This window comes from Argentina anserina, chromosome 7, assembly GCF_933775445.1.
Source record: "Argentina anserina chromosome 7, drPotAnse1.1, whole genome shotgun sequence".
Taxonomy (NCBI): domain Eukaryota; kingdom Viridiplantae; phylum Streptophyta; class Magnoliopsida; order Rosales; family Rosaceae; genus Argentina; species Argentina anserina.
The window spans coordinates 22,319,019-22,440,889 of NC_065878.1; the positions used below are offsets into that span (position 1 = coordinate 22,319,019).

Genomic DNA, 121,871 nt, shown 5'->3' on the forward strand with positions numbered 1-121,871 from the left:
ATGAGATATTGGTTCTTTTGAGTTGCTACAGCAGAGCTCTTTTTGGTTTTTTATTAACTTGACATCATTACCTACAACAACACATTAGCTAAGTACTTATAGGCATGCTTAGTGCTCTAGATTATTCTATTCTAGAGACATACAGAAGACTAACTAAGACTAATACATTATTAATTAAGCTAACAGATATTTCTAGAGATAAGTAGAGTTGTGTAGAAAGTACATTAATTCTAAGTTTCCAACAGGAATACTATTTTTGTTGACATGGAAGGCACACATTTGGTTGAAAGTTTATTTGGTGATCTGAGAAATTACCTACACTCTGACACTACTGTGCTTCAGTTCTTTAAGCATATTGAGAGGGTGGTAGATGAGCAACGGTTCAAAGAAATAGAAGCTAGCGATTAAATGAACCGCTGTATGCCAAGGCTAATTACAAGTAATAAGGACTGTAATTATGTTAAAACATGCAAGTAATGAATACACCCCAAGGGCATTTGAAGTATTTCAGCATGAGTTTGATTAGTGTGTAAATGTTGTTGTTGACCGATGTAGTGAGAATGGGTCATTGCTACAGTACAGGGCTAAACCATATGGGAAAACTCAAGAATACAGCGTCACATTCTGTTCGTCTGATGGTACGTACAGTTATCTGCGTTGTAAGAAATTTGAGTGTGCTGGATTTCTATGTAGCCATGCCCTTAGGTACTCCCTGCCAAATATGTCTTGAAGAGATGGACAAAATATGTGAGATTACGGAGTGGAAGACTGAGTGATGTCTCCGAGGTCCATGATAACCCTAAGCTCGTTGTGGCAAGCCGTTACAAAGATCTTAGCCACAGAATTCTGATGTTATCTACTAGGGCTTCTGAATCTGGGGAAGCATTTCAATACGCTGTTCGGAAACTCAACCAAGTGATGGAAGGGGTTGAAAAATTTCTGTCATTAAAACCTGAGGATGCTCGAGCTGCCTCGTCAAGCAGCACAGGTACAACTGCTTCTGATATTGAGCATGCAGAATTGTTTCTAGATGAGAATGCTTTTGAGAATCAGGGTGAGAAAGGAGAAAGAGGAGCAAATGAACAACGGAGTGCTGTCCTCGACAGAGAAAATGGTAACTTCTCTCCCACAGACAGAAATCAGATTCCAGATGCATCCCCGCAAAGTAATCAATCCTACATTTCTCTGGAAGCCTTGGACGGAAATCCCATTACACAGGTGAGTCTTGACTTGCACTTTTGACCATTGTCACTTCTATATTTTGCTGAAAGTGTGCTAGTTTTGATCCTTTCATATTTCACTGCATAGGATTTGTACACTTTTGAAGTCAACTCCGTAAACAATTGCATGTATGCACAAGCTAACTTATTACAACCTCCAAACATCTTTCCTGACCAACATGATTCACCTTCCCAGTCGCAATTGTTTCAAGTACTGTTTCTGTTACAAATAATTCGAGCTACTATGGCCACGTATCTAAGTTGTTTATATACTAATTCTCATACAGGAACATTTGATCAATGACACATACCAAGAGCCTATATCTGAACTGAGGCAGGTAATTGTAAGCAAAGGTGAAATAGTAAAGTTTTTATTCAAAGTAACAAGTTTAACATGTATTACCATGTAATTTTACTCTATGGTTCCACTGTAGGCAATGGATCTCGATCTCAACCCTCCACATTCACCTTCATTCTTGCTCTGATCCCCGCATTCGTCTTTCGTCGAGTCCAAGTCTCTACAACGCGGGGGTCAATGAACTAATCTAACAACTCTCGACTCTCTATTTTTAGTTCACTGTGTCGCATCAATCAAAGACTTGGTTCACTGTGAACCATGTGGTCAATTCTACAGTACATAACACTACAGATAGAATCTATTCTATTCCACCAGTTTACTTCTGTGGGTCTTCACCAGCCAGCTACCACTAGACAAAAGGTTGGTGGCGCGTGCTGGCAACTCCCAACCAAGCGCGCGTGGTTTTTAATTCTTCTATATTCCAAACTCCCCCAAAACCAAACGCTACTTAAAGACAGAGAGACTCGCTCTTATCACTTCTTAGTTCTTACACACTCATCTTCAGCTTTTGTCATGTCCTTCTAGCTTAACTTAAGCCCTCCAGTTCCGGGCAAGCAATGAGAAATGGGCTTTTTCCGGCGACTCTTCGGCCCCAAAAAGTCCAAAAAGAAGACTAGCAAGGCCGAAGCTTCCACTTCAGCTTCTCAAGAATGGGGCTTGGACGCCAACAAGCACGCAATAGCGGTGGCGGCTGCTACTGCCGCCGTGGCCGAGGCAGCTCTCGCAGCGGCTCATGCGGCGGCGGAGGTCGTCAGACTCACTAACTGCGTTGGGAGTTCCGGGAACGTCAGCTTACCTGTTACCGTCCGCCGTCACCGCCACCTTGCTGCCATTAAGATACAGTCAGCTTTCCGGAGATACTTGGTTGGTATTTTTTGTTTCTGCTGATTCCACTATCGCCCCTGAAAGTTAGTGAATTTACGTTGCTATTGCACCTAGAAGAACAAAGTTCTTAACTTTTTGCATGATTCTCTTTGCTCTTTTTGCTTTGTTTTCATAGAAGCTCTGGAAATTTAGGATTTTTATGTTGAACATGGGATTAAAGAAACTGTTTTTCTGAAGCTTCTTGAACATAGATTTTCACACAAACAAATTAACTAAATATTAAACGGAGTCCTGCCGACACTGTTTGATGTTTCATTGTCAGAGTCAGAGTCTTGGAGAAAAAATTCTCTGTTTCTAACTAGAAGGTTACTTTGGTACTTTCCGTGGACATAGAATTCCAACCTCCCAATGCCACATTTCAGGGGGAGTAGGATAAAGATGTCATTTTTGCAGTGAAAGTTTTGACCTTTTGTCTCTGACTACAACCTCTAATTACTTCCATGCTTTTAGCTTGGCTTATTGGACCTACAGCTTTGCTTGGTTGATATGATGGCTTCTAATTGCAGAAAACTACATTCTCCATGGGCAATGCATTAGTTTTACCACTTTGTTGTTGTCTAGCTTGTAGAATTTAATGTAGGCTAGGTTAGCAATAGGGGTAAACAACTAAACACAGGGTTGTGGGATTGTTGTGGCCATTGATTGAATAGGGGAGGTAGCATTGATCAAGTGGATCAAAATGGGGATTGGTTAGCTACTAAGTTAAGTTTCAAAAAAAGATGATGTGTGACTAAGAAGTTGTTAGTTTGGTTCTTTTGTTTATTTGTTAATTCCTAGCAATGATGCATCTTTGAGGTAATCGTGATTATAACCACAAAGATCTATATCCCTTTCCAAAAATTGTATGCCAGTCTGTTCCATATGATTTAGCATCTGGTATGATTGAAAAGCATTGTTTTTAAGTTAAAGATGAAAATTTCTTACATGCATCGTTTCTTGGATGTGCACTGAATTATATTGGTTGTTATGTTTATTTATGATCTGATTCGAACAAACTTTTCAAAAAATAAAAGGCAAAGAGGGCATTAAGGGCACTTAGAGCACTGGTGAAGCTTCAAGCATTGGTGAGAGGTCACATAGTAAGGAAACAAACGGCGGACATGCTCAGGCGCATGCAGACACTGGTTCGGCTCCAGGACCGTGCACGAGCAACTCGCTCACTCAAGGCAGAATCAGTACAATCCAGCAGCAAATCGTCCCTGTCTTACAATCCTGTAAGGACCTGTGTTGTGAATATTATACATTGCTAGTTGGTTTTAGCTTTCTATCGGCGGCATGTTTATGCACTTTAGCTCTAGACATGTTTGCATCCTTGGCTGAATGCCAGCGCAATGCAAATCTTTATACATAACTACATATTTTCTAGTGTATTGATTCATTCTCACTGCTTACTCTAGAAGTTCACATAACTAAAATTCACTCTTATATCAGGTACGCCGTGCATAATTTGAAAAAATTAGGTGGTGTTTCATATTCTATAATTTCTGCTTGCAGCTCCCAGAAAGTCCTGATAGAAGTGGATACCAGCACCGTGTTTATAGTAGAAAATTTGATGGACCCTCATTGCTGGAGGTATTGATTTCAATGTGTAGAATTTGATAAATCTCCGTTGTGTTGGTTGTTCAACATCTAATAGTTGAGTACTTTCCTGCTAGATGCAACTCCTCTGGAAGGCACTGTTTTTGTTGAGCTTATTATTCTGTTCAACTTAGACTTAATTCATATTATTCTGTTTCATTATCCAGATGTGTGGTTCAAATTCAAACGTAAAAGATGCCACCAGTCTGGATGGAAGACGTTTGGCCTCGGGATGGTTATATCGGTGGATGGAAGAAAGTGTATTGAACAACAGCCGTGATGCTTCGTCACTGAGATATGTTCAAGCAGATAATGAGAAGGTTGACAAAATCCTTGAAGTAGATACTTGGAAACCTCACTTGGGCTCCCAACGAAATGCCAGAGCCTTCCAGAGCGCACAGCATGTTATGGCTTCAGAGAACTATAGTCCACTGTTAATGACATTTGATTCCCCATCCAAACACATGACAAAAGAACCAAGCTTGATTCCAAGTCAATCTTCCATGGATTACAACCCATTGAGCTCTTTGAATCCTATAAGAAAAGATGACGTAGCCGCTTTAAGAACTGCAGACAACAGTCCACAAGCATTTTCTGCCTCATCCAGACCTGGAAGTAGGAGTGCTAGAAGAGCTCACTTCTCACCGACAAGGAGCGAGTACTCGTGGGGTTTCGTTAGCAGCTATGCGGGTTACCCTAGCTACATGGCTAACACGGAATCATCCCGGGCTAAGGTGCGGTCACAGAGTGCCCCAAGACAGAGGCTTGAATTTGAGAAATACAGTTTTACAAGAAAATCAGTCCAGGAGTTCTGTGAATCAGGCACATGTCCAGAAACAGGTTTAGCTCAAGATGCTGATTTCAGGAATAAAGCCTTTCTGAGCACCTAGCCACTCGAACAGAACTCGGTGATAGCTGATATTTGCATGTTTTTGTATTTGTGTGTATGTCCACAGATGTTTTGAGTCTTTGCTACCTGACCTTGATGTACAAACAAAGCTTTGGCCCCATGGATGTCAAAGAGAGGACATAGTTTCTAAAACTGTGACTGAACCTTCATTGATCAGACCTCTATGAAAATGTAATTTTGATTCTGCTTGTATCTAATGTGTATAGGTTTCCTTTCCCTTGTACCTTCGGATTCTTGTTTTGGTATCCTTGAGTTTCTAGGGCCTTTCACATGCCATTTTATACTGTGAACACACGGAAGCAAGCTCGCTTGTCCAACTTTATGAACTACGACCTTTTTCCCTTTGGCTTTACAAGAAAATGATGAAAATGCACTATTTCATTCATCCAAATAAGATAAATGCTTCCATCGGATTCAAACCACTTAACATATAGCACACACCTAATTATATGGACCACGGATTCAAATTAATAATAAATCCATTAAATCGTGTAAAAAACAAAAATAAATGATGTGACAAAGTACTTCTAATGACTACCCATCGCCTAATATATGCTTTAATCATTGAATTTTGTTGTAGAATTGAACAATAAACAGTTATTTCCGATATACGTGTAGGGTAAATCACCGAAATTAAGCTTTAATTATTGAATTTTGTTGCATAATTGATTCATCAATCAACTGGTTTCTATTAGGGTAACTTGACTCGTGAACTACAAGTAATCACATGAGAGTTTGCACTCATTCAAGATGAATTATTGAATCATAACCACTTTTTCTTAAAGCTAACAGATAACATGTTTAAACTTTGCACAAAAAGTAGATTAATATTCCCCTTAAACTTTGATACCTATATTTCCATCAAACAACTTAACTCCCAAGGTAAACATAGTTTTAGCCTCTTTTAGAATCTTCAACGAAATGCGCACTTCACATTCAAAGAAGAATGGTGATGATTCCATATCCAATTCCCAGCTCATGGTATCCTGCATTATTGTCATGTAAACTTAATTGAGAAGCAAACTAAACGATAATATTAACAAGATTTGATGTCGAAAATCATCTCATGAAATAAAATGAAGCACTAGAGTGAGAAATTACAGGTTGCAATCAGTGTTGGGATCCATGTTGAAACCCAAAGAGACTTGACAAAAGTCGGGCAAAGTAGAAAGCGCATAGCCGTTAGGGTTGTAAGTGGAAATGAGGCTCATCAAGCATCTACAGCTAAATCTCCGGTTTTCAACAGTAGGAGCGGAAACCATTTTGATACTTATCATGGAATTACAGCATGGAGATCCCGGAGAAGGGTCCGGTGAGCCATATGTTATGAAGGTGTAGCAAGCAGACACAACGGCCACACGCCGGAGCACTCTATATCAGTGTCACTAGGCACCAATGCCATACTCGATCGATAACAACACTACTACGTACTACTGCTATCACTAATGTTTGGCTCCTCATTTTGTAGATTTTTACAATGATACTGGTACCTAGTAAAACTATGAAGCTTCCTTTATAATGTTGCTGTCTTCGGTTTGGTGTGAAGTACAGAATGCGTGGTTTCATGAAAGTCGAACTCGAGAATTAATAATTGATATATAAAGTTTTGTGCCATGTTGCCATCAAGGTTTCGTGGTGTAGTTGGTTATCACGTCAGTCTAACACACTGAAGGTCTCCGGTTCGAACCCGGGCGAAGCCATCTATATTTTTTCTTCCTTTTAACTTCACTGCAGAGTTCTCAGCTCCTCAACCAATATTACAGATGGATAACTTACGGCATAAATTTGAATATCCAAACCATTAGAAGTAAAAATGTGGACCAAAGTTTTCTAACACTAACTAGGCATTTACATAGGATTTAAACAGATCTAGCTAAGAGAACAGTCTTTTCTCTAGTACGAGTGTTAATTTTCTTGACAATACCATCTAGATGTGGGAACACAACTGAAGTAGTGACACCAATGGCAGTGTTCATTTCCATTCTCGCCCCGAAACAGCATCACCAACGCAACTGTATTCCTGTGTCACAGAATCTGAGGTTTAGCTGAAATAGTCCAGTTCATGCAGACAGTGAAAATCTCTACTAATTGGAGGAACTTACCCAACAATCAACAGCATCACTGAAATAAGCCATAACACATATTGGTAGGCCATGTATTTGGACTTATCATTGGCATTAGCACCGGCAGGAAGATTCAGCTGCTCCAGCCATCCGAATTGAGGACGGGGCATCAACACAAATCCGACTAGGAATCCGGTGGTAAACCCACATATGTGCGCAAAGTTATCGACGAGTGGCAAAATTCCAATGCCGAGATTAATGACAATGATGATCAGGAGAGTAACAAGAGCTGCAACGTATGTGGTAAAGTGAGCAAACAGAGTACATCAGCAAACATGTAACTTCACTCAGAGACTATAATCCAAACATAACAATGTTATTGACATTGTTGGTATAAATAGTCCAATTTGTAATCAGTTCCGAAAGCACCCGAGGCACCAACATAAATGTTCTCTTGAATAAAAAGAGAGGACATGATGCTGCCCCCAAATCCAGACAGCAATAATGGCAATAGTCAATAGGATGCATTAAGATGTAGGAACTAGCTAGGAAATCAAGATAAACTGACAAGATCAAGAGAGATAGATATACCGAAACCAAATTGCTGCTCTATTCGAATTCCAATGAAGATCAAGCTGAGCATGTTAACTAGTAGATGAACTACTCCAGCATGTAACCAAATATAAGTAACAAGTCTCCATGGCTGATGCTTATGCACCACTTTGGAACACTCCAAAGCTCCCAACTTCTCCAATCTTCAAACACAATAACCCCAAACCAATCAATTTTTCTTTGTATGGCAAAAATATTAATTTGAGGAAAGAAATGTTTATCATTATGTGGAAGAAGAAGGGCCTAAGAGAGGGTTCTCCTTAACGGTTGAAACGAGAACTTGCCAAGAACCCTAGCCACACACTTGCCTTCGCTCCCAGAACTGTGGTTGGGGCAATCATTCATATACATGGCCACAAGGAACACAAAAATGTTAATCACAACGAGCATGGGGACCAACCACGAAGTCAATTGGGTCTCTACGTCATCTGCAAGGTACGAAGACTACGAGTAGCTCTCTCTGTTTGCTTTGTGCTTCGCTCCTCCTCTGTTTTCCAAGTCTTCAGCTTCACCAGGCATTTCTGTGTATGTGGGTGCTTGGTTGGTTTCTCAGTTGATTGGAGGGTGTGTATCAATTTGTTTGTATGGAGTTGGTGAAAGATTAGTGTCGGCGTGAATTCGGCCGGGAATCACGGTCCGTGATTCCTTCCGTAAATCACGGCATAATTAGTGAAAATTAGTAGAAATTAGTGGAAATTAGTGGGTAGAATAGTGCTAGAATTAGCCTATATAATGAAGTGTAATCTGTGAATGAGTGATCAAGTCAATATAATTAACTCATTTCAAGTTGGTATCAGAGCCTCTTCGTGCTCTGTTTTTCCTGGGTTTCTTTTTCCCGTTTTTTTTCTTTTTCGGCCGGTTATCACCGAGGTGCTCATAGCTGCTTCCTCCCGTACCGCGCCTCACCGCTGCCCTCCGGCCCTCTCTGACATCGCCGCTGCCTTCCCGACGTCGCCGACTGCTGCTCCGGCACCGCTGTTGCCTCACCGACCGCTCCTGCTACTTTCTCTCCTCGCCGACAACTCATGTTGCTGTCTCTCTTCGCCGGACGTCGCCGCTCCACGCCCGACGTCACAGCTCGCCGATCCTCCCCGAAGATTCTTCATCAACACGGTCTGTTATACTCCTGCCCGACCCGTTTTTCGGCCCAGATCGTTGCGACCCGGCCCAGCCCATCTCAGTGTGACTCAGCCCAGCTCATCTCAGTGCGACCCGGTTTGACCTGACCCGACCCAACCCATCAGTGCATCTTCACCGACAGTTCCAGTGCACCGGCGGCAGATTCTTCTCCATTTTTCTGTGCTTTTGTTCCTGTCTCCTCTACATTTTTCTTTTCCATGGGTTCTGGACACGAAGCTGATGGTTCTCAGACCTTTGATATTCCGACATTCGAAGTATCTGTTAATGGTTATGACAGTGGTTCATTTGGGGGCGTCAAACTAAACGGCACCAATTTCCGTAAATGGAAACGACTCATGACTGCTCATCTTCAAGGCATGCATAAAATGGGACATGTGTAGGGCGTCACTAAGGCTCCTAGTCCTACAGATCTTGTTGCCTACACTAAATGGGACGACGACGATGGTCTTGTCATGTCCGTCTTGTGGAAAGCTATGAATGATGAGATAATTGATCTGGTGCAGGCCTGTCCCACTGCACAGGCAATATGGGAGACCCTAGCCGGCTTATATACTAATGACTCTGATTTCATACAGGTTCATGAGTTAATGTGCACAGTTTTAGCCATTCACCAGGATGGGCAACCGGTGGCGCACTATTTCACCAAACTGAAGAATATTTGGGCTGAGATTGATGTGAAACGTCCTTGCATGATTAAAAATCAAGAGGATATTGTTTGGTACCAAAAGGAGAAGGAGCTTGAACGAGTTCACCATTTCCTAAAAGGTCTTAATGCCAAACATACCAGTGAGAAAGACGAACTGCTCCGAATGACCGAACCACCTAGCATACTCACCGCTTTCACCTATATCCGAAAGGATGAGTCTCAGCAGGAGAGTATTCTTCAGGCACCGGCTGTAGTTTCCAGTCTCACTGTCCATGCTCATTCTCCAGCACCACCCCTTCCGCAAGTCACCTCCACTCCCTTTCATCGACAAGGACCACCACCAGGCTTCGGGAATCAGCCTCGCCCTCCTTGCTCTTATTGTCATGACACTAACCATGCTCGTGCGACTTGTTGGAAATTATATCCACACCTTAGGCCTAAACGGCCTAATCATCGGCCACAGCCAAAGGCAGCTCTTCAATTAGTTCCAGAACCAGATATCTATGGTGTGGTTGGGCATGATCATCATACTACTGGAGGAGCACCTACAGCCTCCATTGTTGGCCGTGGTCAAATTGGTATGGCTTTCAATATTTCTCACTCTGTTAGTTTTGATACATGGATTATTGATTCTGATGCATCTGATCATATGACTTATGAAAAATCTTATTTTACCGTATTGTCCCCTCCACCCGTACCATATGTTACTAATGCTAATGGTGAGGCATTCCCGGTGTTAGGGACAGGGTCCGTTCGTATTACTCCCACCATAGAGCTTCATAATGTACTCTATGTACCTGCTTTATCACATCATTTGATATGTGTTTCCCAATTGAACGCTGACGCCCAGTGCTCTGTGACCTTTTTTCCTATGTATGTGATATTTCAGGATCTTCTCACCGGACGGGTAATTGGTCAGGGGTATCTGAGGGGCCGGTTGTTTCATCTGGATCTGACATACGCCGGGAAAAAACCAGGAGGGCAGTATCGGACCGCTTTACTCTCCACTTCTGACAAGCTAAGTGAAGTTTGGTTATGGAATCGTCGCTTAGGGCATCCATCTTTTAGTGTTATGAAAACATCAATGTCTTCTTTGTTTATTAGTGTGGACGAGTCTTTGTTATGTTGTGAGACCTGTGTTTTGGGCAAGAGTAATCGATCTACTTATTCCCCTATTACTTCTCCTAAAAGTTTTCTTCCTTTTGAATTAATACATTCTGATGTTTGGGGACCCTCTAAGGAGTCAACTGTGTCATGAATGCGTTATTTTATGTCTTTTATTGATGATTGCACATGTCTTTCATGGATTGTTCTTCTTAAAACTAAAGATGAGGTTTTCCAGCTTTTCGTGCATTTCATGCCTCTGTCCAAACACAATATAATGCCACTATTCGAGTTCTTCGTTCTAATAATGGGAGGGAATATGTGAATAATGTCTTTCAGGAGTTCCTTAACACACACAGAATTGTTCATCAAACAATGTGTCCTTACACACCTGAGCAAAATGGGGTCTCTGAAAGAAAAAATCGTCATTTACTTGATATGGCTCGGTGTATTCTTTTTAGTGCCCACATGCCTAAATACCTTTGGGGTGATGCTGTCATTACTTCCGCCCACCTCATTAATCGTCTTCCATCTCGTGTCCTTCAGGGGAAAGTTCCATATGAGGTGCTTGCATCTCATGTCTCATTACCCTCTTTTCATAATCTTCCTGCCCGTGTTTTTGGTTGTGTTGCTTTTGTTCATCTTCCCTAACATCAGCGTTCTAAGTTGGATGCCCGGGCAGTTAAATGTGTGTTTGTTGGGTACAGAGTCCATTAGAAAGGGTACCGGTGCTATCATCCCCATACCCGGAAGTACTATATCACTATGGATGTTACATTTTTTTAGGACATGAGTTATTTTCCCTCTTCTGATACTGCTCTTCAGGGGGAGAATTCATATTTTGAAGAGTTGTATCATGGAGAGGGGGAGACAAGTGAGCCAGTCGATATGGTAACATGTTATGTTAAGATTACAAATGTGTCAGCCACACAGGCACCCCCGGAGGTCATCACTCGAGAGATTCAGGCACCAGAAGCTGACAACATAACTGCCCCTCATGACTCCCGTACAACTGTTTATACCCCTGACCAATGCTCTCCTGGTACAGAAGATCACTTATCTGAGGTTAGTCATTCTATTGAGGCTAATAGTAGATAATATGTTTTGACAAATAGGTCTACTCGGGGTCAACCAACAAAAAAATATGAACCTACCCTTCAGAGTAAAGCCAAGTATCCGGTGGCAAATTTTATATCTACCAAATGATTATCTAAGTCATATGAGTCATTTATGAATCAAATATCTACTTTATCAGTACCTAACAAAGTGCATGATGCATTGGGAGATCCAAAATGGAAGAAAGCAATGGAGGAAGAGATGGAAGCATTACAAAAAAACAATACTTAGGAACTTGTACCTCCACCATATGGCAAGAAGACTGTAGGATGTCGTTGGGTGTTTACAGTGAAACATAATCCAGATGGGTCAGTAAGCCGGTATAAAGCACGCCTAGTAGTGAAGGGGTTCACCCAGACATATGGCATAGACTACGATGAGACATTTGCACATGTTGCGAAGATAAACACTATCCGGGTATTGCTCTCTATCGCTGCTAACTTGAACTGGCCACTTAGGCAGTTTGATGTTAAAAATGCATTCCTTCGTAGAGAACTAACAGAGGAAGTATACATGGATCTTCCGCCTGGATATGTGGCCGCTTCTCCAACTACCTCTGTATGCAGATTGAGAAAGTCGTTGTATGGTCTTAAACAATCACCTCGTGCTTGGTTCGGAAGATTCTCACAATTCATGAGAAAAATTGGCTACAGACAGAGTAATTTAGACCACACGTTATTTCTCAAACATCAACAAGAGAATGTAACAGCCTTGATTATATATGTTGACGATATGGTAGTTACTGGAAATGATACTGTTGAGGTGGATAGATTACATAAACAGCTTGCCAAAGAGTTTGAGATGAAGGATCTAGGTACACTCAAGTATTTTTTAGGCATTGAAGTAGCCCAGGGAAATGAAGGTATCTATCTGACTATCTCTGTCAGAGGAAGTACATTCTTGATCTTCTAACAGAGACAGGTATGTTGGACTGCACTTCCATTGATACTCTTATTGAACAGAACTATCGGTTAGCAGAGTACCCAGATCAAGTCCCTACTGACAAAACTCGTTATCAGAGGCTGGTTGGACGCTTAATTTATCTATCACATACCATACCAGATGTTGTGTATGCAGTGAGTGTAGTGAGTCAATTCATGCATAATCCCAGTGAGGACCACATGGATGTTGTGGTAAGGATTTTGAGGTATTTAAAATCAGCTCCGGGGAGAGGAGTAATGTTCTCTAATAACAATAATATCCTCGAAATTTGTGGCTTCACAGATACAGACTGGGCTGGAAATATTACAGATCGGAGATCCACATCAGGGTACTTTACCTTTGTTGGATGTAATCTTGTTACATGGAATAGTAAGAAACAAAATGTGGTAGCACGATCTAGTGCTGAAGCAGAATATAGAGGTATGGCTCAGGGAGTGTGCGAATTGTTATGGCTTAGAAGTTTGCTACAAGATTTGGGTATTAAGCCTGAATGTGCTATGCAGCTGTACTGTGACAACAAGGCAGCCATTGATATCTCTCATAATCCTGTGCAACATGATCGTACAAAACATGTGGAGGTTGATCGTCACTTTATAAAGGAGAAGCTAGACGCGAAGATCATCAGTTTTCATTTTGTTTCTACAGAAGAGCAACTTGCCGATATGCTCGCAAAAGCCGATATGCTCACAAAAGGAGTGTCTAAAAAAGCCTTTTATGATTCACTTAGCAAATTGGGCATGGTTGATATGTATGCACCAACTTGAGGGGGAGTGTCGGCGTGAATTCGGCCGGGAATCACGGCCCGTGATTCCCTCCGTAAATCACGGCATAATTAGTGAAAATTAGTGGAAATTAGTGGGTAGAATAGTGCTAGAATTAGCCTATATAATGAAGTGTAATCTGTGAATGAATGATCAAGTCAATATAATTAACTCATTTCAAGTATTAGTATAAGGCACAAAGGATCGAAGTCGGACTGAAAGCTCTAAGCTTTTCACTGAATTGGTAGTGAACTTAGTTGCTTCAACGCGGTTTGAACTTTAAACCCGGATCAGATATGTTTGATATTATTTGGATCACTATACAGAGAGCACCAACACGGTTGTTTTCATCTCCTTTCCCCCTAATGCACTAATGCATTAGTATATGCTTCTTATGCTATAATTGAATTTGATTCTTACTTGTCATGCATGTCTTTATGTTTGTACAATATCTGCTGGCACCATTAGGTGATAGAATTATCCATTTACGTTTACATGCGTATCTAAAGGAAGAAGATATATTGAAGAGAAGCTTTATGAAAACTAAAGGAGGATGGAAGGTATAGAAAGTGAAGCAGCCAGCCAATGAAAGTATAGCTGAACGAAAAATCAGTACTAGATTGTAATAACCCTAAATTTTAAACAATGTTAGTTTGATTTGGAATTCTATAAAAATTTCGAATGTTATTAGAATGAACGTATTTGGTTGCGACGTTAGTAAACGAGAAACGGAAACGTTCTCGGAACGTTTAAATTGAAAAACGTTACATTTCCGTAACGTTTATATCGACTTTTATTTCGTCGCTCGGTTGTGAAAACTTTCTTCACGGAAGTTGTAGAGCTCGTCGATACGAGTTCGTGGATATGTGACGCGTTCGAATCGGACGTCGGAGGTAAAAGTTATTAACGTCGGAAGCTTGTTTCCGATTTTGAAAACGAGTATAAATAGATAATTAATGAAACTAGGGTTTCCATTTCAGGAAACCACACCCGCGCCTCCCCTTTCCCCCTTTCTCTCTCTGCACTCACTCTCTCTCCCCGATCCCTTCCCCTCTCCTTCACTCCGCCGGCGATCTCCCTCCACCTGCCACCGTGCTTGACACCGCCGGTGGCAAAGAGACCGCACGGCCAAGATACGTCGACCGGTGGTAGCAGCGACCCACCCTAGGCAGGGAATAAGCAGCGACGACGTCATATAACTTCGGCCCCGCCGATCTCGATGTCGCCGGCACCATGCGAGCTAGGAGGCATTCTGGCGAGCTTCACCCTCACCCCTCGACATGAATTCACAGGAGGAGACGTTCGATTTGGGCTGCAGCGGCGTCAACCACTTCCCATCGATTCCGAGACTCCACGGCGACTTCATTGAGCTCCTCCGGCGAATCCGACGGTTCAAAACATCGATTGAGGTGAGGGATTACGTATTTGGATTGTTGTGATGCTTGTTGTGAAATTTTGGATGAATTGGAGTTAAGGTTTAGGAGATCGGAGGAGGAATGGCGAAGGGAGGTTACCGCCGCCTTAGGCGGCGCGTATGGGCACGTGAAGGGTGTAGGGGGCGGCCTGAGGCCGTGGGGAGGTGGAGGAGGAAGAGAGGAGAAGTTTTGGGGTGGCGGTGGCGTGATACGCGCCGGTTTTGGGCTCGGCGCGTGGGCCCCACGCGCGGCCGGCCGGAGGTGGCGCGTGTGCCACACGCGCCGCCGTGTGAGGCGGTGGAAACAGTTTTGACAGAAGGGCATTTTGGTAATTTACTGTGTACGGTAAATGTAAATGTAATTTTTATTTACTACGGTAAATGTAATTAAATTTTACCCTCGGTAAATGTAAAAAGAAATTACTTTCAGTAAATGTAAAAAGTATTTTCGTAAAAGGGTAATTTAGTAAATTTTATTTACTGAATTTGTATTTACATTTAAATCGTACGTATACGTTCAGAAATACGTATTAATATTTATACGTACAGAAATACGTATTAAATATTTATACGTACAGAAATACGTATTAATATTTATACGTACAGAAATATGTATTAATATTTATACGTACAGAAATACGTATTAATATTTATACGTACAGAATTACGTATTTAATATTTATACGTACAGAAATACGTACTTAATAATCATACGTACAGAAATACGTATATATATTATTTATACGCACAGAAATACGTATAAAGTACTTATACGTACAGAAATACGTATATAGTACTTATACGTACAGAAATACGTATTAATTGAGTATTGTACAGTAACCGTGAATAGTGAACAGTGAACAGTAGCTTCGTATAAACCAAAATAGCTGAACAGTAACCGTTTATTACTGTTTTGGCATTTAAAGGTTTACGAAACGATTCTAAATTCTTTTCTTATTCTTTTAAGGTGATCGTTAAATCGAGGAAAGGAATTAGCATCGCGAATTGTGGAATTACGCTCAAGTCAATAAGGTGAGTAAAATCTCACTGAATTACGAATCTACCCTCGTGGTGATTCAACATTTTACAAGTGTGTTTATTTAATGAATTACAACATGTATATAACTTAGTGGACTACGTATATATATAGTATAATGGTAATAAATACATATATATATATATAGTTCATTAAATTACATACTGTTATTAATTCATTAAAAATAGTCATTTCGGTGACAGAAAAATTGTGCATGTGTGATTTTAATGGTACGATATGATGTGAGATTATCGTACGTAATTTTTCAGGTGTTTATGAAATATGACATGTATAGGATATAGTGGACTATGTATATATTGTATAAATGGTAAATAAATACGAATATATATATAGTTTGCTATGTAATATACTGTTATGATTTTTATTGTGGATATATCGTGAAAGTTTTAAAACGTACAATATGATGTGTGATTATTGTACGTGATTTTATCACGGAAAATGTGAAATATTGTGATTTGTCTTCGGACGTGATGTGTGGTACAATATGATGTGAGATTATTGTACATGTGAGGCAAGTCGGAACCTAGCCTTTGGCCGGGCGAAAGTTACGATACAGTTAGAGCTCTAGTCTGTCTGCCATAGTACTGCATGAGGTAACGGGTGGTTATCTGATCATGGGTACTCAGCTTGTTTTGGATGTTGGGTGGCGGGTGGTTACCCAACATCAGCGGTATACTAAGTGAGGGGTAACAGATGTGTACCAGCGCTCATTAGTTACCATTTTGTGAAAGTATTAGAGTAACCAGATGGGTTGCTCGTTTTCTCATGATTTTCATTATACTGTGTTGATGTGGAGTTGTGCCTTTTATGAGACGAGAGTTATTTTCATATTTTACTCATACGAGCTGTAAAGCTTACCGGGTTTGTGTTGCAATCCCGGTGCACCAATTTCAATGGTGTAGGTGATACTTCCGCAGGTGCTGAGTAGTGGTGATTGAGTGACGACTCCGAAGACTCGAAGTCGATCGCATCCAGTCGTGGTGATGTTCCAGCGTGGATTTTGTGTGAGATTTGGTGTGATTTTATTTGTGAGGTTGTTGTGAGGATTATACAATTCCATTTGTTATATGTTGAATTATCATTTGGGTTTGTAATAATCGGCTTGACTGAGTTATATTTTAAACTCAGATGTGATCCGCTGCGACATTAAAATGATTTCGATTTCATTGAGATTATTTTGTGTTTAACGATTTTAAGATTTTGAGTTTTGAAGCTCGGAATTTTAGGGTCGTTACAGTTGGTATCAGAGCCTAAGTGCGTATTTGGCGATTATCAATATCATCCGGGAGCGATGATCCGACTGCAGGCGGGCCCCCATCACATGCTCCTCGGTATTGATATGTTGTCGGGTACGCGAGAGTGTTAGGAGCCATACCTTATGGTTTGGTCCTGTAGAGAGTATTGTGACGATACTCTGATGATTCACCTTCTTCTGAAATTTCATGATTGATATTAGTTGGATCTATTTTGTCGAATTCGAGACTTCACATGTATGACTAAGTGCTAATTGTTGAATGGTGATGAATTTGAAAAAAAAAAGGGTTGTGAACAGGGCCGAGGAAGGACGAGAGGTCGCGGCCGAGTTAGGGCTGCAGGCCGAGTCCGCAATATGGAGAACCTTTATGAGGGGGCTGCTCCACTGGAAAGACAAGTTGATCTTGTTGCTATCATTAGAGACGATAGTCGTGTGTTGAGGTTGATCACAGACATGAGTGAGCTGCTAGTGCTGTCATTTCATGACGCTCGGATCATATGGTAGCGGACCATTGGATCGGAGTATTGGGACTTACTTGGTGATGATTGAGTACTCTGAGTTAGAGAAGAGGATGATAGCCACATTCATTTATTGATAGTTGGAGGGGTTAGGATTGATTCATACGCCTATGGGAAACTCTTTATGTGTCACTTCGCTTTTGGAGTGTTCCTCGAAATTGGAGACAATGAACGGCTTGTCCTACTGTGATTGGAAGTAGAGAGTACTCTGCATATTTGATAGTGATTCCGGACCACACTATGATGTGATCTGAGGAATTGATTGGTTGAGGCCGCAGTACGCGGTGATTGATTGTGTTGACGTGATGAGTTCTTTCATAGACCCAGGATACCAGAGTTTCGTATCTGTGCCTCGAGTCGGATAATGCCATGATAGCTAGAATCTTGGCAAATGTGGAGTTTGTGGATCTAGAAGCAGCTATCACAAACATTGTTCTACTATTCGAGTATAGTGAGGTGTTTCAGGAGATACCGAGTTACCTTCTTCGAGAGTTGTTGAATTCTTTATTGATGATGTGCTTGGTATAGCATCTGTAACAAAGGCGCCTTATGGGATTGGGAAAGAACGAGTTTAAAGAATTGAAAGAGCAGATAGATGACATATTAGACCTAGGGTTCATCAAACCTAGTGTCTCAGCTTGAGTGGTGCCGGTGTTATTCGTGATTAAGAAAGAAGTCTCATGCGGTTGAGTGTGAAGTAAAGGGGAATGATTAGAGTGACCATCAAGACTATGTATCATTACCTAGGATTGATGATGTGTGTGATACGTCCTTAAGGTGGTGATACAATTATTAAACTGAGATTCACATTACGTCGTTGTTACGTTCTAACTCGTTTTGTTTCGGACTTTGACAATTGAAGTTACACATTGTTCTTGGCTGAGCAAGAAATCTAATGTGTTAAAGAGATTTCATTTTGACGTCACGAATTAATTATTTTGCTAGATGAGCATTTAATTGAGAATGCTGATCTTTCAGGATTTAAATATTTTGGTGTTGGGGATTGGAACTTCACAATGCCACAGGTCCAAATGAGACGCAATGGCGGTGAAGTGACTCTATCGAAGGTAAGGTATGAGATGACCTTAGCTTAATGATGTTTTAACGATTTGGTCGTGACAAGTACCTTCTAACTGGTAAAGAAATGGTTGAGGACTAAATTTTCTTTTCAACTGCAAGTGGTGTTAGTATTGGAGACTTAGAGGTTCTTTTCCTCTATGCATCATATTGTTTATTTTTGGATAAGGGAAAGTTGACTGAAGTGTTCAACAAGGGATACATTTTACAATAAAGAGTAATCAATTATATTACTACTTGCAGAGAAGTTATTTTGGCCGAATGCGTTGACCATGAGGGTTCTTAGTGAAAGTAAAGAAACAACTGTTTAGAGTGGTGGTATAGCAATCATCTTGGGTTAGTCTGGAGGAGATGGTGGACCCAACATCAGGATTCAGTTGTTGAATTGTTTACTGAATTTATTGTATTACGACTGTGGGAAAAATCAATACTATGGATGATGCCACTGGGGCGTTGTGTGGGACCATGGGGCATACATTTGAGGTAGGCATGAACCAAGGGGTATGGGATATCTCAGTTGTGGTTGTGTTTATTTTGCACTGTAATTCCATCTAATTTTCATGTTCCACTAACGGGAGATAAATATTTTCTTCACCTGTCCTGCGACTTGAAGCAGATAGCTGTAACTTCTTTTTCGACGGTGAGTTTTGGTGAGGGTGATAGGATGCATGATGCGTCGCTCTTGTGATAACGGCGGTGATTCTCTACTGGCTTGTGAGAATAGTAGTCAAATCTCTGGTGAACTGTTCGAGAGTAATTCTTAATCAAAGGTAGGGTTATGTTGTGGTCGTGGACTCAGTGAGTTAAGACCCTTATCGAGTTACCATTACAAAGGAGGTGCTGGATGAGTAACATGCACAACAACCTTTGATGATTGTAAAAGATAATCATGAACGGAGATTGTTTGTAGATTGGAAGGAATGGTAGATTCATGGTTCTAGTGATGGGTTGAGGTGAAATCATAACTGTACGGTTGTGGATATAAGTACGATTTCCTTGGAAACCGATCTGTGTGATGCAAGTAGTAGGTATGTGTTAAATATTTATTTTGACTCGTGTTAGATATTGAGAGTCTTGACCATGCATAGTGGGTGGGCAAGCTCATGACGGGAGAATTGTCTGATAACTGCAAGGGAGGGGTGAATTAGACAAAGGGGTATGTTGACATCTCTACCGAGACCACCATTATATTTTGGTGACTCACATGTGGCGGTTAATGTTAGAACACATGACAGACTGTTTGTTTGGAAGAAAGTTGAGGGAATTGAGGATATGCTGAGAGCTTATAGGCTGTATATTATAGGTAGCTGGGAAGATCATTTGGGAATCGATTGAGTTGCTTACAACAACAGTTACTGTTCCAGCATCGGTATGGCACCTTATGAGACTCTTAGGGTAGACCATGTCGATCACCTATCTGTTGAACCGAAGTTAGGTGTAGTGAGATTTGGCAAGAAAGAAAAGTGGGCTCCTATGTATGATGGGCCTTTGAGATTCTCGAGGAGGGGGAAAACTAGCATACCGACTAGCCTTGCCAACTATCATGTCGGGCATTCACAACGCTTTCCACATTTCTATGTTGGGAAAGTAGGGACCATCTGAGTCGCATGTGATCGTTCATAGCACCATTGAGGTGAAGGGAAATATCACTTTTGTTGTCGAACCGGTTCGTATTTTGGATAGATCAACAAAGAAGCTACGGAGGAGAGAAGTTGGGCTAGTCAAGGTGTTGTGGAGTCACCATGATGAGGGTGATGCATCTTGGGAGCTAGAGTCAGACATGATGACCAGATATCCACAGTTGTTGTTGAGTGAGTTTGAATTTCGGGACGAAATTCCTTTAAGGGGGGTAGATTGTAATAACCCTAAATTTTAAACAATGTTAGTTTGATTTGGAATTCTATAAAAATTTCGAATGTTATTAGAATGAACGTATTTGGTTGCGACGTTAGTAAACGAGAAACGGAAACGTTCTCGGAACGTTTAAATTGAAAAACGTTACATTTCCGTAACGTTTATATCGACTTTTATTTCGTCGCTCGGTTGTGAAAACTTTCTTCACGGAAGTTGTAGAGCTCGTCGATACGAGTTCGTGGATATGTGACGCGTTCGAATCGGACGTCGGAGGTAAAAGTTATTAACGTCGGAAGCTTGTTTCCGATTTTGAAAACGAGTATAAATAGATAATTAATGAAACTAGGGTTTCCATTTCAGGAAACCACACCCGCGCCTCCCCTTTCCCCCTTTCTCTCTCTGCACTCACTCTCTCTCCCCGATCCCTTCCCCTCTCCTTCACTCCGCCGGCGATCTCCCTCCACCTGCCACCGTGCTTGACACCGCCGGTGGCAAAGAGACCGCACGGCCAAGATACGTCGACCGGTGGTAGCAGCGACCCACCCTAGGCAGGGAATAAGCAGCGACGACGTCATATAACTTCGGCCCCGCCGATCTCGATGTCGCCGGCACCATGCGAGCTAGGAGGCATTCTGGCGAGCTTCACCCTCACCCCTCGACATGAATTCACAGGAGGAGACGTTCGATTTGGGCTGCAGCGGCGTCAACCACTTCCCATCGATTCCGAGACTCCACGGCGACTTCATTGAGCTCCTCCGGCGAATCCGACGGTTCAAAACATCGATTGAGGTGAGGGATTACGTATTTGGATTGTTGTGATGCTTGTTGTGAAATTTTGGATGAATTGGAGTTAAGGTTTAGGAGATCGGAGGAGGAATGGCGAAGGGAGGTTACCGCCGCCTTAGGCGGCGCGTATGGGCACGTGAAGGGTGTAGGGGGCGGCCTGAGGCCGTGGGGAGGTGGAGGAGGAAGAGAGGAGAAGTTTTGGGGTGGCGGTGGCGTGATACGCGCCGGTTTTGGGCTCGGCGCGTGGGCCCCACGCGCGGCCGGCCGGAGGTGGCGCGTGTGCCACACGCGCCGCCGTGTGAGGCGGTGGAAACAGTTTTGACAGAAGGGCATTTTGGTAATTTACTGTGTACGGTAAATGTAAATGTAATTTTTATTTACTACGGTAAATGTAATTAAATTTTACCCTCGGTAAATGTAAAAAGAAATTACTTTCAGTAAATGTAAAAAGTATTTTCGTAAAAGGGTAATTTAGTAAATTTTATTTACTGAATTTGTATTTACATTTAAATCGTACGTATACGTTCAGAAATACGTATTAATATTTATACGTACAGAAATACGTATTAAATATTTATACGTACAGAAATACGTATTAATATTTATACGTACAGAAATATGTATTAATATTTATACGTACAGAAATACGTATTAATATTTATACGTACAGAATTACGTATTTAATATTTATACGTACAGAAATACGTACTTAATAATCATACGTACAGAAATACGTATATATATTATTTATACGCACAGAAATACGTATAAAGTACTTATACGTACAGAAATACGTATATAGTACTTATACGTACAGAAATACGTATTAATTGAGTATTGTACAGTAACCGTGAATAGTGAACAGTGAACAGTAGCTTCGTATAAACCAAAATAGCTGAACAGTAACCGTTTATTACTGTTTTGGCATTTAAAGGTTTACGAAACGATTCTAAATTCTTTTCTTATTCTTTTAAGGTGATCGTTAAATCGAGGAAAGGAATTAGCATCGCGAATTGTGGAATTACGCTCAAGTCAATAAGGTGAGTAAAATCTCACTGAATTACGAATCTACCCTCGTGGTGATTCAACATTTTACAAGTGTGTTTATTTAATGAATTACAACATGTATATAACTTAGTGGACTACGTATATATATAGTATAATGGTAATAAATACATATATATATATATAGTTCATTAAATTACATACTGTTATTAATTCATTAAAAATAGTCATTTCGGTGACAGAAAAATTGTGCATGTGTGATTTTAATGGTACGATATGATGTGAGATTATCGTACGTAATTTTTCAGGTGTTTATGAAATATGACATGTATAGGATATAGTGGACTATGTATATATTGTATAAATGGTAAATAAATACGAATATATATATAGTTTGCTATGTAATATACTGTTATGATTTTTATTGTGGATATATCGTGAAAGTTTTAAAACGTACAATATGATGTGTGATTATTGTACGTGATTTTATCACGGAAAATGTGAAATATTGTGATTTGTCTTCGGACGTGATGTGTGGTACAATATGATGTGAGATTATTGTACATGTGAGGCAAGTCGGAACCTAGCCTTTGGCCGGGCGAAAGTTACGATACAGTTAGAGCTCTAGTCTGTCTGCCATAGTACTGCATGAGGTAACGGGTGGTTATCTGATCATGGGTACTCAGCTTGTTTTGGATGTTGGGTGGCGGGTGGTTACCCAACATCAGCGGTATACTAAGTGAGGGGTAACAGATGTGTACCAGCGCTCATTAGTTACCATTTTGTGAAAGTATTAGAGTAACCAGATGGGTTGCTCGTTTTCTCATGATTTTCATTATACTGTGTTGATGTGGAGTTGTGCCTTTTATGAGACGAGAGTTATTTTCATATTTTACTCATACGAGCTGTAAAGCTTACCGGGTTTGTGTTGCAATCCCGGTGCACCAATTTCAATGGTGTAGGTGATACTTCCGCAGGTGCTGAGTAGTGGTGATTGAGTGACGACTCCGAAGACTCGAAGTCGATCGCATCCAGTCGTGGTGATGTTCCAGCGTGGATTTTGTGTGAGATTTGGTGTGATTTTATTTGTGAGGTTGTTGTGAGGATTATACAATTCCATTTGTTATATGTTGAATTATCATTTGGGTTTGTAATAATCGGCTTGACTGAGTTATATTTTAAACTCAGATGTGATCCGCTGCGACATTAAAATGATTTCGATTTCATTGAGATTATTTTGTGTTTAACGATTTTAAGATTTTGAGTTTTGAAGCTCGGAATTTTAGGGTCGTTACATAGATATCGAAGCAAAAAACTTCTGACTCTCCTTTATTTAAGCAGAGTTGCAGACAAGAGCAGACCCCAGATGATTGACGTTTCGTGGAATTAAGCATAAAGAACTGCATAACCTGGTACTAATTAATTATATTGAGAAAATCTAATCTTTGCGAACGTAGATTACGCATTGTTCATCGCTTGCCCCTGGCTCCTCCTGCAGCCTTGGGGCCCCTATTTGCACCCTTTGCGAAGTTACTCTTGCTTTGATTCTTTGTTGGCTTGGCCATTACTTCTGCCTTCTTCGCCCTCTTTTCATCCTTGGTTTTCTTGATCCACTCTTTAATTTCACCGCACAAGATAACGTTTATATGCTTAGGAGTTAAGATTTTCAAGAGTGAAACTCGAGAAGCAATTGGGAAGCAGAACAAGAGAGATATACCGAAGAGCAGCCTCTCTTGCAGCATCTCGAACTTCAGGCTTTTCGCTTCTTCTCTTCTGTATGACCTCCAGTGTAGCACCTACTATGGATCGAGAGTAAGGCTTTTTGGTAGAGCGACGCTCCTTCTTGACAGCTTCTTGGGCAATGTCCTGATTGTACGTACGTAGTACCCACAGTTAGCTAGCACAGCAAAGTACGTAACACCAACTGTAAACAGATTGATTGCGTCCCAAGTTATTACTTCTCAACCAACTCTAATGTTTTTCTTCTTTCTGCTTAATTATAAGCTTATATATGTAAAGTATTAATTATCTTCTTGTGTTGCTTTCTGTACATGGCTGTCCAAGCAATTTTAGCTGGCTTCAGTCTGTTATGGAAGTACCTCTTGTTCTTGGAGTTTACGAACAGGAATACCTTAAATGATCCAAAAAGAAAATGAAGTTCCAGAAAACATTGGGTGGCAGAGTGACAGTAGAACATAATCGTAATGCTGCACGTCTTATTGAAAACCTATTGTTATTAAGTTGTGCCCCTATTACCTGAGAATCCGAACGAACAAATCGGGTGCCTCTTCCAGGGTAGATCTTTGCCCCACTGAAGCGGCATAGCTCAGTCCTGACATCCCAATTTGAACGATAAATTAAATGTTACATATATACCTTACCAAAATTGCATGTGATTCACGAATGAAACAAATGCTGTAGCTAGTTTATTGTTGACAAAAGTCCCAGCTACCATAGTAATGGTTACATCGATCAGCTAGTAAGATTGCAAAGCTGCAGTGCACTGTACGTCGATCTGTATCTAAATGCTAATACAAACCTAAACAAGCTATTTTAAGAGTACTTGCTAAATGGTCATCGATCAGTAAACTGGTATCGTTCAATCAAACGTTTACAACACCGAATATTTCAAGGTAACACCTAGCTAATTACCGAATCAACCACAAGTCCGCAAATGTGATCACAACCCACATTCGACCAAATTCTCCGGCTTGTAAAGTAAATGAACTTTTGATCAGATAACCTACTCCGACTAAAACCTAAACTACAATATAATTGTTCCATTATAGCGAACTGAAGAAGCATCCCCAACCAACCCAGAAAATATCAGACACAGCCACTAACAATATACAGGAAAAAGTTCTCAAAGAATTCATTTTATTTTCTCTCTCAACAACCAAACCTAGTTACAGAAGGGACACTCCTCAATAAACATCACACATTGGTATCGATCTACCATCATAAATATGAATTCAGATGATGCTGATCTACACCTTAAGACCGCTCAGCTAAATACGCGTTCATCATAAAACCCTAGAAATAAATGAGAGGAAAATAAATATCGATCCTAACTTCATAAAATGGAAAAGGAACAAAATGTGAGCGTACTTTAGAACCATGGCGCTAGCTAGCTTCGGTCTCTCCTTCAGAGAAATAAAACCCTAGAAATGGTAAGAATTGAAAGCTTTTTGGTGACGAAGAAGATGGTACGTTTAAAAAACTATTTAAATTTTCGTTTCATATAATGGCCAAGGGTGTTAAAATTTAACCCAAAACATAATTAGCAAATGTATCGGGCCAGATCCGAATAGAGAGAATAGTTTGAAGGCTATAAGAATTGACTCGGTAAAAAACATAGATATTCTTCTATGCACGCTATGTAAGTATATGTACGTCATATTTGGCGCATCGTCATATATATTAAAGTTACTAATTTTAACCATCCACATTGTGTCATTTATTTGCACGACATGTACTGAAGACTCATTTATTAATGAAAAATGTGTTTATGAGAATTTGTGTTCCCACGTGATTAGAGCATTTTGTTATACAATTTTTAAACCATTAAGATATCTTCAATTTTATCTGAAGTAGTTTTTTCTGTCGACTTGAAGTCTTTGACTTTCTTTTAGAAACCTACACAACTTCTGCCGACTAACAAGTCGTCTCCTCCATCATCGTAAAAAAAACAAGTCGTCTCCTACGGTTGTTTTCCAATTTGGTAAAAGTTTCCAAATAGAAAACATAGTACTCCTGATGAAAAGAAAAATATTTCGAAATATCCTATATCTCTGATATTGAATTGAATACATCATAATAGGAAACAAATCCTCCAGACAAACGCTTACGGATTATGCAGTTGTCTATTGGAGAATCCAATAAATTTATTGAGTTTCCTCATATGACAATTATGGAGAATTCTGCTTGATTTACTTCCAAATATGGAGAACTTACCAAATAACTAGCATTGGTGATGACGTCACCATTCTGGAGTTAGAATTTTTTTTTAATTCAAATCAATTACCCTACTATACACATGACATTGTACTATGTGAAGTTAAAATCAATATCAGGTAACAAAAAAATAAAATTATTACTAAACTTGTTTGCACTTTTACAATTAATTGAATGCAAAGGCATGAGGGGATTGAGATGAATGCATTTGATTAAAACAACCATAACGTATATAAATAACATAGTTAAGTCCTTATACATGCCTATATTTTAGAGAAGGACTAAAGGCTACTTACACATTCAGCTGCAAATTTTCCAAAAGATTTCCATAATTCAATTTCTTATCCCCACATAAGTACTTGATATGATCATGAAACTCAATAAACAACAAACTACGTAGACGTATCATAATTTTTTTTAAAGTTCAATATTCGGTTTATTGCTCTTAAATTTTATTTAAACACAAAATTGTACACGAAAATTCCCTATAGTGCACTTACAATTTTGCATTAAGTAATGTGGAGAAAAATTTAGTGGTGTCAACTTATAGCATTATTCATCTTGAATATGTGCAAACATGAGTGCATAAGGAAAATGTGAATTCAATGTTAACTGGTAGTCAACGAATTACATACCATATCAAAGATTATGCATCCAGCCCCGTCAAGGTTATAGATTTAAATTTCATTCAACATTTAACTAATTGTCTCATAATTAACATCACGATATGTCTTAACTAAATTAAAGTGTATTGTATCCTTGAGATTCAGACATGATTAGACCACTAAAAAGATAAATAATGTCTAAAAGAAAATGTAGTTGTTCTTTCCTTTCGAGATTTGTTTCAAATTGTAAGAAATAAATTTTGAAGATAAGTAGGAAAATTGCAATTTTGGCCAAAATTTGGGAGATAATTTTGTGAGATAAGGGGGAAAAAGGGGAGTGATGCAATGCATAGAGGACTAGAGGTACAGTGAATCAAAGTACCAAACCCTGTAGCCTAGGTGGGCCACAATTTTAGGAATCAAAGCTCATAGATTACTATTATACCCTCCAACCTCACACCCTGATTGGTCTCGTCGAAATCTAATCCACCCAAAACGTTATACCCCACCGCACCAGATTATTCTCCTCAAAGACAAAGGTTCCAAGAGTCTCCAAAATCTCTCACACGCGCCGCGACATGCGACGGGTGGATTTCACGAACTCTCCTCTATAGGCCCCCCGCTCTCTCTCTCTCTCTCTCTCTCTCTCTCTCTCTCTCTCCCTTATATACACCCCCTCTCTATTAATGATTTTAGGCATTTTATTGCTCTAGCACCCCTCTCAAGTCTCAAGGCTGTGTTACAGTGAAATTCTGGTGTTCATGATTAAAATAAACAAAGAAGCAGAACCAATATGCACAATTTGGTCTTTGAGTTTCTGAAATTTGATTCAATCCAAAACGAAAAATAGTATTAAGAAGAAGCTTCATTGACTCCTGTGATTGATCCTTCTTCTTCCTCAAAGGGTCCATGTAAGTCAGCTTCCCAAGTCCTTGTGTTTATTACTATTAATGTTTTTTTTTTCATGGGATAAACTAATACATACATGTATTTTATTAATCTGTCTCTTTCTCTTCCACAGATCCCAGAGAGAGAAGGATCTGAAACTATCTATTAACTTCTTTGTTGTTGGACGAAGACAGAGGCTTTAAGTGAGAGAATACGTCAAAAATTTAAAGGTAAAACCCTTTTCTGTACTGGGGTTGGTTTGCCTTGCTTGGCTGCTCATCTAACTACCTATCTGTAACATTATAGAGAAGAGAGAGACAGAGAGGAGGCCCAGTTGGGTCTTTTTCTCTGTTTGGATTTGGTATTGGAAAAGTCATTGTGAAATAGAGAGTGAAAGACTGAAAGTGAGATAAGCTCTCATGGCCTTTTCATCTTCTATTTTCCTTCAAGACCCTTCTGAGTTTTAAGTTTTTTTTCTTCTCTTTTTTCTTCTCCTTTTGGGTTCCTTTTCAATCCTGCCAAACTATTAGTCAATGGGAGCAGAAAAGGAAAGAAATTTAGGGTTTTTCCTTCAACCATGGTATATATAAACCCATGATGTGATTGTGTTTATGCAAAGAAAGGGGTTTTGGTGGTTGGGTTGGAATCACAACAAAGAAAAGGCCTTTCCTTGTCTTCTTCCTCCCCTTTTCTCTGTTTTATCTGGAAAACAAAATCTATTGTAATGCATGGGAGTTGACAACGGAAGCTTCTTTTTTATTCTGTTACTACTTAGGAATCGATATCTCCCACCTTTTCAATGCCTAGCTCAATCTGGAAAATTTAAGGTTTAATAATATATGTTTTTCTTTTAAGAAAAAATCTGTTTATATATACCTTTTTGATAGTGATAGTTACCATTGCAAATAGAACCTGCAGATACAGAGGGTCAAATAGAGGCCGACCAGTTTCAGATAGAGATTTAATATTGTATTTGATTATTGGTTTTTTGTTTGTCCCCAGTTTTGATGGATTTTGAAGGTTTGATCAGTAATAGTGGAGGTGTTGGGGGTTCAAAAGCTGTGGCTGAGATTGATCCACACAACAGTGGTGGTGCCATTGCTCAGCCACACTTTATTCCCAATTCAATGCAGAGTTCCTCTGCCCTCTCTCTTTCAGTAGTATGCTTTCTCTAATCTGTTTGGTTAATTTTGTGTTCGTGTTCATGTTGTAGTGTTGTGCTTGACTGTTGCTTTGTGTGTTTGTAGGTGCCGCAAAACATGGATGGGCACAGTGAACTTGACCTGTTTGCTGAGAGTTTCGACCCTGGAATTATCGGGAGGCTGAGGGAAGATGAGTTTGACCAGAGCCGGTCAGGCAGTGAACACTTTGATGCGGCATCCGGTGATGATCAAGACCCCGCCGACGAAGATGTTCATCCTCGGAGGAAGAAGAAATATCATCGTCATACCCCCAACCAAATCCAAGAACTGGAATCGTATGATTCTATTTCTTTATTGTGTAGCTTGAGCTGTTTTGGTGTTTGGTGTCTGTATTTTTCTTTTCCTGTTTTTGTTTTTGTCTGATGTGTTGTTCTTGATGTTCTTGTGGTGTAGTTTCTTTAAGGAATGCCCACATCCTGATGAAAAGCAGAGGTTGGACCTCAGCAGGAGGCTTGGCTTGGAGACTAAGCAAGTCAAGTTTTGGTTCCAGAATAGAAGAACTCAATTGAAGGTTAATTTCTTTCATTTAAAATTAGTCCTTCTAGATTTCATGATGGGATTTTTTTGAAGTATTTGACATGCAAGTGGGTGATATCAATGAAACAGACACAACTGGAGCGCCATGAGAATATAATTCTTAGGCAAGAGAATGACAAGCTCCGAGCAGAGAATCGTGTCATGAAGGATGCCATGTCGAATCCAATATGCCAGCATTGTGGTGGCCCTGCCATTCCTGGCCAAATTTCATTTGATGAGCACCAACTGAGGATTGAGAATGCTCGACTAATGGAGGAACTGAAACGCTATTATGCTTTGACGGGACATTTCTTAGGCAAGCCCTTTTCAAATATGGCCGCTCCCCCTTCTCTTCCAAGCTCAACTGTCGGTCCGGAGCTGGCAATGGGAATAAATGGGATGGGTGGTTTGCAGGCGGGAGGCAGCCTTCGGTTGTCAATGGGGTTTGAGTTCGGTGATGGGGTTGGAAGCTCTTCGCCAATGATGCCTTTAACGAAACCGGCTATTGGAATGCCAGATGAGTTTCAGCATTTGAATGATAGACATGTTTACTTAGAGCTTGCTGGAGAAGCTATGGATGAATTGGTTAAGATGGTTCAAGCAGATACCCCTTTGTGGATGAAAAGTTCAGATGGTGGAAGTGAGACATTGAACGTCGAGCTGTACAGGAGATTTTCTTGTAACACTACCAGACAAACTGGCTTGGTAACTGATGCTTCAAGGGATTCCTGTATGGTGATAATAAACAGCTTAGATCTTGTAGAGACCATGATGGATGCTGTAATGCTACACTGCTCATTATTTCTATTTGAACTCTATAGTAGACTGTAGAGTAATACTTGATTCTGATTGTTTGTTTTATTTTGTTTGAGCAGAATCGATGGACAGATATGTTTCCTACTTTGGTTGCTAGAGCCTCCACCATTGGCGTGATTTCCAGTGGCCCTAGCGAAACCAGAAATGGAACTATTCAAATGGTGTGGCTCTTTTCCTAGTGTCTCCTCCTATGTCTTCAGTTTTTAAAGCGAAACTGATCAGGAGATCTTATTTTGTAGATGCATGCCGAGCTTCAAATGCTTTCGCCGTTGGTTCCGGTTCGGCCCCTGAAGTTCCTTCGTTTTTCCAAGCAGCATGCGGAGGGTGTGTGGGCTGTTGTTGATGTTTCTGTTGACATCCACCACCAAGATGCTTCCAGTGCGAACTGCCAGAGGCTTCCATCTGGATTCGTTGTGCAAGATATGCCCAATGGTTACTCCAAGGTAAACATTCATTGGTTAATTATGTTGTTGGTAAATCTTGATACTATGTTTTAAATGAGGTTGTTGAACTGCCTGCATAATGAGTATGTAGAGAAATATAGCAATGATAAAATTATGGACAGCTAAATCTCCTAAATCTAACCTATCTTGACTTGTGCTTCCAGACTTTACTTTCTTTCATGTTGTTGGTCCTATTGTAATGTATTGTATGCCTAGAAACCTGTATTCTTTAATGTTATTTACTGAAGAAGATGCTCCCTCATTTTTGAGATGATAAAATCAAGGATACTCATAGTTTAATATTAATCTTGAATACAATACACACATAATGTTTATCTGCAAGTGAAAGTAAATTTAAACCTTGGAAATTTCAATCTTAGTCACATAAACTATGTATCTGATGCTTCTATTCCTATACTTCCTGTCTGTCTTAATGTGTTCTTTACTGTACACAAGAGTAACTGACCTGGATCCAGTCTTATTGAATTACACAAATGTGATTTTCTGCACACTTGGATTTAAAATCAGTGTTTTGTTTTTCTGAAGTGGTGGGATTTTGACTCTCTCTTTAATCTTTCCCACAAGTTTGTTGGTGCACTTTCAGTTTAAAAGTCTTTGATTCCTGATGTCAACTCATGTTTAGGTGCTATTATCTCCTCTCGAATTGTCTTTCTCTGATCTCACACAATGGTGATTTTTCTTATTGTTATTATGTTTTTATTTTGGGAAAAATGAAGCTGAAATGCTTTGTCGTGGTAAATTCACAAGAGCCAGCCGGCTAAATCTGAGCAAACAGTAATCTAGGGTTTAGTGTGATCTTAATGCAGGTTCTTACTACTAAATCTTAGCATACAGTAAGCTTTGTTTCTTCTTTGGTCAATAAAAAGCTTTAATTTTTTACTTTAAGGTGGAAATGAGTTTAGGATATATTTTGAATGCTCAGAATGTTGATGGATTGCAATTTGCAGGTGACATGGATAGAACATTCAGAATATAATGAGAGTGGTGTTCACCTACTATTACAACCATTACTACGTTCTGGTATTGGCTTTGGAGCACAAAGGTGGCTTGCCACTCTCCAGAGGGAATGTGAGGCCCTGTCTTTCCTCACGTCCCATAACAATTCTAATGAAGTTCCTAGAGGTAACTACACTACTGTCTATACTAGTTTTTTTTTTGTAGTATCTCATATATTGCAATTAATATTTACATATGTTCTTGTAACTCCACTACTGCCTTTACTAGATTCTTTGTTATATTTCATACATCATAATAATTATATACTCGTGTTCTCCAACAGGGTTAAGTCTGAATTCAAAGAAAAACATGCTGAGGTTGGCACAGCGTATGATGCAAAGCTTTTCTTCTGGGGTATGTGGCTCATCAGTGCATCAGTGGCAAAAATTGTGTATTGATAATATTAGTGACAATGTGAGGGTTATAGTGCGTCAAAGTTTGGAGGTTGGTGAGCCATCTGGCTTGGTGTTGAGTGCTGCAACATCTGTTTGGATGCCATTATCAAGATCAAGGCTGTTTGATTTCCTGCGAGATTGGCAGTTAAGGGGGCAGTGGGACATTTTGGTCAGCTGTCGTCCATTGCAATCCATGGTTCAGATTGACAAGGATAGTGAAGGTGGCAACTGTGTTTCTCTCTTTAATGCCAAGGTGAACATAAAAGCGGTGTCTTTTAACCTTGTTTTATTTTCATTCAATTTGTTTCTTGACGAATATGTCATTTTCATGCAATTTCAGGGTCCTGATGCTAGCACCAACAATAACATGCTGATGTTCCAAGAGACCAGGACAGATGCATCAGGGTCAATAGTTGTGTATGCACCGATTACTTCAACAAGTTCAGATATCATGAGGGATGTTGTGTACGAGGGTGGAGAAACTACTTATGTAGAACTCTTACCCTCAGGATTTGCAATCCTTCCTTGCTTTACTTCTGACCATGTCAAAGGAGAAGGAAACGGCTCTGATGACGGGGGATGTCTGCTAACAGTTGGATTCCAAATTGTTTGTGATCGTGGCCAACCAACATCCATGATCACTACACACTCGGTGAAGACTATTATTGATCTCATCTCCTCCACCATTCAGAAGATCAGAAGTGCCCTTCAAATAAACGATGGCCCTTGAAATACATGATATTTGTGACTTGTTAGTTTAGTGTTGTTCGCCTTGTCTTTTGTCTTTTTGGTTTTGAGAAAAGAAAATACAGGAGATTAGAATAGAAGATGGATGTAGAACCTTTTGCATTCAAGGGTTTGGAGTCAAGAACGAACCACAGCTCTCCAGCTGTTTAGTGCTGATACTGGTGCCATTGCTTCGTAGGGATTTATGGTTAAATTCTAAGCGCGCTAAGCAACAATGGTTCGGGTATTGACTTAGTGGACCTTCAATATGTTTATTGTGTTTGGTTGTTAGTTCTATCTTACAGTACAGTTAAGTGGACTTTCAAAGAGCAGCTAGCGATCAACTGTTGTTAATTTGCTAAATGTTAATTAATTGTCTAATTTTGTTCGTATGCGTAGTGTGTGCTTACGCATTGGTTTTGTAATTGAAGCGTTTGGATTAATTGGTACGTCTAATTATAGAGCTAATATATAAAAATAGCCATGGCAATTAACACACTGCAAACTGGAAGTTCATAATTTCCAGAAGTAAAAGGGAGTTATAATCTATAATCGATTATGCTCTTAACAATCAGATCGTGCACCATCTGAAAGAGAGAAGCAAGTTCCGGTTCTAAAATATCGGTTTGCAAGTTTCAAAAATAATAATAACTCCATGTATGGAAACCAAGTAATAACTCCATTCGAAATAGAGTGAAAGAGAGATCACCATCGAAAGAAGATGAGAACAAATTAAACATGTGAAATGTAAAAACATTACCAAACCATGAATATGATTTAAGATAAAACAAAGTCCCATGCAGCTAAATGTTGAGGCGCACTGTAGATGTTCAGTTGGATGTGGGAGACCTTCAAATTCTAGCATTTGTTTGTTGCAACCTGGAAGAAGTAGAAGTTTTTTAGTTTTGAAGTTGTAAACACCAAAGTTCATGAGGTTGAACCTCATTATAGGCACGATCACGGTCATGATTGTAGTATATGCAATTTAATTTGAGTATAAGAAAAGCCAGCTTGCCTGATTCCTCTAATGTGATTACAACAATGCAATCCTTTGGATGTAAAATTGGAACAGCTGAAATTGTAGCACGTACGTACCAGGTAATGCTGATATATACTTTTTACCCCAGGCACTTATTGTCCATCGTTCAAGATTCAAAGGAGGGAGTCGAATGATTGAATTCTCTTTCGCTTTCCTTCCCTTAACTCTAAAGAAGAGGATTTATTAGTGCTACTATTAAATTCTCATCCAAAGCCATCAACCATCCCTTTGAGGATCCAGAAAAATCGCTTATAATTCATATCGATCAAGATCCTCTCTTTTTTTCCATGACGTTGTACAAATTCCACGTATCTTCTTCTTCTGCAGGAATCAAGAGTATAGGAGGGTGTTGGCAATTTGACATCCGATTCGATTAGTCTGAGCTACATAATGCCATGCCTTACAAACAAGGCTACAACGCTTATCTATGGTAACTCAACTACTCAATTCTCCTGAAAACTGACTCTCGCTAGTAGATATTCTGGAAAACTTTTGGAATCCGATCATGCATGATTTGTATTCTTAACTCGGTCTCTAGTGTATGTAGATTATCAGTGTTTAGTGTCCAACAGTAAACCCTCCCTAAATTTGTAGAGATCTGCTACTCCTCCTATTCCATTCGAGGTACTTAGGATTGTAAAACATAGGAAGCTCGTCTCCAATATCAATTGGGAAACTATTCCTCTTGGGACTAGGCTTATGGTAATCAGGTAAACAGTGATAATTCCAGACTGGTAACATCAATGAATGGCCCATAGACGCAGGCCATAGGCCCACCACATACCAAACCTGACCTAATTCCTTGCGTGCAGCCTGATATTATTAATGTCGAGAGAGTTTGGGGTCTGAACACACACGCTGCCGCACAGTACCAATTTCAGAGACATGGGCTTGTGAAGCAGGCGATGTACACGAGAACTATGATGATTTGCGGACCGCCTTATCATTATTGCTTCTTTAAATTCTTTTATTGAATCACATCACTATTAATTTGTTTTCTTTTTTAAGAATATTATCAATGTCCTTATTTTTTTTTTGATTCACGGCGAGAGCTTATCCATTTCGGAGACCCCAATGCTCATCGGCATTCACGTGCGCGAGTAGAGGGCAGTTCACAACCGAAGCTGCAGGATATCCCCACAGCCGAAGATAATACCTCCATGAGACTAATCCCTGCAAGGACTCATATAAAATGATTCCAGCCTCGTATTGCACCTGGACGCCCTGGTCATAGTAATGTCCTCAGCGGTCCAACGAAAGCCGAGCTCTTCGTTTTCAAGGCCCATCAGAAACGCTGAGGTGTGTAATGTCATCGCCAACGATCGAACCAGTGCTAATGCAACATTTAAGTCCTGGTCGAAAGAGTTGTCGCGCTCAACAACCACTACACCACACCTCATGGTTTCAATGTCCTTATTCTTTTGTGTTATGAATTAGCAAGAATAAAATCATAACCGATACATGTAATATTTGAGGCGGTACGGGACTAAGTACAACATTTTCAATTTTGTATTTGTAAAACCAAAAGAACCATATAAAAACCTTTCTTGTCTTGTATAAAATATATAAACTGAAGTGAGTAGATTTTTTGCTTCAAATACTAACCACAAAGACTAGGGTGATTACCTAAAAAAATGACAAATGATACAAATATCGCGTTAGTAATTTTGTCACATAAAAATTATGTTAGTTTTATACATAGTTGTAACACGAGGCGATCCCAACACACGTTGTGATGTTTGAATCTGGATTGTGAAAAACGAAAGACAATTGTAACAGTCTGTCGATCGTCTTTTGTTTCCTCCAACTTTACGCAATTATTCGCATTCGAAAATATTTCGTACGAAGATCATGAAAAGGATAAATGTTTGTATTTTTCCTCGCTACTTTGTCTTTCTCGGCAGACCCACCCCAGTTATAACTCCATTCCATCGTCTTCTACATTGTCTTCGTCCTTCAAAACCAACACAACCCAAAACAAACAGACAAAAAAAAAAACCAAAACCCACCAAACACCGACTACCCAGTTCCCCCTCTTCTGCTTCACATAGAGTCAAACTCCCCTTCCAACCCATCCCACCTTTACTTTCGTCTTTACCATTTTCGATTGAAGAGAGAGAGAGAGAGAGAGAGAGAGGGGCAAAATGGGGAATTCATTCGGGTGCTCGGCCTCCGGCGAGAGGCTGGTATCGGCGGCGAGAGATGGGGATGTGATTGAAGCGAAGATGTTATTGGATTGCAACCCCTGCCTTGCCAAATACTCAACCTTTGGTGGCCTCAACTCTCCTCTCCATTTCGCCGCCGCTAAAGGCCACAACGAGGTCCTTCTAAGTTTTCCTTACCTGGGTTTGCTTCTAAGTTTTGATTCGTGATTGTTTTCAGTTTTCTGATTCTGGGTTTTGATTGGTTAGATTGTTACATTGCTTCTGGAGAATGGGGCTGATGCCAATTCCAGAAATTACTGTGGCCAGGTATGTAACTTGGTGCTGTTCTAGTTGAAGTTTGGGTTTGTTTATTTGTTTAAGCATTTCAATCTCTGTTTGGCTGAATTCTTGCATGTGGGTAGTTAGAAAGATTGAAACTTTGTGTGTGTTTGATGCATGAATTGTGACTCTGGGATTGTGAGTTTGGAAAGTTAGATGCTGATTAAGTCCTGTGATTTTTGTATTTAAAGACAGCGTTGATGCAAGCCTGTCGGTACGGACATTGGGAAGTTTTGCAAACGCTCCTGCTGTTTAGGTGCAATGTGAGTTCCATCCGTGTTTGAATCTGAGTCTATTTTATTGAAGTAGTCTGTAGTGATTATGTTTTGATATCTTGGAGTTCTTTTCTTCTTTGATACTAGGTTACGAGAGCAGACTACCTTACTGGCAGAACAGCTCTTCATTTTGCTGCTGTAAATGGACATGTGAGATGTATAAGACTTGTCGTGGCGGATTTTGTTCCAAGTGTTCCTTATGAAGCTTTTAATTCTCAGATAGATAGTGACAGAGGTAATGCAAATGCGACGAGTAAAACTGAGCAAAGGTATGTGGGTAGCTCTTATTCTTTCTTTCTTAGAGTAATTAAATTACATCTTAAATTTTCCTAGATTGGAACACAATTGGAAGAAGGTAATGTAATGGGTAATCTTTTTAAATGATTCAAAGAGGCTAATTCACCTAATTCTGTCTTAGCATGAATAATATCCAAGATAAATGGTTTAAACTAATATTGGCCCATGTAAGTTAGATCTTTTTATTTAGATATTTACAGTGTATTTAGCTTTTGGACAAGAACATTGTCAGTTGGGTTAAATGACTGTAAGTTTCAAAAGCAATTCATATATACATCTCTTTCTTGCTATTTATTCATTCTATTCCAGTGCAGTGCTCTGTTCAAGTTTGTAAATAAGGTAGCAGATTGTGGCATTACGGCTCTTCATATGGCTGCATTGAATGGATATTTTGATTGCGTACAACTCCTACTTGATCTTCATGCAAATGTGGCAGCTGTGACATTTCATTATGGAACATCTATGGATTTGATAGGTTGGTTGTTATTAAGTTATCTATACCTAACCTGTTGGAATGTTGCTTTATCATCCTGCTCTGTATTGAAGGTGAAAGTTAATTTTGTAGGAGCTGGAAGTTCTCCATTGCATTATGCTGCTTCTGGGGGTAACTTAAAGTGCTGTCAGGCAAGACTTATATATATTTCGTTCATGGCCTTTAAATTATATTTTCTCTCATGAATTTGAAACAGTGGCTTCATAATTGTGTAGATCCTGCTTGCAAGAGGTGGTAGCAGGACGACTTTAAATTGCAATGGGTATGGGTCATCTGGCCTTTAAACTTGGTATTTTTATATTATTGTCATGATTAACATGAGTAAGATCCTATTAGGTGGCTTCCTGTTGATGTTGCAAGAATGTGGGGGCACCACTGGCTTGAACCACTGCTAGCACCCAATTCCGACACAATAATACCAGCATTTCCCCTTTCTAATTACCTATCACTGCCTCTCATGAGCATTCTGAACGTAGCAAGGTAACTTTCTTTCACAGTTCACCTCTGGATCTGAATCTTATATGGGCGCCCTATCGTATTTAACCATGCACCTAGTGTTTAATTTCCGACTTTGATACATGCTAAGTATAAAAACAGTGCTCCTGCTCTTTCCAGAAGTTTAATAATTTAGGTTGATGTCTGGTGCTTGGTGTCTAAACTTTCATCAGTATAATAACATGCATAGACACCACACATACACACAAGTTCTCAATTATAGTGTCATCATATGGATATAAGATCTTGGATCTTACTGCAGAGAGTGTGGATTCAAGTCTGGGACAACGTCAACTGATGAGGCCGACACTTGTGCTGTCTGCCTGGAAAGAGCATGCTTTGTTGCTGCAGAAGGTTTGTCCCTTCCATGTCTATATTTCTGGTTCTTTACAGATATCGGTCATTAGTTTCCTCCTACCTTTCCTCATTATTGTTTGCTATGGTCTACCTGAATACTCTATCATGCTGTCATATAACTGTGTATTCACTTACATAATAAACTTTTAGTGAGGATTTAGCAGTTTTATGTGTAAGTACATGCATTTAGTTCATTAGCCTTTAGAGCAAATCCTCTGTGAATAAATTCTGATATACAATATAGAGGTTATAGTCAACCAGTAATTTCTATATATATGCAGACAAATAGACCTCCCAAATTTTAATTTTAATCTCGTGACACAATGACATAGAACGCAGTGTTCTTTATTATGATATTGAGATAGTGATAGCACTTGGTTGTTCCATTTATTACCTTTTTTTTTAGACAAACCATTTATCACCATTGAAAGTATCAGTTGAACAAAGTCTTTAGATTATATAACGTCAAATATGTCTACGAGGTTGATTTGCATCTCTGTACTTTCAGGATGTAAGCATGAACTCTGTGTTAGATGTGCACTCTATCTCTGCTCAACAAGCAACATCCCTACGGAAATAGTAGGCCCACCTGGGTCCATTCCATGCCCTTTTTGTAGGCATGGAATAATCTCGTTTGTAAAGTTGCCTGGTTTGCCTGCCAAGGAAAATAAAATGCCCATGTCACTGGGCCTCTGTACCCCATGCATGCTTCATCGTGACCCCTACCGTGAATCTCCAACTTGTGCGCCAGAGATAAAAAAGAACCGTGTAGCTTCAGTTTCTTCGGAACTACTCTGCCCTGTCACTTGTAGTCCATTTCCTTCTGTGGCTATTCCATTGTGCACATGCAACGATGGTCCATGCCCACCATTTGAATCCCGAAATACAGAAACTCAAGATGAATTTCCTGGTTCACAAGTGACATCAACAAACCAGAGTAAAGTGGAAGGGCCAAGACTTGAAAAAACAAGCTGTTCAAGCATGTTCTGGAGCAGAAGAAGCTGCAGCAGGGAACATCAGTGTAATGCTGAGATAAACGCTTGACAAGTCCGGTTGCACCAAAACTTCTCATGTGCCGGTAAAATGGAAATTTTGATTCGCAGCAGTGTTGTTTGTATTTCTATTCTGTCTATTTGTATGCAAACCCGTGTGTGCTTCCGGTTTTAGTTCAGGGTGGCTAGCATGGTGGAATTTGGGTGTGGGAACCGTCATCACCTTTCCGGTTCCAGATATGATTTTATGTTATTTAAGAATTAAGAGGTCTGTAAAATTTGGGTGGCGGGATTATACATTGGTTGTAATTGTGTAAAAGAAAGAAAGAAAGAGAATCTCCTTTCACTTAATCAATATCTTTGATTTATCAAATGCTTCGTATTCTAGAGTGGATAACTTGTTTATATCATTCTTGAGAACCAGTAACCACAAACAAATTTAGTTCTTTTGCATGGTTCATTTGCTGGAGCGTGCTGAAATTTTGCTATTAATATTAATGTTTTAAAAAGCGAAAGCGTACTCTAAGGCGTTTTTTTTAAAGCTTCGAGTCTTAAAATTTGAGGCGCAAAAGACGTAAGTCTTATGTTATAAAAAAAATTAAAAGTTAAATATGTAAATATATAATTATACACGTACAAAAAAACAAATACACATAAAACTTACCAATATATTACATTTAGATATAATAAAATTCATAATTCAAACTATTTAGATAGTTTTCACCAATTTAAAACACATTATATATATAAATGTAAAAAAATATCTAAAAATATTATTTTTTAAGGCGTGAAAAACGTAGTTATAGATGTGAAATGTGTAAGCTTTTTAAACCTCACTGCTCAGGTCGAAAAACAGAGACGTTATATAAGTAGCCTTAAGCTTTTTAAGTCTCATATGAGTATCGAGTCGAGTTTTTTTAAAACATTAATTGATTAATATAGATTTAGTGAACTAAGGCATTAGAAGACTCCAGTAGCTAAAGAAATTAAGAAATGGAGGCCGTCCGAATAGTTCATTTCGTTGGTATGAAGAACTTGAAAAACTAAGAAATCAGATTTTTGAATCCAGACCCTTCAACTCCATCTTCTAAACATAGCATAAGAAACCAAATTGATCTACATTCCTAGATTAACCATTTCAACACATGCGATGCCGACTGACTACTTGCCTAGTACGTAGCATACCTTATACCGATGCAAGGTTCCAAAACCAATGTCTTATTCAACAAGAGCTGAAAAGCTCAGAGCAAGAGTTAAGAACCAAATAAACACACTGGACAAACGTACATACTCTGGAACCCTAGCTAGCTGGTAGAAAACACACAAACAGTTACCCTACGTTACAATAGTACTGGCCGGAGAAAGCCCTCAATCGTAGCCCCTGAGCTTCGATCCTTATGTTATTATTGAATTGAATTAGTACGTAGGTTATCCTTTATTGATGTGTCTGAGCTAGTCAATTACTCATTATCTTCTTCTGGCTGCAGTTTCTCTTTGTGCATTGAAGTAGACAGCGGCCACAGGCAGGCCAAGATCATTCTCTTCTGAAAACTTTCTTGTGTTGAAGTTGTCCCGCGAAGCCGGAACTCTCACCGTCTGCCTCCCTCTAGCCTGCCTGAACAACAGAAACACGTAACGGTGAATCCCCACCACCGGCTTCGGAGTTTCATACTCCACAACTTCTCTTCCTGCTCATGAAATTGATTGCATACAGATTGATTGGTTAAATTTGTATGACACAAGAGGAGAAGCTAAAATCGATTTTTGTGGCTGTTATAATGTACAGTCTTACCAAAGGAGACATCAGTGGTACCAGGAATGTCTGTCACCAACCTGAAATTAATTACTGTATAAAGTTAATTACTTCATGATATTATTTTTGGTATCTAGCAATGAGAAATGAGATCTACGACTTTGCTGGATGATGATGAATACAAACCAGTGGAGATGTTCTCTCAAGCATGGATCACTGGGGCTTGGGAAATCAGGGTCTGTCATAATCTTCAAGAGTTGATCACCCCCATTCAGAAAACCAGAAAAATAAAAGTTACCACCCAACAGCTAGAAGTTACACATATATATAGATATATAGTAGCTAGACGTATTAAATTCAGAGTGAAGCTATGATAGAACTTACTAATGTATAAGCAGCCCTCATATCTTGACCACCGATGTCCACACGAGGCTTATCAGTAATGATAGAAGGCATGATCTCATGGCCATTACAGACTTGTTTGTTGCTGCTATAAATTACATCCATTTTCACAGTTGGGGAGAACATGTCTACAACCTCTCCAACCACTCTTCCAAGAGTTAGGGTCTCCATCATCCTTGACATGAATTAAGTAGTGGAGCAGGATATCAGAAAGAGATTTAAGCAAGTTGCAGAAGATGAATGTGTTTTTTGTGTTCTGTATTGGTACAATATTATGTCTGAGAATGTTTGCTTATATAGGCACAAGAAAGCTAGCAAATTAAGGACGTACAATTAAGGTTACTATTTAAGAATCAAAGAGCTTAACTGACTCTTACAATCTCAAATGATATTGAGTTGTACACTTGGGGAAACGACAAGTGTGTTGAGAATTTGTTGAGCATGTCCTAATTAGATATCCCTCAATGAAAAAGCATAAGTTGTCTGACCAGCAAAAAAGAAAAAAAACAGCATAATATATGCATGTTTCAATATAATTGAGTCTCTCTTGCAGATATAAGAATCTAATGTCATTGCCTTATTGGGTTAATCAGAATGAAGAATATGTAGCTTTTTTCTACTTTCAAAACTTATCTTGAGCAAAAGTCAGCTTTTGATCTATAGGTGCTTAATTATCGTTTTGTTTTCTTCCCTGCATGCCCATGACAACGTACACAACACTGTTTGTGTATGTGTTAATTGTTATGCTGAAGAAACAGTGTTGAGAGAACAAGAAGATGGACTTATATATATTCTTCTGCAATTTGTGCCATACAGCTATGAACAAGAAGAATTTTGAGCCAGTTATGATGCAAAAGGATTCATATACTTCTTTCTTGTTATGGTAATGAGGAATCATAGACTTTCAAGTTTTCAAAGGGTTAATACTTAATTAGGTTTAGGATTTAACACCACTAGTGCACAAACCACCAACTTTGAAACATGTTTATACATGTTTATCATTTGTTAATTTGAAGGACAAAAATGTTAATAATCTAATAGATTCTGAGGCAGCAAACTTGTAAACTCATGCATGCATAAGGACATTAAGGAGCAGATCGAACTGTAGCTATAGCTGCTCCCGAGTTAGCTATGAGCTTCATTAAGAAGTTTTTTTCGATGAATATGAGCTTAAGAAGTTAGTATTTAAGTAATAATATTACTTGTTTCATGAAAGTTAAAGACCAAGAGAATAAGGAGGAAAATTCGGCTGCCGACACTCTTGCAAGTTGGACGTTATGTAATAGGCCCCGCAATGTGTTCTTTAGTTCTACTCCTTCATTTTTACAAGACATTATCGCTAGTGATTGTACTTAAGTTTCTTTATTTTACTTAAATTTTGTCGCTTCTTCTTAAGCAAAAACAGAATATGGAGGAAGAACCCACTTGCCGGAAGGACTAGAGTGAATGAATTAAATGAGCCATTCTAAACTTGACACCTCATTTGATTTGAAATGTCTGCCATTTCCAACATTTGTACTAGTTTTTACCAGAAGCTTTCGATTCCTTGACTGTCACTCGCCACTTCAAATCCCCAATCATCAGCATAAAATGAGGAAAACAATTGCCCCCTTCTCTTGTATGTTCGACACGTTCTCCATCCTATTGGAAGTTGAACTTTCTAGTCCAAGTGTCCAATAGGCAATAGCTTATATGTGTCGTTTGCGTATACCTAGAGTGCATGAAATGTTTCGACAAAAAAAAAAAAAAAGTGCATGAAATGCTTGGTACCAGTACGTCTAGTAGAGAATAGAATAAGAGAATATTGTTATGCTTCATCTTGTTGTTGTGCTTTGCATTTGTGGTTTAAGTTTTGAGAAATTTGCAAATGTGATTATATGATTTCTATTTATAGTAAGTTTTGAAAGTAATTGATAGCTCGTCCGTTCATAAAAAAAAAACTGATAGCTCGTCCGCGTTACTTACGTTGTTAAATTAATTACTACGCAGACACTGGATAAGAAACAAGGATATCAGATTTGTATGGAGTCATTGAAGCCAGCATGGAAACAATGGAGGGTCACGATCGCGAGGGATAACTAGTAGTGAATCGAGGAACAAGCTAGGCACCGAGAGTGGTGAGTGAAGTGAAGGATAAGATGGACGCATATATCAACAAAAAGAGAGAGGAAAATATAGAAGTGGTGATGAGGGTGAGGAAGAAGAAGAAGACACAGGGCCGATTGGGTTTGGGAGACGTTGATATGGAGAACGCAGGCCAGGACATCATAGTAGATTGCAAAACGCCAGTGGTAGCATAACGTACGCCTTATTGATTTTTCTTTCTTTCATAATTTGAACGGGTTATTGTTTACTTGTTGAATTATTGTTCTCTGGGATTATTAATAGTTATGGTTTCGTTAATTAAACGAAGTTGCATTATACGTATGGTCCCTGTAATATATGTTCGAGGTTGGAAACTATACAAATTGCAACCATCATTTATCCACTAATTACTCTTCATCAAGTTTGATCTTTTCATGATATTATTTCTTTCATATCATTGTGTTTTACTACGATTCATTATTTTTTTCATGCCTATTCAATGATTCTTTCACATCATTGTTGTGTTCTTACCATGTTTAATTATTGACCTGTTAGCCAATCAAAACCTATTATTGTGAGCAATGCAATTGGCACTTTGAGCTCGTCAACGACGATGATAAGGAGAAGCACTATAAAGCCCTCCACGAAGACAAGGCGGAGGAGGAGGCGGCTAACTAACGAAGAGGAGAAGGCGGCTACCACTAGAGAGGAGGTGACTAACTAAAGATGAGGCTATATCTATGTGTTGTGAACTTGTGATAGTGTTGTCAAGTAAGAAAACAAAATTATATATGAGTTCAAAATTATGAGTACTAGTTTGCCAGAGATTGGAATCCGTATCAGTTTTAATTTTAGCTCTCTTATACTTATTAACTATGCCTCTTCCCTGCAATACTAAAATGGAATTTATGTGTTAATTCATCAATGGACCACAATATATGTAGCTCACCTTGAGGAGAGAAAATTAATTGTGCCTGCAGAAAACCAAATGTCAAACTTGCGCCATCAATCAAAAATTGATATGTCATCGCTAGCCTAACACTACCGCAACTCTGTAAAATTTCAATTTTAAAATGCATTTTTCTCTTTCGCTCTTTATTTCTCGTGAATTCGTGATGCATGCGGCATGCCCATAACGACCACCAACACATTACATCAGTTTTCCAATTTTGTTGAATCCGAGAATACATATAAACCCACATTTATACAACCCAAATTCCCTCAACAACTCAGTTTCAGATTCACATTTAGCTTACTGGGTTGTTTTTTGAATTTTTGTTCCAAATCATGCTGAAGAGAAGAACGGAAGAAAAGTAGAAAACTATGATTGGAAATCTAAGTATCAAAATGACTTCTTCTCAAGTTGCTTATCTAGAAATGTCACGATCCTAAAATTTCAAATATGAAACTCAAATTTTGTAGTCATGAAAAACTATAAAACAATCTCAATAAAATCGAAATCATTTTAAGATCACAGCGGATCATTACTGAGTTCAAAATACAACTCAGTCCAATCGATTATTACAAACTAAATTTAAAATTCGACATTATGTCAAATGGAATGTAAAAATCCTCACAAAAACCTCACATAAATCCACACAAATCCTCACATGAATCCCCACAAATCCTCACCACAAGATAAGATAAAATCAACTTCGAGTCCTCAAGTGGTCCGTCGATTTCCGCTAATCCACACTTGCGGAATTATCCCCTACACCATCGAATAGGTGCACCGGGATTGTAAACACAAACCCGGTAAGTTTTGCAGCTCGTATGAGTAAAACAACAAATACAACTCGCATAAATATATATATGAAAATCCACAAAACATCAATTATAAATGCACTCATGACTCATTAGACGGCCCTCTTATGCAGTACCCCGGCAGACAGACTAGAGCTCTAAATGTATCGTAACTTTCGCCCGGTCAAAGGCTAGATTCTGACATGCCAACACATCCGAAGACAGAAAAACAAGTCCGAAGACATAAATACGTCTGAAGACAACAACACGTCCGAAGACATACACGTTTTAACAAACTCCATGTTAAAACCACATACAATAAACATAACATCGTATTGTACAAATCGAATTAACATGCTCAATATATAAATCTCAACACCAAAATGAACTTATTCACAACGGAAATTACGATAGTATATAACATAGCAAACCATATATATGTACCTATTTACCATTTATACACATATACAATCCATTATATCAAATACATATCGTAGTTCATTCTTTAAACTTTAGCATATTCCTGAATCTCCGCAAGGGTATATTCGTCATTGTGAGATTTTACTCATCTTATAATCTCGAGTGTAATTTCCACGGTTCCGAATGTAAATCATTTACTTGAAGTATCAATCACCTTGAAAAGATAAGAAGTGAATTTAGAATCATTACGTAAAACCTTAAATGCCGAAACAGTAATAATATTTTATTGTTCAGCAATTTCTGGTTTTACGAAATTATTGTTCACATAGTTACTATTCATGTATTACTGTATAAATACATATTAATTACGTATTTCTGTATGAGTGCATATTGTTTACGTATTTCTGTATGTATGCATACTATTCAATCGTAACTACTGTCTCAGTAAATAATAATCACCGAATTACCCTTCTGAAATTACTTTTACTATTACTGTACGTAATTATATTTACAGTTTACTGTATGTAAATTACTTTTTACATTCACCGTACGTAAAAATAATTTTTTACAAAATTTCTGTTTCGAAAATACTATTCACGCACCGCCGCATGTGGGGTACATGCGCAACCTCCGGCAACAGTGAGCACCACTCATTGTGGCAGTGTGTGGGACCCACGCGCCGACCCTAAGACCGGCGCGTAACACACCACCGCCGCCCTAAAACCTCTCCTTTTTCCTTCCTCTTCTTCTCCACGGCCTCCTACCTCCTCCATTGATTTCTCCTCCGATCTACCTCAAAACCTCTCCAAAACAACCACAAGTTCACTAACAAGCAAATCAACAATTGAATTTACCAAACCCTTACCTAAATCACAATTTGGGATCGCCGGAGCTCGTTGGAGAGTTCGGACCGACTGTGCTCGGTTCTTGTGAGTTGTGCCTTGTTCGGAAGGAAGTAGTGTCGAGCTGATGAGGACCTTGGAGCCGGTGGTGAGGGCCACGTTGCCCAGAGGAGGAAGATCGGAGGTGAGATTTGATGAGGGAGGGGGAAGCTCAGGGTGAGAGAGAGAGAAAGAGAGAGAGGGAGGCGGGGTGAGGTGAGAGAGAAAGGGTTTCCGAAAATGGAAACCCTACTCTTAAAAATTTCCTTTTATACCCTCTTCCAAAATCAGAAACTAATTTCTGTCGTTAATAAATTTCGCGTACGACGTCCGATTAGAACGCGTGACGTGTCCACGAACTCGTATCGACGAGCTCTACAACTTTAGTGAAGGAAGTTTTCACAAACGAGTGACGGAGTAAAAGTCAATTCTCACGTTACGAAAACGTAACGTTTTTCTAACTAAAAATTCCAATAACATTTCCGTTTTCGATTTCTGACGTTGCAAAGCGAAACAAACACGTTTAATGAATTTCACAAGCTTTATAAATTTTAAAACAATCCAATAAATTGTTCCGAAAAATCGGGTTATTACAAGAAAAGAAAACAAGATCATGAGTTCTTGTAGATTGAGAATAAAGGTCGACAATTATACAGATTGAAGCTCGATCAAATTGGAAAAACAATAGAAGAAATCAAGAAATAGGGAAAAGGCATTGTGGTAAGGCAAGAAAGAAAACATTATGATGTTATTTAATGGTACTTAGGTGGAAACTGGATAGACAAAACTGAGATTTGGAGAAGAAAGAATTGATGAGAGCATGAACTTCCTTCTGCGATGAACATGGAAGAGGAAATTAGGTATTGAAGAGAATGAGTTGGACTAAATATTAATAATCGATAGCTGGACGGCGTTAACTGATCTTAGGTCGATGGACGGTGTTAACTTCAAATTCTTTCTGCCGTATTGTGTTCGTTGTCTCATTAATCAATCATTTGTGTTCTGAACTACCAATACCTCTTACCACTATTTCAAGATAGCTTGCATTACGGATATGTTCATATAGATGATGAAAAGGAAAACAGAAAAACATTTAATCACTTGGTTTCCTATTTGTTCCATGAGTACGTTGTTTCCCTATATATTATGATAAAAAAAGAAAATATTTCCTTTATATTTTGCAGGATTTTATGTGGATACTTCCTAATGTACGCAGGAGTAATCAGCACTAGTCCTTTTCTTCTTTATCTATATATTTTATACATGATTGGGATCGTGATCACCATAATCACAGTCGGCTACAACATTACTATGGTTTGTATGACATGATAAATAAAAACAAATGTGACTTTGAAGATGCATCAGCCTTAATCGAGATGAGCAATCGCACACCAATGTGGACAATTGCCACAATCAGATTGTAAAACGCAGGAGACAATTGGTTGGAAGAGCTTGTTCTCTTGATGCTGTTTCATATCCTCCTCTAATTTTACAATTTGTAGTTCGTTTATCCCTATTTTCTACTTGCTTATGAAATAGTTCGTTTATATTGTAATTCGGGTTGGTCCATTTTTGTATAATCAAGCACAACTATATACAGTAAGAGTGTAAGACCAAATCAATCTAGTGTAAGACCAACTCTCTCTCTCTCTCTCTCTCTCTCTCTCTCTCTCAAAGTTCGTAAGAAAGAAGAAGACCAAAGATTTCGATCTCTTCCCAGATCAGTATAAGGAAACAAAGATGGCTCAAGATTTTCTTAAGTCTAAAGAAAGCCACTGGTAACGAGACATGGTTACAAGAATGTTATGGACCACAAGCTATGGTTTATGTCAACTGCTTCACCAGACATTTCACCCTGATGGAAGAAATCAGCTTATTGTTGAAGACAATATTCCTGCAGAGATGTGTTCTGGGAATTAATGGATTTTGGTTTCCTTTTCGGATTCCGAACCAATTATGAAGAGTTGGTTCGGATGTGTCCAGAAACTATCAGAAGCTTCATCAAGTTCTGTTTTCAGTCAATAGCTAAACCTGAAATCAATAGCAACTTTACAGGAATCAGAGTCTTCTCAGCCTGTCCAAGTTTTGAACTCCCTGTGGCTCAAGATGTCCAGAGATAAACTCTCAAGTTTTGGACAAACAAGTTCCTGGCCTCAAGAGTTTCCCAGCATTATTATACTTTGGAGAAACCAAATTATGATTGGGACGACAAATTCTGTTGTCACATTGCTGATCCTCGCCTCATGACTATTGAGGAAGAAGTAAGAGCTAAAGGGTTCCAACATGTTGAAAGTCTAGTGCAAGTCTAGCCAAAGCTGCACTAGACTTTACAAAATCTTCAGTTGGGCAGGAAAAGTTCTCATCAAAGCAATGGCACAAACATTGCCATCAGTTGGTTCACAAAATCGATGAACAAGTCTTGCATTATGAAAAGTTGTTGTACATGGAAGTAAGGCCGATTTAGAATCCAAAAGTTGTCCTAGGCTAGTTGCTAAAGACACTTTTTTTTTAGGTTTTGGGAGACTCACCCTCACCTTTTTTTTTTTTTCAATAGAAACATATAACTCTATGATTTGAAAAAAAAAATCTAGTGTTATTTCCTCACATACAAATATAGTTGTATTTATTTTCTCTCTTAATATGATTACAACTGATTCTCCATTTACCTAAAAAGACAGAGAAATTATCAAACGAGTTCAACTGGTTCCGTGTGTCGATATAATACATAAATCCTAACTTGAAACTCCACAACGAAAGTTTTAGATTTGTCATTGTTGATCATGTGTCTCAACAAATTTAACCTAATATATTGAATCTTGGTTCGAAAATCTTAATAGAAACATCTCATATCATCAAACTAACTTTTAATTTTCATATATATGGAACTACCTTACATACAATTTATATATGATGTAATCTGCTACTCAGCTTTCCTGCACAAAATAATTGAAAAACTAGTTTCAGAAGTTTCAAAAAGACATTATGAACAAGAACATGTGGTGGCCTCTGGGTGTTTGAAATCATTGGTCCCAAACCCAGAAGGCATCTCTATCCTCAAATATGGTTCTTTCTGAAGCAGAAGATCAGCAATGAAGACATGAAGTACACAAATGAAGTTTGGCCACCATTGGGCTCAGTTCTGGGTACAGTGTGACACTGACATTACCAGTCCAATAATTTCTTGGGGGCAAAAGGAGTTATATGAGGACAAGGCAATAGGTATACCTCTAATGCCTATTTAAAAGCTCTAGCAGCTTTCCCTGAGCAAATAATCATCATGTTTATTCGTTTTCTTAATTTTTGGACATAGTAGCCTAGTTTGTCTCTCAGTGTGACAATATTGCACAAAATTAAAACTATTGAAAGGGAAAGAAAGAAAAGTTTTATAGAGCGAAATGATGTTTTAGCATTACTTATCCAATACTTCAGCAACTCTATTAGGGGAGGTTATACATTATGATGGGTATAATATATAGATAACTCCTTATATTACAATGTACGTGGTTATTGATTTAGGAAACAAGAAGCTTCATGTGTAACTCGCACAAAATTGGATAAACTGCTACACATTTGAGCACTATCTTACCGATGAAGATGTTTCCAACGAAAGACGCTCCAACAAAACGCATACTTGTAACATTAGGGTAAGTTCGAGTAACTCTTCCCATTATTGCTCATAAGGTGGCTTTGTACTTTGTAGTTTGTCATATACATAGAGCCGTGGAAATAAACCTTGGTAATGCAATGTGACATTCTCCCACCAAAAAAATATTGAAATTTGAAAACAAAGAGCGAGAGGACGATTGTAATTATAACCCGAAAAAGGGAATACATACTATTATGGAAAAGAAAATGAAGTGTCAGGGCATCAGAAAAGAGAAAATTCTTGTTTCTTCTGGGTTTTGCTTCTGCTTCCTAATGAAAATGACTTCTCAGGCAATGGCTCTCCCCTCTTTTAACTTTTCTTCTCTCAGGTCTCATCAACTCCCCATCCCTATCTCAAGTGCAAGCTAAGAAACAAACCCAGAAGCTAATGTTACATAATTGGAAATGACGAAAACGACCACGATCCGATGTCGAGGCCACCCCTGCTGTGGAGAAGTCCAGAAGTTGCAGTGGTGCTAGTTCCGGGGGCAAAGTCACTTTCGTCGCTCTCGATTCTCGAGGGCGTTTTTGTCAGTTTACTTGAGATTTACAGGCCCAGCTCAGGAGAAAATCAGGTTCTTGGACTCTCTGCCCCAAGGTGGGGGTGTGTGTGGGGGTTTGGGGTCCCTAAATGAATCAGTATATATCATCACCAACTCTTTTTGTCAAAATTTTGATTTTAGAAAAAGTGAAATGTGATTATTTCGTTCAAGCGTTTATGGAACCTCGATTATTGCCTAGAGAGTAGAGAGTCGAGAGATTAGCAATTAATAGCAACTTATATCATGGAGCTAAAAGTTGGTTATAAGTTATAGATTCAATTAAACCATGCTATAAGGATTAAATGCATAGACAACTCAAACATGGAGGGGTGCCATGGCACCCATTTGCCCTCAAGTAGCTCCGCCCCTGGGCTCAATGTAGGTCGGATACATTTTCTAGGCTTCTAGAAAGTGGAGATACGAAATTTTTGTACATGTCAATAAACTCGCTGAAATTAGAACCGACTTTGTTGTAACTCGTTGTAATCCAAGTCTCGTTTCGGAATTCACACGGTAATAGGCGGAAGATGATAGAATGGTTTGGCGATAAAGCAAATCTCTGTGCTTGTTTAGCTTGTTTACTATACGTTATGTCAAGAAAGTTGGCACAATTCATGGGTAAAAAGCCTTATTTGCTGCTACAGTGCCTCGGCATCAGGCTCTTCTTGCTCGACATGACACTTTCTTTCTACTTCAATTTCACTATTGAAGTTATCACTATTGGTTGGGGGCAGTCAATGATCTTCCCCATAAGCTTAACACTTCAATTATCAAGAGTCATAATTTCTCCATGGTAACTTGTAACCTTTTCTTTTCACTTGTGAAGCTTTTGGCGTATAGCAGCATACTATGTCATCTCACTCATTAATGAGCAAGGAGGATTCACACGACATACGCTTCCCATCTTACTCCCCCATATTCCTCATATTTGCACCAAAGTCTCAAGAGTCAAAGTAATTTGTGAATCCACCCCAATGAGTAAACAAAACAAAACAAAGTATAAGATACTTGTGGGTCTAGTTACCAATGATGCACCTACCTAGTTCATTAGTTCATTAGTTCATTCCCTCCGATCAAATTTCATGCTCATTTCCCATGTCTTTAATCATACAAAACATTACTTTAACTAATGCACATAATTAGTTTAACACTACTCGAGTACTCAATTACATTCTATGCTCGTTCCATACTTCTCGAGCTTACAAGCCTTCTCGAGTTTATTAAAATGATTGACGAATCACATTCTTATCACTCCACATCCATACATAGTGCTAAATCTATTAAGTCCTAAACCCACCAGAATCTAGTCTGCAATGCACTAAGGATCCTAAATAGAAGAGTCTAAAAATAAAATAAACCCAAGAAGCAGATCCCCCATTTTAAGCTATAAAGACAAGCCCCGGATTCTTCTTCCCTATTTAAAAAACGACACCATACTCCTACTACAAAATAGGGGCGAATTTCTGAATATAAACAACCTCAAGGTCCTAAATTTGACTCAAATACAAACCATAGAGACAGAAGAGAAGTCACGTGACCTGCATGCCGTTCTTAAACCCTATTAAAATTGTCTTTCCTAAACTCCCTCTCTCTCTCTCTCTCTCTGACTCTCTCTCAGTCACACCAGTAATGGCGTTCAAGCTTCTTCTTCTTCCTCACCCTCTCTCTCTCTCTCTTGATCTCTACATCACTCTATAAAACAGACCCAAACCCAGTTCTCCATTCTCTCTCTACTTTCCATGGCGCCCAGAAAGTCTCTTCCTTTCTGGGTCCTCACATTTTGGGTTCTAATCAATACCATCGCCATTGTTGCTCTTGTTGTTGTTGCAGAAAACCCAGAATCAAAAGCCCTCCTTTCCTTCAAAGCCAGCCTCGAAAACCCAGAAACTCTCGCCTCGTGGAACATTTCGACCCCTCTCTGCGACTGGGTCGCTGTTTCATGTCAACTCGGCCGAGTCCACTCACTCACCCTCCCCAATTTAGGCCTCCGAGGCCCGCTCTCTCCTTCTCTCTCCTCCCTCCCCAACCTCGCCGTCCTCGACCTCTCCTCCAACCTCATCCGCGGCCCAATTCCGGCCCAACTCGGTGATCTGACTCGGCTCCAGACCCTCAAACTCAGCTCCAACTCGCTCGCCGGAAAAATCCCCTTGGAGATCGGGAAATTGTCTCGGCTGCAGACTCTCGAGTTCTCCGGAAATGGGCTCGCCGGAGAAGTCCCGGCCCAAATTGGGAACCTGACACGGCTTCAGCACCTGGACTTGGGTAACAACCTCCTCTCTGGTTCTCTGCCTTTAGCTCTGTTTCGGAAGCTTCAGTCTTTAACGACCTTCGACGCATCGAACAATTCGTTCTCCGGTCCAATCCCGCCGGAAATCAGTAACCTGAGAAACCTCACTGAGCTCTACATTGGGTGGAACCGGTTTTCGGGTACCTTGCCTAAAGAAATCGGAGAACTTTCAATGCTGCAGATTCTTTTCGCTCCGGGGTGTTACATCACCGGTCCGTTGCCGGAGGAGTTGTCGAAGTTGAAGTCACTGTTGAGGCTTGATCTGTCTCACAACCCTTTGAGGTGTTCTGTTCCGAAAGAGATAGGAGAGTTGAAAGAGCTGACTATGTTGAACTTGGGGTTTGCTGAGCTCAATGGGACTGTGCCACGTGAGCTGGGGAAGTGTAGCAATTTGAAGACTGTGATGCTTTTATTTAATTCGCTCTCCGGGGAGTTGCCGGAGGAGCTGTCCGAGTTGCCAGTGCTGTCGTTTTCGGCTGAGCAGAACAAGCTTTCCGGGCCGTTGCCGGCTTGGCTTGGGAAGTGGAGTGGGGCTTCGGAGATTATGCTCTCGAACAATTTGTTTTCGGGGAACATTCCTCCTGAGATTGGGAATTGTTCTCTGCTGATGCATATTGACTTGAGCAACAACTTGTTGAGGGGTGCAATTCCACAAGAGCTGTGCAATGCTGTTTCGCTTCTGGAGATTGCGTTGGCCGGTAATTTCCTTTCCGGGAGCATTGAGAGCACGTTTGTGAAATGTAGCAACCTTACTCAGTTGAATTTGATGAAGAATCGGCTCTCTGGTCCGATCCCGGAGTACCTTTTCGAGCTTCCTCTGATGGCGATTGAGCTCGATACAAACAACTTCACTGGTGAATTGCCTGCTAGTCTTTGGAGCTCTGTCAACTTGATGGAGTTTTCGGCGTCCAGTAATCAGTTGAGTGGTTCTCTCACCAAGGAGATTGGCAATGCTGCTGCTTTGGAAATGCTTGGTCTGAGTAACAACCAATTGAAGGGCACCATTCCTAAGGAGATAGGGAATCTGAGTGCTCTATCTGTTCTGAACTTGAACTCTAATTTCCTTGTGGGGCAGATTCCTAATGAGCTTAGCCTCTGCAAGGGCCTCAGTACACTTGACTTGGGGAACAACCATCTCAATGGCTCGATACCTTAGGAGCTTGGGGACTTTGCTGAGTTGCAGTGTCTAGTTCTTTCGCAGAATGATCTGTCCGGGCCAATCCCTTCAAAGCCATCACTCTATTTTCGGCAGGTGACTATCCCTGATACTAGTTTTCTCCAGCATGTTGGTGTATTTGATCTTTCCTATAATAGATTGTCTGGCCCTATACCGGAAGACTTGGGTGAATGTGTCGCTCTAGTGAATCTGTTGATCAACAACAACATGCTGACTGGGAGAGTTCCGAGATCACTCTCTCGCTTGACGAATCTCACAACCTTGGATTTGTCTGGGAATATGCTTAGTGGTTCCATTCCTCCAGAGTTTGGTGATACCCCCAAGCTTCAAGGGTTGTATCTGGGAAACAATAAGCTTACAAGCACCATTCCCAACAGCTTGGGTCGTTTAGGCAGTTTGGTGAAGCTGAATTTAACTGGTAATAAGTTATCTGGAGCTATACCGGCAAGTTTTGGGAACCTTAAAGGGCTGACTCACTTGGATTTGAGTCATAATGAGCTGGATGGTGAGCTTCCTTCCGCGCTTTCAAGCATGCAGAATCTGGGAGGGTTGTATGTGCAAGAGAACAAGCTGTATGGCCAAATAGATGAGCTGTTCTCGAACTCCATGGCTTGGAGGATCGAAACTGTCAACTTGAGCAATAACTTTTTTACTGGGGAGTTGCCTCCTTCATTGGGAAATTTATCATACTTGACGTTTTTGGATCTTCATGCAAATTTGTTCAGAGGAAAGATACCTCCAGACCTTGGGAATCTAGAGCAACTCGAGTATTTTGATGTTTCTAGTAATCGGCTATCTGGGCAAATTCCTGAGGAAGTATGCAACATCACTAGTCTGGTTTTCTTGAATTTGGCGGAAAATGGTTTGGAAGGGCCAATTCCCAGGAGTGGCATTTGCAGGGACATTTCCAAAGCATATGTTGTTGGTAACAGCAAATTGTGTGGGAGAAGTGGGAGTTTAGATTGTCGAGTTAAAAGCTTAGACAAATCAGCAATGCTGAATGCCTGGGGACTTGCAGCAATTGTAGTTGGAAGTACTCTGATCTCTCTTGCAGTGGTCGTGGCTCTGATCAGATGGCTTACAAGAAGCAGCCGGCAGAACGATCTTGAAGAAAGGGAGGATAGCAAGCTGAAGAGTTTCATGGATCATCATCTCTATATCCTGAGTAATAGCCAACCAAAAGAGCCTCTGAGCATCAATATGGCCATGTTTGAGCAGCCTCTTCTGAAACTAACTCTAGTGGATATCCTTGAAGCTACCAACAATTTCTGCAAGACAAACATTATTGGAGATGGAGGGTTTGGAACTGTGTACAAAGCCACTTTGTCCAATGGTAAAACAGTTGCGGTTAAGAAGCTGAGTGAGTATAAGACCCAGGGTCAGCGAGAATTTATTGCTGAAATGGAAACCCTGGGTAAAGTGAAGCACCAGAATCTGGTTTCATTGCTGGGGTACTGCTCTATCGGTGAGGAGAAGCTCCTTGTATATGAATACATGGTGAATGGGAGCCTAGACCTGTGGCTGAGAAATCGGATGGGAGCTCTTGACGTCCTAGATTGGGACAGACGTTTTAAAATTGCAATGGGAGCAGCGAGAGGCCTATCATTTCTTCACCATGAACTAATCCCACACATCATACATAGGGATATTAAAGCCAGCAACATCTTACTCGATGAAGACTTTGAGCCAAAGGTTGCAGACTTTGGACTTGCAAGATTGATCAGTGCCTTTGAGACTCATATCACAACTGATGTTGCCGGAACATTTGGCTACATTCCACCAGAGTATGGACAAAGTGGGAGGTCGACTAAGAAGGGAGATGTCTACAGTTTTGGTGTGATACTGCTTGAATTGGTGACTGGAAAAGAGCCAACTGGACCTCACTTCAAAGAGAAGGAAAGTGGAAATTTGGTTGGCTGGGTGCTTCAGAAAGTCAAGAAGGGGCAAGCCGCTGATGTTCTTGACCCCTTGATACTTGGTGCGAATTCAAAGCAGGCCATGTTGCAAGTGCTGCAGATTGCTTGTGTGTGCCTCTGCGACAACCCTGCCAGCAGACCTACAATGCTTCAAGTGCTCAAGATCCTTAAAGGGATGAAAGATGAGGAGTAAAGGGCTGACTGACTTCCTTTTATGTCAACAAGGTGGTAGACTTGTTGTCATAATATAATTATGATCTTGTATAATAATGATGTTGTAAAGTAATTCAGGGAAGTGCTTATGTATTGCACTGTACTGCTCTTAATCTGCTAATCTAATCAATCAGAAGCCAGAGTTTCACATTCCTCAGTTACAACTTGTTTCAATTTCAAGACAGACCTCAAATATAAATTAAACGATGCATGCTCATATATATCATTTATATCTTGCCATCCATTTTTTATGGTGCATGATATTTTCAATTCTCAAGGCTCTTATGTGTGGGGACTGTCCCAGCATGTTGTGGAATACGATTTGCAGGTGGTGCACTTAGGGCATTCCTGGCCTCCTCAGTCTCTATATTTCTATCCCACTTCAGATCTTTTCAGCATAGTACTGGCCTGCTGGAGAGGCTACAACTTTAGCGTTTGAAAGCTGAAAGGAGAGCCTAAAAATTCTACCACTGTTGAGGCTAACGGTGAGTGCTAGCTGTTATATGTTCATGTAAGTGAGTGCTAAACAATGCCTAAGTCAAGAGAGGCTAAGTTTACAGGCGGCAGTCTGCAATGCCATGCCAGCGAACTATGCCAATAGTCAGATGGAGGCTCCGGTGCCCACGCCGTGCAAAGCAAGGGTGACCATACCAAATGTTGTTGTGACGTTTTACCAACTCTCTGAGAACATATGATTTCTAGGAACACACGGTTTTTTGACTAAGAATATACCAATAATACATAACCCACCTAATGTGACATGATTTTACACAGTTGAATTATTGAATAATGGAAGCTTTACCAGAACCAAACACCAAAGGAGAAACCAAAAATACAAAGCTGACTATTTTCTATAGCGAAAGAAAGATATCGATGCAGAGACTTCTGAGGTTGACAACGCACGTGCACCAACCCTTGCCCCCCTCGAGTCTCTACGTTTATCAATTACACACCCTCTGATTGGCCCTGTGGCACTGCTTCAGCCACGGCGTCTCACGATGATGATCAGGACCGTCTGATTTCACCCCACCACCACTGCTCGGTTGCCGCAGCCGTAACTCCATCTCCTCCTCCTCCTCACCGCCGCCGCCGCCTTCCTCCCGCGCTCTTTTCGCTCCAATTTCCACCCCGAAAATCTTCGGACTCATCTCCTCGCCGAAGAACCGCTCCCCGCTCATCGCCAGCTCCTCCGGCGGCGACTTCGCGCAGGTGTAGCTGGACACCATGGTAAACACGTTGTGGCAGAGAGACTTGATCTCGGCGACCTCTTTAGTCAGCCGGAGATTCTCCTTCCTCAGCCTCTCGTTCTCCTCCACCAGCTGCCACGGAATCCTCGGCCGCGGCGACGAGCTCGACGAAGTCACCTGCTCCTCGCCGGAGTTCACCGGCGAAGCAGCCAATTTCGCCGGGATCACCGCCGGCGGCGTTATCCTCCGCCGCTGGATGTCGCACAGCAGCCGCTTCTCGCCCTTGCGAAAGCAATCGTTGGAGAATTCCCACCGGTCCGGTATAATCTTCTGAAATCTCTGAAAACAAAATTAAGATTCAAAAGCTAGAATGAAAGAATATATAATCGAGATTAGAAATCGAAGACGAATTCTGATTCGTACATAGGTGTTGAGCTGGCGGACGAAGCTGGAGAAGTTGTTGTGCTTGAAATACTTGGGGAGCAAATCTCTGGCGAACACGGTGGGGTTCTTGACAACGAAGCTCGATCCGTCGCCGCTCCAGGCGATGACGTCATCGATGGCCGGATCGTCGACCAGCTGGTAAGTTTTGCTGAGGAACGGCGTCGGGGAGCCGCGCTGCGACGACTCGCCGGAGGTGGACTCGCCGTTCTGCTCCACCGGCGGAGGAGCCATGGCAAGAAATCAGAATCAGGAGTCAAAAAATTGGGATTCGGTTTTGGAAGTGGGAATTTGGGGGTGTTTGTTGGTTCTAGAAGGTTCCTATTGGGGATTTTATAAGGGGGGAGGAGAATTTGGAAGGAAAGCGATAAGCGATTCGTGTGGGAATAGACCAAAGGAAACCGCAAGAAAGTTCTAACCCCACCTTGGTTTCGAGAAACTTCCGGCTCGAAATTTCTTCGATTTTGACTACGTGGCACAGCCTGAGTGGCTGAGATGAACTGTAACTTTAAATTTATTACAGCTGTTACTTCATGGCAAAAGATTAAAAAGGTAAATGTGCGGGTCCCACAAGCAAATATTGAGTTCACATTAAGAATGGTAAATATTGAGTTTCTAACTTGGGTAATATAGAATTTACAGAAGCCGAGCACCTTCATAGAAGGGATGTGAATGGATTGAACAAAATGATACCACTGATATTGGATACGAAATGGGGCCATATGCTTGGGCCGATAGTATGCTTGGGCCGATAGTTATATGAGTTATATCAGGTCGGGTCATGATGATAGATCCATTAGGCACAGGGTATCACTAGTTTCCCGACTATATAAAGCTAATAGCGGTAAGAACTATCTGATGAATATGGAACTTATCTAATTTATTTCGTTTTAATTTCCTTTAATTTAATGTTTTAATCTCCTTTAATCGATTGCTTGATGGATTCTGATCCCAACACTTTCTCATTGCATCAAGGTCCCCCCCCCCTCGATTTAGAAACACAAAATGTAAATGGGTCGAGAGAATAGAGATGTTGTGAATCGTTGAATGCTCGCTTTCAAAGAGATAGAATTTTTGTAATGTAATCCTGGAATGAAAGGGACTTGTATGCAGTCTAGCTAGAGTTACGTTCGATTTAAAATATTGTTTTTTGGTTAGTATTGGGATCAGCTGTACAAAGTTGAACAGTTGAACTTTGGTAAAGGAAGTTATAAGACGCAGACAAGTATTCCAGGCAACAATGTGACCGATTGGTATCATGAACGGCAGAAAAGATACAAGAGTCGTTCTGAAAAATGGTCAGAAAGCTTATAACTAGTACTACGAAGAGGAATATTGAAGAGGCAGCAATCCTTATCATGGCTCTAATATCTAATATGACATATTGAAGAGGTACAACAAAAAATGTCATCTTAACATAGATTGTTCTTAAAACAAAGTGTATTCAATGCAAAACTTCCTAAAGATAGACAGGGATTTCTAACATTTATATCCACAGCTCCAACAAAGCAATAAAAATGAACTCATCGAACTAGCAATCATATTTCACAAATCTTTCCAAACACAGATTCTAACAACCAATCGAACACATCTAAGCATGAGAAACAACCATGATGAAAAGCTTGGCTTATTTACAGAACTTGTCTGTCCTGTTCTAGTCATCCACGTCTCCACAGCAGTTTGAATTTAACTTGTAACCGATTTTGATAAGGAAGTTAACAGGTGTAAATGTTCAAATGTACAGTCAGAGAATGCCAGGAAAAATATGCGATTATTATTGTGAAGATATGATTTTCTGAAAATATTTATGTTTTGACTATAAAACCTCTGTTTGTTTGTTTCTATGCCAATATGAGATGTGAAAGAGTATTTTTGGAAGTTCGTAATTTGGTAGTACCTTTATAGTAGTAGAGATGCCTAGTATTGAAGTTAGTTTTCCTGAGACATGCAAACATAGTTGATCAAACTTGAGAAGTAACATGCTCAAACAGTTGTTGAACAGATACAAGAAGAAGAACTCAATCAGTAAATTTGCTTCTAACCAAAAACATTGGATGAAAACTAAACTACCGCATACAAAACTATGTTTGAAGTTCGTATAACAACATAATAAGCATAAGAGATCAAATGTATACCAGACAATGTGTTTGATTCTCTTTTCTCTATGCTCTGAAGCCAAATCGCAGATGCTGTTAAGCAATGAAAACCCCGCTACAAGCAGCACAACACTCAAACTCAAAATTTGTGGGAAGTCCAACTCAAGGACTCCTCATTAATCTTCAAGGTTGAAGCAAAGCATCCAAGTCATCAAGACATGTACAAAAAACATCTCCGAAACAGAAAAATGGTAGCTGAAGTATACACAGCCCAAACAAACAGAATCCACCAAGCCAAAAACACCCCTACTTCTCTCACAAACGCAGAACAAGGCAGCACACTACAAGCATATCTGTAATCATCCGAAGAGATGCCCTCCACCCTAGACAGCCCAAGAAACAGAAGCAACAAAACCGGCGGCGCAAGGAACTGCAGAACCACCAGGCACAAGTAATGATTGTGCAAAAACACCTTCGCCCGACTGAACTCCAAGTCAGGAACCTTCCCAGCATGCAATCTCTGGTACCAACACAACAATGCCTCGTTCAAATACATTTGCAAATTCGGCCTCAACGCAACCAGCTGCAGAAACCCCGAAATCAGCAAGCACCAAACCCGAAATGTACCAAATTCCGAAGCCGAAAACCCGATGTTCCCAATCAAACCATCCACATTTCGAACCTTCCCATTATTCTTATTGACAAGCATTTCACAAAAGGGATTGATCCACAGCAAAACCGTAAACACAGACATTACATAGTTCACATAAAGCACCAATCTCCCAAACCACTCGCACGAAATCATACCCAAATCGGACCTTACTTGATCAGTCCCTAACCAAAACGCCCTCGCGTTCTTCGCCGCCGGCATGAACAAGAATCCGGCAAAGCACCCCATCAAAATCGCAACGAAAAGCCTCCCATTCGAATCAACAGTTGCGAAATTAAAATCCAAAGCCGATGTGCCGTACCGAAAGCACACCACGCTCCCCAGTACAAACCCGACGACCCCGAAAGCAAAGCTCAGCTGCTTCTCCGACCTCCTGGACGCCGATTTCTCCGCCGAGACCTTCGCCAGAGCCGCCACGAGCTTCGAAACTCCGGCGAAGCTCAAGAGAACCGGAACGAAGACGCCGCCGGCGAGGAATTTATCACCGGAGGAGCCGCCGCCGCCGCCGAGGTAGATTTGCAGGGCGAGGCAGGCGGCGGCGACGGAGGAGAAGGTAAAGGCGTTGGTGTAGTCCCGGAAGAAGATGCGGGTCTGGAGGTGGGCCTCGTCGAGCTTGAGGCGGAAGATCTGGGCGTTGTTTTCATCGAAGGTTGTTGGGTTGTTGTTTTTGGCCTTGGATTTGGGCTTGGGTCGCTTTCGGAGCTCCGGGTGGGAGATGGGATCGGAGCCGGGTCGGCGGATGGCGGCGGTGGAGGAGGAGGAGGAGGGGTTGATGTGGTCGGGGTGGATGTAGGTGTGGAGGCTGTGGAGGAAGAGGATGGGGAGTTTGAGGAAGGTGAGGAGGAGAGTGAGGGAGAGGGAGAGTGAGAGGTGGAGTATGAGATTCTTGTAGGTCGATAATTGGTGTGTCATTGTTTTAGGTTTTGGCCTTTTAGGAGTTTAGGGTTTTTGAGGACTTGAGATCTTCTGATTCTGGAGTTTCTGGCTTCTCAACTCCTGAGGGTGGTGGTTTGTATCAGCTGTACAAGAAAAATGGGATCTTCTGCTTCATTGCTTGTTTTCGGCTCTGTGGAATCTGCAGTGTGTGGGCCTTTTGGGCTTGGGTATGGCACTGTCTCATACCCATGACCCGAAGTGTCCATCATACTTCGTTGCTCGGGGTTTAATCTTTCCGAAGATTCACCTTATCACAACAAACATCTTATCAAACACTTTATAGCTTGATGTAATTTCAACGATATCATAGATGCGGTCGAAAGTGATTTAGAGTCGGTCGATGCTTAATTAATGACTTTTTTTCATTCAACAAGCCTTAATTAATTATTGTATTATACATTAGAATACGACTATAATTTTAAAGGCAAATTATAAAAAATATCATATTTCATCTTAAATTACAAAAAAGTCAAAATTTATTTCTTAAAGTTAAAAAATAACCAACAAGCATAAAACAAAATTAGAAAAATCATTTTTAATATTTTCAGATTGTTTTCCTCATTTTCATTTTTTTTTCTCTTTTTCATTTTTTTTATAATTACAGCCATAACTTTGTTGTTCGGCGATGGATTTGAGAGTGGTTGGTACCGTTGAAAATATTTTTCTCCCCTCTTTTCATTTGATACCCTACCTACTCTGAACCGACCACCGTACAAGGCACACAATCCCTGCAAGCAATTCTGGCGAAACTGGAGTTCAAGGTTCTCTAATTCTTGTTATTCTTATTATTCTGAGTATACTCATACTAATTTCTGAATTTTAACATAATTTCATGCGAATTATGCATTTAGACATTTCCTCTCGGCCTATCACATATGTTGTCACACCTGTTGTCATACCCGCTGTCACAACTACTGTCACATCTGCTGTCACATTCGTTGTCACACCTCTTATCACACTACGTATCACACCCACTCACACTACCAATAACACTAACTACCACACCCGATATCACACACGTTGTCACACCCGATGAATGACTAGAAATAACGAACCCTTTGTTTACTGTTATGTGATATTGAACTTTTCAAATCAACTCATATGATCGAAATATCGACATTAATGTGATATCACACTCCAACCACACTATATGTCACACTATCTATCACACTATTTGTCACATTGCATGTCACATTAGTTATCACATTAGCTATCGCATCAGAAAATTAGGGTGACTAGTAGAGTGATAGTTGGTGTGATAGCTATTGTGATAGGCAGTGATAGAGTGACAACAATTTTCTAAAAAACAATTGCCATATATATGAGGTCAGCAGCTCGGTCGTCCTCCTCTCATCAGTATCGTGGCCTCCAGGTAGTCACCTCCTCCAGATTGCGCCTCCATCTAACTTGAAACTTAATCAGATAGATCCAGATCTCCTTTTCCGACAAGTCTTGCATCAACATCCAAACTCCAAACGTCGTGTTGCGTCAAGGAAGAGATTTGATGGTCCGAAGAGAGGTCCCTGGATGGCAGACTCCCGAGAAAGATGGGTTCTTAGCTTGTAGATCGCGTCAGAATACCTCTCCCTCCCTTTTTTCGATGACAAATCCTCCCCCACCACCAATCCTTCCCAGACCTTCAAGGGCCAGTGTGCCTCTAGCGTCGCCTTCTCCTCCGAATGATGTCTCGACGAGGCGTGTTGGTGAAGTCACCGACAAAGAAAGCGCTTGTGAGAAGGCCCATATCGATTTTTCAGATCGGGTCAAAAAAGAGAGAATGAAATCACAAAATTTCTATAAAAAAAATCACAAAACTCCAACATCTCTTATATATTATTCTACAAAATTAAATGCATTTATGCATTATTGAATGAATATATATATAATATTATATATTTATTCTAATTAAAGAATATTAATATTTGATTTTATTAACGTCTTTTTTTTCTCTTTAAAAAAAAGAAAGAAATGTAAACTAATAAAATTTAGAGATTTTTCATAAATTATAAAAAATTAAAATTTTTATAAATGTAGAGATTTTCATTCACTCTCCATCTCATTTTCTGTATAACAGAGAATTGTATGAGAATGGTTTACAAGACCTCTAAGCAACTAACTCTATCCTAAAAGATAAGATATTTGCCGGAAGCATCAAGAATACAAGATCGACCACCATCTTCCACCGGATTTCCTTTGCCGTCATCGTCCTTTCCATCCCTGTAAGTCTTGAAGCTTACGTTCCCAACACATGGACATTTCTGGTATTTGGTTTAAGATCATCACCGATCTCAACTAATTAATTAGGGCATACCTAATCTCGACCTTCTGAAACAATAATCAATCAGCTCAGCACTGATACATTTTGATTTGATAAATTTGGCTCCGCAGCAACTTTCTCATTTTTATTATCGAAGATCTCTCGCAGTACCGGTACCATATCCCCAACTATTGAGATCTCGAACTCCGGAACTACCTGTAGAGAGATACCCTACATCAATTAGTACCGTAATACACAAGTTTTAGATCTAACCAGGGGTGAATATGTAAAAAGCTCGCAAAATATCTGCCTAGCTAGTGGTAAAAAAATTCATATCAACCTGATCCAGATGCGAAGAAATGAACGGTTGCGACCGCAATCTCCTTGTTCTTCTGACAGCTCCGCCGTCCATTCCTCGTACCGGACCTGATATCAACAACAAGTTAGTTAGCTTCGACGCATTAGGATTGCCATCTTATACATATAGTGTGTACGTACGTGTTCAGGCTTTAAACACCAAAACTAGCCAACATTAATTAGTTACCAGATTTCTTGGTTGTCCGGGGGGTTTTGATCCGATCTAGGGTTGAGTCGGAGGTGTCCGGCACGAAACGATTGAGACGATAGCGAGCAAGGCGGCCCTTGCTTTCAAACATGGAGCACACGAAGGAAGCCTCCATGGTGTTCAAGAACTGCACATGCTTCTCGTTTGTCCAGCTGATGGGCACGTTCGACTCCATTTCTTCTATGCAAATTTCAAAGGGTTTGGGAACGACTATCAATCTGTGGGGGTGTTTGAGTTTTTGGTGAGGATGGCTTTCTTGTAACAAGAAAACCGGCTTGCTTATAAAACCGTGAATTTGCTTCCTGATTATATATAGAGAATAGAGAGAGCTTATAACATATGGTATGTGATATGTCCAAGTTTGATGGGAAGAGGTTTGTCAAAAAAAAAAGAGTTGTTGGGAGGAAAGTATTAGGAACAATAGGATGTGCCTACTTGTTTGTCTTTGACTAACATGCCGTTGCCTCACGTTTTGTGCTAGATTTTTGTTAGTTTCATTTCTTAGATATTTGTTTGGTATAGTTATGAACTTAAGAGCTTGGTCTCATATGCGTGAAATAATTTGTTGGAGATGAGAGATCTCACATCTAAGAAGTGAAAAAAAAATAAAACGTATAAGTGAGTGGATAATAATCAATTGTACCGAGGCCTTTTGTGATTAAAACTCAACACCTGTGAGTTGACTAAGTTGGGACAATATCGGTACAGTTTGTTCACTGGCCATGCTTGTCGTTGTTTAACATGATATCAGAGCGGGTCCCTCTCCAATCGCGCATCCAATCTTTCATGGGCCCGAGTTGGGTGCCACTTTGTCATGTCATCGGAGGGTTTCCGATTGGATGACCACTAAGTGTCGTTGGTTACTGGACCTTAGTTTCTTTCATCCCAGTATGTGAGATGTTAATCTGTCACGTGTCAACCTAAAAAATTAGATTGCACGTGAGGGGGCGTGTTGGAGAGGAGAGATCTCACATCTAAGAAGTGACAAAGAAAATAAAGCTTATAAGTGAGTGGATAATAACCAATTGTACCGAGGCCTTTTGTGATTAAAACACAACACCTGTGAAGTGGCTAAGTTGGGACAATATCAGTACAGTTGGTCCACGAGCCACGCTTTTCGCTGTTTAACATAATTAAGTGCTTATAAATGACTTACAGTACCCAATCCTTATAGCTCATTCAGGCTAAGCACCTAACTGGTCGACTTGATTACACATCTTCGGGTTATCATAAGCACCAAACAAAAATATCGGATGGTAGAGAAGTGTATGGGGTTAAAATATCTACTAGTTTTTTTTTTGGGCAAGGAAAATATCAAAGAGCGCTTTATGAGATTCACTTGCGGGGTGGGAGATATTTCTGGGACGAAGAAGAAGAAGAGGAAGAAGAACAGTAAGAGGAGGAATAGTAAATACGAAAATATCTGCATGAGGGCTTTTGTTGAGATATTTTCAGATTAGTCGATTAGATGCTGACGGTGATCTTGTTGGGACCAATTCGGTGTGGACGGTTCTGACTGTATTCTTTTTCGTAGGGCATGATTGCGCTCATTCATGTAATTAAGTACATCAGTAGATACTCTTGGTCACAAATGGTCCTCTCCGTCATCTCTTGTTTGTTCTCTGATCGACATTGGTTGTTTTTACTTAGGTTGAAAGGTTTTTTTTTGGGGGTTAAAACTTAGGTTGAAAGGTTGATTGCTTATATATCTCAGTAAATTAGGTGATATCCAGTTTGAATAACTTGTTCTTATCCTAGTGCCATCAACAGTGAGCGGTATGCATAAACTTATTTCCTTAATTCTTAAGATTTTCAACAGCGAGTGACATGCATAATCTCCTTGTTTATCTTAGATTTTGTGATTAACAAGCTTTTCATCTTATATTTTCTTGTAATTGTAGAATCACTCTCAAAGAATATGCCATACAAAGTTGTTTATTATCAACCCTTCATTTACAAGAGTACATTGAGGGCTACAACATTCCCAGGCCAGCTTTATCGTCTCTCTTGGCCGGCGCCGTCGATGGAGGTGGCCTCATTCAAGATTGGTGTGGCGCGCTCTGATGGCCTCAGGGCTCTGTCCTAAAATCTCACCCAACCTATAAACCACCATCTCAAACAATACAAACAAAGCACCCTCATACACACTCCCCATCGGTAGCAACGGTCTAGACTCCGCCGCGTCCCCACCGTCATCCGCCATAGTCTGCGCCGGAACATACCCCACCACGCTAGCATGCGCCACACACGACCCCGTCTCCGGCTGACCCGTCAGCAGCAAGACTCGACCACCTTGTGACCGTGCAACCGAGCATATGGCATCGACGGTGGAGAAGCCACCTGGTCCGGCGGAGGCGATGAGGAGGTCGTTGGTGGTTATGGGAGGAGTTGTCATGTCGAATACCAAGTGTGCTGTGAAGCCGAGGTGCGCTAGACGCATGCAGAGTGCCTTGAGCATTAGGCCTTCTCTTCCCACGCCGTAGAGGAAAACTTTGCCATTTTGCGCGGCGGCGGAGGACTGCTCTGCGACCAAGACATCTAAGACAGGAGGGTGAGGGTGGGTGGGTTTTGAGAAGATGGAAGCTATGTGGCTGCAAATTTGGGAGGCCAGTGAAGCCATAGCTTTGAGTCTCCAGGATAAGATCAGTGTGTATTATACTAGCAGGTGTAGACCAGCAAAACATGCAAGAGTGACACATCAGCAGTTGTCTTTTCCTTTGTTTTCATCATCATTTTCAATTTTTCAATTTTCTTTTTCTGGTGCAAGTTATAGAGTGATGAACTATTCTCATTTCTCAAAGCCAAAGCATAATAGTACGAGTCTCCTACAAGCAATAGGAAAAGGCGAAATGCAAGCTATAGTCTGAGTAATCATTCTACCAATTTCAATGTTCACCATGGTTATGAAAATGTTTCAACAATTTTCATAAGTGAAAGGATTCATTAACAAAGCATCGTTGCCAGGTTGTTGGGGGGGGGGGGGGGGGGGGGACTTATCTCATTGCATTCACGGTAATCGGTACAATCAAATTCTTGAAATGGTGACATTCTATCTACCAGTATGGTACAGGGATCAAGAGTTTTAAGCAACATTGTTACGGAGACAAAAATAAAGTGAGCCATTTACAAACAAAATACATATTGATGAATAATACAAATAGCAGCCACTGCGATCATTTGTGCATTCTGTATTAGTCATCCCAAAAACTGTAATCAAATGTCAGCGATATATCAAGCATAGTTTAGTTTTAATTTGGCAATCAAGTCTTAGCTTGGCTTCATCTAAGCTCCATTAGGTTTGGCTGCAGGAGACAAAGGAGGATCAGAGCTCTTCACTTTGTTCATCTCAACATCTTCGTCCTCTTCTTCATCATCAGGAAGCGAACCTTTCCGTCTGAGTTCTTTTACTTTCTGGTATTCATTGTAATGAGCTCTTCTGTGCTCCCTGAAACTCCTGCTTTTGTCCGAATCTGGCAAAATCAATGGCCAAATGTACACAATGGGTCAGTGTAGGATTTGTAGCATATGAGTCTAACTAGTAACTATTTTAATTGACATCTACATTGTAGAAACCTAATTAAGATCAGAAAGAAAGACGTGATAAGATCACTAATTATTGTTTCTGGATTGTGCATAAACCCATTGAGATCAGCTTAATTAAATTAGCATAAAGATAACAACGAATCTCCAGGTATGACCAGGATCTAATCTCTGGTGTGTTTAACTAAGTAACAATGGCCCACTTGAACAAACCTCATCCACCAATAAAGCTGTGTTTCTATCTATCACAAAATGACATCTGCTAACATATGAAATTAATATATGCACCTTCTGAACTTTGAAATATATGTAAAAGAAAGAAAACAAAAAACTGGAGGAAGCAAGTTTGATGTTTTAAACTATAACTAAACTTCTCAATTCATAAAGTCTAATAACCAAATAGGCTGGCTAAGGTATAATAAGCAATCATATTACTGAATTAATCTGGTGATAGGTTGCAATGAATTATGCCCGACAGAATCGTGTTAATTAAAAACAAAGGAATAAATGAACACCTTCTCCATCTTGATCCATAGCATCTCCTTCATCCTCAGATGATGTCCAGCCAGTAGAACTAGTAGTCTTCTTTCTACTTGATGATGCCGCATCACTCAAAGCAGTTCTTATCGCTTCTGCATGCATTGCGTCCGCAATACATTCATCAAACCGACTCCCCCGTATAGGAGACAGAGATCCTGCAAAGAGTAGTGTCATCAAACATGATAAGCTATCACATTAAAGAAACTAATTCTTTTCAGCAAACAAATTCAAAACCACCCTAAATGCTTGAAAACCAACTATGAACCATGCATTTCCACATGAAAAAGGATTTTCATAAGATTCAACTAGTCAAGACTCAAGACTACCCTAGCTTCTACATTTAGAGCAACAAGTTACTTGGGAGGAAATATCGACAAAAACCTTATAGCACATGCATATAACTCTGAAAAGCCTCATCAGGAAGCAAGAAGAACCTTACCCTCATCATCTTCATCATCAGTTTGCATGGGGTGATACGGCGTCTTTGGCTCAGTAATTTTCTGCCTCACAGGTTTGTTTGCTTCAATTTCTCCCAGATTCTCCTCATCCCATCTAACTCGGCCTTGGTTACTAATTCAGAACAACAACAACAACACCACCAACAACAAAAATTCTAAAGTCAGTACATCCCCAATGTACACAGGCTTTTATAACACCACAAACAACGATAAATGCAATGCCTTGACTGCACCATATCTTCCCCAATACTCAGTTTTACAAATACGAATTACAGAAATATCAACATCATATGAAGACAGGCGAAATTACCTCATTCTGCACTAACAGCCAATCCCTGCAAAAAAAAAAAGGCACCACAAGCAACTCAGTAACTTTGAATTTACCAAAAGTAAATGAATCACATTCATGAGTCCTCAAACAAAACCCCAAATTCCAAAAATGCAAACTTTCATTCTCATTTCTCAGCAATAGATCCACAGCTTGCTCATATTCCATAATTGAGTGAACAAAGACACGCAAGAAGCAATAAGCTATCAAATAGAGCCACAGATCAATAGCACACTGAAACCCTAATTGAAATAAAACTATAGCTGAATCCGAATACTCGTTAACGTTAACAAGACCGAAGTTCTGTATTCCGGTGATCGGAGAGGAATATTGACCGCCGGGAATAGAATTGAAAGCGGAAAATGAAATCGGAAAACGGAAATTTCGTACCTTTTTGAAGAAGAAGAAGAAGAAAATAATGAAGCTTCCAAGTTTGGAAAAAGAGCTCGGAGTCCTATTTTTCCTTTCTGCTTTTATGAGTTCATGTTTTACCAAATCACCCTCGAAATATCAGGCAAATAGCAACATAGCCCCAGCTACGATTAACCTATGTAAATACGTTTTTAGTTTTTAGTTTTAGTTTTTACATTTTCCCCTCGGGTGTTGATGACATGGTCAGCAGTTGCAGTTGATCGCAACTGTCGTGGTCAAATAGTAGTTAAATAGTTAGATTAGACCGTAGTTGAACGTCACCTAGTGCTCAACTGCTAACTAGGTGATTGACACTATTTTCCTCTCATTATCAACAAAAAACCCAAATATGATCGAACAAGTTGAATTAGAAAATGTGTAGTGAGTTTGAGCAGTGCCATTAGATTAAAGCAATAAATGACTTTGGTTGATAAACGCTTATTAACGTTTAAATTTAAAGCTCGACACAATATAAAGTAATTCATTTACATAATTTGTTTATTAGACAAACCACAGTCTTATTAAAAATATATCGTTGAGAGACTTTATAAGTAATGTGAAAAATATATATGAATAATAATTCTACGTGTTATAGATTAACTGCTCTTAAATGATCGAATCTTTGAGGACTTAGATCGATTTCAATCATGTCTAAACTCTACGGTTCACTTAAGTTAACTAATGCCGCTAGCGTACCATCTCATCTTTTGCCGGACAAAATTCTTCGAAAGTTTCACCGCAACAAATTACCAAGTCAATGGACACAGAGAACGGACCCGCCAAGTCCTCAAGGGGCAAAACAGGAATTTAAAAATAAAACAAAATGGTGGAAGCCGAAAACAAAATCGTAAATTGGAAGCTTTTCGATACGAAGCTTAAGGAGACCGAGAGAGTGAACCCATCACCAAAGCATCCCTCAATAGTAAGATTTTTCAGCTTTTCTACAACCACAGTTGTTATATATAATCAGTGGTGTGTATCTATATAGGTTCGATTTGATTTAGTACAAGGATCCAACTATGAGATTATACTCCGGGAATTGTTTCTTGATCTGGGTGTTTTGTGGTTGTGGGTGTGTATTTTGGGTCTGAAACAAACTTGGGTCTGGCTTATATTCAGTTTTTGATAACAAAAGCTACCTGGGTTTTAAGTATGTTATAGATGTTGATGGGAGATGGGATATCCCTCTTTTGGTTTTGCTTCTGTTGTTTATTCTGCTCTTGGTTATTGGTTGTGCAATGCATGCTGGTCTATTGTAGATCTAGTCTGATGATTAGAACAATGTGATTGAAGGAGTAAAGAAGGGAGGAGTTAGTTTGATTAAAATGGGGTGTAATTAGATATGAGGATTTGTTTGAGTTTGAGGAATAAGTAGGTGAATAAAGAGTTGGGATTTGATAATTGATGAGGAACATAGATGTAACGTTGATGGATGGGGACAGTGAGACTGTTAAGTACCAAACTGTATTGAGCAATGCATTTCAAATCTCTACTAATTATGACCATTTTTGTTCTGATTAAGGTAGCAAGTTGTGGCTTTGTGAGCTACTTTGTTCTTGCATCTGAGGGGTTATAAACAAGAAAGAGAGATGTTTTCATTGTTTTATGGACTCTGGAAGTATATGTTTAGCAAGACGGAGTTTCATGTACTCATTCTTGGAATTGACAAGGCTGGGAAAACGGTAATGCACTTTCACATCTTCTGTTAGTCGTAGGGGGTTATTGGCTCCATTTTTGAATCTCACATTCTTTTAGCACATTTTCAAATTAATCAGTTGTAATTCTTGGACCGGTATTTTTTTGTAGACTTTGCTGGAGAAGTTGAAATCAGTTTACTCAAACTCGGAAGGACTCCCTCCTGATCGAATTGTTCCAACTGTAGGACTTAATATTGGTCGTATTGAAGTGTCAAATTCTAAACTCGTGTTCTGGGACTTGGGAGGTCAGGTATGTGATTATTGCATGACTGTCATTACTCTCTCTCTCTGTTGCATATCCAACCTTTATGTTGCATCAATTCCATTTTAAAGATGGGGTTTACATTTATTTCTGCTTGTTATTTCTGGCAGCCTGGTCTTCGCTCAATCTGGGAGAAATATTATGAAGAAGCGCATGCTGTGGTCTATGTTATTGATGCTACTTGCCCATCACGTTTTGAGGATTCAAAATCTGCATTGGGTAGGTGATGTTCAAAATCTGCATTCAAAATCTGTTAGAAATGATATATGATATTATATATGAAATGCCCATACTAATATCTTCAATTCGTTAAACCAGAAAAAGTTCTTAGGCATGAGGATTTGCTAGGAGCTCCTCTGTTGATCTTAGCCAATAAGCAGGTGAGCAAAATACATGATCATATCATACATAATTAAGCATAAGCAACTTTACTTTAAGTTTTGGTTGGACTTATATGTGTCTGAACTCATTCAACCACAGTTTCTCGTAAGTGCTTAGGTTCCTGGTAAATATTTGCCAGTGGTTGTAACTCCACTATAGAATGTTCTGCCATGCCTGGGATTCTATCTGATTCTCTTAACATATAAGAGTTGCATCATGTTGTGGATCCATCTCTTTTCTTTAACATATGAGACTTGTACCCTGTTGTGGATTATGCTGCATTCCTTTCAACATATGGTTTTACTCTTATGTGTGATTTCAACTGTCATTTAGGATCTTAACGATGCTGTGTCATCTGAGGAACTTGCTCGATATTTAGATCTGAAAAAGTTGGATGAAAGAGTTTACATGTTTGAAGCTGTTTCAGCATATGATGGGTAAGTTCATCCTATTTCAGCTTCCAAGGCTTTGCTGAAATCTTTAGCTGCCTTTAAAGTAGTGGTATGGGAATGGGAAATACTAGATAAAATGCAATGACTCAGTGTTTGAAATTTGACTGTCCAGGTTGGGGATTAAAGAAAGCGTTGAGTGGTTGGTGGAGGTAATGGAGAGAAGTAAGAGAACTGAAACTTTGAGAGCTCGTGCAGGAGGCCCAGCTTCTGCTTAGAATCACTATATGTAGTTGTCTATCCCTGTTTTTTTGTAAACCAATCTGTAGATAAATTATTGTCCCCAAGTTCTTTATATACTGAATGATTCACAGTCAAAATCATATCATCGCATACTATCAGCCAGCCTCTAGTGCTTATTGATTTCCCTTTTCAAGTTGAAGTCTCAGATTGTAAGATGGCACTTGATTTATCACTTCAATTATTACAGATATTAGCATCCTGTTTAAATCAAGCAGAATGGAAGATTACAGCATTCAGAATCGTAATTGTTTATATATATTGAAAGAAAACTCAAAGCTTGCTTCTTTAGAACAAGAAGCATGCAGAATACATATAAATACTCTGATCTTGTAGCTTTTCCAGTTGTCCATGCCTCTCTTGCCTGTAACCTGCTATTTGCTCATTGCAAGAGCTCCTCTATCCTTCATTATTGGCTGTGCTTCTATGCAAAACACAGAAAGCCAATGTCACCGAAACGCAACTCACAAACAATTCAAGTGTGAAAACCAACAGATTGGAACCGAAAACTTACTGGAAATGAGGGCCTTGGGTCTGGTCTTGAACAGAATCCGGTATCTGATGATTCCGATGACTTCCAATTCCACCCTGCCCGGACCACCCTCTTCACCACCATCCTTGACTTTGTTCATCACCAATAGCGGCTTCTTCAGCGGCAGCTTTGTCCCGGTCAGCTCATGATACCCAATCGTGAATGTGTAGGTTTCCGACGAGGAAGGCCGGCAGAGAAGACCAATCTTGAGATTCTGGAGATGATCTTGGAACTGGGGTTGAACTTCAACCACCCCTTGTAACTCAATCATGGCCCATTCAGGACAATTCTCTCCACAGCTACACTTTACCCGAATCTGCATTCTTCCCTCTTCCAAATCTCAAACGGCGACAACTTTTCATCGGAGCTTTATATACTGATGGAAATTTTTGGCGCCAACATCTCCCGCTCAGCCGCTCAGAACTATATTTGGGCTGCTTTCGCCTTGGGCCTCGATGCTTCTAGCCCATGCTTTCAACCCTAAACCCAAAACAATCTGGGGAGGAAGGATTGTTGATTGTTTAAGGAGTCTTAAGGGTGATAGCGTATCTTGGATGCTACTTCGGAAGGAAAAAACTTACGTCTCGGTACGCGTCCGAACTCTTTTTCAATTGCATACTTTTTGTAATATAAATAAAATTTTTAAACCGTTTAAAAGTTAAATAAACCAATAAATATTAACTTTGCAAAAAAAGAAAATGATATAAACAAGAGTCATTTTTATAGAGTTCCAACGAAAATAATCCCATCGAGGGTAATGTCAAATTTTTATGTCTATAGACCGACCCCAGAACTTCTACGTCATTTCTTATTTATTCACTTGATCTTTTTATTTTATTTTATTTCATTAATTGAATTTTGTTTGTTGATTAAGGCTAAGTTCCGTAAAAACCCCCCACTTTTTTTTAAAATATCATGAACAGCTCCTGTAGGTTGAGCGTCTTTTTCAAGGAAGCATAGAATAGGAGGAACAATCGTTTTTATAGTCGATTGCATCAAAAAAATTGACGACTAATCATGAGACTACTAACTTTCACCATGATTGTTCATTTGTTTGATGTCATTGAGTAAACGATTTTACATTGATTTTTTTATAGAAGTGATCATTATTGATAAATTAAAGTTTTGAATAGTTAAAATTATGTATTTGTATTCCCGAAATATGCAAATGAGAAAAAGTTTGAACGCATACGTACATACTAGGTTATACACAAGTTTCTTCCCCTTCGGAATCTATTAAAAAGGAAAAGTACAATACTAGGCAAGTGTTATTTGCATATTTAAAAAGATGATTCACGCAGCAAGGCCTACCAGACATTAGAGCTAGTGAGGTACTCATGGATCTGTACTGAAGTATCGTCAATGGGAGTGTCTTGATCCGGACGTGGTGTTTGTGGTTCTCGATAAGTTGCTGGAGCTCATTGACTGTGTTACGTTTGGTGCGGTTTGCAAACAATGGTATCGTATTGCAAGAGCCTACAAGCAATTGTGTAAGAGAAAGATGCTTCCCATGCTCTTAGTCCCGACAGACTATGATGAAGCAAGTCAGGAACGGCGTTATCGAAAGAAGAACAGACAATTATGTACAGTAGTAATGTGCACCCTATTGTGTTCCCAAGTAAACCAAGAGAAAGAAATTGTAGATACTATCGTGGATGTTGGTATGGTTGTTTTGTGTTCGCAAGTAAACCAAGAGATAGATACTGCAGATACTATCGTGGATGTGGGCATGGTTTGGTGGCTGTGATAGACATGGATGTTAAAAGAACCGAAACGATTATAAGTCTGGTTAACCCTTTCACAAAAGAGATCGATAATGTCTGACTATCCTTGGTTCGCCCTTGGCCTGGCAAGCCCTAAAGTTATATTGTCCGAAGATCCGACTTCAAATCCAGACAATTATGTCGAATTAGTTTTGCCTGGTAATGGCGCCTCCAGGGTTTTAATCAGAAGAAGACAACACATATGCTATTGATTGCAGACGAAACCTCGCAGGCTTTTTTAGTAGTTTTACTGATGCTATATTTTACACTGGCCAAATCTACATAGTTAATAGTAACAATTGCGATATTGTGGTGATTGATTATGAAAGCAGAACAACATGCATATGCGTCACCTCCTTCAGCTGTTGTTGTATCCTTAAATTTATCACAACGAGCTGAACGAGCATATCTCGTGGAATCAATCAAGGGAGACTTGTTCTATATTAGAAGGTTTGCAAAATATAAAGGTCGGAAGGATGGTATGGTGACTGAGAATTTTAGGGTTTACAAGGTAGTAGTGCTCAATGGATCCATTGTGGAGTATGTTGAGGTAAAAAGCATTGGAGATGAGGCATTGTTTGTTGGTGACTGTCAATCGGTATCTGTAATGGCTTCACGATCTTCAGGCTGTCAACCAAATTCAATTTACAGTACTTTAACGATAAACTATGCCCTATATGCAGCAGGAAATGGCCAAGTACAAGTTGGTAGGGCGGGTATCTTCCATTTAGAGGACGGAACTATTAACCAGCTAAAGCCAAATTACACTATTTGCGGGGACTGGGTGCTGTTACCACCGCCGATTTGGATTAAACACCGGCCGATAATTAGTCTCCGCTAGCAACCTGTCGTTCCGATTAGGGTGCGAATTTTCTATTCTCGGACATTCAAATTTCAATTTTAGTTTTGTCTTCATATCAGTCTTTTTGGAATGTTTGAGGTGCTCCCTTGATAATACTCTGTTATTGAACAAATAGAGATCAGGGTATAAACACTAGATGAACATTGGATTAAAGGTTAAAAGGCTGAAAGGTTGCTAACAGTGTCTTTCAAATCATTGGGAAGATTAGATTAATCAAAGGCCAATCAGTTTAAGAACAGACTAGAGTGCACATTAGAAGCTATGCTAAAATTGCTGACGCTAAAGCTAAATCAATTAATCAAAAACACAGATAGGGAGTTAAACACTGCAGAAAACTTTGGTCAGGCAATCTCTTTCTGCATGACATTGTCCTTGTGTTGTTGCGATGACCTGAGTTGCTTCTGGAAATACTCCTCGATATGCGGATCATACTCGAGAGGGATTGCGCCTGTGAGAGTCTTAATAGCAAATTCAATGCAGGGGTCTGGCCAAGAACTCCCGAAAGGTGGTTCAGTGATAGATGATCCTGACTTCTCACCACTTCCAACTATGCCATCATGTTTCTCTTGTTTAACCAAGTTACCTGGAGGGGGAAGAACATTGCATTCTTGCTTTATATAGCTCATGTCATCTGTTTCTCCATCTTCCGAATGATCCTTTAAAGTCTTTATTGCAAAGGCAATGCATGGATCTGAGAAGAAATCAGCAAGAGGCGAATCTGGAAGAACTCCAGGCTTCTCTTCAGTGTTATCTCGCTCTTCCTGAACATAAGGTTGTTGGGACGAACAACCAGCCAGATTATCCGACTGTTTGCTACCAACTCGACGTGCTCGAGTGCTTGCTTTCAGTTCTGGCACTGTATCAACCTCGATACCAGCTAGTCGCTTAGAAGCACGACGAGGCAAATTAAGATCTTTCTTCTTCTTGGATCTGGATAGCCGTTGGCTCTTTTCATTTTCATGTTTTGCATTCCCACTTCCTGGAGATTGTTTATCTTCAGTGCCTTGACCTACAAGAACAGAAATGCATTTGGTCTTGGTCAAATGACCATTCTGTACCTTTTGCTTTGAAACTTTGGTTTCCAGAGCATGTTCAGTAAGGGACGCACTTCCTCCATTACTTTCACTATCACGTAGCTGTCCATCTTTCATCATCTCACTCAAGCTTGAGCTCCGTTTGTATCTACTCTGTCCACTCCCTCTACCTATTTCTAACTTCTGCTTCTAGGTAATAGAAGCCAATCCATAATAGGGAAAAGATATTAATGACAAAGTAGCCAAAGTTACCGCAGCATTTAATCAAATCAAGAACATAGAAAGCTAAAAACCTAAAAAGAAGTCTCACTGATTACATTCAATAGTAAAGAACCTCTCCCATAAGTCCCATCACATGCCAATATTTAAGCAAAATGAAACACTTTGAGCACTAGACAAAGGAGTTCCGCAGTTTAGTAGTGTAATGTCTAGCAAGGTAAATACTTTGATGCAGAACAGTACTGCACGTTGCAGCTTAAACCCTACAGATTACAAATCATAAAATTCTTCTAATGTGAAAAATAGTCTACAGAGGAAAATGATAACTACACCACACCTATTGGAACAGTAAGGGCCTGTTTGACAACCATTTTGTTTTTGGATTTCAATGTTCATATATCACCTTGTTTAATCCAGCACAAATCAGTTTCTTGGCATACTTCAAGAATTTTACCTCTCAGGATATCAAATCACAGAATCACTAGTAACATTTCAATTAAAACATTCGCAACCTCACAAGAATCACCACCACAAGCACAGCCCACAACATTTACAAGCTCCAGAAATTAAGTTCTTTACCAAATCCACTTCTACAAAGCTAAAAGACTTAATCTTTCAACTGCAAAACCTACTTGAACCACCCTAGAAAATTAGAAATCGTAAACCTATAAGCCTATGACCCTAAAAACACTTCGAACTTAATAAGATTGAAGAAAGTAGAGAGCTTTAACTATTTACCTCGTCATTTCTAACTTTGCCCTCCACCAACCCGGTTGGGTCCTCCGATTTCAGCTCCTTCATCTCACCGGAGACCGGATTTTCCGACCGAAATCCGCCGGAATATGAGGCTCACTGTCTTTGCGCTCCCGTACAGAGAACTTGGACTCAATAGTCGTTTGAGACCCACGTGTTTCCCTGAAGCTGGTTTCAAAAGCCCTGGAAGCTCTGGGGTAAGGATCCTATGTTGTTCTTGTTTCAAACAGAGCTTGATCAAGTGGAGCTTTCAGTACGAAATTGCCCTAAGGTTTATACGAGAAAGTACTGATGTGGCCTCAGGTTCAATGATTTGAGAGATTTGAGCACAACATGTTAAAGGGAGTAGCTGGACTGGGGAACATAGGATTCTACACTTCCTACAGTTTGTAGTTATGGAGATTCCACTAGTGTGGTTCAAGTGTGTATGAACTTTGATCTAACACAGCCAACCAGTTAATAACACGTGTCTCAAATTTGAAGAATATCTCTAAAACACCCTTCAACTCTCCTCAATTTTGATTTACTACCCTGGTTAGGATATAAGGATTTTTGCCAACTTTTTTTTTTTTGGGTACAGAGTTTTGCCTACTTTGTATCATAACTTTGAAGATTTCATAGAATGTCAAATGATTGCTTCTGCAATTCTTCCCAAAACGAAACTTGGAAATCTCCGACACTATTATACATGTATCATGTATGGTTTACAAAGGAGCAATAATTCTCTAGTGCATTACACATCGTACAACTTAAACTAGTATACATCAAAGTTCTCACTAGTGAGGTTCTCTTAAAGTTCTAGATTCGCCTTCATCTTTACGGTAGATGAGAGACTTGCTTAAAGTTCTTCAATTTGGAGTTGATTGTTTCTAATGTGTAGTTTATAATAATTGCGAGTCTACTCTCACAATGTATTGTTCCGTCTGTAAGATGACGACGAAAGGATATGTAATGGTTACATCTTTCTTTAGTTCTACTCGTTCCTAATTAATTTGAAAACCGTAATTTTTTATTAATAAATCAAGAAGGAGATTCTAATGGTTTTTTTTAACTATAAAAACACTCATAGTTTATTAACTTTCACAAAACTGAATATAATGTATAAATGATATTATTGTAATTTAGACACAAAACTGAAAAGTAAAACCACCCAAAAGATTTTGGGAGAGAAGAGAAGAAATTAGGAGCTTTTGCACGCGTGTAAATGCAGGTAGAAATGCTAGTGGTATTTGATTAAAAAAAAAAACTACATGATCTGTGTATGTCTGATCTAGCTTGAAAAGAAAACACCACATTGGGACTTCTAGACTGCGCGCATCAAATCAATTGTGAAGGGGATTGGGTCCTGCCGGGACCAATCGGTGTGAAACTGCTTGAATCGGGTTGAGCTTGTTCCTTCTCATGGATTTTATAGCGCTAAGGAACAATGGAGCATACCTGCTGTTGTAACTTAACCTTTGTTCTGTATTGGAAGCTTGAGCAGTAGCAGTAGTACTAATATGTCGACAATGGCAGCTTTGAACTATTGCTAGGAAGAAAATGGCAACAATGAGAGTTGACATTAAGCATTTTTGAGGCTTCTTCATTATACGTGTGGTACAGATCAAAATCATATGAGCTTAAAAATCAAAGAATGCTGGCTTTTGGCTTTGTCTGATTGGAAGTTTAGCTGTATAAATAATGGAGAGAGAACTGCAGGCTTCCTACAATGTACATGTATTTATGAACCGATCACACGTCGATTTAGAATGACAAAACTAAGTTGACTTTGGGATTAGGAAGAGGTCGTTTTCTTCAAATAAGCTGGCCGGCATGTGTAGTTAGTTCTCATCTACATTTAGCATTGAAATATCAGGCTTTGATGATCTGCATCATTTTTGGAATAAGCAAATGGTTGACTTTCGAGAGGCTTAAGTTTCTTTAATCTGAACTTGTTGCCATGTTTAGTCCTGCATTTTCTACCTTAATTCTCTTCTTGCCTCTATAACAAATATAACAGACTAACACCTCGCTATAGTAAACAAAAACTGATCGAGGTTCTTTTTTCTTCAAATTTTTTTATTTGGTTACAGCCATGTTCATGGTTGTCTGCAAGCATGCTGTTCTAGTATTCAAACATCGAAATGCATGAATGTGTGAGATTGATTTAACCAATTCCGTGTGTTCTGCAATGTGCCTATGTTTAACTAATTTTGCAGTTGACTAAGTACAGTCCATAGGTGATCACCAATTGACAATGATGGGGCAGAGACTATCTTACTAGTAGTTTGGAATCTTGACCAATAAGGAATAAGGTGAGACATTTATACAGCAGCAGTATGCCATCTTTCTTGATTCTTTAAGTTTTTAATTCGATTACAACTAAATTCATGATTATCGGCAAGCATGCTGCTCTAGTATTCTGGTATCGAAATCCATGAATGCGTGAGATCGAAATGCTTCAGCTGTATATATATTCAACTAATTTTTCAGTTGACTAAGGACGGTCCAGAGGTCATACCAATTGAATATGATGAGGCGGGCTAGCTTAGTATGTAGTTTGGAATCTTGACCAAGAAGGAAGAGGGAGACAACTGATAGCTTTAGCAATGGATTTTGAGATTACTTATTTCCTCTTCTAGCATGTAATCAAATATATTCTGCCCAAGCAGTTTTACTTTTTTTTTTTTTTTTTTAGAATAACAAGCAGTTTTGCTTTCATTAGCTATGGATCATGATCATAATTTACATAACAGATGGAGATTCCACTAATTCCAGGCCTAAAATAAACAGTTGTGTGATTGATGCAAAAATCGCATCAAATAGTAAAATGGCATGGCATGGACTATTTAACAAATCTAATCTATTGTATAGACTATAGCATACAAAACCACTAATTCGTTCATCAAAAGAACAAAGTAAAGAAATTTTCGAAGTAGAGATTTTCTTCGGGATCTTCAGTACTGCATGTTCAATTTTGACCTTTTCCCTTTTGTTCTTATCAATTATCATGAACAAACTCTATTCCCAGCTTTCAAAGATGAGTACAAAGTAAAACATATGTTTCCTGGAAAATCTACTTAATTGTGAAGAGGGTTTGGTCCACCAGGGACAGCTTGATGAGCAACAGCACTTATCTGGTTCATCTTCTTATATCGAAACCCTGCAGGATGCTGCAAGCCAGCATTAAGACGCCTAAATTCGAAAGAAAACCTGGCTCTTGCTCTCAGTTTGAGTTTCATTTCTTGAACTTCTTCACTGCTAGTACAGCACCATCTTATGTGCCGTCGGCTACTAGAAACATTAACTAGAGCTAGAATGACAAGCATGCATATAAAGACAGGAGAGAGTTTAGAAATTCTCATGGCTTAAAAACTTTGGTAGACAGAAGTTTATGTAAATAGGAGTTGTTTGCATGTACTACCAGGATTGAGCATTAGAGGTTTATTTATAAGGGAATGATTAGTAGCTAACACAGCCTCCTGTATTGTCTTTACAATTTTTAATTCTTTTGGAGTACGCAGCCCCCTCTGGGAAGAAAGATCCAAACTGTACATTCAATCAATCATATCACAACGCCTGTACATTCATTTTCTAATCGTTGAAAGGGTTTGATTATAAAAAAATAAAATAGTAATTATTATCATATAGAAAACTAGAAACTAATCCATATCAGAAAGGACAACATTGGAACAACAAGCCAAGCAATTGATGAAAGAAGCTGATTATGATGGAAAGGAGTACAGATGATGCTGAAATATATGGATTTCATGAAACATTTGTTCTTTCATATCTTAATTTGTGAATACCGAATACACCACGTTTAAGTCACACAATCCAGATTCAGATGATAAAACCTGCAGAATGGATAACTCTATACGCATCAGAAATATTTAGACTAGTTTATAAAATGCTAAACATTATTGTGTACAAGTTGCAGATATAAAAAAACACAGATGAAGATAAAAACAAGATATGAAGTGTACCAGCTGCTGTGGATATAGCATCGCGAAACTGGATTGAGTCTTCTGTGATCCTCTCAAGTAAGTAGCAATCTTATATGGGGTAGTACTTCGTATACTGTATATGCTTGTGTCTAGAAAGGTCACAGCACAATAATATAACTACCTTCACATAACAGGTTTCTAAAGATCAATAATACTGTATGGCACAGATTCATGGTTAAGTGCATTGCATATAATGCGCGCTCAGGTTCATGTTTGGTGGAGATCATTTGCTTGGAATATGTGGTTTGGTGAATTTTAGGTTTCTTTTTCTTTGAAGAAAGGCTGGTGTGGCTGTCCTAAGACATCAATGTCGGAGATGAGAGTTGAATGAATGAGCACTGATGAAGTGATGTTGTCTAGAAGTTTATATTAATGGTATTACAAGAAGCTTGTTTGGGGGAAAGGGCATGAGCAACACTAATGGTATTCAAGATTCAAGATGTAGAAGCAAGGTGAATTGTGTTCGTGGGTGTACGTGTATAGCTGTTGGGGGAAAATAATCTTCTGGGTTGAGAGACTGTCTACAATGAGTATCATGTTATATAGAGTCGATTGTGTATAAACTTTAGTGCATTCTTGTACTTTTTTATCTCTCTCGCGTGAAGGTAGACTAGGCATCAAATTTGGCCTAACCTAAGTAAACTAGTTCTCTGAATTTTATCAACCGATGAGGTTCTTCACTTTCTGGGAAAAGTAATTTGACTAGTGTGCCTCGATTCTACGGTGAAATCATCTAAACTTCAAAGTAGCCTTCTCATATCTTAATTTTACAAACTTAAATGGCTTTTGCATAGAATCTGAAGTGCTTCTGACGATAGAAAGTTTCATAGAATGCCAATACTTGCATAATTGATTTTGGTAATTTTATCTCCAACACAATTATATATTACACATGAACTGTTTGTAATCGATATAAAAGCTTCATTGCATTGCACAAAGTACAACTCAAATCAGTATATATCAAGTTTCAACTACTCTAATAATCTGTGACTCTGTGTCGGGTCTTGAACTGAAAACAAAACATCACATTAGTATATATTAAGTTTCAAGTGATATAATCTGCCTCTGATCTTCCATGACCTGAAAACAATACATCACACTGCACACTTACTCTGAAAACAACATGTTTCCTGAAAATCCACTTAATTGTGAAGAGGGTTTGGTCCACTAGGGACAGCTTGATGAGCAACATAGCTTATGCTGTTCGTCTCTGTATATGGAGACCCTGCAGAATGGGAATCAGCACTAAGAGGCCCAAATTCAGTAGAAACCCTGACTCTGAGTGCCGGTTTGGATTTCATTTCTTGAACTGCTTCGCTGCTAGTACAGCACCCGGTGATGTGCCGCAGGCAGCTGGAAACATGAAGTAGAGCTAGAATGACAACAATGAGCATAAAGAGAGAAAGTTTAGGAATTCTCATGGCTGAAAATAGAAGCTAAAGTACAAGAAGTTGTTCATCTGTTAGCAGGTTTAAGCTTTAGAGGATTTTTTTATAAGCAAGGAATAGCTGTTAAGACAGCCAGCCCCTTTGTAAAGTCTTTTCAATTTTAACTTCTTTTGGAGTAGGCAAACTCCCAGTGGTCAGAAACATCCAAAATGCATCATCAATCAATCATTTCACAATGCTTGAACACTCAATTTCTAATCATTGTTAGGCCTAATTGAAAAAGTGATATGCAACATTAAGTAGTCCATATCAGAAAGGATACCAACGTTATAACATGAAATGAAGCCAAGCAACTGATGAGAAAAGCTGATATATGAAGGTCTATAAGTACATGGTGATACGGAGATATCAACAACGTTTGGTAAGATGCAGCATCTGATCTACTGTCCAGATAGTATGATATTTTGATGTTATCACGCCGTGTTTAGCGACACACGCTCCAGATTGCATATCAGATGATGAACCGCGGATTAGGTGACTGTAATGCATTTACATAGCTTTTACACTATAGCTAGGTCAGCCAGGCATGTAGAGAGAGAGAGAGACTTGCAGAGCGTTATATGAGAAAAATTCAAAGCAGATATTAAGAGTACTAATTAGGAGAAAAATGCAGTCGCTCGTCCAAAAAAATAAAGGGACCAAGGCATTAATTGCACAGTGCACTGACTTGATATGTCAAGGACCCAATTATAAACACGTTTTAAGCCGTCTTGTCCAATTATGAACAGAATGAAGACTTGAAACTGAGAATTCAGGTTTTTGATATTCGGGTTTTTTCCTGGTTTAAACCATCAGCAGGCCCGGAGCTGAGGTGAGCCGAAAGAGGCAACAGCCTCAGACACTTAGGCTTATGTGGGCACCAAAACTCATACATACACGCATATATGTGGTTAAAATATTCACCATATTCATCAAGTTTACTGTAATCGTTGTAGTTGTATTAAGATGTAGCAAAACAAATACATATGAGACAAATGACAGTAGTATTAAAATATTAGAATTCTTAGAAGTTGTTTTGCTTGATTGGAGATGTTGAATAATGAATTAATGTTGTGTAACTAAATATTTCATTAGTAGTAGAAATTTCAGTAATTTTGGCGGTAATTAGCTCAAAATTTTGTTTGTCGAGTTGTACGAATAATTTTTTTTCTCTAATGACCAAATTAGATGGCACTATTTTTCGCACTCACCTCAGGTCTTCAAATCTCAGGTTCGGCCCTGACCATCATGCAAGAAATTGTACACCATTGTTACTGCTGTTTGGTATATTTGCTTTTCAAGTATCTCAAGAAGTTGCTTCACGACATTCATCAAACCCTTTCTGGCCTCAAATCCTTGTATGAGTGGGATCAAAATCCATATTTCTAAAGAACAGTAAATTGTTTTTCATAGGATGCTAATCGTTCTTGCAGATAGCACAAATGTTGGAGGAGAAACATTCCAAAGAAGGCCAAGGCGCTAGATTTTCAATCTTATAGATAATTGTTACCCCCAACACTAAACACTAATATCTTGAGTTTGAATTATTGTGGTGCAGCCAATATTCTAAAACTCGGTCAACTCGGTCGAGTACTCGGTACTCGGCTGTTTACTGATGCGATTTTGACCTACTCAGTGCCTCTACTCGGCGGGAAGAAAATCGGCCGAGTACTCGGTCCAACTCGGTCAGAAAAAAAAAACAAGATTTTAGGGTTGTTTCGGATCTTGCTAGTGAAAGAGTTGGAGAGGAATCGGGAGTGGATGGTGGCTTAGAGCCTAAGAGAGGTCCTAGTTGCCAAGAAATTATGGAACTTGATGAGCATGATTTTATATCTGATGATGAAGAGGAAATAGATGACTTGAGTTTTGATTTTAAGTCGGATTCGGAGGGAGTACAAGATGGATATGGAGAAGAAGAATTTGAGGCATACTTACGTATGCTTAGGATTGTTTGCAAGAATTGAATTTGGTTTGCTTTTAATACTTATGTTATTGTAATGGACTAATGATTGTTTTTATTTTTTAGACATTATTATCTCTTAAATATTATAATATTTTATGGACTATTTTTATTATTTTGAACATTATATATTAGATTATATATTATAAAAATAATAAAAAAATACAGAAATTAGAATCCGAGTACTCCTCTACTCGCTACTCACCGGCCGGCCGACCGACTACCGAGTAGCGAGTTTTAGAACCTTGGGTGCTGCACTGCCGAGGGACACTTGATATAGGATTATAGGACATGTTCTACTGAATATTTAGGAAGAGAAGACAGGAAGCATAGAATGAGACTATGTTTGCCTAAAGGTTAGTATAGTCATGGTTCATTGGTTTTTAGTAGGGTCAATCCCGGCGAATAGTATTGAACAGTACGTACGAAGCAGCATCCTATGGAGAATCGAGACTATATGAATATGAATACTGGCTGAAAATTATGCCCAAAGGCTGTTTTTAAGAAATTCACTCATACGTCCTTAACCGAATATACTCTGTAGATATTAGGGGTAAGAAAGTTGCACCTATGATGCACAAAAGTAACATTGCTGAATTATTATATCACAAAATGAACATCCAACGAAGTCATATAACAAGAGTATCCTAGGCTAAGAACGCAGTAACTAATAGGAGAGAGATTGTACTCCAGTAAATGATTCGCCTTCTCGAGTCTACTCTTGCTTAGCATCAGCAGCAGATGAAGCGGTTTCCTCGGATTTAACAGCTGGGCTTTCTGATGGTACATCTTCAGCTCTCGGGGCCTCACTGGTGGATTCCCCCGGAGTTTCTGGAACTGCACTCTTAATGGTTCCGACCTTGACATACTTGCTCATGAACTTATATTCCCAATCTTGCAAGGCCTCAAGCTCGAAAGGACCGAGACCAGTGGTATCACCAGTGAGATCTTTGTCTTCAAAAGACATTTTCGCAAGAGCCCTGCTAGCATCTTTACCTGCAAATAGAGCATATGGACCTCCAGGTCCATAAAACATCCTGCAAAAGTGGTCCAGACGTGAACATATTAAAAACTTGTTATACAAATACAGATTGTCTAAACAAGAATAAATACTTCTACCCAAGTCACTGTAAGAAGAGGGGGTCTAGTTTGATAAGAGAAGCATCTTAATGAACCTCAACATCCTTTAACTTCAACACAAACTTAGACAAGCTGATAAACACCAATTAACGTCCTAAATTAAAGCCAGTGATACTGTGACAGTGTGACCCAAAACACACCAACTTAGGTCTGAAACAGGTAAAACTACAAACAGAACTCCACGAAATCCAATTTGAACAGAAAACATGGACTTATTAATATTAACATATAAACAAAAGCTGGACAAGAACCACTGAACCAAGTCCAAACACGTCTATTTTGCATCAAAATCACTAATTCAAACCTCCAACATAACAAGCAAGCTAATAGAAACACTTTCTTATCGATCGCAGAAATTAAAAGCAACCACCTTGTCCAGCTTTTAATTTCTGCGATCGATAAGAAACTAATCACTAAACCCACATATCGAAACATCACAAATTCACAACCCTCAAATTGTAACAATTTCCAGCTTTAGTTTCTACCCCAAGTGTTCATCACATCCCAATTCAACATTTCACACTTTCACAGTAACCATATAAACTCCCGCATGATAAAGTCTCCAACTTTATAATCACCAGATAATAAAACAACACAAAAACAGAAACCCAGTTGACTACTCCATAAACCAAATAATCACAGAAGCTTAAACCCTAAAAGCCCTAAATCTCAATCTCAATCCAAACCCTTTAGCTACCTGCTCTGCGACACGTCATAGATCTGACCCTTGATGGCCATCAGCAGAGGCTTCTTGGGATCGGATCCGTCGTACTCTTTGAGCTCGTCGGCGGTGATCTCGCCGAGCTGGACCGGCGGCGGCAGAGGCTGCATCTCCTCCAAGTTTCTGGGCCGGTGGTGAGTCTCGGAAGGCCCAAAGATCCCGGAGAGGACATGGTAAGCGGCGAAGAGAAGAGCCACGAGTGTGAAGAAGGTCGCCGGAGATAGACCCGTGTAGGCCACGATCGCCTCCTTCAGTGTTTCCCAGAGTTGCAGAGCCATTTTTGTTTAGAGAGAGAAAGAAGAGAGAGATATCAACGTTTAGTCAAGTTTGGTTTATCCTTTACTACCTACCCAGGTCTTATAGGAAATGAGAATTTACTTTTTACTGTGTTGAAGTTGAATTCTTTTTACTGCGGTGGAGTGAGGTCAGTGGCTAGGTCACTGATTACCAACCCTACGACTGATTTTGTGGTTTTCAGGTGGTTCCGGTGGTTGTCGGTTGATAATTTTGAAAACTACGTACAACTCAAGATTTTACGTCAGGGACTTCTACACTCTAAGGTCAAAGGAGAAATATATAAAGTCGAATATAACATAAGAGTAATTATTATGTGTACCCGGCACAATATGTGACACTGTAATGTGGTGTACGCAACCAATCATATTACGCCATGATATAATTAACATTCACGTAGTGAAAATGACAAAAGTTTATTTACATATACGAACCAATAAAAAACAATCACAATAAAAAATAGATCAATAACATTAAGGAGATACGCCACGTGGGATATGTGGCGAGTATATATAATAATTTCTCTATAACATAAACTTTATTTAATTAACGAACAAATTATACATTCGAAGAAGAAATGTGTACGAACTTTTCAAAGGTTATTGAGAATGATTGATGAATTATGTTTTTATTTGAGGAGGAACGAAACAAGAATACTAACAGCGTAAAAGAATATAACGTCACACTTTATTAATTGATAATAGAACTTATATATATGCATTACATAAAGTATAATCTACTCCGATAAAGAAACATAACTAGACTAAGACACAAGAATATAATAATAATTCTCCTAGAACAGTTTTAACCTATTACATAAAGAATTTGTATCTCTTTTTTTAGAAAAATAAAAAACAAAAGAATTTGTGCCTTATTATTAGACAACTTGGTGCATACGTGCTTAGTTAATATAATCTACGTTGTTTGCCTCGTAGATGGCTTTTAAGTCCAAACAACTATTATTTGTGATGATACTATATTATTCTTAGACATTTGATTGGAAAAGTTGTCATGATTGATTATTCAACTCAGCTTACCTATCCTATTTCTCAAGTACCCATTACTCGCCGACTGGCGATCACAATCATGAGAAGGGTGGAAATGCTTTTATGATTAATTATCAAATAGCAAGAGAGTCGATCGACATCATCTTAATTGTTTCCATAACCCTGCTTTCATATTTTCACCACCTCAACATAATCATGAAGCTCAATAATTCAAAGACTACTTAAAGCAATCCAGAAAACAGAAATTGTGAATGAAATAAAGGGTTCGGAATTGAACCAGTACTTTCAAGAACTAAACTACAAGCTAGCCTAAGATAAAACATCAAGTTTTAGGCCATCAGTAGGAAACTACTTTGTTTTTTTTTTTCAATAGGAGACTACTTTGTAATTATTTAGAAAAAGGATCCTTGGTTTCTCATCATCGATCATATGATCGAGTAATCAAAGAGCAAGGGATTCGACCTCATCTTGTTTCCATAACCCTGGTTCATATCTATACCACTTCATCAACCCGTCGTCTCTTCTGGCCCTGTGGCACATGATGCACGAATCATATTCCATGCAAGTTATGAATTTTTTGAGTCTAGAAGCTTTGGCAAGAATCAACGGATCAAGGTGTGCAAGGACCCTTCTATCAGGTAGTCGACCTGGACCTGGTAGAGGTGGTGGAGTTTCCATGACAAGGCAATGTGATATATTCAGAACTTCCAGATCATGTAAATGATCCAATATGGCGATCAAATGTTCCTGCAAGATCTTCGAGTATTGGAGGCTCAAAACTTTCACTTTTGGACGAGCAGCTACTAATTAAGCTATCTGAGATTCAGAATTAGCTACCATCAACTTCAGCTCTCTGAAATTCTTGCAGTTGTTTGATATCTCCTGGATGAGGTACGAGAATTCACTGTCGCCAATGTATTCAATATAGTGAGAGATTCATGATCTTTCCAACAAGCAATGCTTTGCTGATTCCACCCCTTCTTATTTTGTTCCAATCCGGCATCACCAGTCGTTTCAGATTCGGGGTCCTTTCAGCAGTGTAAGTGAAGAGGTCATTAGTCAGAGATACGAGTTGAGAACAAAATATTGGTCACGCCTCCAATTTTTAGTAACTCGACAGTTTAATTTTTCATATTTCAATTTCAACTGATAACTCATTATATTTTCAAATTTTAAACAATTTGGTCAATCCGTTAATTATCTTTTTAATTGCACATAATGTTAAGTGGTTTTTTTTCCTCTTATGTGATGTTTGTCAAGTCAGGTAGTTAACGGTGTAGTTGGATGAAGACTTAACGGAATGACTAAATTGTTTAAAATTTAAAGTACAAGAAGTGATCGGTTGAAATTGAAACATGAAAGACTAAATTGTCGAGTTACTAAAATTTAGATGAGTGACTAATATTTTGTTCTTTTTAATATATCCTAAATATAATTTATGTGTATGTATGTATAATTGTTACATAAATCCTAAAACTCTCAACATTCTTCTAAAAGGCCTCAATTACATACTAAATTCAATCAATGAACAATTCAATTTCATATTTATGATCTTATCGCTCATACTATTGGCTTAAATGTACTAAATTTTTTTGGCTTTGCCAAAAAAAAACTTGAAAACGTAGCCCACCCAACGTTCGGATTCTGGATCAGCCACTAGTGTCATGTTAATTATTGCTCAATATACTAAGCGTATTAAGCTACTTAGTCACCAAATCCTTAATCAAGCTATAAGTAATTACTGTAAATAATCAATCCATAAAATTAAAGAAAAAAATCACAGTAGATAGAGAAAGAATAAGGTAGAAGGGGGTTAAAGGACATGGTATGAGAAAAGGAGAAAAAACTATTCACCCAAGAAAGAGACATGGTATGAGAAAAAACTATTCACTCAAGGCTTTATATTGTAATGTTTCACCACAGTTGTGGCACATGAATGAATGAAATGACTTGAGTTTTTAAAAAAAAAAACTAGAGAAATTGAACCTGGAACAGAGGTGTTGAAAGAGACTGAAGCGAACAATTAGCGCGAACAATAATATGATGGTGGGAGTGAGAAGGTAAAGTGTTGTAGAATTGTAGATGGTGTTGAGTGTTGAAACTGTTTTAAAACACGTGGTATATATTCAAATTTGGGAAATTATATTATACATTAATACATATATATTATATATCTTGACATCGTGTGACCGTCATTGCTCGGTGAATGAGGTCAAAATAATAATATAAATTGACAGCCACACAATTTTGATGCATATTATACATTAATGCCCATGTACAATCCCTTCAAATTTGATGTCATTAGTCCACATATATGACATGCTTGTACTTATTCCTGGTTGGTTTTCTTACTTTAAATTCTCTCATTTCACTGGTTATGAGGGCCTCACCACATAAGCATGCGAAGTAGAAGTTTAAGTCGACGACATAATGTTTTTGTTTCTTGGAAGTGTGAAATTAAATATAGAATCAACGTTTTTGCATACATGAGATAATTTGTGTTTTACAGATAATGATCGATGTCCAATTTCATCTAATCCTCCATGACATAGCTAATGGGCCTTAATGAGCCTATAATCAATATTCTAACTAGTTTGAGCAATGCTTGGGTAAAATTTCTTCTACTACTTATATTTGACACTCAAGTCCTCAATCAAAATAGATTTGGTCGTAGGGTTGTTATGCTATATATGAGTATAAGTCTAGTAGATGGTGTTCAATCAAAACCAATAAAAATTAATCAAACATGTTTGATTTAGTTCTTTCTGGTTTGTTGTATGATTGAATCGGACACATGCATACCGGTTCGGTCTACTTCAAATTTATTCTGCATATTATGTATATTCGGCTTTACGATGCCCAGTTTTCACGGAGCAATACCAAAACTTATTCTAGGTTTTGCGTGATAGCGCAGCGGCGGTCTCCGACCTTGTCTACATCAGGACGCTTCGGCGTGGATCCCCCAGAGTGGGAAGGTCATCAGGTTCTGGTCAATCCAATCGGGGTTATAGCATGCGATGGAAAGGCTCTTTGGAGGCTAAAGATGTCTAGGCTTTAGGATGCCGGCGACGTGGGTGGTGGCAATAGATCATTTTGTTCTTGGTCTTGATCAGAATTTAGGGGGGTGCGATATGATATTTCAATCTTGATACTGTAGCGACGGCGGCTCAATCTTTCTCAGAATGGGCGGCATTGAGCTTCACTCTCAACCTCACTATGGCGTCAAAGCCAGGCAAGCCGCTGGACTGAGGTGGTGTAGAAAACCATGTAGTAAGAGCCAGCTGGATCTATAGTGGGAGAGGGAGCTTTTGGGCTTTAGTCTTTTGGGCTGACTTAGTCCAATTCTCTTTCTTCCCATGTTGGTTTGGTATATTTTTGACTCATGGGAAAAGATCCTCCTCACTCTCTAGGCTTCGACCAATCTTTCGGTTAGGATACACAATTGATGTCATAGACTCGAATCGGTTGGTTGATTTATTAGAACTTAGTTTTTGAGGATTACATATTTGTTTTGCATTTTCATTGTTAGATTGTCCGTTTGTTTGGACTCGTTTTTTCATACATTTAATTATTTAATAAGCGTGTTTTTGTGTATCTATTTGTTTTCCTTAAGTTTAGCTTGCATTAGATATGGTTTGTCACTTCTTGTGTTTGGCCTTTGTGGTCGTACATGGCATTGTCCCCGAATGAAGTAAATTCATTTCCCTAAAAAAAAAATCCACCCCGCTTAAATGGAATAACAAAATAAAAAAAGACTTAATATTCAATAAATATTTCACAAGCGCCATTTACATATTAAAAAAAACGTACTTTATCAGGAGTTTGCATAGATCAGTATAAAAGTAGTTACAACTTACAAACCTTAAGAAAATCAATCAGCTAGAGAGCTTCCACTATTCTGCCTCCTCACAACTATCCAATTTGTTGGCACATAGATTTTCGAGGACAATAGACCGCAAATAGCTCCACCCACACTGCTTAGAGCTGGGAGTCACAGAGTTCAGTCAAGGAATGTATATGATTGTGATAAATTCAATGCAATACTTCATAATATTTGTTCACATCATCACCACGACATGCACCTCCTCCAACTTTCTCTTAGCACTGTAATTTCTCGAAATTAAAAATCCCGGTTTAACAATTTGGACTTATTTTTGGAGTGCCAAGCATAACAGGCACACTTGAATAGAATCAAAGAGCAAGAGAGTTCACCTCATCTTGTTTCCAGAGCCCTTCATATTTGTACCATTTCATAATCCCCTCATCGTTTCTGGCCCTTTGGCACGTCACGCACCGGTCCATTTACGTGCACGTTATGAATCTCTCCAACCGAGCAGCCTTCTCAAGAATAGCTTCATCAAGCTCTTTTCAACAATTTGAAGAGGCTGATTACGCTGCGGGGATTCAATCAGAAGCGCACAGTGTGCTGCATTGAGGACTTCTAGTTGTGGTAAGCCATCCAATATAGTATGTCCGCGTTCAGATCGTCCCATCTTCTTCTTAAAGTTACGAGGGAGTCAGTGATTTCCATTAGGGTTGGAAATGGGAACCGGATGATGAAGTTCAAGTTAATCAGATAATATATGAGAAAGAGGAAACGATAAAAGTGATGGGCAAAATAAGCCAAAGATTTCTTTTACTATCAAACGCACTTTGTGAAAGAACTTGCTTCGTGAAACCCGTTGATGATGTCCACGACACTAATCTACTGTAAGTTTTCTTGTTACTTGGTTTCAGAAAATCATACAAGCATTAGTATAATGTTGTCCTACAAACAAATTTTGAAGAAAATAAAGACGAGTTAGTTTAATATAGGGCGATTGAGAGTACACATTTAGACTTAAAGATTCTTGAGAAATTAGTAACCTAATCCCTATTTGAATCTCATATTTTGAATAGTTGAATCTTATTGTAGTATAGACGGGCCTTATCATCACTAACATAAATCTGGGGTGGGAAATCCAAAGTAGATACATCAGTCTTCTTCAAATCCGCTATTAACATAAATACAAGGAGGTAGCGCGGTTCAAATGAAATACCAGATTTCATTGAATCATAGTTGATAAAAGTGTAATCTAAAGCAGAAGGTTACTGAGACTCAAACGCCAAGCACTGTGAATGAAGCAGCGGAAGCCCTGATGTCTTATGTTTACTGTGGTTATGTGAATCAGTGTTATTTTAGGTCTTTACTACAAATCTACTCTGAACGAATGCAATACTTCCTGGTTTCTGGTCTCTGATATATGAATAGTGGAGATGTTTGGTAGAGAAAGCAAGCTTAGATTGTACAAAAGTATACTAACACATATTATTCAGTAATACAGCTCTCCATCGGGCATTTTATAAGTTCGATGGAGAAAAAGTTTTATTATGTCCATACAACAATACAATCACGAAAGGCAAAGGTCACACAATAGCTTCTAAAAAACTAGATTACAGTTTTGTTTTCATACTAAAGAGCAAGGGAGCTCACCTCGTCCTCTAGCCATAGCCCTTCTTCATACTTGTACCACCTCAAGAGCCCCTCGTCGGTTTTTGTCCTTTGGCACATCACGCAGGTATCCTGCATGCATGTCAAAAACCTGCGTAGTCGGGAAGCCTTCTCAAGGATAAAAGGATCAAACTCTCTCAAAATTCTTTTAGATGCAGGCGGTGGAGTGACATCAACTAGAAGGCAATGTGATATATTGAGAACTTCTAAGTGTGGCAGTCCCTCCAAGATCATGAGAAGAGCTTCCCTTAGGAGCATTGAGCACCGGAGGCTTAAAACCTTTAACTTGGGAAGATATGCAACTAGGGTTGAAGCAAAAAAAATATCACAAGGGCCCATGATCTTCAGTTCTTTAAAGTTCTTGCAGTTCTTGGCAATCTCTTCTATGAAGTATGGAGGATTTGCTATGCTGGGCATTGTCAAAGATTCCAGATTTTTCCAGCACGAAATGGCCTTGCAGATTCCTGTCTTTTTTATTCTGTTCCAAGCAGGTAAAACTAGTCGCTTCAGATTTGGGCACCTGCAATTAAGGAAATCAACTCACATTCAATGCAAGATCTTAATTCTTAAATTTAATTCTGACAAGGGAATACTTCTTCATATAAACCACAATCTAATTCAGCGGATGTCACGTGCTAACCTACTATGTATTTCCAAACTAAACATAAAACAGTAATGATATGTAAAAGGGAAAAGGTGAGATGAGTTACCTTTCAGCAGTGTATGTCAACTGATCATCACTGACATACAAATTGAAATGGAAAATCAAAGTCGTGATGCTTCCCCGGCTGAGACTCATGGATCTCTTCAAGAGACTAGACAACAACTTATCAGACCGGCCGTCCACATAAACATACGGCTCCAGCGGAATTTTAATGAAATTAGACTTCATCAACGACAAATCCAATGTCTTCCACAGAAGAGGATCACAGCACGCCAAGCGCCATCCACTACAAACATGAGCTAACCCCGAAGTTAACTCAAACACATCAAACGACTGAAAAATCTTCACCAAGATATCCGTCTCCAGATCCTCCCATCTTCTCATAGCACCCACACCGTCTTCCATTTCACCAGATCTCCTAACCTCCCCAAACAACTTTACTCCATCGCAATGCCTACACAAACAAATTAACAATTATCAATCATAAAATGCCACTTCACTTCTGTCTAACGCTCGATAACTCAAATCATAATATTTCATATTAATATATATATATATATACATATTACACTGTATGATCAACAAAAAAACACTCACTGTTCTAAACAAAAAAACTAAGCCGCGAGTCAAGAACAACACAGATTCCACAAATTTCTCGAAGCATTATCCAAACTCAACCTACAACAACAACAACAACAAAAATCCATCCACACAAAAGAAAAGATCAGGTTTATCATTACTGCTAGATCTCGAAGAATCCAAAACCCAAAATCACAGTACGAACAATTCAAAACTCGATAAGATCCATATTTCTCAATACAATTCAAGTCGCGATTCAAACAATCAGACCCCTCTACCTACCGATCTCCAATCCCGATCAATTCAAGAAGTAAATTCACAGAAACAAAAAGAAGCGAGCAGTTTTAGAGAGAGAGAGAGAGAGAGAGAGAGAGAGAGAAGTAGTCCTTACCTGTCGGTTCTGGTTCTGGAGAGGAAGGGCTTATCAGTCATCTGCTACGGGGCTGCTGCCGGTGGTGGTTGGTGAGAGGTTCAGCTCTGCAACTGGAGCATAATGTCAGAAATGTTTTTTTTTTTTATTTTTGGTTTTTGGTTACTAAAAACTGTTGAGGCGGATTCTCTTCCACGAAAATTACCAAAAGCCCCCTTGCTAGCTACCCAAAGGTTGTCACGTGCTCCCATCACGTGATCGTTCTTCTCTAACGGGTTGCTATTTTTTCGGTGCCATCTCCCCAAAACGACCTGCCAGTCTGTGTTTTTGACTGGGAATAGAATCTTCCGAGGTCTAGCTGCTCTACCACTACTTTTGGATGACGTGGCAGTCAAGATTTTGATCAGACTGGGATTCACTACTGAAGGTAAAAGGTAGTGGTAAAACTAGGGTAAAAATAAGTTGCCTTTTGTGTTTCGAGAAGTTAATTTGTATCGATTTAGAAATTAGTTTTTTAAGCAGAGTACGAACAAAAAATAAATAAAGTTAATCGGAAACCATTTCGGTAAAAACGATGATAGAGATCAAGATTGCTTCCTAAAACCATAGTGTTTGGTTAATTCATAATTCGCAAAAGATGGCGATGGAGATTGGAAACTAGTAGAGATACAAAACTGATGAGATTCATCGCTCTACCTCAGCCTCCATGGTGGTGTGTTTGGAATAATTACTTTTGCCTGCGGAATACATGGAAATATGCAAACCCTTGTATCAGTTTATAATGCAGTGCTAGATAAACTACTCACGGTAAGGTAGTGAAATCAATAGGGGCTAGAAAAGTTTGTATTTACCTGCTTACTAATTCTTGTGCAATGCTTCTTGCATGGTTCAAATGCTGAATGCTTTCTGTAAGGTCATCACTAGATATTGCAGTTTTCAGATTCAGAACGAATTCTTGGTAACCACCGGTATCTATGTCCACCTTCAATTGATTCTCTCCGGCACAAGCATTGTCAGGAGATCCCTGCATTTCCAACTGCATTTCTTCTTTATGATCTGTTGTCTGTGGTTGTGGCAGATACTTGTTGCTGTATCTACTTCTTTCTCGACTGCTTACTACTGCCTCCAACCTATCAGCCATGATAGTGGCCCGTCTGATGCAAGAGGAAGGTAGCTACACAATAAAGAGTGCCCAAGTTAAGCTAGAGAATGGGGTGATTGTGTATCCATCACGGGATAGAGAATGAGAGAGATGGGTACCTGAGCAAGCTCTGCAACCTTGAAACCAAAACTTCTCTCTGAAACGCCAGGCACAAGTTTATATAAGTACGTGACATTTTCATTTTCTGATGTCCCCTCCAATGTACATCTATCTCGTTCGGAAGTCAGGTAAGAAACATGGTAAGCCCCTACTGAGCCTGGGAATTCAGTTCTGATAGAAGCGATTTTTGGATAATGTGTGACAAAGAGGACCATGCATCTTTTCTGCTGAAGCAAATGATGTAATGTAGCGTAAGCAATTGCCACACCATCATGTGTACTGGTGCCTCTCCCAAGCTCATCGATGATAACCAGTGAGCGTGATGTGCAATTGTGGAGTATGTGTGATGCCTCGCTTAGTTCTTCAAGAAAGGTGCTTCTCCCTTGTTGGATACTGTCAGAAGCACCCATTCGAGTGTAGATGCCATCCAACACATGCAGTTTTGTCAATGATGCTGGTACAAACGAACCAACCTGAAAGAATTAGAACACAATATATAACAATTAGAGATTCCTCAAATAAAAGATGAGCAAGATGTCTAATTTCATTATAATAGCTAAAGTATAACACAAAAGGAGATGAATATGTATACAAAGCAGAAGAGAACCAGCTTGTTAATCGAAACATAAAGCTAGAAATGCCTCTCACCATATTATTAATAATATATAATTAATAGCCTCAACCAATCCCCTTGTATCACCAAAACCTTAAAAAAATCACATCTAGGAGCTCCTAGTCTCACCTGCGCCATAATAGTAATGAGAGCAACTTGACGAATGTAACAGCTCTTTCCGCCCATGTTGGGCCCAGTAATAATCTGACAGTACTCTCTATTAGCATGTAAATCTGTGTCATTTGGAACAAAGTCGTCCTGTAATGTTGTCTCTAAAACCTGGAAACAAAAATTGCAACTATCAAGATAAGGCCACAGTACCGATAGAAATGTTCATATCTTAGTACTGAAACAAACACAACTCAAAATGAGCCAAGAAATTTTGTTTCGCAACATTTTTGTTTTTACAGAAATCATAGTTCATCAGTCTTAATGATTCCTTCAAAAACCAATTGTCGCAGTTAATATCAGCAGAACAAACTTGACTTGCATAGACTCTAGGTTGAAACCCATGTTTCTCAATGTCAATTGGAGTACTAAGATTAGATTTCACATCAGATTATGAATGTATTTGATCAGCATGTAATATGTGTGGTAAACGGTAATGACACTTGAAAGCATTTGTAATAGCTAACTACATTCTTAAACCAAATGAACATTATACAGGTATCAGTACCGGGTGACGTCCAGAAGAGATCTGTATCTGGACAGGTTCATCATCATATACGAACACTGGACGAACATAGTTCTGCAAAAAAAAAGTTTTGTACGATTATACTATTGAACATCAACGTAAGCTGAAGAATGAAGCGTGTATTTTGAATTAATATGCAACACGGTACTATTACCTTATTTCTTGAAAGCACAGCAAGTGAATGTAGACAATCTAAACTGGCTAGTGCCTGAATAGCAGCTTGAAACTCAGAATAATATACACTGAATCCACTTAGAAAGCTATCCCACGCAGCACGACAGGCAATGGTGAGTTCCTCTTTTGCAAGGGCTAGATTATCTAAAGCAGTCAAGACATCAGGTGGGTGATACCGGATTGTTTTCTTGGTGCTATTAATCTTAATCCAATTTGAAGGTACCTTTACATCCACAGCTAACTGCAGCAATATCATTTTACATTAGAAATGTTAACAGCACCAACTGGCACAGCTTATGATAAGAAGAACACTCGAAATAAAAAAAATAAATCAGTTAGTGAGCGCTGAAAAGAATAGATTTATAAATTATATATCTAAAGTGGCCTGGTTCTCAGAGGTGGCCTTTGAGTTCAGTTGCTTTTGGTTTAGTATGGTATCGATAGCAATAGCCATTTTTCCAGTTTGTCGGTCTAAGACAGTAACTCAACTAACTACCTCTATCAAGTGTGTTGTTCCTGAGACACTCATGAATTCCAACTTGCGCATTCCAAGCTGTTTGCGGTATAAACCTATGAGAGAATTCAATTTCTCGTTTGTCAATTCAACCTCTTTTCTTGCGTTGGCAACCTAAGAAAATAAATATGTAAGAGTCTATGTAAATGAATTAAAAGGCAGCAAAGATAAGCCAAATATGGGTGTGCATCATATCAGAGTGCAAAACTTCTAATACTTACCTCAGGAAATTGGCCATCAGAAACTGTGATTAGGTTCTGTAAATCCTGTTGGTCAGCTGCTTCTTTATTAAGTGTAGACAAAAGTTTTGCAGCATTTTTAATTACACTGGACGACGACGCAGTCAATATCAACTTCCTCAACAGCTCAGAGCATACTGCCTTTCCAACCAAAGTTTTTTCACTTCCCTCTTCTTCAATTTGAAGCTGCTGAAGTTGTTTTCCGGCATATAAAATAGCTTGAATAACTGCAATGAACTGCACAATCCCATTATTGAAACGAACCGGCAAGGTGAAAAGAGTATATATCACCAACTATTGACTTAAAGGTAATTTCTCTTTTCACTAGCTTGTTTATTAAATAATTTGTCTCTTCTTGTGTATATGTGTCTAAAGCTAATCAAATATTACATACGATAAGATCAATTTATCCAGAAGACATCAAAAGATTTACAGACAGAATAACAGGTTGGAGAAGCAATCCTGCATTACCTCGGATGGGGTGGCAGTGTGATGGAAGATTCTGGTTATCCCACGCTGAATATCGGGTGACCTTCCCAGAGTTGTAAGAACTGAAGAAAGTATATAGTTGAAATCTGGTCTCACAATTGTTACATGAGAATCTTCTGCACCTTCCCCTTCAATAATCTGACAAGCTTTAGAAGACCCCATGGATTCTGCAATCTCAGATACAGCATCAAGACGAGCAGAAATCATGTTTCTATCACATAAAGGGTGTGTTACCTGTACCATCCAACATAACTATCAAGTTTCAACTACCGAAAAAAACAAAAAACTGAAATCTCATGAGGACCAATATACAATCTGCTTGATCACCATACCCAGTGTCTAAGAAGTCTTGAACCATAAATGGTAAGAGTGTGATTCATACACTGCAGTAAGGAGCCAGATTCGGATCCATCACTGTTGTTCTTCAGCACCTAATGACATTGGACATGTTTACCTAGTGTCAATTTAAGAAGAGAAAACTCTTGCAGCATTCAGAATATAGAAAAAGTATCATTTTCATATCATGGCTATTGCATTACAACAATCAAGACAAGGCTCCATAATTGGAAAATTTCAGCTTCTGACAGCCAAGTAGCAACATGTTATAGTGTCCATGATATAGTTCGTTTCTGCATTCTTTTCACAAATCTTGATCAATCAATTCCATGTGAACACATAGACTATCAAAATAAATGACACAGATCTACAACTGTAACAGATCTGTGGGACTGCAGTAAGTATGAGTATAAACGTAAATTCCATAATTCATTGCAAAAATGGATAACTAGTTTTCATCCTAATGTATGTCAGTTGTCTACAACTGTACATATATCAGTTGTTTTTTTAAAAACTCCAAATATTGATGGTGAAAATATTAAAGACACCTCCAATTGTTGAAGTGCATTGGCTGAGAGAATCATTTCCACGTTGCTCGAGAATGGCCTGAAAGAAGCTCCTAAGTGAAGGATCCTTTCCAACCCAAATTGTTTCAGATGACAGATGGTTAAGGCCAGTGCTTGAACTGCTAAATTTGGCATGTCCATAATTCCCTTTCAAAACAGGGAAAAAAACATAAGAGTCGAGAAAAAGCAGTTACAAGAGCTGCAATAATGATAGGTTGTTCCACAGGTACGGTATATGAACCTTATAGTCGAATTATCCAAGATACATGATATAGACACAAACAAACGGTTCTTAATGACATAAGTGCTATATATGAATCGCAAATACACGAACAAATAGTTCTTGTCAATACCACAATTCCCAGACGATGATCACCCTTTTCTAAAACCTCTGAACTGATCTTAGTTTGATCCCCTAACTTATCATCATCCATCTTTTCATACAAAGACATAACCTCAGCCAAAGCACCACCCTCTTTGAAGCATTCTCGCGAAACACGCTCCACGCGGACATTCGAAGCAGGTCCAGCAAAAGCCACTAACAACTAACGAAAATAATCACACACACATCAGTCAAACTCAGTAAACGCAATCACGGGATGGTAATGCAAACTTAGATAACCATACATTTCAGTGATTCCACCAAATTATACCTTCTCAGTTTGCTCCGAAATCGGATCCCCAATAAGCAACTCAGCAGGAGACAAGCTCAGCACAAAAGCCTCAAGTCCACTCCTCATAAAATCATCACCAAACTCTCCATACACAACATCCCCGGTCGAAATCTCCACCGCAACAACCCCAATCCTAACTCCACCACCCTCCACATCTTCACTCTTGTCCACCACGCAACTCAAATAGCTACTCTCCCCACCACACCCCTCCTCCCCTCCCCCCAGACCCTCCGCCGCCTCCAGCGTCGACTTGGTGTACAATGCCGACAGTCCCCTCCCAAACGGGCCGCCCTTATTCGCCCCGTGGGCCTTGATCGCCGCCGTCTCGGTCTGCTTCACCACCCCAACCTTATAGCCAGCGCTCACCAGCCTCCTGACGTGGACATTGAGCCGGAAAGTGGGGACACTGGCCGTTAGGAAGTTATGATCCATGTGGGCATAAATCCCCAATATTCTCGCCGCGATTTCCGCGTCTTCCCCGAAAAACCGGTACTTGTAACCGACCTCCACCATCAGAAGAACATCGGGGTGGTTCTTTTTCAGGTCCACGACCTGGAGTTCTAAGGGAGTCAACTTAGGGTTTGACGGAGGAGGAGGTTGGGTGGTGGTGGTGGAGGGTTCTAGGAGCTTCTGGAGGAATTTCTGGTGGAGGGAGGGATTGGTATTGGGAATAGGGTTGTGGGTGTGGGGGGAGAGCCTGGGGCGTTTGGGGGAGGAGGAGAGGTGGGAGGAGAGGAGGCGTTTGGAGGGGGAGAAGGTGGCGGTGGCGGTGATTTTGGGCGGTGGGGTTGGTGGTGGTGGGGAGGAAGAAGAAGAAGAAGGGGAGGGAGGTTTGGGTTTGGGGGCGAAGAAGCGGGAGATGACTTGCTGCTTTTGCTTTCCCATTTTTGGGGGATTTGCAGAGGCGAGTTGGAGGAGAGTGAGGAAGGAGGGAGGGATGTGTTGATTTGGCGCGCTTGGTTTGGAGTCGTATTGCCGTATTGGATGGGAGAAGGCTACATGTCGTATGATCAAAATGCACGCAGTCTCATTTAGTTTTTATTTATTTAGTTAAGAATAGACTCGTCACGCAAATACATTTTGAACATAATAAGAAGTTTAAATTAGAAGTATACGAAGAGAAACTATGTGTTGTCTATTAGACAAAATGTTGTGATTAAAAATGGTGAACATGTATGCATCGTGAAATTGTCTCATTAGTGAAAAATAGCATGAATTAATATTGATGATTCCGAATCAAACATGAGTCGAAAATGAGATATGGATCGGTTGAAGTTGCTAATCAATCTAAATTATAGTTTTAAACCATAGGCCATTAGTATGGAATTTTGTGTGTCGCAAGTACAAGTTTCATTGTAATTGGTTTCAAGTGTCCCATTTTGGAGTGCAAACTTTCAAGCATCTTGAGTTTTTACCAAAGGCACATCCCCTTCTTCTTGAAAGAAGAATATGAAACACTTCTGGCAGACCCAATATTAATGAGCTACATTCATACATTTATGGGCTTTGCTAAAACTAGAAAGTAGAAACCCCAAAGGACAAATGCTTTGATTCCTTAAAGTTTGAAATAGAAAAGGACTTGTTCAGTGATCATTGATCCCTGGCCCATAGGGTATGTAACAAATAACAACTAACACAGGTGAGGTAATGAGATAGTTTCTGGATGGATATGTATGGGTGTGTTTGGCGCAGCTGTGACTTATAAGATAAGTTGACTTATACTTATTTCTGAGAATAAGTTTCTGATAAGTTAAGTAGCTGACTGTTTGGTAAATTGGCTTTTTTAAGTGACTTTTAATGGCATAAGTTGTGCAGAGTGTTTGGCAAACTTAAACTGGCTTATGCTTTGTATTTGTATAATGACAATTTTGGACACCAAATAATTTAAAATATTTTTTTTATTTTCCAATAGTATATTTTCTTTCTTGATTCTTTGCAAATACAATATGAATTTTTAACTTCTTTTTTTATCTATCACTACCCTTTTACATTAGTATTTTAATTTTTACTTTCTCATTGACTTCAAGTAAAATTAATAAATGTTCTATGTTTTCTTATACTTAATAACAAAACACATTTGTCATTGACACAAATAATATTAAAAATATCTTAACACATTCAACTAAATTACAAAACCAAATAACAATATATATATATTTCATTTGCATCAAATAATTGCATATTATACGCGCACTCATCAAACTTTGAGTGATTTCATTTCTTATTGCTTCAATTTCCCGTGCATCATGACCATGCTCATTTTCCCCTCCATCATTATCCATCTCTACCTCATCATTTGGTATGTCAACCACCATTTCTGCCCAACGAACAAAATGGGCATCACGATTTGCATGTCTTTTTATATAATTATGAAGAGTCATGGTTGCAATAACAATCTTCACTTCTTTGCTCAAATGACTATTTGGTTGATTATTAGCCTCCACCTCCTTGATAACTAAGTCACAAAGTAGGTCTACTAATACCGGATTCCATACGGCTGATCCCATCTATATAACACATGAGGATTGACATAAATTAACATGAAACATACAAACATATATAAATTTGTACATATATATATATCTAATTTGTACATGGTTGATGTTCAAGTATCTTAGTGTTCTTCATTTTGGTCCAGTACGTTAGTTGTTCTTATATAGTACACAAATATGCATAGCACATATGAACTATGATGATCTATATTAGTGTTCTTATATTATGAAACAGCCAAAACTCTAGTAATTAAGTGGACCATGGAGCTGATTACTACCCCTAGTAAACTTTATTTTTTTGCATCTAAGTTGATTTTTCTCCGTTTTAAGGTGTGTTATGGCCTTTAGAGATACTGTTTTTCAAGTTTAATACCCCCAGTAGAAGTTTACCACCTCTAGTAAACTTTAGTAAATTTTTTACTAACCCCAGTAAACTTTATTTTTTTGCATCTAAGTTGATTTTTCTCCATTTTAAGGTGTGTTATGGCCTTTAGAAATACTGTTTTTCAAGTTTAATACCCCCAGTAGAAGTTTACTACCTCTAGTAAACTTTAGTAAAAATTTTACTAACCCCAGTAAACTTTATTTTTTTGCATCTAAGTTGATTTTTCTCCGTTTTAAGGTGTGTTATGGCCTTTAGAAATACTGTTTTTCAAGTTTAATACCCCCAGTAGAAGTTTACTACCTCTAGTAAACTTTAGTAAAATTTTTACTAACCCCAGTAAACTTTATTTTTTTTGCATCTAAGTTGATTTTCTCAATTTTAAGGTGTGTTATGGCCTTTAGAAATACTGTTTTTCAAGTTTAATACCCCCAGTAGAAGTTTACTACCTCTAGTAAACTTTAGTAAAAATTTTACTAACCCCAGTAAACTTTATTTTTTTGCATCTAAGTTGATTTTTCTCCGTTTTAAGGTGTGTTATGGCCTTTAGAAATACTGTTTTTCAAGTTTAATACCCCCAGTAGAAGTTTACTACCTCTAGTAAACTTTAGTAAAATTTTTACTAACCCCAGTAAACTTTATTTTTTTTGCATCTAAGTTGATTTTCTCAATTTTAAGGTGTGTTATGGCCTTTAGAAATACTTTTTTTCAAGTTTAATACCCCCAGTAGAAGTTTACTACCTCTAGTAAACTTTAGTAAAATTTTTACTAACCCCAGTAAACTTTATTTTTTTGCACCTAAGTTGATTTTTCTCCGTTTTAAGGTGTGTTATGGCCTTTAGAAATACTGTTTTTCAAGTTTAATACCCCCAGTAGAAGTTTACTACCTCTAGTAAACTTTAGTAAAATTTTTACTAACCCCAGTAAACTTTATTTTTTTTGCATCTAAGTTGATTTTCTCCATTTTAAGGTGTGTTATGGCCTTTAGAAATACTGTTTTTCAAGTTTAATACCCCCAGTAGAAGTTTACTACCTCTAGTAAACTTTAGTAACAACAAAATTTGACCTCTCTATTAGAGTTGCTCTAAACAAACTAAACATACAATTTCTGGTAATCTTCTAGTTGAACACAACAAACTGTAATGCCAATGTTTACATTGTTTCTACTCTCTCTCTCTTTCTCTCTCTATTCACTATTGGAAGTAGTACAAACCAAATTCCACAGCAGAATAACAATTTATTAATAGTATATTATAGAGCAGCTGGTTCCTCTCCAAATTGGTGAAAAGTTAGCTCTCATTTCTTATTTGTGTGTGTGTGTGTTGCCATGTTTATATGTTCAACTGTACAAGCTGAAATGTAAGAGGATTAAACTTGCTGATGATGATCCTATAACCTAGAATTCTATGATGCCTAAAAAAAAGAGGACAAGTAGAGGAATCAATTAGAGTAGATATGAATCTATATACAATCACCATTACAATTATAAACTTCTTGACTATATTATAGAGTACATCTGATGGAATTATTTTGTATCATTTTCAAGAATGATATACAATAGAGTAGTACACTTGTAAAGAAATTCAATTTCAAAGACAGAAACACTAGATCTCACACATATAATAATTTCAATCACTAATCAAAACCCATAAACAAAAAGAGAAGAAATGAGGAACAAGGGGGAGAAATAAGTTGTTTACCTCTTGAGCAGCTGCAAACCTCAAAGATGGAAAGGAGAACTGAAAAATGGAGGCACACCAGGAGACTACCACGAAATAAAAGAGAAATGGAGGCGCTCTGCAGGTAAGTTTTCTGTTCATCTGAGCTTTTATATTGGTAAGTTAGTAATTTTCAGCTATAGTCAAGGGTACCCAATGTCATTTTTGAAGTTCACTTAATTCCCGAAACGAAAACGCGGTGACTTATAATCATAAGGAAGGAGTCACTCACTTTTGCTTATTCCTCATAAATGACTTAGGCTTTTAAGATAAGTAAGTTCTTTATGCTTTTACCAAACGGGTATTCTCCTCATCTTATAAGCTAAGGAGCTTATAAGCTTCCCCAAACGCGCACATAAAGTACTGGATGGATACGAATCTACAGCTCTGTTTCTTTAATTTCTATCTTTGCTTCGTCACTTCTAGCTGGAACGGAAGCCTTTATTAATACACACACTGCTGTACTCATCGTGAATTTAAACACTCTTCTGTAACAGTTTAAGGAATAATCTGTAATTGTGTGGAATTCATGATCAGAAAAGCTGCCTTGTGCAGGAGGGAGTCCACAAATATAACTGGGGTACGCTTGTACATCCTTGAGCAATCATTGCTTCCCAACCGCAATATATCACCAAATGTTTCTACTTGAGGTAGGAGATGGAGTTTCATTTACTCGCCTCCCTTTGAACATGATAATTTAGGGTATTCCGACTTAGATCTTGTATTCAAGTTTCTTGAACGTTAAATACTCATGAAAAGATGCATGCAAAAAAGTTTATTTTTTGTTTTAAGTCTCAAGTCCATTGACGAGTTTATCTTTTCATTTAGTACGTATAAAATTATCATTGACGGATCAGACTGTCGGTCTCAAAATCTGTCTCTACTAACTAATAAGTGACTAAACGCATTTAATACTGGCGGGTAAATACAGTTGAACGCGCGCAAGAAACTGTACTAGCTTGAAAATCAAGTATATGAAGGGGTTACTAGTTAGGGTCATTTTAGATCTAATTAAGACTCAAATAGAAAGTGGCGACCTAGATCTCATGTTGGTTTGAATGGGGTTTGGAATATGAGCAAGGAAGGGAAGTAAGTGATATGGAGTTATGGACGATAAAAGGCAGTGCTGAAACCACGTAATGCCGAGGGGGACAGCACAGGCTGTGGCCACAACCTCTTCCATAACCCAAAATGAGGCAGAAATGCAACCAACGCAGACTTCTCCTGTGCCTCCTTCTCCACTAGCTCTTTGCTTCAGTTTTTATTATTAGTCTACCAAATAATTAATATACGCTACCCATCTTTCCCTTCCTGGGTTTCTATAAACTATTTCAAATGTAATCTCTATACTGTATATGGTTTCATTGGTTTGAATTGTATTTTGAGTAATTGTCGTGAAATACCATATAAACCCAAGACATATTTCTATCATCCCATCATCCCATGCAATACTTGCAGGTTAATAGTATTACCGAATTCATTGAAATTATGATGTAATATTTCACCAAGTAAAGGAAGTCAGCTTAGAATGATGTCACCTCAGTGATGGATGATTTTGGCAAATGAGAAGTTTTAACTAAATAACTGAAATTGTGTTGCTCTAGTGATGAGCCAAAACTTTTGCACACTTAATATGATAAATATGTAAATCAATAAACACGCGGATTAAATTAACTGAAATATTTAATGTGATACATAAATACTTGTAAATTATTAAGTATTGAAGATCGACTTGTTCTTTCTCTGATAATAGTGATTCTTGGAACATTTAAAACTCGACCGGATTATTTCAAATCTTTGGGAAGTACATATGAGATTTATATTATGAAATGTCTCTAAACTTTTTGCAATGTTACGTAACTTCTCATTTCTTAAAAAAAAAATTGACTGGATTCTCCACCAATAATTTACCAGCTTTCGAACTCCTCCAACTTATGCAAAGTTCTTCAACACGACTATACACATCATATGTCTTCGAATTCATAAACCTGTGTGAATGACCAAAATTAGCTAACAACATAGATACATGGTGATCTTTTCATGTAAATTATTTCAAAGAGACCAAAGATTACTGGTGCATTGTGCATACAAAAAGTTTGGCAACTCTCTGTAGACGACGTTGTTAGTTGTAGGGGCATTGATGTAATTTAAGGCATTAAGAACCAGCGATGGAAACAGCAAACAAGGGAGACATGGAAAAGTCCCAAGTATTTATCCACCTCCTCCACCAATGACAGAAAGGTCCTATGCCAGGGTACGGGAGCCTTTAGTTGCTAGAGGAACACCCCCAATGTCTCTCACCCTTGCCCTCTCCTCCGCCACCACAATCACCGCCCCTTAACCATGACTGGGCCATGAACCCACCATTCCACTCCCCAATCCCACCACCATTACAAAACTCCGACCAAAAACGACGGCGAGAACAACAAGATTACCAACCCACCGATCATCACCATCATCGTCTTCACACCACCAATAATACTAGGTCCGAATGGGACTTCTCTCTCTCCACTGTCGTCTCCTCCCCCACCGCCTCCACTGGCGGCGCAATCTCCAACACTCTGGGAGTCATCGAGTTCGACCCGTCGGAGACGATTCTAGCCACCGGAGGCATCGCCAGGAAGATTAGAATCTACAGCGTCAGCTCTCTGCTGCGAAGTGATGAACAACCTGGGAACGACGTCGTTTCTTTAGACCACGCGGCTGCATGCGACTATTACATTTGCACTCCCGCCAAGCTCAGCAGCCTCCGCTGGCGCTCCGGATCGGGAGGCCGGGTCCTTGGGTCGGGGGACTACGACGGCGTCGTCACCGAGTACGACCTCGAATCCCGCCTCCCCGTCTTCGAGCGCGACGAGCACGGCGGCCGCCGCGTCTGGAGCCTCGACTACTCCAATTCCGATCCCAGTCTCGGAGCATCCGGATCCGACGACGGCACCCTACAAATGTGGGACCCGCGGTGCGACGGCGGCGACTCTGTGGCCAGAGTGGTTCCATCTGAAGCGGGCAACCCGGTCTGTTGCGTTGAGTTTAATCCCTTCGGCGGGCCCCTCCTGGCTGTCGGATGCGCTGATAGGAGAGCCTACGTGTACGACGCGAGGAGAATGACGGCGGGACCGGTTTTGAGCTTCGACGGCCACGATAAGACCGTGACGTACGTGAGGTTCCTTGACAGTCGTACGATGGTTTCGGCCGGGACAGACGGGTGTCTAAAGATGTGGAGCGCAGAAGACTCGCGGGAAATTCGGACGTATTCGGGTCATACCAACAACCGGAGCTTTGTCGGGTTATCGGTTTGGAGAAGCGGCGGGCTTCTCGGGTGCGGGTCGGAGAATAATCAGGTGTATGTGTACGATGTTAAGTGGGGTGCACCCGTTTGGGTGCATGGGTTTGGACCAATGGGAAGCGATGACCGGGGGTTCGTGAGCAGTGTGTGCTGGCGGCAGAAGGGCGATGAGGACCAGTGTACCCTCGTGGCGGGTGGATCCGATGGGGTTTTGCAGGTTTTTGAGGGTAGAAGAAAGTCATTAGATTTGGATTAACCATAAGCATGGTTTAATTCTAACCCATTTTCCCTTAATATTCTTTGTTATTAACAGGAAAATACAAACATAATTTACAGATATTATTTTGTTCGACTTGGATTTATGGATTGTTTTGCAACATGTATGTTCTATTGAAGCAACAGTTCATAAACAAAGATTAAGAATACTACTAATTGCATGGCATTACTATAATCACGAGTATGTTTAAGAGCTATGTTTAATTAATTGGTATTGCTTTCTGTAGGCATGTTTATGTTACTATTTTAGTAGTGATCGAGCAGAATGAGGTGAGCCTCACATGATGGTGGCCTGCAACATTTTCGGGTATATGTAGTTTATAAAATGATTGAAATCCACTACGCAATTGTATTCCAAGATGTGCATGTGCGTTTGTGCATATAGTTTTGTTTTTGATTGTCGTACTATCGTTGTTTATTTTGGTTTTTGATAATGTATCTTGCTTCATTTGTTTGAGATATGCATGTTGAATGCTGGAAGGAGTGGAAGCCATATAAATGTATCACTTGTTCATCAGCTTGTACCAACTGATACGGCTCTACGTGTAATCTCATTTAGACAAGCTCGAGAAGCGTAAGCTAACAAAAGTTACAAAACGTGACTAAACCAGAATAGTACTGATCAACTGATAGTAGAGCTGTACATGAATCTCTTGTAGGGATGGCAAAAATACCCAGCGGGCAGGATACCCACGGGTATTCGACCCTAATGGGAGAGTGTTTCAGGTACAATTGGGTAACAGGTACGGAGATCTCCGCTATTCGGATAGCGGAAACGTGTAAAGAGCGAGGATAATATTTCGATCCTCATCCACATACCCACTAAATAATATATTATATATTTAATATAATTAATTAATATATATTCACTCAAATAAATTAATAGACAAATTAAATAAATAGAAAAATATCAAAATATATTTTGTGATTATTTGCACATACAATAATTTTTGACATAAGGATATAATTTTATCATAATATTGATTTTTATTTTGATTTTTTAATATTTTATGTACTTTATTGGATTTTTTTAATATTAAAATAAATTACTATTAACGGGTATTTGGGCGGGTATGGAAACTTGATCCCCTAATGGTATGAGTACGGGGAGTACTCTTAAAGCCACCGCCTCAATGATTGAGAATGATGCTCTTCTAATGAGACTAGAGGCTATCGTGATTGGTCGATCTTCTATTGTTATATGTTGGAAAAATAATTAAATAAACCATTTAAAACCAAATTTTTATTGATTAATTAAATTAATTTAAACTTATAATTAATTAAATTTGAACATAGATTTGAGTTCTCTATAATGAGGGCTACAAGATCATATGTTTGTTTGTGTAATTTGGTTAGTGGGTGAATAAGAAATTGTCACTCAAGGATGACTACTTAAAATGTGAGAAAGTGTTTGTCCCACATTGGAAAAGAGAAGTGTTGGAAAGACTTTATATGTAATCAATTGTTTATGGATTGTAAAGTGTGTAAGCTTCCTTATATCCTCTCGCGCACGCGCTGAGGGGTGCAAATCTCAGGTCACTAGGGAAGCTCATGCAACCTGCATACACGAATGCAACACCGAATTTAGGGTCGGAACGTATATATTTTTTGCATTTTTGAAAATTCTTTCTGGACGTTTACACTTCTCTTGATTGTTCAAATTCTTCTTTTTGTAACGACTTTAATTGAAACGTTATTGTGTGTTATGAATAAGTTTGTAACAGATTGAAAATCATTGCTTGCAACATATGTAACTCATGTGTGTTATGATCTTTTGATTTCCTGTAACAACCATTTTATTCATTGCATATTGTAAAATCCTCACTGTATAAATAATCATCATCATTTAATTGTAAAATTATTTCAACCACAATCAGCTCTCCCTCTCTCAAAGTGTTCTTAGTTTATGACCGGTGATAGAAATAGATACTTTTCGAGTTCGTTGAGAGTTCTAGTTAGTAGTGCAACTTCCTAGAATTGTTTAGTCGTTTTATATTGAGAGACAAGCGCCAAACATCCTTGCACCGGTAGAAAATGCGTAAACGTTTTAAGGACAATGTAGTATCACACACGTCTCGATTAGTTCTTCAATCATCAATCGTTTGGTATTTTGGTTGAATTCATACTGAATTTCTTTCGTGTTTTTTGTTATTAGATTTTAATATTATTTTTATAATTATGTTATAATTTAAATTATTAAATTATATATGTAATATATCATTGTTACGGAACGGTCAAAGTTGACAAATAATTTCGAGAGTACACACCCCGCCAATTATTATGCTAAGATTAATTTCACCTGCAACTAGGTTGGTTGCAAAACCATGTCGTTTCTATATGCAAATATTACCATAACTCATATCGGTAATGTCCTACCGTTGTAGGGCTGCCCTGTGTAAGGATATTTCTCTCGTAAAAACAAGCAAGTAAATCTCACTTAATCAAAAGGAGAAAGCTTACCAAAAATATCCACCGTTTGATCCATCTTCTCACACACGTGTCAATCAAATCAAGCGGCAGAAGACCTGCCTCTGACGCGTAATTTCCACACTGCGGGCAAGTGTTAATAAAAACGCGAGTATAAGTGTATAACAAAAAACCCAGGGTTTTATTTCTTCTTTCTTCTTCGGGTTTTGAATCTCTCCCTCTCTCGCAGTCTCTCCCACACTCCCAAAAAAGCTCCCTAGATCAAAATCTCCAGACGCCGGAGATCTCCCCGGAGCTATCAGAATGGTGACGTCGGCGGTGGTCAACACCTATCCACTGTCGAGCTACACTTTCGGGACCAAAGAGCCCAAGATGGAGAAGGACACCTCCGTCGCCGATCGCCTCGCCCGCATGAAAGTCAAGTACGCCGCGTCGTTTTTACTTCTTCTCGGTTTTCAATTGATTCCGATTAGTATTTCAATTTTCAGTAATCTTGAAGGTTCTGTATGCTTTCGTTAAAACCCTAATTTGCTGTTCTGTGTTTGTTTTTGAATTTACAGCTATATGAAGGAGGGGATGAGGACTAGCGTCGAAGCAATTTTACTGGTAAGTTATTGTATAACTCGGTAATTTTGTCGTGTAAAATTACAGTTTAAGATGATTTAGAGCGATTAAAGTTACCATAAATGGACACATTTTGGATGATTATAATCTGATTTGTAGGTTTAAGAACATCTGCTATTGTAATTTGTGCATCGACAGAGCTGCGATATAATTAGGGGTTTTAATACTAATATAGGCGAATTGTATTCGTGTGTTTATGTTTATGTGAAAGGGTTATCAGGTTATTAGCTATCAATTTGCCTTTATTAGGTCATGTTTTGGTATGGTAGGCGTTTTCTTTTCCGGCTGTTTTTCATGCGAAATTTATGTGTGAATTGTGGCATGGAAGAAGATTGGCGGTGAACTTAGTCTGGACATATACGTGTAGGTGTTTGCGTAATTTCCTGGGGTTTGACATGTTTTTTTTTTAATTGTGCAGGTGCAGGAGCATAATCACCCCCACATACTGCTTCTGCAGATTGGAAACACTTTCTGCAAACTTCCTGGTGGACGGTTGAAGCCTGGAGAGAATGGTAAGGGGATACTTTTTTATACCTTTTTACACTGCCGTTTTAACGGTGTATGCATGATATTGTCAAAGACTAACCCCTTTTGTGTTGTGTTGTATTGTCTTTTGGGGTGGATCTTGTTGTGTTGCAGAGATTGAGGGGCTGAAAAGAAAGCTCACCAGCAAACTTGGTGCTAATTCAGCAAACCTTGTCCCTGATTGGCAGGTACTTTTATATTTCTGTCTCAGTGTAAATTAGAGAGATAAAAAAAGCCTGATAGGGCTAGTGGAAAACACGAGAAATATAACTTGAAGGGAAGTTGATTGCATGTTTGATGAAGCGATTAAATATGTGTGAATGTGCCCGAGCATCAAGAATGAGAATGATAGAAGCATTATACGTATAATTTTTCATAATAGTGACATTGGTTTATGTGAAGCTGTAGTTTGTCAATTTAATGTGCCACCAATTGTATTTGTTGAAGCTCTGAAATTTAGTATTCATACAAGCGTGTTCCATACAACCTTAGTGAGCTTGCAGACGCTACATGTTCTATCTTGTTAATGCTTGTTACTTACCTTGGAACCTTGATGCAGATAGGGGAATGTGTCGCTATCTGGTGGAGGCCAAACTTTGAAACTATAATGTACCCATATTGCCCTCCTCACATAACAAAACCTAAGGTGATGGCTGACCCAATCTACAACAGAAACCATGGAATAATGTTTCTATTGCTTATTCCCCTTCCTCAATCTTTGCGAAGTACTGATTTTTCCCTATGTTGTAATGCAGGAGTGTAAGAAGCTTTTCCTTGTACACTTATCTGAGAGGGAGTATTTTGCTGTGCCAAAGAACCTAAAACTCCTTGCTGTTCCATTGTTTGAACTCTATGACAATGTCCAGGTAATGGAACCTGTTACATATCATCTAATAATTGGCCATGTGTTCGCTATAAACTATAAGTTCTGATGCTGCGGCTAATTTCCAAATATTTGTGTATTGCCATGCCTTCTGATTTTTCGCGTACCCTTCTTCTTAATGCTGTAGTTTATTAGGATGAAAAACATTAATTCCTTCTTAATCTTCTCCCTTTTATTATTTTTTGCTTCTTTCTTTCTAACGTACAATCTTCATTTGTGCTGTATTTTCTCATGAACAAAATTCTCAATTGCAGAGATATGGACCTGTCATATCTACAATCCCACAGCAGCTTTCCAGATTCCAATTCAACATGATTAGTTCATGAGTGGAGCATGGAACTTTGAAAATTACCCGGGTAGAACTTCCAATATAATGACGAACTTATCTTAATTAGCAGTGCATGAAGAGCTGAAGATCTGGACATTTTTTTGTTGCTTAACTTGAGTTGATTAGTTTTGAATTCAGCTATCCAGATGGCTGGTGCATAACATCCATATTGGTTTATCTATATTGGTCATTACTCTTAATTTGCTTATGGGTTTGCATTACTCTTGAATTTTTATTAAACTATGTTTGTATTGTGTGATGTGCAAGTTGTAGTTTTAGTTTTAACTGTAAGGAAGTGTTGCTTCTTCCGGCAAGGAATGATGCTAAAGTTTCTGATGGAAATTGGGAGTGATACAATTAGTTGTAATAGTGTTATTTTGAGATTATTGTGGTTCTAATGTTGTAGCAGAAGGTATTGTGCTGAATGTAATGTGTAGGACAAAGATGTATGTAGGATTGTAGGGTGTACTTGGCAGCTTGTAACATTTTGAATCTTGCATTTCACAGCATTCTCATAGATTATATGTTGAGAAGCCTTCTGAAATCTGTTGATCTTTGTAGAATTCACCTTTGATCAATGAATTTCTTTCTAAAAGGTGTTTCTTAAAGATGTTAGGTTGATCAATGTACCATGGTGCAATTTAGTCTTGGTTCTGTGTCACGTTAATGTCAGTTTGAATACCGCAAGTGCAAAAGCTTATGACTAATTGACTATAAGTTGTTTGCTCCAACTGATCGGCCAAGCTAAATAGCTAATACTGCTTAGATAATGAGTTGAGGGAAGGGTACGAATCTGAATGTGCAAGGGAGTAAATAAGTGCCAATCTGAAGTTCTTCCATCTTCTCTTCTCCGAGGCATGCTTGTTGTAGTGAGCACATGAACTCCTGATTCATTTGCTTTTAACTCTAGCTTTTTCTCTCTCTTCCTCCGCCACCTCAAGGTGACTTCTTTCTCTGCAACCACCAAGTAAAGCTCCCCATATTAGGTAACCCTAATGTTAGAGCATTGGTTCAATTATTGCTGTATGTTGTGCTAGTTCTTGTAGCAGTCCCAACAGTAAAGACATCCATATTGCTACACAGCAACGAACGGAACTAGGAAGTGATACATATCATTGGTTGTCTGTGTTGGTGTAATTTTGAAATTATTATGGCCAAGATGTGTTGCCGAACTTATTGTGCTCAAGTGTATTGTACTGATGGGTTGGATATGTAGGGTGTGCACGGCAGCTTGTAACACTTTGTATCTTTGCATTTCACAACAGTCATCAATTTGATTTTGAGAAGCCTTAAAATTCTTGACGGTGTTTGTAGAAATCGCCTTTGATCAACAAAATTTTAGACGGTGTTTTCTTCTTATATATGTTCGTTTAATAATTGTAGCGTGGTGCAAGAAGAGAGACGGCGCACAACTACAAATGCTGAACTCCACCTGATTGCCTAAACCAATATTGCTTGGATAAATGAAGTCAGGGAGGGAGGTTCCCCCTTAATAAAAGTGATGAAAATTGAACTTTAGGCTGATAATTTTTAATGCGATTATAATTAAGTAGATCTAAAAAATTTAAATAAGGTGCGAGTTTCTCGTCATTTTCACATTTGTGTTTCTAAGGACATGACACCGCCACCGCCAATATATCCGCATGCTCGGATATGGAAGCAATTGTGGCTAAGGAGCCTGAAAACTACTTTATTTTCATTGTCCTTAAAGTGCAATTCCTTTGTATCTACAATGTCGTTAAGTGGTCCTTAAGAGCATGTTTGGTGTATACTACTTTTTAAGATTGTCTAAGATTAATATAGGGAGCTGAAATTTACACTCTTAATTTTACAATCCACACTTCGTGTTTCTTTTTTAACTTGCACTCAAAGTTTTGTCTTACTACAAAAATTTTAACCAAAAGAAGACAGATGAAGCGTGGATTATAAATTTGAAAGTGTAAATTTCAGCTCTATTAATGTATTTTTTTAAAGTTGTACTAATGCTTACCCATGTTTGGTGCTACAATAGGATTAGAGAGCAATTTGTGTGGTTTATGGTTTAGATCGAAGAACGGTTATCTAAGAATGACCAATTGTGTACCAATCGTAATACTATCTAAGGAGGCCAGAATGAAAATAAGGTGATACATATGCTCATTTATTTTTGTACCCAGTGACACTAGACATGAGACTAATCAAATTCGACTCTATTTTTAGCACATTCACATTTTGTCCCAACAAATCAACGTGCACTAAAAGTATAGATGATCATCATCTTTAAAATTTGAATCTTGGTCAACAAGTACTTCACAACGTCATCAAAAGATCAACTGAACAACATTATGCCTGAGCGCAATACAAATTTATCTCTAAAAAAAATCATCAAAGCAACAACAAAAATAAAACTTGTTAATCTCTGTCAAGTCATGCAATGTAAGTGCATGATTAAAAAATATATTTTAAAACCAAGCTCATCATGCTTATATTTGTCGCCGAAGTGTTTATTGGGAAGAATGACTCAAATTAAAATCTACATATACAATCAATAGTAGTATATATGTATGTGTGGACGAATAGTTTATCTATAGTACTATAGTTTTTATACTCTCTAAATGTAATAATATATTGATAAATGTAGCATAACCGACATATACTCAAACTAGTTTAAAATTTGACTCTTGTTCAATCAATACTTCACGACTTCATCAAAAGATTAGCTTCAACTACATTATCCTTGAGCGCATTACAAATTTATTTTCTCAATACCAGAAGTCATGCATAGTAAGTGCACGATTACAAAATGTTTTAAAACCAAGCTCATCATGCTAATATTCGCCGCCGATGTGTTTATCAAGAAGAATGACTTAAATTAAAATATACATATGCATTCAATAGTATGTAACTATGTATGTGTTGACGAATAGTTTGTCTATTGTACTAAAGTTTTCAAACTCTTTTAATATAATTATATCTTGCATCAATAAATGTAGCATAAAAAAATGACCGACTTGTACTCCAACTAGCTAATATCTATCCTAAAGGTCTTAATTATTTTCTAAACTGTAAACACGCTTTTTAATCATATAATTCAGATCTCAAATGTTATTCATTCATTTAAACAATGTATATAGTCGATCTTCCACTTAGATATAATTTACATGATTAGTCGATATCATATATGTGAACTAAGTGGTAAACTTTAAGTTGATAAACATTTAATATCAATTGATACATATGGGCAGAACAAACCATGCACACTTCCACCATGGATGAATAAAAAGAGATGTTTTTATTCACTTGAAGATTTAAGCTTCTTAGGAATTTAAACTCATTTTTAGATTATAATATTGCATTCTTCTCAAATCATGACTAGTAAATTCCACTTCGCATTTGTTCGTGTTCTTCTCTCCTCCTCTCTCCTCATGCATAATAAGAACGATCATGACATGAACACATAAACCTTCAAATATACAACTACCTTTCTTTAGGAAACAACACTCATCTTTAACTATAATTTAGTAGAACAAAACTTCAACTGCCAAAACTTAGTGTTTAAGTACTTATCCCCTGATGAAAAAATCTCACTAATTAAATTCTTTGCCAAAAATGGAATTACTCTTTAGATACTTCATTGTACTATCAAGCAAATACACATAGCAATCAATTTAATGTAAAATTGACCATGAACTGAGTGAAATTCGAAGTGAAATTCAATCCAAGTCTTAGATCTAACACAAATTGAATATAAACACCAAAGTTGTAGTAGAGTTTCACAAGATCAAGCATGAACTACGAAAAATAAGTACTTATCTGATTCAAATGAAACAAAGCATTGAAGTAGGGGTAATTCCTCTTGCAGCCTTCACGATTGCAATAGTAAACATCATCTTGTAAATCCAACAAACCAAATCGAGCAATTTATAGTAGAGTAAAGTCTATTGAACATCTTGTAAATCAAACCCTTAGATGATTTTTAACATTCTGTAGGGAATAGATCATGTATGGAAATCATATGGCTCATCTTTGGCTTGTAGGGATTCGACCATAAAATAAAATCTAAAAACTGACAAATTCAAAAAATACAACACCCATGGGGGCCACAAACCAACTTCTCCTAGTCATTCTTTGTCTTTCGAAATCTCTCGGATTGAACTAGATTTCACATAAATATGAATAGGGAATCCAAACTCAATAGGGTAAGTTTTCAACTTTCCACAATTCGTAAGTAATTGTGGAGGAATTTTTTTAAAAGGAAATTGTGGATGAATTGTTTGTCTATACTCTATAGTACTATATTCCCAAGCTCTTTAAAATCACATTTTATCTAAATAGTAAAAAGAAACTTTGGCTAAATTTTGTTTTTCTACTACCTTCAACTACCAAACTTAGTGTTTTGGTGAGTTTCAACCACAATTTGCTATTGATGCAAAAGTTAAGGGATTTAAGAAGCTTAAAGTTGAAGAAGACTCGAAGCTTGTAATTGATGTAGTAAATGGTCAAATTGACTCACCGTGGATGATAATCAAGCTTGTAGAAGATATTCGAGGAATTGACAGGGGGATATTGAATTTAAGTGAGACTGCAATTACTGAAGGCCTTAATTGAGTTCACTAAATTGCTCTCAGTGAAGGCCCTTAGTCTTTTGTGTTTTATGTCTATTGCTCTGTTAACCTTTTTGTCTTCCCCAATAAACTCCCCTAGTTAAGTTGTAACAATTTTAGAAATGTCTTTTCCTATTCTTGGAGGTTTTTTTTTTCAAGAGTTCTATTTAAGAAGCTCTTTTATGTTTGGAAAGAGTATTCTGGGAAGTATAAATAGAAAAATACTCAAAGAGTGTTTTCATTGGTACTCTGTATCCCATTGATATTCTTAGGGTTGTGAAACTCTTATGTATCCTTAAGCTTATCTTGGGTGGTGAGTAAGTATAGCTGAGCTGTTCCGGTATCAATATGGTATCATAGATTAAAGCTCAAAGACTTACAACTTATTCTATGGCTAGGAGTCATGGCGGGCATCATGGTGCCCGTGGAGGTCGTCAATCACATAATGATGACTTTCTTGATCGAGATTTTGAAATAGAAGAACTTAAGAGATAAGTGGAGGAACTAAAAGAGCAGTTTGATCAACATAATAACTGTGAATTAGAAGAAAAAGAAGATTATAGTGAGGAAGAAGAAAACACTTTCTACCGTGCTCGAAGCCAAAGTTCCAACGGAGAAGATTCTCCCTGTCGTGCTAGAAGGTCCATAATCCATCGTTAAGAGTTTGACATCAGAGTTGATGTCGCTGAGTTTGAGGGTCGTTCACAACTTGACGATTTCATTAATTGGCTTCATACCGTGGAGCGGATATTTGAGTTGAAGGACGTTGCTGACAATCGTAAGGTGAAAATTGCCGTTGTTAAACTAAGGAAACGTGCCTCCTTTTGGTGGGAAAATCTGAAGAGACAAAGAGCTCGAGAAGGATGGAGAGTGATACAGTCGTGGGAGAAGATGAAAAGGGAGATTTAGCGTAAGTATCTGCTCGAAGATTACCGTCAAGAAAATTTCCTCAAGCTGCACAATATAAGACAGAAGAAGAAGTCAGTGGAATATTTTACAGGAGAATATGAGAGTCTCATGATCAAAAGTGATTTGGTGGAACCAGAAGAGCAAACTATCGCTCGATATCTCACGGGTTAGAGACCTAAGAGTGGCAATGTGGTTCAGCTGCAGTAGTATGTGTCCTTCAATGATGTTTGTAAATTGGTTGTTAAAGTTGAGAAGCGGGACAAACAATTTTGTAGGGGTGGCTTTCGATCAGTAACTCATGACGGTTCTACAAGCAACGCAAGTGAGTTTTATTCTAAGGCCACAACATCAAATAAATATGTGTCCAAGATTCCAGTAAAAGGTGACGGTGAAAGTGGACAAAAGCAACAGCCTAATTCATCCAATGCAAGTTCTTGTCGATGCTTTAAATTCCAAGGATATGAATATATAGCTTTTGAATGTCCAAATCGCAGAGTGGTTACTCTAGTTGAAGATGAGGTTAATGAACAGGGAGGAAACGACTCTCATGTTAATCATGAAAGCCTAGAAGAAGAAGGTGGAACCACTTATGCCGGTGAAGGAGAATCACTACTTATGCAAAGAAGTTTGAGTGTGGTTGGTGGAGAACAAGATGATTGGCTGAGAAAGAATATCTTCCACACCAAATGTACCTCTCAGGGCAAGGTCTGTGATGTGATTATTGATGGTGGTAGCTTTGAGAATGTCGTCTTTATGAAGATGGTGGATAATTAAACCTCAAGACAGAGAAGCACCCACATCCTTATAAGTTGGCTTGGTTGCAGAAATAAAATGAAATTAAGGCCCGTCAACGTTGCCTTGTTTCTTTTTCCATACACAAAACTTATAAAGATGAAATTTAGTGTGATGTAGCTCCTATGGATGTTTGTTATTTGCTTCTCAGTCGCCCACGACAATATTATAGAAGAACTATTCATGATGGTTACAAAAATACATATACTTTTGTGAAGGATGGTTGCAAAGTCATATTAGGTCCTTCTAAACATGGGCATGGGGAGAAAGCATCAATTAAGGCGAACCATAGTTTCTTGACGCAATCTGATTGTAGAAAAGAGTTGGCTGCATGCACAGTGGGTTTTATTCTTATGGTTGTAGAGGAGAATGAGGACAATCATGAACAACCTATTATAATGAAGTATCTTCTTGATGAGTTCCATAATGTGATTCCAGAAGAGATTCCTCATGGTCTGCCACTAATTCGAGAAATTCAGCATTGCATTGGCCTTGTTCCTAGAGTTGTTATACCAAACAAAACAGCTTATAGAATGAGCCTAAGGAACACGAAGAGTTACAATGCCAGGTGATAGGAGCATTTTATTAAAACGTCTATAATAAATTCTGTAAAAACATCATCGTTAGTATAGAATAAGCATGGATCGTTCTTTCCGGGGAATTGAATGGAACTTTAAACTTTTAGTGTTAACAAATAATAGGGGGTTTGAGATTGATTATTAACTACTAAAATAAAACCTAAATTACTATTTACATGATCGACTTCTCTTTAACAAACTTAAACCAAATTTACCATTACACCACATAATTACAAGTTCGAACCTATCATGCATTCTAATTCGACCAATTACATAGTTTTTAGACACTAATACAATTAGAGCCTTAGGGGATCATCTAATCATGCAAGATTTCAATTAACATTTAGATTGACTTATGGCCTAATCTAAATTTGCATGCAATCGAATTCAATAACACTCAGAGTAGAAATCAAACAAGATTACATTTAAACACCAAATCTTTGTTGGAGACATGTTTCATGTGTGGCGTCACCCACCATGGTTTCACATGCAAATTTCCAGAATTTTTACCACTTTTAATCAACACAAACCGAACCTACTTAGGGCATGATTCGATTTGTGTCAATATGGTTGATGAATCTAGCACTCAAACACAATCTTAGGGACTGCATCCAAGCATTAAATTCATATGCACATATCTGAAAATTATCTAAAAGTATGAGAAAGATGATTAGAACACAACAATAGAAATACAAACTCATTAATTATAATAACATAGATTCGGTATAGTCTAAAAAATATCAAATACAATCTGAAAATTTTAAAACAAATACAAAACCAATATTTCCACATAACAACAACTTACAATCTTCATAGACAAAGAATTATAGATTAACACAAATAGACGAAGCCATGGAGATGAGTTGCGAGAATCACACGTTGTAGGAACA

At 38.9% G+C, this 121,871-nt stretch overlaps 21 protein-coding genes, 2 long non-coding RNA genes, 1 other non-coding gene and 1 pseudogene across 29 annotated transcripts; 11 read left to right on the forward strand and 14 right to left on the reverse strand.

The window, feature by feature from the left end:
* Positions 1-2,056: 2,056 nt before the first annotated feature.
* On the forward strand, positions 2,057-5,186 carry LOC126802374 (protein IQ-DOMAIN 23-like). The gene is made up of 4 exons (XM_050529992.1): positions 2,057-2,442; positions 3,477-3,677; positions 3,958-4,035; positions 4,209-5,186. Exons 1-4 carry the CDS (start codon positions 2,143-2,145, stop codon positions 4,929-4,931), a joined length of 1,302 nt encoding a protein of 433 aa, XP_050385949.1. The 5' UTR covers positions 2,057-2,142; the 3' UTR covers positions 4,932-5,186.
* Positions 5,187-5,927: 741 nt separating this feature from the next.
* On the reverse strand, positions 5,928-6,353 carry LOC126803836 (putative non-specific lipid-transfer protein 14). The gene is given in 3 exon segments (XM_050531563.1): positions 5,928-5,937; positions 6,053-6,308; positions 6,311-6,353. Coding segments are annotated over 3 exon segments (309 nt in total).
* Positions 6,354-6,577: 224 nt separating this feature from the next.
* On the forward strand, positions 6,578-6,651 carry TRNAV-AAC (transfer RNA valine (anticodon AAC)). The gene has a single exon. It is a non-coding gene; the product is annotated as a tRNA-Val (tRNA).
* A 205-nt stretch (positions 6,652-6,856) lies between these two features.
* On the reverse strand, positions 6,857-8,145 carry LOC126802684 (RHOMBOID-like protein 2; annotated as a pseudogene).
* A 6,177-nt stretch (positions 8,146-14,322) lies between these two features.
* LOC126802819 (uncharacterized) lies at positions 14,323-16,979 on the forward strand. The gene is made up of 3 exons (XR_007673010.1): positions 14,323-14,744; positions 15,717-15,781; positions 16,709-16,979. It is a non-coding gene; the product is annotated as an uncharacterized LOC126802819 (long non-coding RNA).
* Positions 16,980-20,878: 3,899 nt separating this feature from the next.
* On the forward strand, positions 20,879-23,495 carry LOC126802818 (uncharacterized). The gene is made up of 3 exons (XR_007673009.1): positions 20,879-21,299; positions 22,272-22,336; positions 23,264-23,495. It is a non-coding gene; the product is annotated as an uncharacterized LOC126802818 (long non-coding RNA).
* Positions 23,496-23,770: 275 nt separating this feature from the next.
* Positions 23,771-25,420, reverse strand: LOC126802955 (60S ribosomal protein L24-like). The gene is made up of 5 exons (XM_050530676.1): positions 25,410-25,420; positions 24,558-24,633; positions 24,333-24,432; positions 24,020-24,169; positions 23,771-23,928 (listed from the first exon to the last, which is right to left on the reverse strand). Exons 1-5 carry the CDS (start codon positions 25,418-25,420, stop codon positions 23,771-23,773), a joined length of 495 nt encoding a protein of 164 aa, XP_050386633.1.
* Positions 25,421-28,755: 3,335 nt separating this feature from the next.
* On the forward strand, positions 28,756-32,935 carry LOC126802800 (homeobox-leucine zipper protein HDG7). The gene is made up of 9 exons (XM_050530509.1): positions 28,756-28,908; positions 28,996-29,225; positions 29,344-29,461; positions 29,557-30,246; positions 30,342-30,443; positions 30,522-30,725; positions 31,694-31,868; positions 32,026-32,390; positions 32,478-32,935. The coding sequence occupies exons 1-9, from the start codon at positions 28,756-28,758 to the stop codon at positions 32,865-32,867; spliced, it is 2,427 nt and encodes an 808-aa protein (XP_050386466.1). The 3' UTR covers positions 32,868-32,935.
* Positions 32,936-35,902: 2,967 nt separating this feature from the next.
* LOC126801942 (E3 ubiquitin-protein ligase XBAT33) lies at positions 35,903-39,621 on the forward strand. The gene is made up of 10 exons (XM_050529441.1): positions 35,903-36,223; positions 36,314-36,373; positions 36,577-36,648; positions 36,748-36,929; positions 37,272-37,432; positions 37,523-37,581; positions 37,666-37,712; positions 37,787-37,930; positions 38,208-38,299; positions 38,811-39,621. The coding sequence occupies exons 1-10, from the start codon at positions 36,047-36,049 to the stop codon at positions 39,344-39,346; spliced, it is 1,530 nt and encodes a 509-aa protein (XP_050385398.1). The 5' UTR covers positions 35,903-36,046; the 3' UTR covers positions 39,347-39,621.
* Positions 39,622-40,504: 883 nt separating this feature from the next.
* On the reverse strand, positions 40,505-41,684 carry LOC126801825 (CEN-like protein 1). Its single transcript, XM_050529287.1, has 4 exons — positions 41,432-41,684; positions 41,234-41,295; positions 41,087-41,127; positions 40,505-40,982 (listed from the first exon to the last, which is right to left on the reverse strand). The coding sequence occupies exons 1-4, from the start codon at positions 41,630-41,632 to the stop codon at positions 40,762-40,764; spliced, it is 525 nt and encodes a 174-aa protein (XP_050385244.1). The 5' UTR covers positions 41,633-41,684; the 3' UTR covers positions 40,505-40,761.
* A 10,706-nt stretch (positions 41,685-52,390) lies between these two features.
* On the forward strand, positions 52,391-56,510 carry LOC126801544 (leucine-rich repeat receptor protein kinase EMS1-like). Its single transcript, XM_050528927.1, has one exon. The coding sequence runs from the start codon at positions 52,505-52,507 to the stop codon at positions 54,206-54,208; it is 1,704 nt and encodes a 567-aa protein (XP_050384884.1). The 5' UTR covers positions 52,391-52,504; the 3' UTR covers positions 54,209-56,510.
* Positions 54,437-56,338, forward strand: LOC126803837 (leucine-rich repeat receptor protein kinase EMS1-like). The gene has a single exon (XM_050531564.1). It carries the CDS (start codon positions 54,437-54,439, stop codon positions 56,336-56,338), a length of 1,902 nt encoding a protein of 633 aa, XP_050387521.1.
* Positions 56,511-57,272: 762 nt separating the features above from the next.
* Positions 57,273-58,278, reverse strand: LOC126801543 (heat stress transcription factor B-2a). The gene is made up of 2 exons (XM_050528926.1): positions 57,969-58,278; positions 57,273-57,884 (listed from the first exon to the last, which is right to left on the reverse strand). Exons 1-2 carry the CDS (start codon positions 58,218-58,220, stop codon positions 57,300-57,302), a joined length of 837 nt encoding a protein of 278 aa, XP_050384883.1. The 5' UTR covers positions 58,221-58,278; the 3' UTR covers positions 57,273-57,299.
* Positions 58,279-59,619: 1,341 nt separating this feature from the next.
* LOC126802562 (uncharacterized) lies at positions 59,620-61,759 on the reverse strand. 2 transcript variants are annotated; one of them, XR_007672984.1, is made up of 2 exons: positions 60,122-61,759; positions 59,620-59,924 (listed from the first exon to the last, which is right to left on the reverse strand). XR_007672984.1 is itself a non-coding variant. In XM_050530204.1 (1 exon), exon 1 carries the CDS (start codon positions 61,662-61,664, stop codon positions 60,294-60,296), a length of 1,371 nt encoding a protein of 456 aa, XP_050386161.1. In that variant the 5' UTR covers positions 61,665-61,759; the 3' UTR covers positions 59,990-60,293. The 2 variants fall into 2 exon arrangements, 1 of the variants encoding a protein (XP_050386161.1); XM_050530204.1 differs by lacking the exon at positions 59,620-59,924 and having other exon boundaries at positions 59,990-61,759.
* A 1,950-nt stretch (positions 61,760-63,709) lies between these two features.
* Positions 63,710-64,846, reverse strand: LOC126803106 (uncharacterized). Its single transcript, XM_050530860.1, has 3 exons — positions 64,490-64,846; positions 64,286-64,371; positions 63,710-64,161 (listed from the first exon to the last, which is right to left on the reverse strand). The coding sequence occupies exons 1-3, from the start codon at positions 64,683-64,685 to the stop codon at positions 64,030-64,032; spliced, it is 414 nt and encodes a 137-aa protein (XP_050386817.1). The 5' UTR covers positions 64,686-64,846; the 3' UTR covers positions 63,710-64,029.
* Positions 64,847-66,428: 1,582 nt separating this feature from the next.
* LOC126802101 (uncharacterized) lies at positions 66,429-67,400 on the reverse strand. The gene has a single exon (XM_050529648.1). It carries the CDS (start codon positions 67,128-67,130, stop codon positions 66,546-66,548), a length of 585 nt encoding a protein of 194 aa, XP_050385605.1. The 5' UTR covers positions 67,131-67,400; the 3' UTR covers positions 66,429-66,545.
* Positions 67,401-67,497: 97 nt separating this feature from the next.
* LOC126802102 (protein phosphatase inhibitor 2) lies at positions 67,498-69,819 on the reverse strand. Its single transcript, XM_050529650.1, has 5 exons — positions 69,767-69,819; positions 69,359-69,383; positions 69,030-69,160; positions 68,566-68,745; positions 67,498-67,980 (listed from the first exon to the last, which is right to left on the reverse strand). Exons 2-5 carry the CDS (start codon positions 69,361-69,363, stop codon positions 67,793-67,795), a joined length of 504 nt encoding a protein of 167 aa, XP_050385607.1. The 5' UTR covers positions 69,364-69,383; positions 69,767-69,819; the 3' UTR covers positions 67,498-67,792.
* Positions 69,820-70,655: 836 nt separating this feature from the next.
* LOC126802518 (uncharacterized) lies at positions 70,656-72,956 on the forward strand. Of its 2 annotated transcripts, none has more exons than XM_050530153.1 (7): positions 70,656-70,709; positions 71,310-71,469; positions 71,594-71,734; positions 71,857-71,965; positions 72,065-72,126; positions 72,461-72,564; positions 72,692-72,956. In XM_050530153.1, the coding sequence occupies exons 2-7, from the start codon at positions 71,377-71,379 to the stop codon at positions 72,792-72,794; spliced, it is 612 nt and encodes a 203-aa protein (XP_050386110.1). In that variant the 5' UTR covers positions 70,656-70,709; positions 71,310-71,376; the 3' UTR covers positions 72,795-72,956. The 2 variants fall into 2 exon arrangements, with proteins under 2 accessions (XP_050386110.1, XP_050386111.1); XM_050530154.1 differs by having other exon boundaries at positions 70,674-70,709; positions 71,314-71,469.
* Positions 72,957-73,055: 99 nt separating this feature from the next.
* On the reverse strand, positions 73,056-73,670 carry LOC126802519 (uncharacterized). Its single transcript, XM_050530155.1, has 2 exons — positions 73,331-73,670; positions 73,056-73,240 (listed from the first exon to the last, which is right to left on the reverse strand). The coding sequence occupies exons 1-2, from the start codon at positions 73,668-73,670 to the stop codon at positions 73,191-73,193; spliced, it is 390 nt and encodes a 129-aa protein (XP_050386112.1). The 3' UTR covers positions 73,056-73,190.
* Positions 73,671-76,233: 2,563 nt separating this feature from the next.
* LOC126802683 (uncharacterized) lies at positions 76,234-78,102 on the reverse strand. 2 transcript variants are annotated; one of them, XM_050530352.1, is made up of 2 exons: positions 77,965-78,102; positions 76,234-77,190 (listed from the first exon to the last, which is right to left on the reverse strand). In XM_050530352.1, exons 1-2 carry the CDS (start codon positions 78,025-78,027, stop codon positions 76,315-76,317), a joined length of 939 nt encoding a protein of 312 aa, XP_050386309.1. In that variant the 5' UTR covers positions 78,028-78,102; the 3' UTR covers positions 76,234-76,314. The 2 variants fall into 2 exon arrangements, with proteins under 2 accessions (XP_050386309.1, XP_050386308.1); XM_050530351.1 differs by having other exon boundaries at positions 76,234-77,196.
* A 7,824-nt stretch (positions 78,103-85,926) lies between these two features.
* On the reverse strand, positions 85,927-87,528 carry LOC126802087 (membrane steroid-binding protein 1). The gene is made up of 2 exons (XM_050529631.1): positions 87,190-87,528; positions 85,927-86,389 (listed from the first exon to the last, which is right to left on the reverse strand). The coding sequence occupies exons 1-2, from the start codon at positions 87,489-87,491 to the stop codon at positions 86,068-86,070; spliced, it is 624 nt and encodes a 207-aa protein (XP_050385588.1). The 5' UTR covers positions 87,492-87,528; the 3' UTR covers positions 85,927-86,067.
* A 6,255-nt stretch (positions 87,529-93,783) lies between these two features.
* On the reverse strand, positions 93,784-95,753 carry LOC126802434 (F-box/LRR-repeat protein At3g48880). 2 transcript variants are annotated; one of them, XM_050530060.1, is made up of 4 exons: positions 95,640-95,721; positions 95,267-95,347; positions 94,716-95,123; positions 93,786-94,525 (listed from the first exon to the last, which is right to left on the reverse strand). In XM_050530060.1, exons 3-4 carry the CDS (start codon positions 95,072-95,074, stop codon positions 93,967-93,969), a joined length of 918 nt encoding a protein of 305 aa, XP_050386017.1. In that variant the 5' UTR covers positions 95,075-95,123; positions 95,267-95,347; positions 95,640-95,721; the 3' UTR covers positions 93,786-93,966. The 2 variants fall into 2 exon arrangements, with proteins under 2 accessions (XP_050386016.1, XP_050386017.1); XM_050530059.1 differs by lacking the exon at positions 95,267-95,347 and having other exon boundaries at positions 93,784-94,525; positions 95,640-95,753.
* Positions 95,754-96,159: 406 nt separating this feature from the next.
* On the reverse strand, positions 96,160-102,087 carry LOC126802284 (DNA mismatch repair protein MSH3). The gene is made up of 13 exons (XM_050529892.1): positions 101,158-102,087; positions 100,858-101,049; positions 100,487-100,651; positions 99,935-100,033; positions 99,585-99,836; positions 99,096-99,350; positions 98,857-98,988; positions 98,341-98,601; positions 98,169-98,240; positions 97,622-97,771; positions 96,879-97,352; positions 96,470-96,792; positions 96,160-96,355 (listed from the first exon to the last, which is right to left on the reverse strand). Exons 1-13 carry the CDS (start codon positions 102,061-102,063, stop codon positions 96,346-96,348), a joined length of 3,291 nt encoding a protein of 1,096 aa, XP_050385849.1. The 5' UTR covers positions 102,064-102,087; the 3' UTR covers positions 96,160-96,345.
* A 5,929-nt stretch (positions 102,088-108,016) lies between these two features.
* LOC126803138 (WD repeat-containing protein RUP2) lies at positions 108,017-109,312 on the forward strand. Its single transcript, XM_050530894.1, is given in 1 exon segment — positions 108,017-109,312. A coding segment is annotated over 1 exon segment (1,296 nt).
* Positions 109,313-111,939: 2,627 nt separating this feature from the next.
* On the forward strand, positions 111,940-114,486 carry LOC126802384 (pre-mRNA cleavage factor Im 25 kDa subunit 2). Of its 2 annotated transcripts, XM_050530003.1 has the most exons (7): positions 111,942-112,181; positions 112,320-112,365; positions 112,802-112,895; positions 113,023-113,096; positions 113,468-113,554; positions 113,664-113,774; positions 114,046-114,486. In XM_050530003.1, the coding sequence occupies exons 1-7, from the start codon at positions 112,063-112,065 to the stop codon at positions 114,115-114,117; spliced, it is 603 nt and encodes a 200-aa protein (XP_050385960.1). In that variant the 5' UTR covers positions 111,942-112,062; the 3' UTR covers positions 114,118-114,486. The 2 variants fall into 2 exon arrangements, with proteins under 2 accessions (XP_050385961.1, XP_050385960.1); XM_050530004.1 differs by lacking the exon at positions 113,468-113,554 and having other exon boundaries at positions 111,940-112,181.
* Positions 114,487-121,871: the final 7,385 nt, after the last annotated feature.

Bases quoted from the DNA above. Each gene is read 5' to 3' on its own strand.
- LOC126802374 (XM_050529992.1), top strand. From the start codon at position 2,143: ATGGGCTTTTTCCGGCGACTCTTCGGCCCCAAAAAGTCCAAAAAGAAG. The intron at 2,443-3,476 runs GTTGGTATTTTT...AAAAAATAAAAG, and splicing joins CAGCTTTCCGGAGATACTTG to GCAAAGAGGGCATTAAGGGC. The intron at 4,036-4,208 runs GTATTGATTTCA...TTCATTATCCAG, and splicing joins ATGGACCCTCATTGCTGGAG to ATGTGTGGTTCAAATTCAAA.
- LOC126802683 (XM_050530351.1), bottom strand. From the start codon at position 78,027: ATGAAGGAGCTGAAATCGGAGGACCCAACCGGGTTGGTGGAGGGCAAA. The intron at 77,197-77,964 runs GTAAATAGTTAA...TCTATTACCTAG, and splicing joins GCAAAGTTAGAAATGACGAG to AAGCAGAAGTTAGAAATAGG.
- LOC126802102 (XM_050529650.1), bottom strand. The intron at 68,746-69,029 runs GTAAGGTTCTTC...TACTCTTTGCAG, and splicing joins TGATGATGAAGATGATGAGG to GATCTCTGTCTCCTATACGG. The intron at 67,981-68,565 runs GTGTTCATTTAT...TGATTTTGCCAG, and splicing joins TATGGATCAAGATGGAGAAG to ATTCGGACAAAAGCAGGAGT.
- LOC126801544 (XM_050528927.1), top strand. From the start codon at position 52,505: ATGGCGCCCAGAAAGTCTCTTCCTTTCTGGGTCCTCACATTTTGGGTT.
- LOC126801543 (XM_050528926.1), bottom strand. From the start codon at position 58,220: ATGGCTCCTCCGCCGGTGGAGCAGAACGGCGAGTCCACCTCCGGCGAG. The intron at 57,885-57,968 runs GTACGAATCAGA...TTTTGTTTTCAG, and splicing joins TCCGCCAGCTCAACACCTAT to AGATTTCAGAAGATTATACC.
- LOC126801825 (XM_050529287.1), bottom strand. From the start codon at position 41,632: ATGTCAAGGATGATGGAGACCCTAACTCTTGGAAGAGTGGTTGGAGAG. The intron at 41,128-41,233 runs GTTTGTATTCAT...AATTAATTTCAG, and splicing joins TTGAGAGAACATCTCCACTG to GTTGGTGACAGACATTCCTG. The intron at 40,983-41,086 runs GTAAGACTGTAC...TTTCATGAGCAG, and splicing joins TACCACTGATGTCTCCTTTG to GAAGAGAAGTTGTGGAGTAT.
- LOC126802955 (XM_050530676.1), bottom strand. The intron at 24,170-24,332 runs AGATAATTAATA...GTACGTACAATC, and splicing joins GTACAGAAAGCAACACAAGA to AGGACATTGCCCAAGAAGCT. The intron at 23,929-24,019 runs GGTATATCTCTC...TTATCTTGTGCG, and splicing joins TGCAAGAGAGGCTGCTCTTC to GTGAAATTAAAGAGTGGATC.
- LOC126803106 (XM_050530860.1), bottom strand. From the start codon at position 64,685: ATGGAGTCGAACGTGCCCATCAGCTGGACAAACGAGAAGCATGTGCAG. The intron at 64,372-64,489 runs GTAACTAATTAA...TGTTGATATCAG, and splicing joins CCGGACAACCAAGAAATCTG to GTCCGGTACGAGGAATGGAC. The intron at 64,162-64,285 runs GTTGATATGAAT...ATCTCTCTACAG, and splicing joins TTTCTTCGCATCTGGATCAG to GTAGTTCCGGAGTTCGAGAT.
- LOC126802087 (XM_050529631.1), bottom strand. From the start codon at position 87,491: ATGGCTCTGCAACTCTGGGAAACACTGAAGGAGGCGATCGTGGCCTAC. The intron at 86,390-87,189 runs GTAGCTAAAGGG...CCACTTTTGCAG, and splicing joins TATGACGTGTCGCAGAGCAG to GATGTTTTATGGACCTGGAG.
- LOC126802519 (XM_050530155.1), bottom strand. From the start codon at position 73,670: ATGCAGATTCGGGTAAAGTGTAGCTGTGGAGAGAATTGTCCTGAATGG. The intron at 73,241-73,330 runs GTAAGTTTTCGG...TGTTTTGCATAG, and splicing joins ACCCAAGGCCCTCATTTCCA to AAGCACAGCCAATAATGAAG.
- LOC126802562 (XM_050530204.1), bottom strand. From the start codon at position 61,664: ATGACACACCAATTATCGACCTACAAGAATCTCATACTCCACCTCTCA.
- LOC126802434 (XM_050530059.1), bottom strand. From the start codon at position 95,680: ATGACTGATAAGCCCTTCCTCTCCAGAACCAGAACCGACAG. The intron at 95,124-95,639 runs GTAAGGACTACT...TTGTTTGTGTAG, and splicing joins TCCAGAACCAGAACCGACAG to GCATTGCGATGGAGTAAAGT. The intron at 94,526-94,715 runs GTAACTCATCTC...CCTTAATTGCAG, and splicing joins TTGACATACACTGCTGAAAG to GTGCCCAAATCTGAAGCGAC.
- LOC126802800 (XM_050530509.1), top strand. From the start codon at position 28,756: ATGGATTTTGAAGGTTTGATCAGTAATAGTGGAGGTGTTGGGGGTTCA. The intron at 29,226-29,343 runs GTATGATTCTAT...CTTGTGGTGTAG, and splicing joins CAAATCCAAGAACTGGAATC to TTTCTTTAAGGAATGCCCAC. The intron at 32,391-32,477 runs GTGAACATAAAA...ATGCAATTTCAG, and splicing joins TTTCTCTCTTTAATGCCAAG to GGTCCTGATGCTAGCACCAA.
- LOC126802384 (XM_050530003.1), top strand. From the start codon at position 112,063: ATGGTGACGTCGGCGGTGGTCAACACCTATCCACTGTCGAGCTACACT. The intron at 113,555-113,663 runs GTGATGGCTGAC...GTTGTAATGCAG, and splicing joins CTCACATAACAAAACCTAAG to GAGTGTAAGAAGCTTTTCCT. The intron at 113,775-114,045 runs GTAATGGAACCT...TCTCAATTGCAG, and splicing joins AACTCTATGACAATGTCCAG to AGATATGGACCTGTCATATC.
- LOC126802101 (XM_050529648.1), bottom strand. From the start codon at position 67,130: ATGGCTTCACTGGCCTCCCAAATTTGCAGCCACATAGCTTCCATCTTC.
- LOC126802518 (XM_050530153.1), top strand. From the start codon at position 71,377: ATGTTTTCATTGTTTTATGGACTCTGGAAGTATATGTTTAGCAAGACG. The intron at 71,470-71,593 runs GTAATGCACTTT...ATTTTTTTGTAG, and splicing joins TTGACAAGGCTGGGAAAACG to ACTTTGCTGGAGAAGTTGAA. The intron at 72,127-72,460 runs GTGAGCAAAATA...ACTGTCATTTAG, and splicing joins TGATCTTAGCCAATAAGCAG to GATCTTAACGATGCTGTGTC.
- LOC126802284 (XM_050529892.1), bottom strand. From the start codon at position 102,063: ATGGGAAAGCAAAAGCAGCAAGTCATCTCCCGCTTCTTCGCCCCCAAA. The intron at 101,050-101,157 runs GTATAATTTGGT...TATTTTCGTTAG, and splicing joins TTTCGGAGCAAACTGAGAAG to TTGTTAGTGGCTTTTGCTGG. The intron at 99,351-99,584 runs GTAATGCAGGAT...GGGATTGTGCAG, and splicing joins ACACTGCCACCCCATCCGAG to TTCATTGCAGTTATTCAAGC.
- LOC126803837 (XM_050531564.1), top strand. From the start codon at position 54,437: ATGCTGACTGGGAGAGTTCCGAGATCACTCTCTCGCTTGACGAATCTC.
- LOC126801942 (XM_050529441.1), top strand. From the start codon at position 36,047: ATGGGGAATTCATTCGGGTGCTCGGCCTCCGGCGAGAGGCTGGTATCG. The intron at 36,930-37,271 runs GTATGTGGGTAG...ATTCCAGTGCAG, and splicing joins ACGAGTAAAACTGAGCAAAG to TGCTCTGTTCAAGTTTGTAA. The intron at 37,931-38,207 runs GTAACTTTCTTT...ATCTTACTGCAG, and splicing joins AGCATTCTGAACGTAGCAAG to AGAGTGTGGATTCAAGTCTG.